The 128,985-nt window shown below is 46.9% G+C and overlaps 1 protein-coding gene and 1 non-coding gene across 2 annotated transcripts; one reads left to right on the top strand and one right to left on the bottom strand.

The window, feature by feature from the left end:
• The first annotated feature begins 11,739 nt into the window (after positions 1-11,739).
• LOC144771207 (U6 spliceosomal RNA) lies at positions 11,740-11,846 on the top strand. The gene has a single exon (XR_013599164.1). It is a non-coding gene; the product is annotated as a U6 spliceosomal RNA (small nuclear RNA).
• Positions 11,847-49,552: 37,706 nt separating this feature from the next.
• Positions 49,553-99,226, bottom strand: LOC144766956 (baculoviral IAP repeat-containing protein 2-like). Its single transcript, XM_078650640.1, has 7 exons — positions 98,645-99,226; positions 76,343-76,454; positions 72,498-72,579; positions 72,107-72,140; positions 68,603-68,836; positions 50,257-50,469; positions 49,553-49,557 (listed from the first exon to the last, which is right to left on the bottom strand). Exons 1-7 carry the CDS (start codon positions 99,219-99,221, stop codon positions 49,553-49,555), a joined length of 1,257 nt encoding a protein of 418 aa, XP_078506766.1. The 5' UTR covers positions 99,222-99,226.
• Positions 99,227-128,985: the final 29,759 nt, after the last annotated feature.

The following is a 128,985-nucleotide window of genomic DNA, read 5'->3' as shown; positions in this document are numbered from 1 at the left end:
GCGCACGGGAATACAGGAGGCGCAACGGTACAAGTCCTCTGCATCCCAATACGAACATCTGATTTTACTACCCAGATTTTCTGGGTGGAGGGGTGGGGCTGAAACATATGTTTGCATTGGGACCCAGGACAATCATGCAACGGTACTGCTTTATAGGGAGCCAATCACGCGATTAATGTAATTAAGATGAAGCATTGAAAGAGGTGTTAGCATCCCCCACAAACATAAGAAGAAATTAAACAACGTAACTAGGTACGAGCAGACTAATTTAGGAACTACGTAACGTACAACTAAAAAAAGAGAGAGCACAGAGTTAAGAAAACATTAAACTCCAAAGCAGTGGAAAAGCAACTCCACAAAACGAGACAAGGAGATAACACTAACACATACCCTAACATTAAAGAAGAAAAAATTAGTTCTCCCGCCGGTAAACGTAATGAACTGACGTCCACTTCCTTTTAAATGAACTACCAGTCCCACCTGATCACAGTGCGTTCCACAATTCGTCCCAGGTGAGGCCTATTCGTTGTTCCTTAATAGACACCGCCATCTGATATCGAGCTTTTAAAGAGATAGGGTCATATCCACAGCATCCAGGCGCTGCAGGTAAAATATGGTGCGGAGCAGGTGGTCACAGCAGAGACAGCCGTGACTGGTGAATAGCGTGGGTGTCCTTTCGACGTATTGGAGTCTGAGCATCCTTTCAACGTGGTGTGTCTGTGTGGCTTGATGGGCTGCATCGAAGTCTTTCTAGGCGCCCAGAGCAGAGAAACTGTCAGTCTCGGGAGAACGCATTCCGCCTTGTTCCAAATACGCGATGGTTACCGTACCACGAGTTCTTTAAACTTAATAGTGCATTGTGGGATTTGTAGCCTTGGGTCGCTTCAATTGTGCTAATGCTTCATTTCAAAACAGTTTTTCAAAAGTAAAGCACGGGGCAGGATTCACGGTGGGGTATAATCATCCTGTCACCAGCCCAGTGTCCTTTAAATCATTATTGGTCATGACTGCTTTCTAAACAACTGTTCATTGCATTTTGGGAAATGTAGTTCCAATTTTAACATTTTAAGTATAGGTTAAAAACTACAGGCATTCACGCCAGCATGGAAAGGGCTTTTGGTGGAAAAATAGTACTTGCTAAAAGCCTTACAAATAAAGGGGCTACTTGACAGGGAGTATGAACCAGCCTTTGGAGTCACCAGTCCGTTGAGGAGCCTAATAGGTTTCCCTATAGGGAGGGTGACTACTCCAAGTTACCAAGAAAGATCATTGACTTTCCTCTAAGAGTTCTCGTGCTCCGTTATTCGAGATTCAGTCCGCTCACAGCAACAATTTTAAACATTTATTATTTGGAGAGAAAAAAAACACATATCTGTGAGGGAAGAGGCCTTTTGTCTGTGAGCCTTAGCACTGGGAGATGGCCATCCTCTGTTGTGCTACTTATGTATTTTTGTGATGTGCTTGTGTGACTGATGGGTGAGTATCTATTTAAAATGGGTGTGAGGATCTAATTCTGATGTTTGGTGTTAAGTGATTTAATTTTTTGTTATGTTATTTACAGTGTAGCGTGAATGCAGATTGTGGATTTCTGTGCAAAGGAAAGTGTGTGGTAAGTTGCAGTGTCTCTCCACTCTTCCTGTGTTGATGGAGGGTATTTCTGTGGATGCTGGTGATGAAACGTATGGAAGGGCGTCTTGGCTAAGTGTTGGAATATGTGATGTGAGTGTGTTCTGGATGAGTGAGGGCTCCATCATCAGTCTGTGGGGTGGAGCCCAGTAGAAGATGAACTGATCCAAGGACAAATCATTGGTCCTAGTAGGGTGTGTATATAATCAATCAATTATTTGTATAGCGCACTAATTACACATGAGGGTCTCAAGGCGCCGAGTGTGGGTGGGGTGCAGCTACTGTTTGAACAGCCAGGTCTTGAGAAGTCTCTTGAAGGTCAGCAGGTCCTGGGTCTGTCGCAGCTGTGTGGTGAGAGTGTTTCATGTCTTGGCCACGAGGTAGGGGATGGATCTGTCGCCGGTGGAGGTCCTGTAGATGCGTGGGACGGCGGAGAGGTTGGCGGAGCGCAGCTGGCGGTTTGGGGTGTAGAAGGTGAGACGCTTGTTGAGGTATGCTGGTCCGGTGTTGTGTAGTGCTTTGTGGGTGAGGAGCTTGAAGGTGATCCTCTTCTTGACTGGGAGCCAGTGCAGGTCCTGGGCAGTGATGTGGGTGTGGCATGGTATGTCAAGGACGAGGCGTGCGGATGCATTCTGTATGCGTTGGAGTCTCTTCTGGAGTTTGGCCGTGGTTCCTGCGTAGAGGGCGTTGCCGTAGTCCAGCCTGCTGCTTACGAGGGCCTGTGTGACCGTCCTTCTGGTTTCGGTGGGGATCCATCTGTAGATTTTGTGGAGCATGTGAAGGGTGTTGAAGCAGGAGGAGGAGACAGCGTTGACTTGCTGGATCATTGAGAGTGATGAGTCCAGGAGGACCCCCAGGTTGCGAGCGTGGTCGGTGGGTGTGGTCTACTTAAACCTAACAAACCTTTTAAAACGTATCTCTGCCCAATTGGGCATTGCATTTTACAGTTCCTCATAGTACAGACCATCTTTGGCTATGGAAGTAGAAAATAAGTGTGGGCGTAGTGCTCCGCTCCGTCCACGGAGTGTGCGTAGTGTTACCTACTTTGCCATCCGCGAAGTAGGTGTAGTAGGCAGGATACGCACACACCATGGAGGAGCGGAGTTGCCCGCCACCCGCATCCTTCCCGCCCTTTTTTAAAATGCCCGTACAATCATTAAAAGCATTGTAAAAGTAATTAAAAAGACTTACCTGAGATGCGGCATCCCGGGGCTCCCTCTTCTTGGTTTATCGCCAACTTCTTCCTCACGCATGCGCGGGCGCCCGCGCATGTGCATTTGTCGCAAGAAGGGCGGGAGGGAGGTGGGCGGTGTGTAGTGGGGCTACGCGGAGTGTGCGGGTGTGCGTATATTCCCCCACACTGTAGCCTTAAGAGTATCTTAACATCGGAATGAATCTAAAGACAAAGGAAACGTTTTTAAAACTGCACATAGGTGTAATCCCAGCTGCCCCCCATCTCCCGCCCTGGGAAAGAAAAAACTCTCCGCCATACTGTTGCTTGTGCAAAGCTGGCAAGGAAGATATTATTCACGTAATCTGTATCTGCTCCAAATTAAAGGACCTGAGGTACGATTTATTGCGTCCAATGTTCAAACTACATAGTGTTCGAACATGTAGGCAGTCGGTCAAACTGTGCTTCAACCCCAGTAAAACAAAATTAAATTGTCGGGTTACAAAATTCTTTGAATTAGTGGCGAAAAGACAGAAGAGCACGCTTCCCGCGAATTAATAAAAAAAGCCGGACTGAAAATCATTGATACGGTGCTCTGCAGCCATGAACATTTAAATACAATGATGGCCACAAATTGACATTAAGTAAATAAAAAAAAAAGTTTTAGAAAGTTGTATAAAACGAATTTTAAGATACATTTTAGCAATGTTCTAAGGTTTTAATTAACCATGTACAAATAAACAAGTGCTTGTTGTTTACATTTACACTAGTATCCTGGTGTTTGCTGAAATATTGTATTTAGGTATATTTACTGCAGTATTGATACATATGGTAGGAGCTCTGCCAAGTGTAAGAATCGTGTGTGTGTGTGTTCATTCGTTTGAAGATCCCGACCTGAACTTCAACCCACTCGTTCTGCCATTCTTCAGGATTGCATAGGCCGGGATCCCCAGTCAGCTCAACTCACCTGGAAGCATCTTACACATGCATACAGCACTAGAAACGAAAGAGAGGAAGAACACGTCTTTCTAGGACTACAAGAATGGCCTTTCAAGACGAAGGTCCAGGAATTATTCAGGTCACATGATGGTGCCAACTACCACTACACACCAACCACCCCTTTGAAGCTAGCAAACTAGAAAACAAACGAAGAGGCATTAAGGAACCATCTTGTTCAGACAAGGTCTTGTTGCCTTTTCCATAAGCATAAAGAGTCACTGAACTCTCAAGAGTGATGCAGTCTCCAACTCATGTTTTCACTTTCCCAAGATAGTGAATAACTATTTTTATACGGGAATGTCAGGGAGAAGGGTCTCCACCGAGCAATGAGTGTACTGTAGGCGTTGGTTTGATCCTCCAGCCTCCAAGGAGAGGGTAGGGGTTCCCAAGGACCATTACAATTAACCGGGGTCTCCAAGAGGCACTATTTGGAGCACAACAACACTACTCAAATTAGCACCACCAAGGATTTCGGGTCTTCTTCTACGCTGTGTATCCCCTGACACCTCTGGCCTTATGGTTCTGAGTTATCTCCAGAAATGGAAGGGGCGGACTTCATTTGCATAAGACTTTATTGCCAGTGGCCCACTACAACATGTACCCCCTGGACTTACGCAATTGGAGGTAGTATATGGCTATGCATTTAAAAGATTCCACCCCCACGTGTGCTATTATTTGGACCACCATGTTCTGCAGTCCCTTTAACCGAGGTCTTTTGAGCCTCCATTGTCATATTCTTCGTGAAAGAGGAACGGGTGATTACCAGGGCATTTTTATCATTCTGACTGCTGCTGGCAACATGAGTTTATGTTCTGAAAAACTGTCTTGCAAGAATGTTATGTTGCAATTATGTACCGAGTAATGATGGGTCTGAACCGGTGCTCAATCTGTAGAAGAATGAGTACTGGGGCCCAACGTTTTGTTCGTAAGCCCGTGGCTGGTGCTACTGAGGTTCGAGGTCCCAAATAACAAGGCTGATTAGACTTGATTTCATATCAGGCCTATTTAAACGATCCATACTTTCTCCTTTTGCCACTGTTTTTCGACTTTCCCACCCTCCTTCTTTCCCTTTTTTGTGTATTTTCCCTTTGCTCTGGGTCAGTCTGTTGAGAAAATATATATGCCGATCCCTATAAATGAGTGCCAATAGGCCCCACCTGCAACCACTGGCTCAAATAAAGCACTGGTCTGAACAGGTCAGTTATAATGACCATTTCTTTTCTCAATTTGCCACCTAAGCCTTACAAGGCATCCAAAAGGAGGAATGAGAAATCGAGATAAAATGAACAATTTAAGAACAACATAGATACATCAGCAAGTTTTTTTGTTATTTTGAAATTGGCGTGAACGAAATGTGAACTGGCATAAGAAGCAAAGGCAAGTTTTTCTAACCACGGTCAAGAAAATTAATGATTGTGGTGCTTGTTGTGTCACAAGCGACATACATCTAGATGGGAGGTTTGGCTACAGTCTCACAGTATTCAATGGATCTTTAGGAACATTAGCTTCTCATCCTCTTCCTTGTTCCATTCCTTACAAAAATGAAGTGTCCAAGTCTCCCAGACAGGCACCCAACTATCCACTTAAAAATAATGCTTAAGACCTATAAAAGAGCACAGGACCGTGCTCATTGTTCCCAACTCCTGTTTGTGAGTCTGTCTCCAGAGACATTTTGCAGTGCTTCTTTCTTGAGGCCCATCGTTGTTTGTTCTTTTTTTAACTCTCATTCTGAGTGCCTGATGGCATGAACTTGTTAAAGGTTCGGACACAAGCAGGTCTCCTAAGGCTTCTTCTTTCTAAGGAGTCTTTAAAAGCCATTATTAAGGAAACCATGGATGATCTGCTGAATAAAAAGAAATTAAGCAAAAGGGAAATTATATCTTGGTCTTCCAGTTGTAGAGTCTCAGTCAAGTACAAAGGGAGGCCTATTAAGACAAATTTACAAACCTTGACCTGATAGAATTCCCATGCATGCATTAGTAAAGAACTTGGTTTTACATCAGTGGCAGAATATGGATAGAGTTACCATCCCTAAATTCAAGTCCTGCCTGTATCCATTGGGCGAGGCTCAAACTGACAGTCCTCTAGTCATCGAAGTGGATTCTATGTTGGGAACCCTTGTTCTGAGAGGTTGCAGCTTTTGTGTGTGGCTGTGCATTATCACATTTACAGTCCTGGACATTATTGCGTGTGCCTTCCTCACTGAAGGATGTTTCACCAGCAGTGTGGTGTTAGCGTTCTAGACGCTACGCTCAGGGCGTGTGACGCAACACGCCTGACGCGTCCAGAACGGACTGCGCATGCGTGAACGGCGGTTCGCGCGTTTCAGATGCCGGCACTGCGCTAGAGGCAGCAGACGCTCGGCGCTCTACCTGATGTATGTATGTTATTGAATAAAGCATATTACCTTGCAACATGCCTGCCTCCTAGTCATCCATAAGGTGCAAACCATAGCTTCTACAGTGGCGACGAGGAGTGGGATCTACCCACAGGAAACAAGAAGAAGCAGCCCCTGACAGAGCAGAGCTGGGGGAAGCCCTGGGGAACCTAGAACACGAAGGCCCCTACGCTATTCACCTGCAACGCCGGAAGAGACGGACAGAAGACTTACAAAACAGAGGGAAGAGCGTGGCAGAGGCGCAGAGAAGAAAAGAGACTATACAGGTCAGAAAGAAAAGCAAGGCAACCTGCGCAGAAGCTCTGTGGGCCAGCACGATCACCCCACGTAGAACCTGGCTGAGCAGGGCGCCCACGAGGGAGCGGGGAGAAGTGCGCCCAGCGCCGCTACGTCGCAAGCTGACAGTGCTAAAGCTCCTGGCAGCCCCAGGCGTCAAGAAGGAGATAACAGCGCGCCAGGCAGCCCCAGGAACCAAGTGGAAGGGCCAGAAGGACAAGTCAAAATGAGTAGTCAGGCGTCATCACTCACGGCCCCGATCCCATTCCTACCCAGGCCGGGTGAACCCCAGATGAAGTGGGAGGACTGGAGGGAGTATTTCGGCAACTACCTAGAAGCCCTGGAGGACGAATCCACTGATGAGGTCACCCCAGCGAGACGTAGACGGATATTACTACACAACCTGGGCCCGGAGGGCATAAGAGTGTTCAAGAACATAGCGTCTGCACCACTCCAAGCAGTTGACGCCGATACCTTCAAGCAGGCCTTAGAAAACTTGGACGCCCATTACCGCCCGGCTGTATGCGTCTCCATCGACCGGTTCAACTTCCAGCAAAGGAAACAGGGAGAAGGAGTCAGTTGACGACTACGTAGCAGCCTTGAGAAGACTTGCGGTCACGTGCAAGTATGGAAACATGGAAGAAGATTTCATTAAAGACCAGATAGTAATGCACACCACCAACAAGAATGTGCAGGACAAACTATGGGCTCACGGCGAAGCCACATTAAAAGAAGTGATCGCAATGGTGAAGAAAGCTGAGTCTCCAAGAGGTGCGCAGAGGCTGCAAAGAAAGAGAGCGCGCAAAGAGTAATGGTTAACAAAATTGATGACGCAGAACCGTCGAACAGGTACAAAATGGCGCCGAGCGGCGACCGTGCACCCAGCAAATGGGCGGGAAAATCTGGACAAGCAGGAAGACAGTTCTCAGCCACCGGTCCGTCATGCTACAGATGTGGCAGTGCTAACCACTCAGCTCAAGACAAACGCTGCCCAGCCTTTCGAGCGAAATTTATGTTTTGTGGCCTAATCGGCCACTATGAGAGTGTGCCGCAAGAAGGAGAAGAAAACAATGGTAAAATACATAGCTCAATAACCATATGAAGGAGGCGCTGGGGAGGAGTCGGGTGAAGATGACGAAGTGCTGTGTTTCGAGGAGCAAGTACTAGGCGTCGACACTCAGCGATCCGACAAGCCGCGAGCTGAAATGCTGATACGTGGAGTAAAAATCAAAGTAGCGATAGACTCAGGGTCACCATACTCCATTGTACAGAGATCGGTGTGGGAAGGGGATTTCAGTCCGAGCCTAGGCTCACACCTCAATCCGCCGGACATCAGACCAATATCTTACACGGAAAACCTGATCCCCATGGTGGGGTACCGGAGCCTCCTGTTCGAGTTCCGAGGACGAAAAGCGACCTGTAAGCTATACGTAGCTGAGAGAGGACCCTCTGTCCTGGGATGGAGAGACCAAGGAGATTTGGGAATTAAACTAGACCCGGGTGGCAAAGAACAAATTCTCCTGACAGAAGATGAACAGTGGCCCGACTTGGACAGGGTAAAAAGAGAATATCCCCAGGTCTTCGGGGGCAAAGTGGGCAAATTGGAGAAATTCATGCATAAAATCGTGCTCAAGGAAAACTCCCAACCAGTGTCCCACAGGGTCCGCAATGTTCCCATCGCAGTGAGAGAGGCAGTCCAACAAGAATTGTCCCGACTGGAAGAGCAGGGGATCATAGAGCCCATTGACAGCTCCGAGTGGTTGGCTCCCCTTGTAGTTGCCAGGAAGCCCAACGGGAAAGTGCGTCTGTGCGTGAACTTACGCAAGCTAAATAAATGCTTGGTGGTGGTGAAGTTCCCTCTCCCAAGAATAGAAGAGATGCTAGCGAAAACCAGGGGTGTGCAGTGGTTCGCCACTGTTGACCTCACATCGGCATACCACCAGATCGAACTCCACCCATCCAGCAGGAAGCTGACGTCCTTCATTACCCCCTATGGGTGCTACCGATTCCGCAGGATGCCATTTGGGCTGGCATCCGCAGCGGCGGTTTTCCAAAAAACTAATGCATCGCCTGTTCAGAGACGTCAAAGGCATCCAATACTTCCAAGACGACATCCTGGTAATGGGGATGGATAGCAAGGACCACGATGCAAAATTTGACCAAGTGCTGAAAGTATTGCAAGGTAGAGGACTCACAGCGGAATGGGAGAAGTGCCGTTTCGGTATGACTTCCGTCACCTACCTGGAGCACGAAATAAGTGGACACGGAATCACACCCAAGAGAGACAACGTGAGAGCTATCTGCGATGCCAGAGCCCCCAACAACAAAGAGGAGGTACGGTCCTTTCTAGGGATGGCAGAGTACTATAGCAAGTTCGTCCAACACTTCGCGACGAAGACACACGGCTTGCGTCAGCTGGTCAGAGACAAGACGTCGTTTCTCTGGGATAGTGCAGCTCAAAAGGAGTTTGAGGAACTGAAGAAGGACATCAGCCAAGCTGTGCCGTTGCAGGGTCATGACCCAATGGGAGTCAGCATCCTTACCACAGACGCCACCGAAAAAGGATTGGGAGCAGTCCTCGCTCAACAGAGAGAGAATAACACAGTCGAAACGCTCAGCTTTGCGTCCAGGGCACTGTCAGCTACTGAGCAGAAGTTCAGTGTAATTGAGAAAGAAATGCTGGCAGTTGTGTGGGCCATGGGAAAGTTCCGGCAGTTCCTGTGGGGTACGAGGTTCCGCCTGCAAACTGACCATAAGCCACTTGTCAAAGTGCTAACCTCAAGTGGGCACGCAACGGCCACCCCGCGGATTGCTAAGATGACGCTCAAGCTATTGGAGTACACATATGATGTTGAGTACATCCCGGGCACACGCAACAAGGTGGCAGACTACCTTAGCAGGGCGTCGAACATGGAGGAAGCACCAGCTCCCGCAGAGGAGAACGAGGAAATGGTGGCAGTTATGGAAGACGTAGAGAGGGCGATAAGTATGCAAGAATGGACCCAAGCATATGAGAAAGATGAAACCTTGGAGGAGACTAAGAGGCACTTAGTCAATGGTTGGCCGGACAAAAGAAATCTGAAGGAAGAACTTAAGAAACTGTTTGAGGGGAGAGAGGAGTTGTCCATGAGTGACTCAGGAACATTTCTGTACCGAGGGGACAAGGTAATACCCCCTCAGGAGCTGATTCCCACATTGCTGAACCAACTGCACGAAGGTCACCTCGGCATAGTGAAGACCAAGTCCCGAGTGAAGCAGATGTACTGGTGGCCAGGGATGGACATCACCGTTGAGAGACATGTCAGAGACTGCAACCAGTGCCAAGAGTCAGATAAAGTACTCAAGCCATTAAGACCAGCATTAGGCCGCTTTGAACAACCCAGTGATCCATGGGAGGACATAGCCGTTGACATCCTAGGGCCGATATTGGATGGGCAAGGAATAGCCAAGTACTTGTGTGTGCTGGTGGACAAGTATTCCAAGTGGCCTGAGGTACATGTACATGAAGTAATGGACGCGGATGTCGTAATCAAATTTCTCACCTCCGTGTTTCTGAGGGAAGGTATCCCGAGGACCATCCTGACAGACAATGGCCCACAGTTCACATCAGAGAAATGGCAAAGATACATGGAAAGGAACGGTATCAAGTCAAAACACACGGCAGTGTATCATCCCGCCTGTAAAGGGCAAGTGGAGAGATTCAATCGCGTGCTGATGGGTTCTATTCAAGCCGCCATTATGCAAGGAAAGGACTGGGAAATAGAGGTTCAAAGAATGCTGTGGGCGTATAGAATTACCCCCACCACGACGGGGTACAGTCCCTTTCAGATTCTCAGGGGTAGACACCCGTTCACGAAGGACAATGTGGTCTGGAGAGAGAAAACTATCACCAGCAGGTGGTCACCGGCTGTAGTTCAACATAACTTACAGAGGGTGTACACAGACCACTACAATCAAAGAAAAAGAGTACAAAGCTCTTCGTTGGAAAAAGGGGAGTGGGTGAGAGTAAAACACGCTGTCCTGAAGAAGAAAGGAGAGAGTAAGTACAGCCCACCCCTACAAGTAGAGGAAGTGTACAGCAGAGCGGCGCTCCTTAGTGATAGCAAAGTGTGGTCACAAGATCGCATGGCTAAAGTCAACAAGATAGTGAAGTGGCCGGAGGAGAACAGCAACGACTTGCCCGTGCAGGTACAAGAAGCAGGAAATGGAGAAAAAGAGCCCGAAGGAGCGAGCAGAGTAACTGAAGATGTGAGCACGGACACGGGAGACCCAGTCGAGACCAGGGGAAGAGAAACATCTGCGAGAGTGGAAGCGACACTGGGGAAAGCAGGACAAGATCAAGTAGGAGAGAAGGTAGAGAGCCCCGTCCCAGAGCTGCCGAGAAGAACCTCCACTCCGGTAAGACTCACGCGTGCTCGGAGATTGGTGGTCAGACCCTTGCATCTAAGAGACTTTGAGTAGCTGAACATTGAACACTGAACTGTTCCCTGCTTTATGGAAAAAAGGGAGATATGTGGTGTTAGCGTTCTAGACGCTACGCTCAGGGCGTGTGACGCAACACGCCTGACGCGTCCAGAACGGACTGCGCATGCGCGAACGGCGGTTCGCCCGTTTCAGATGCCGGCACTGCGCTAGAGGCAGCAGACGCTCGGCGCTCTTCCGGATGTATGTATGTTATTGAATAAAGCATATTACCTTGCAACATGCATTGCCTCCTAGTCATCCATAAGGTGCAAACCATAGCTTCTACAAGCAGCACTTGGCATGCCTGGATTTCTAGAGCAGATTATGTTTGTGGTTCCTGTCAGAGGGAGGAGGTGATGAGCTCCAGAGTTGTTTCCTGCCGGAAGCGGGTGTCCTGGGTGTCCTCGCTCCGTCATGAGACACCCGGGGTAGAGTTTTCAAATCCATTGTATCTCCTGAATAGTCGTAGCTGCTAGGTATACAACATTAACATTGCTCACCGCCTCCATAGTTCTTTCTCTAGGTCTTGCAGCTCCATGTGTTTTGCCAGCTGTACAGTACAACCAGCCTGGTCGGTGACGTATTTTTGAAATTTGAATACCCACAATGCACTGGCGCTGTAATTTAAGTAATGCACGTTTTTTCCCCACGTTCAATTTGTTTTGTGGGGGGGGGGCATAAGTGAATTTTGGAGAGAAGCACCTACAAGTGTAATACTTACAGTTAGTTTTCTAAGGTAGGCACCCTTGGTGACTAATTATTTTAAAAATACACTTTATATACCTCTGTGTACACCTTATTCGTTGTGCTCTCTTCGGCAGCACATATACTAAAATTGGAACGATACAGAGAAGATTAGCATGGCCCCTGCGCAAGGATGACACGCAAATTCGTGAAGCGTTACATATTTTGTTGGCAGTATTTATCAGCAATTTAATCACTATATAATCACTATATAACTGAGCGGCATAAGGGCTGTCCAAAATAAGAATCCGTGCATCCGTATTTTGAAACGAAAAGAAGAGCTAGAACTTTCCTTTTAAAAATATTCGTGTGTTATTGTGCCACTTGCATAGACGAGATATAACCTAAGACAATAAATTGAGTAGTTATTTCATGACTGATACTGCATGTTTTTTTTATTCAACAAATAATTGGCAGACAGTGTCACCAACGTGATATTTATTTTCATATTCCCATCGTTGAGGTTTTAGGTACTAAAACGAACAGCAGGGTGTTTTCAGACGTGGGAGGTTGGAGATGTTCTGCTGCTCTACAAATGGTGCAGCCCTAGAGTGAATCTTTGCCGCGTTCAGTGTTTGTGTGCCCTGGGGTCCACAGAGGCCCTGCGTGTGATTCCTCCTCTCGGGTTTTTCCTTTTAACCCCTTGTGCGCTCGTGACGTTGACGGAATGGTTCCGTCACGGCCCGGCCGCCGCGCCTGCGCGGCGCGTTCTATTGAGCGGGCAGGGCCGTCACAAGCACAGCGCCACGGCGGCTCGTGATGGAGTGGTTCCTTCACCAGCATGGCGGCGCCGTGCGGCCCCCCTGCCCCTTAGCGCCGCGACGGAATTACCGTCGCGGCCAAGGGATTAAACCGACATCGTCACTTTGCAGCCTATGGTTTTTAAGCCCCTTCTTATAATGCAAGTCACAGGAAGCCAACACTGGCCAGAGGTGCGACAAAAGACAGGGTCCATTTGTTGTTTATGAATATATCAATTATAATAATAAGCTGATCTATACTTTGTCTGCACGCGTCATGGGGTGCACAGCTGAGCTAGACTTTGTTTCCACACTCAAAACACTTCTCAAGTAGGAAATGTGAAAGACTCAAACTATTCCCTCAAAGCGCACCAATGGATTGTTGTGATACCTGTCGGCAAATATGTTTCAGCGCCTTATCAGGGGTATGAAGCGCTATATAAATACATCTAGAATACCATAGACTTGTGGTGCACTGGCGATCAGTATAGGCCATGGGCGCGCGCCGAGAGTACGCTGCAGAGATGTACGTTATATGGGGTTCTCATTGAAAGCACTTTGTCTCTGACTCACCATGCATGCACTGCACAGCACTGCTCTATCCCTACCCTTCACAGGCACACATACAACCAGTGCAGAGTCACCACTCCCGCACTGAGCAGTACTCACATCTAACTGATGATGTAGGCCAAGGGCGACTTGAGTACACAAGTGTTGAACTTTAAAAATGAGTGAGTCTGTAGGCCTCACTCTAGTGACAAAAGGTAAGCATTTGCAACTCAATATGTCTCGAAATTGCAAGATTTTGAGCTATTAGCGTTGTAAATGATAATGCCTTTTAATTGTGTTTAAAAAAACAACACATAAATAAAAGGCACTGTCTTTTGCAAAACCAATAGGTCAAAGTTTCTAAAATGCGAGACCTATTGCATTGAAAATGCTTGTTATCTATATCTCTGTCAGGTACGACTAGGAAATGGAACTGCCGGGCATTGAGTATCGGAAGGCTTTGCATGAAGACGTGGTCATGATCTCCTGTCTCTAGAATCAGGGCTTTAAGTGGGAAAAAACACTGGGGGGTGCTCTAAAAGGGGGGTGCAAACCTTGAAGGAGTGTGGCCTACCTAAGTAGGGGTGAGGTCTAAATAAAGATAACTAGTTTAGAAGTACCCCCTGCTCTGCCAAGCCGTCAGCTCTAGGACTCCTCAGAGCCCCCACCGCCTCCTCTGTGTGGCAGCCCAGGCTGAGACAGCTTCCCGGGCGCACACACAGCCGCACCCGAGTACTTCACAGGTCTTTAAAAGACCATTTGCATGTTAAAGCTTGGATCAACAAGACTGACCACCAACACCCCTAGATTTTGAGGTTGTCAGTATTTTACCGCCCAGAGTAGCACTGACCGCACCACCTCAAGGGATGAAAGTCCCAGCAACAAGGAATGATGGGACAAGTCTGAGCATACTCAGTTGGAATGTGGCAGGTCTTCGATCAAAACTTGATGATATTGAATGGCTAAATTTGGCCAGGGAACATGATATTTTGATGTTTCAAGAAACTTGGGCTACCGAAAACCTATACATTGAGGGTTTTCATTGTTATATTGTCCTTTCAAAAAAACCAAGGAAGGGAAGGCCTTCAGGGGGATTGTTCATAGGATTCAAGGTGACATCTGGTGGCACATTTGAAATAATCCCAAAGTATAGCCTAGATTTTCAAGCTGCGTTGTTTAAAAGGGGTATTCAATTTTATTTATTACATTTTTACAACAATGATTTTCAGTCAGTCCCTAACAAAAGCTTTTTAATGTTATTTGATTTTATGTCTGATCTGGATAACCAGTCCGCAAAAGGAAATATTTTAGGCATCTTATTAGGTGGCGACTTTAATGCTAAATTTCAAAGCCAAGGTACGGATATGTTAACATCTTTCTGTACACAACCCTCTTATACCAGAGGCCGAGAACTTAAAAGACTTATTAACTCGCATAACCTATCTAATGTTATGGACTTAGTTGTAAGTTCTCATAGGATTAACCACCCGACATATAGAGGAAGGGGGAGTGGCTCTACATTAGACTATGTTTTTGTATGCCCCCTAATTGAAAAATTGGTGACTTTTGTTGCGGTGACACCGTCTGATTTTGGGGATCATAACCCGATTAAAGTAATACTAAAAGCAACCAGATGGACTATCGCTTATAGCGACTGTGTAGCGGCAAATTTATCAGTCTCAACAGATAATTTAAGATTATGTTGGAAAGGGGCAGACAATGCAGAAGTCTTTAAGGCACTGGCTTAAAACAACATGCCTCTGATCGAGTCCTGCCTTTCCCTTGTCTCAACACCTGAACAGATAATCGAGGACTTTGATAAGATATGTCTCACTGTTAAAAGCCTCATATCCAAACCTCCCAAAAAGGTAGCACCTGTCCCTAGTTGGTTTAATCGAGACTGCTCGAAAGCAAATAGGAATCTTCACAGGGCCCTAACCACTGTCCCGAGATGCCCTATAACAGTTAGGCAGGCCAGAAACAATTACAAGGTAGTAACCAAAATTAGGTGAAATGAAGTCCTAAAGGAGCGCTGGGACAAGCTGTCTGACGCCGCCAATTGAAATAATGCTAACATCTTCTGGGCGGCAGTGAGGGAAGTGCGTTCCATGGGGCCGTCACTGACACCTATCAGTTGCAATATAACTAGTGAGGCCTGGGTGGCCTATTTTGCAACTATTTACTGTGCCCCACCTCCATCTGACCCAAGCCCTATTTTTGGTAATCATACACCTATAGACATCGGCATTTCAGAAGTAACTGAAGCAATTAACCAAAGTTTAGGCAATAAAGCCCCCGGCCCGGATGGGCTGCCAATAGACTTAATTAAATGGAATCCGGCGTTTTGGGCCCCCTTATTTCTGAATATTTTTAACAATTTGACCCTGGCGAAGATCCCAGAAACGTGGGCCAGAAGTGTAATAGTTCCGATCTTTAAAAAAGGCGATAGATCACTACCGTGTAACTATCGACCCATCTCCCTAATAGACAACACCCTTAAAATTCTATGTAGAGTTCTTTATAACAAAATCTTAGATTCAGCAGAGGAAACTAACATCTTGGACCCTTGTCAGCTGGGTTTCAGGAGTAAGGTGTTAACAAGGGAGCAATGCCTTAACTTGAATTTAATTATTAGTAAATATGCTATTGCTAAGAAATCCCCGGTCTATATGGCCTTCATGGACTTGTCCACAACTTTTGACCTAGTTAATAGGTCTAAGCTGTGGGCAACCCTTCTATCCAAGGGTCTGGACGAAACTCTGGTCAATTTCCTGGCTTATCTGCACAGAGATCTTAAGGCCCAAGTAAGAATGGGGGTGGGAGGAGAGGTCTCAGGGTTTATTGATATTGGCCCCCCTGCTTTTTATTATATACATCAATGACCTGAACGCCTCCCTGAAATTGGCCACCCAAGATGTACCATATATTAACAAAGTACCCATTCCTTAGAGCCCCTGGCCGCGTGGATCAGGCAGGATCTATCCCCGAAGGGGATACACTGCGCTGACGGCTGGGAGGACAGGATTTTGCTTTACGCGGATGATGTCCTACTATACCTCACCAAACCCCGTAAGTCCCTAATAGTCGTCATGTATATCATAAATAACTTCGGGAAAAACTCTGGCTACAGCATCAACTGGGGCAAATCCGTTCTTTGCGTACTAAAGGGAGGGGTTCCCGTGCTTCCACGCAACTGCCCTATCACGGTGGCCACCGAAGGGTTCCGCTACCTGGGAGTATTCATATCCAAAGATCCGGAGGTGAGATACGCGAAGAACCTCCTCCCGCCTCTCCAGCGGTTCAAGAAAGACACTGCCTCCTGGCGGCAACTCCCGCTGTCCCTTCTCGGACGGGCGGCACTCTTTAAAATGATGACACTGCCTAGGTTCTTGTACGCCCTGCAAAACCATCCGGACCTTGTCCCGAAGGCATACTTCGCCTCTATTGAGGCCACACAGAGGGAATTGCTGTGGTCTGGAATGCCCCGCATATCCATACAGAAATGGACCCAGGGATGGTTTGATGGTGGTATAGCACTTCCGGACATCCGCAAATACTACTGGGCCGCGCATCTCTGTGCCATCAACCAATGCACCTACAGCGATGGGAACGACCCGGCGTTCGGAATGGACCGATGGCTGCTACAGGGCGGAAACTTCGAAGCGGCACTCTACTCCAAACCGGGACGATACCCGCTCACGGGGCCTACGCACCATTCGGTACAGCTGTGGCATATCGTACAGCGCACACTGGGCTGGGCGGACACCCTCACATTGGCCACCCCCTGTGGGTCTCGGAGAGGCTCGGCAGGCTTGGCCGCACCAAGGGGTTCCGTAACTGGGACCTCATTGGCATCTCTCACGTCCGAGATCTGTGGGGCCCGAAGGGGATGATACCATTTGCATCACTCCAGCAAACATACGAACTAGCTCACTCAGAACACTTCAGATACACTCAGGTCCGACACTCCCTACAAACCAACATTCCTGCGGGTACACAGCCCTCTGCCTCCTCACCGCTGGAGGACAGGCTTCTTGATGGCCACCTCCCCGAACACGCAATCTCACTCGCGTATAAAAAAATCATTAATCAGTCCTCAGACCTACTGTCCCCCCTCAAGGGTAAATGGGAAGCTGACAGGCTAGAGATAGATGAGGAGGAATGGAGAATTGCATTAGCCTCCCGTAAGGAGGTGGCTATTTCGGCCAGGTTTCTGCTCATTCAACTAAAACTCCTACATCGTGTCTACCTCTCAGGAACTAGACTACAGCGAATGGGCCGAAGTGCAGATGGACTTTGTAGACGGGGATGTGGAGAGGTGGGGACCTTTTTTCACATACTTTGGGACTGCCCGCGGTTGAGACACTACTGGACCCGAGTGACCCGATGTATGCAGGAGGTATGGGAGTGGAGGTCAGGCTTGAAGCCAAAAAATGCCTGTTGAACATCTGGGAACGTACAGACCTATCACTTAGTGGTAAAGTTTGGGCCACTCTAGGATTTATGGTCGCTAAGGAACCCCCCCAAACCGCCCTAAATGACGAACCACTTGTACTATGAACTCTGCTTGCTGCATTTTTTTGTGCCTCCACAATGTGATCACTGTACATGTCCTGAGACTACTTGCGCTTCAAAGGTAACCGAATTAATGCTTTAATGTGATGATTGCCACCTGTTTTGTCAATTGTTAATAAAAAGAATTAAAAAATAAATAAATAAATAAAAATTTTTTAAAAACAAAGTACCCATTCCTGCGTTGCTCTACGCCGATGACGCAGTTTTATTAGGGTGCACATCAATTTCTTTACGCCTCCTTGTCGAAGATTTTTATATTTTTATGAAAAATCTAGACTTACAAGTCAATTCAAAAAACTTTTTTAATGAGCAGTGGCCCAGGCAAACGGGCTATACGCCCGATTGCAATAGACGGCCATAAGATGACGGCGGTAAAATCCTTTGTATATTTGGGTTTGGCCTTTGCTGCGAACAGCTCCTGGAGTGAGCACTTAGCTCGCGGCAGGAGCAAGTTCTCAAAGGCCAATAACTCGATTTTAAGCATCCCTTGCCCTAAGACGATGGGTGCAGTATTAACTGTCCAAAGGATTTATAAACATCAGTGTACCCCGGTAGCGACCTATGGCGCTGAGATATGGGGGACGGCCAGCTGCCCTGGTATACAGCAGGAGGAGAATAGATTCTGCAGAAAAATACTGAATGTCCCTATTTCAACCTCCCATTACATATCTCATAAAGAGCTAAATTTTCATTTTATTTCTGATTTTATCAGGGCTCGCCCAGCACTTATGTGGATTGCTGTATGGAAGAACGAAGCAGCCACCCTGACCCAGTCAATCATTAAGGACTGCTTAGGTTGTGCTAGGGGCCTAGATATCCCATGGTTGGGTGGAGTGTTGAGTAGTTTGCGCGGTATAAATATGGAAAGCATTTTTTGGGACCCTTCACTTGCTGCTTTAGTGGCAAAAAAGGATATGCAGAATGCTCTGTACTCCTTATATAACACCGAGCGTGAGGCAGTAGAGGTCAGTAAAACTACTGTGCGTAACTATATGGCCATTGAACATTATAGGCACCCACTCCACATCTATTTGTTACTACCGATGACTCGCTGGGAGAGAAGTTTATTGTTCCGTTTAAGGGCTGGCACAATTCGTTTTGTACTTTCCTTCTCACTTGGTTATTGTTCTAATTTAAACTCAATCCCGTGTCCGTGCGATGGGAGGAGTGAGCAATCCGTAAAGCATTTTTATATTCTCCTGCAAATTTTATATCAAATATTTTAAACAGTTTTTATGCTCGTATTTTAATAAGAGAAGACCAATTAGTTTAGAGGCAGCATTTGATTCCATGTTAACTTTAGATGATGAGGACCTTATTTTTCACACTTGCTCTTTCCTAAAAACGGCAGTAAGGGCACGCAGATCCATGGTTGAAGACTGAGACTAATGTAAATAGTTTTGTACTGTGATGATCCTAAATTTTGCACTAAATCACTTATGATCTGTATAATGAACGTATTTAGACTATTTGACCGGTTAAAATTTTAATATGTATGTAATGTATTTTATACTGTGCTTTTATGGGTACTGTTGTACCCGAATAAAGATCGACTGACTGTTAAAGATTCTTTGCGTTTTTGCACCCCTTCTTAGAGCCCCTGCATCTCCACACTTCCTACTACTGTGCCCACAGGCGTTTTGTTCAACCGTGCAAAGGCTCCCTTCTCCCCATCATCGCCCCGTGGGTATGCCAGTGGGTGCTTGTCGCCAGGACACTGAATAGGCCCGTCTGTGGCTTTAACACTGGCGGTAAACACGCCGAGAGGCTTGTGGTGTTCCAAACAACTGGGCGATGCTGCAGGCCATCGTCACAATGCACGAAATCAGCCTGCTGTTCTCACACTTGCAAAATAGGACTGTCACATCCTCGTTATGATGCGGTCACATAAAATTTCCGTCTGTGCAAACACGTTTGTATTATTTCATGTCTAACTTTTGTTTGACTGGACTTTTATATTTATTTATTTATTTAATTGACAGGTTTTATATAGCGCGAACGTGACCCACGAGGGTATCAGAGCGCTTTACAGTATATTGTTAAAGACATAGGAAATGAGGTAGCGTACATGCATTTGACATTCATCATTAATCACAAAAGAGGTAAGAAGTAGGAGTTAACATAGGTATAGGATAACATAGATGACCAGTGAACGACACGTGATGTCATAAAGGGAAACAGCATATTACAGTTTAAGCGATTATTACACATTAGGTCAATATTGTGGAAGTAAATAAACATATAAGGATCTCTTACAATCCATGCGAGGTAGCCAGTTATGATAGGATCATAACGTCTTAGGATGTAAATTTGTTCATTAGGAGTATTTTTACCTCCTTTTTGAAGGCAGTAAAGGAAGGGATTCCCCGCACCACTAGATGTAAAGCGTTCCAAATCTTAGGCGCGATCCCTGAAAAGGCTCTGCGACCAGTTCTCATTTTATGAAAGGATTTTGGTTTCAGAAGCAAAGAACTAGCGTTCCTCAATTGTCTGCTACCTCCGGATCGTTCAAGCTTCAGGGCTAGATAACTGGGTGTGTTGTTATACAGTGCTTTATGCGTCATACAAGCAACCTTTAGTTGTATTCTTGCCTCATATGGCAGCCAATTCAAAGTTTTCAAAGTCGGAGAAATGTGGCTATTTCTTTTTGATCCTGACACCAGCCTTGCTGCAGCGTTAAGTGAGGCCCTCAGTGGAGCCAGCTTATATCTTGGGAGGCCACAGAGTGGTGCTCCCATAGTCTAATTTTGATAACAATAAGGCTTGCACTGCAATTTTTAAGTCAGTCTGAGGGAGGAAGGGTTTAAGTTTCCTTAGTAAGCTCATCTGATGATTGGCTCCCTTGGTGGCCTTATTGATGTGAGACTGTATATTCAGGTGTTTGTCTATGGTGACTCCAAGTGATTTCACTGAGCCAATGATGAGGGGTGCACAGTCCATGGCTGTTAGGTGTTTCGACCATTGCTCCGTCTTTGGTGTGTGGTTGGGTGGGGAGATGAGAATGAATTCTGTTTTTTAGTATTAAGCATGAGGTGGTTGTTCATGTCGCCAGCTTTGCGTGTTCAGTAAAATAGCGCTGAGGGAGATGAAGTCTTCTGGAGTGGAGATTTTCAAATACAATTGGGTGTCGTCCGCATACAGGTGATATAAGATATTCACTGATTTCAGTGCGTTGCCCAGGGGTTCCATTAGTAGGTTTTATTTATTTATTTATTTATTCAAAGTTTTATATAGCGCGAACAAGATCCTTACAGATATCAGAGCGCTTCACAAAGACAGGGTAGGGGCAGTAGGAATGAACAGAGATAATGGAAGCAGTATAATAGTCACTGACATGGTAGGATAATAATAACATACATAATACATATCAATATACAAACAGGTAAACAAGTAATATAAGACGGCACCAGTCATTGATCCCACTACAGAGGTGTTCAGGTACACTTGGGTGTGTGGATGGCTTATACCAGTGTCTTAGTGTAGAGAGAACACTGAGTGGGGGCATCGGGAGAGTGAATCAGTAAACCAAAGTGTATCGTATATTGGTCAGTATTAAGAGAGTAGCGTAATAGTGACCCCCATCATGTAGAAGTATAGTGCCAAAGGACAAGGTGAACAGTGCTACAGAGCAATGCAGAGACTCTGATCCAGCACCTATAAGGTTCAGGAGATCTTGGCCAGAAGGATGGTTTTCACCTCTTTCTTGAAGAGTGCAGTGGAGGAGATAAGCCTGGTTTCAGGAGGGAGCGCATTCCAGATCCTGGGTGCCATTGAAAAGGTTGAAAAGAATAGGTGAAAGGGCTGAGCCCTGTAGAACGCCGATGTCGACCCCGAATGGTTGAGAGAGTATATTCTTCATCTTGATTCTGTGAGACCAGTTATTAAGGAAGGAGGAGAACCATTGTAACACTGTGCCCGAGAGGCCCATCCTTTGTTCTAATAGTGCTAGTAGTTTGTCATGTTTAACAGTGTCGAAGGTGGAGGAAAGATCAAGTAGTATCATTAGGCAGGATTCATTCCGATCAAGCATTAATAGTATGTCATCCAATATGTGTGTGAGAGCAGATTCAGTGCTGTGACATTGGCAGAAACCAGATTGGTGAATGTCTAGGAGGTTGTAGTTCTCAATATGGTTGCATAATTGAATTTAAATGGCGTCTGATTTCTTTAGTATAGGCGTAACCTGCCCTATTTTGAGGCAGTCAGGTATGGAGCCTTGCCTCAGGGAGGCGTTTACAATTTTTGCCCATAGTGGTAGGATGAATGACTTTATCATTTTGAAAAGGGCAGGAGCAAGGGGGTCCGTGAAGTGGTTGGAGGGATTGATTCCCAGAAGAGTGTTATACATTTTTTGTTCAGCGATTGGCTCGAAGGTGTTCCAGGAGGGGTTGTTTTTTGTGATTTCCAGTGGAGAACTATTGAGGATCTTGAATTGTGAATGACCGTTGGCATCATTACCCAGAGGTTGTGGGAGTGCCTTCTTAGATTGGATGTCGAGCTTGATTACCTTTATCTTTTCACAGAAGAAGTTGGCAAGATCATCACAAGAAGGTGTGACCCGGTCGTTTAGATCTGTAGAGTTAGCCGTGTTGCGAGTTTGTTGCTTGACAATTTCGAAGAGTTTTTTTGACGGTTGATTGTGAGGTTCAGCTGGGCTCTAAAAAAGTCTGCCTTAGTCTTAAGAATCTTCCTGTTGTAAGAGTTCCTTAATGTTCTAAGGTGAAGTAGGTGACCATCGGTGGGTGCAGATTTCCATAATCGTTCAGCAACTCTGTGTTCAGGGAGTCATTGAACCAAGGTTTGGAAATTTTGGTGGAAATTATTTTTTCTTTGAGGGGTGCTGTGGAGTCCAAGATTTCAAGCATCGTGGAATTGTAAAAGGCTGTGAGGTCATGCACATCGTCCATGCCCGGTGAAGGGATCAGGGCAGAGTTGCATCGATTTACCAGGGTGATGGGGTTGATATTCCGCAAGTTCCTTTTCCATTGTTTAGTTTTTGCTGGTTGACTCCTTTTTGGGATAACTTCAATATTGATGGAGAAGAAGATGCTGTGATGGTCCGTCCAGTCGCTCGGGGTGATGGAATCTAGTGAAATGATCCTTGATTTTGCTATGATGAGGTCCAGTTTGCAAACCAAAGGGAGTTGGTAAGGTTATTCGTATGTGTATGAGTAAGATCATTTATGGGGGCAATCTGTTTGAAGGGTCTGTATGCATGCGCAGGTTCTCAGGTTGCATGGTGATATCAACATTAGGGATCAGAGTGGTATGTAAAGGGATATTTGCAAGGATGTCCAAGTAGGTGTGTGGACTGGTCGCTGTGTGTTGTGTTCGGATTGGTGGAGTGAGTATTGAGGGGTTTAGTGTCAGAACCGAAGTCGAGATAGACAGTAGGTCTGGGGAATCTATGTAATCTAAGTTAGATGAGAGTGAGGATAGAGACACTACGTGGGTGTTGTCTGGGTTGGAGGCTTTATTCATGGTCGAAGGAGATAACCGTGTAGAATCATCCATGCCGCGATCAGAAGCTAAGATTAACCCAGTCCCTTCTAGGCTGGGAGATCCAGACGTGGATGCGAAGGATGGGATTGGGGGTAGGAATCAGTGGGTGTGACTATTGGGATGGTTGGAAGCTAAATTTAGGCAGTTTCTCACACAAAGTGGTTTAAGCTGCTAAATGATCCCACTTGAGTTGCCATTGATCAAGATAATGATGTGATGAAAGCACACTACCAAGGAGTTGTGGGCACTCTAGTGGCTCCTCTGATGGAGCTGGTGTGGGGATGCTAGGGGTAGTGGGAGCGCATTAGCTTGATATGCTTAAGCAGTGCGCCCGCATGCTCACCCGAAACACCAACAAAAACCGGGACGTATGGTCACCCTACCTTTGAGGCCCGAAAATAGAGCCCCCCTAGAGACCCCTTTCGAGGCCCCCAAAAAAACTCTGGGGGTGCTCAGATCCCCACAGACCACCCCCCCCCCCCACACACACTTAAAGCCCTGCCTAGGATGGCAGATTTCTTAGAGAAAAGCTATACCCAGGTCTTTGAGTGGGCCGGGTCTCAAGGGGTCTGAACACCACCAGTTTTTTTAAGGGGGCTTCGAAACGGGTCTCAATCGGGCTCTGTTTTGTGCCCTAGCACAAGCGGTCCGTTTATTTTTTTCCCAGACTGCAGTGACAGTAGGCACATTGATGGGCATGTGCTGAGCTTTGTAGAGGAAGGGAAATCCTTTAAAGAGAGTCATTTTCTCTCTGCTTTTCCCTTCTCTTTTTGAAACTCAGGAGAAGCAAATTTGTCGTGGTGTCACCAGGGCTTTGAGCGGACATTTTTTCAATAGTATATTCAAGCCATAGTTGCTGCTTATTTATGTTATGCAACTAGCAACCATTGACAAAGCCAATAGTCTTGACTTGTAGGTATGATGTGACTTGTTGTATCATATATCTGGACGCAATGACAGGAACAGCAAAATACAAGTCGGGCGGCACACTGTGCTAAACACAGATTTTTAGCTTGTTTTTTTTTTTTTAAAGCAACGTCACTAATTACATTAACCACACCCCTTTGAGAGACCCCCCCTAGTTTTGTCATCCCACTTAAAGCCCTGGCTATACCAACTAGTCACGAGGACATCTGAGAGATGGGCCTGTCAGGGTTCATCGAGCGCGCACAGGCGCGCACCCACACAAGGATGGCTACAGAATAGAGGTGTCAGGTGGATTAGGGGTGCTCTTTCTGTACTCTCGCGGTCGGAGCAGGCTAGCTCCTGGCAAGGTTGTCACACGACCTGTATTTTATTGGCCTGACGCATGCTTTCATGCCAAGACAAACATATATATATACATATACATATACATATATATATATATATATATATATATATATGGAAAATGGCTGGAATCCAACGTTTTTCCTCATTGAAATTTTAGCTTAAACTTACATTTGGAAGATGAAAACATGTCAAAAGAATGTTAATGTTGTCTTGGATAGTTCTAAATGTTTTATTTGTACTCAAATGTATTATATAATAATACAGAGGGATTTACTCAGAACATAAAACAATCTCAAATGGGTGGAATTTGTATTGAGATGGGGGCAAGCCTAGCCTGGTCAGGCAGCAAAGGTCTCTCATTGCGGTCACCTCACTGGGGGTGCCTTGTGCAGCGACACACTAGCAATCCAAAATCTATCCATGAAGGAGAAGCTGAACCTATGTGAGGTCATCACATGAGCAAAGAGTGGAAAGGAAGTGTAATGTGTGTGCATGTGCACCTAAAGTGTGCACATAGCATGCCTCCTACCCCCGCTCGTGGCCCGGCCCCACCCCACACATGCTGGCTGAGCCAGCTGTTAACAAATAAAACAATAATCAAATATAATTGTATTGTTTAGCTGCTGGCTCTGCCAGTGGAGTGATGCTCCTTCGCTATTGCAGAGGAACCACCCCTGTATGGAGAAAAAAAATCAAGAGACAAAGTTGTACAGGATAAAGTCCATGCATGGATAAATATTTTCAAACTCAGTTTTTCCATTTTTGCTTTAAATTAAGGTTTTCTTTATTTTTCCCTATTATTGTGTTGTTTTTTGGCTCCCTCTTTAATGTAATAGTGAAGCACTTTTTATATATATATATATATATATATATATATATATATATATAATCATCTATACACATTGTACCTTTTAAGCATACAAATGAATGCATATATTTTAACTGGATAATATATCCATTTGTAAATTTCTTAAGCATAAATATGACACAATATATATTTTTAATAACTAATGTGCATTTGTACAAAGAGATGCACATATCTGAATACTTGCATATATCAAAGTATACAAGTTTACAAACACGCATATGCACCACTGCGGTTCAATGCATACTATTGGTGCCTATTTGTGTTTTGAATATGGTGGTTATGTAGAGAAGAGCCAGCTTCTGAGTAATCATCTGAAGATAGAGGTGGGTGTCTGTTGATCTGATGTTTGGCGGTGATGAATTCCATATTTTGTCTGCTTGAACAGAGAAAGATGTTCTACCCATGGTTTTTAGGTTGAGGACCGGCGCACTGCGTAGCAGTGGGCGGAGTCCGAAGATTTTATGTTTTTGAGTTAGGGGGCTTGAACCCGCCCCTTTTCTCCATTGGCTGGCTTCCTAAACGGAGGCCCGCCATTGGAGGAGAGGGGCGTCTCTCGGTTGAAGCCCCGTCTTTTTCGGAGTCAGGTCGTGCCCCTCATGGGAGCAGTTTCTTGGTGCGGTGTTTTCGCTGGTGCTCATAGGTAGCTTTTTGTCTGAGAGGAGCTGGCTATGTGCATTGTTGTTGTGGCAGATCCGGTACAAGTATTTATCTGCATCCTGTTTGTAGAGGCGGGGCAGGGGAACTGCCGTAGTGCACCTTGTTATACCTGGCCAGGTAGACTTTCTTTTTTTCTCTCTCGGAGTGCCTCACAAGAATTATATGCATATCCTATAAAATAAGAGTGCGATAGCCGGACAATGTTTATACAGCCGCTGGCAAGAGGGGTCGGGCACGGCGCCCCCCCTCACAGGTATCAGACACAAGACTGTGTTTGGTGCTGGGCGAGGCGGCGGAACTCTGACTCTCTGTGCCGTGGAGGCTTTTAAACATGGTGAGAGACCGGCGGGCTGCTTCATCTGGTGGGGGTTGCTGAGTGCGCAACACAGCTGTGGCGAACGAGCTACAGCTTCTCTGTGACTGCCCTACGCCTGTGTATCCTCCCAGCTGTAAGATGCAGGCACACTTTGGAGTGATTACGATCACGCCCTCCCACCAGGACCAAACGTGGGTTTGAAAACAGCATTTCAGCGGGGCATGCTGATGTGAGCCCTTCTTTTCCGGTAGAAATCGAGAGAGTCCCCTGACAAAGGAGGTTTACCACGACTCCAGGACTGTGCTTGCTTCCCTGCCCCCTGGCTGTGCTTGCTTCCCTGCCCCCTGGCTGTCCTTGCTCCCCTGGCTGTGCTTGCTCCCCTGCCCCCTGCCTGTGCTTGTTCCCCTGGCTGTGCTTGCTCCCCTGCCCCCTGGCTGTGCTTGCTTCCCTGCCCCCTGGCTGTGCTTGCTTCCCTGCCCCCTGGCTGTGCTTGCTTCCCTGCCCCCTGGCTGTGCTTGCTCTCCTGGCTGTGCTTGCTTCCCTGCCCTCTGGCTGGGCTTGCTTCCCTGCCCCCTGGCTGTGCTTGATTCCCTGCCCCCTGGCTGTGCTTGCTTCCCAGCCCCCTGGCTGTGCTTGCTTCCCAGCCCCCTGGCTGTGCTTGCTCCCCTGGCTGTGCTTGCTCCTCTGGCTGTGCTTGCTCCCCTGGCTGAGCTTGCTCTCCTGCCCCCTGGCTGTGCTGGCTTCCCTGTCCCCTGGCTGTGCTTGCTTCCCTGCCCCTTGGCTGTGCTTGCTTCCCTGCCCCTTGGCTGTGCTTGCTTCCCTGCCCCTTGGCTGTGCTTGCTCTCCTGCTACCTCGCTGTGCTTGCTTCCCTGCCTCCTGGCTGTGCTTGCTTCCCTGCCCCCTGGCTGTGCTTGCTTCCCTGCCCCCTGGCTGTGCTTGCTCCCCTGCCCGTGCTTGCTCCCCTGCCCCCGCTTGCTCCCCTGCCCCCTGGTTCCCCTGCCCCCCTGGCTGTGCTTGCTTCCCTGCCCCCTGGCTGTGCTTGCTTCCCTGCCCCCCTGGCTGTGCTTGCTTCCCTGCCCCCCTGGCTGTGCTTGCTTCCCTGCCCCCCTGGCTGTGCTTGCTTCCCTGCCCCCCTGGCTGTGCTTGCTTCCCTGCCCCCCTGGCTGTGCTTGCTTCCCTGCCCCCTGGCTGTGCTTGATCACCTGCCCCCTGGTTCCCCTGCCCCCTGGCTGTGCTTGCTCCCCTGGCTGTGCTTGCTTGCCTGCCTGTGTGTGTATGAGGCAGTGGGCGTGTGTGTGTGTGGCTCTGGGGGGGTGTGTGTGGCTCTGGGTGTGTGTGTGTGGCTCTGGGTGTGTGTGTGTGGCTCTGGGTGTGTAGGTGTGTGTGGCTCTGGGTGGGTGTGGCTCTGTGTGTGTGTGGCTCTGGGGGGGGGGGGGGTGTATGTGTGGCTCTGGGTGTGTGTGTATGTGTGGCTCTGGGGGTGTGTGTGTATGTGTGGCTCTGGGTGGGTGGCTCTGGGTGTGGGTGTGTGGCTCTGGGTATGGGTGTGTTGGTGTGGGTGTGTTGCTCTGGGTGTGGGGCTCTGGGTGTGGGGGTGTGTGTGGCTCTGGGTGTGTGGCTCTCTGTGTGTGGGGCTCGGTGTGTGTGTGGGGGCTCGGTGTGTGTGTGGGGGCTCGGTGTGTGTGTGGGGGCTCGGTGTGTGTGTGGGGGCTCGGTGTGTGTGTGGGGGCTCGGTGTGTGTGTGGGGGCTCGGTGTGTGTGGGGGGCTCGGTGTGTGGGGGGGGCTCGGTGTGTGGGGGGCTCGGTGTGTGGGGGGGGCTCGGTGTGTGGGGGGGGCTCGGTGTGTGTGGGGGGCTCAGTGTGTGTGGGGGGCTCGGTGTGTGTGGGTGTGTGGCTCTGGGTGTGTAGGTGTGTGGCTCTGGGTGTGTAGGTGTGTGGCTCTGGGTGTGTAGGTGTGTGGCTCTGGGTGTGTAGGTGTGTGTGTGGCTCTGGGTGTGTAGGTGTGTGTGTGGCTCTGGGTGTGTAGGTGTGTGGCTCTGGGTGTGTAGGTGTGTGTGTGGCTCTGGGTGTGTAGGTGTGTGTGGCTCTGGGTGTGTAGGTGTGTGTGGCTCTGGGTGTGTAGATGTGTGTGGCTCTGTGTGGGTGTGTGGCTCTGTGTGTGCGTGTGGCTCTGTGTGTGTGCGTGTGGCTCTGTGTGTGCGCGTGTGGCTCTGTGTGTGCACGTGTGGCTCTGTGTGTGCGCGTGTGGCTCTGTGTGTGCGCGTGTGGCTCTGTGTGTGCGCGTGTGGCTCTGTGTGTGCGCGTGTGGCTCGTGTGTGCGCGTGTGGCTCGTGTGTGCGCGTGTGGCTCGTGTGTGCGCGTGTGGCTCGTGTGTGCGCGTGTGGCTCGTGTGTGCGCGTGTGGCTCGTGTGTGCGCGTGTGGCTCGCGTGTGTGGCTCGTGTGTGCGTGTGTGGCTCGTGTGTGCGTGTGTGGCTCTGTGTGTGCGTTTGTGGCTCTGTGTGTGCGTTTGTGGCTCTGTGTGTGCGTTTGTGGCTCTGTGTGTGCGTTTGTGGCTCTGTGTGTGCGTTTGTGGCTCTGTGTGTGCGTTTGTGGCTCTGTGTGTGCGTTTGTGGCTCTGTGTGTGCGTTTGTGGCTCTGTGTGTGCATTTGTGGCTCTGTGTGTGCGTTTATGGCTCTGTGTGTGCGTTTGTGGCTCTCTGTGTGTGCGTTTGTGGCTCTCTGTGTGTGGGGCTCTCTGTGTGTGGGGCTCTCTGTGTGTGGGTGGGTGGCTTTGTGTGGGTGTAAATGCAATAGGTCATGCATTTGCAAGCTAATAAGTTATTAGCAATGTAAATGACAATCCCATTTATTTATGATTTTTTTAAAAATTTCATGAGCAATGCCAATAGCTCTACCTTTAATAATGCTGAGACCATTGCATTGTAAATGCTTGTTTCTTGTATGGTGGAGTTTTGAGGCGAGGTGCTAATCTGCAACGGAGGTTTATGTGTAGTTTGTGGTTTTATTTTGGATACAAAATTGTCATGTTCCATATATTGCTTTGTGGGTGCTTTGTGGGTGATACAAAGCCAGCCGCAGCCCACGCAGGTAAAATCGGTGGGGCTGGGATTTCGACATACGATAATGAGGGAAAAAAAATTGTATTAAATTTTTCCTAGTCATCATCCATAGAAATTTTGCCCACCCAGCGCTCTTACCTGCACGGGCAGCGGCTGTACAAAGCAGCTTGAAGGTGGATCTTCTGGCAACCAGTACCCTGATGACTGGCCCTTAAGGCAGGGGAGATTTGGGCTCATGACTTTATATGTAGTAGTCTTGCATTAGAGTTTTGAATTTGTTGTAGTCTTTTCATAGTTGATAGAGGTCAGCTATGGTAGCGCCATTTGCGTAATTATGTTTACACAGTAAAAGAGGTAGTAGCTCGGACCTTGTGTGATTATCCTAGGTGGGGGAAGATGCGCTGCAGTGTTTTCATAGCAATACATTTTGATCTTGCCAACTTATTTACAAGGACATTCATTGACTGCTTAGAGGTCTTGGTAACTCTAAGGTTTCTTACTTCCTTGGATACTTGGGGAGGTGATCCCAGATTGTCAGGGTCATAATTCTTCCAATTGTCACAGGTGAGTATTTTTGTTTTGGACGGATTGAATTTGATATGGCTCAATGTCATCCACTAATCAACAGCTCGGAGGCAACTGCAGATTTTTGAGTTTCCAATGTCTTCTGGGGCTTTTCAGTTAAGGAATATTTGTGTGTCATCTATGTAGTTATAGCAGGTATGCTGAAATTTATTGATCATTGCCATTAATGACTTCTTGTAGCTGTTGAAAAGCTGGATGAGATGGAGTCTTGAGGCAGCTTCTGCTTTTTAAACGTAGGGTTTTAGGGAGAAAGGAGGAGTATGGATGACATTTGTTCTCTTTTAAAGGTAGTGTGTGATCCCCTCGAGAGCAGCCCCCTCTATGCTGGCTTCGCAGAATCTTTGGATTAGAGTGTCATGATCAACTGGGTCGAAGGCAGCTGAAAACGTCCAGAAGGAGTAGTGCAGGGACCCCGCTGTGGTCTACTGTGTTTTTAAGGTCATCCCAGATGGCAATTAGAGCAGATCCGGTGCCTCTTCCTGGATGGAAACCTGTTCTGAAGTCAGATCTTCATTAATTGAGACATCTGGATTAATGCTGCTCTTTAATTTGTCAAAGAATGGTCCATTTGCAGTAGATCTGTAGTTGTTCGGGTCTTGAGGGTTCAGGTTTGCTTTCTTTAATATGTGCATGCTTCAAGTCTTCAGAAATAACTGCGGTCAAGGAATAATTGTTCTGACTGGGTGTAATAAGGGTAAATAAGTCCAGTAGCCGAGGTGTAGATCAATGAAAAAAGTTTTTGGATGTAGATCATAGGTGATATTGAAGATAGATGTAGATCATAAAGCAAGCCCCACCAGAGCAGCTTCCTTGCTGCTTAGCCCATACTCTCAACTGACACTCAACAACCAGGCATCCCAACATTCCATTACCTCACCATGCACACCAACATTCCACAGTACATCCTCACTGGCTGAGCAGCATGGGAGAGGAGACAGGAACGATGCATTGCACTGGAAACCAGATACCACATATCTTCCCCCTTTACAAAACACAACAAGTGAATATGCTACCACCAACGTAATATAAACTTAGACAGCACAAAGCATTCCATGGAAAGGCAATCAATAAAGACATAAGAAATAATTAAATGAAACCCTATTATAAGGATGTATGACATTACAACGCATGCTTTTACATCGCATGCCTTTACAATGCGGTTTTTACAACGCAAACCTTTACAACGCATAGCACTTTGGGGTGCTGGATAGTGAATAGTTTAATGTACTATTCCAACTCCAGTCCCCGTGGACACTAGGGAAGGTGTTGGACAGTAAATTAAACTTATTCCCTATCCTAGAGTGCCCCCCAGCGCAATGCATTGTAATGGTTTGCGTTGTAAAAGTTGCGTCGTAAAGGTACTGCGTGGTAAAATTTGCGTTGTAAAGGATGTTTCCCCTATTATAAGTAACAAGAAGGCAAATTCAAAGGTAATTGAATAATTACATGACGCATCTTTCCCTTTTTCGGAGCAAAATCAGAACAAGAACAAGAAAATGCAAGATACAACTCTGGTTTCAATCAAATTCGTTTTAGATATAAAAGGCTGAAAGAGAACAAAGAGTTACAAATAAAACCCTTAAATGAGGAAGAAAAACTGAGAATAAGGCATAATTCTCATCATACGCAGCAATACATGCCAGTTGGCCAGACCAGCAAGTAGAGGATAAACAGCAAATGCCAAAAAATGAAAAGGAATGCACAACAACCAGAAAAAACAAAGATGTACTCCCAATAAGAGAAACCAAGCAGGAATATCATACATGCCCACATTAATAAGGGTTATAAATGCACCCGCTAGAGGTACCTACAACAATAAATTTGAGGAGAAAACCTCAAACGCTACTGTCCACACACAATAACATTTTGCAAGTAGAATAGAACCTGACAGAAATAAATAAAAATCATGGCAAAAGTTTCAAAGAACAGGAACTTTGTAAACCAAATACTAGAAACTATAATCTAATGTAAAAGTAGGTGACAAATCCACACATTAAATTACACAAGGGTGGAAGGTCACATAGCTAGAAAGCTATGCCAACGGAAACCTCAACAAGAGGAAATTTCCTGAGGAAACTTGTAAGTAAAGTACTGTAAAGTAAATAATCACGCAGATGAGTCCACGCACATAGAATTGCACAGGTGGAAAGTCACATAGCCAAAGGCTATTATAAAGCCTACCTAATTCAGGAAAAGTTCCCTTAACTAAACTGGTAAACAAAGTACTGTAATATAAAAGATCATGCAAAAAATGTAGGTGACGTGGAAAGTCACATAGCCAAAAAACTATCATAAATTATACCTCAAACAGAGGGGGAAAAAAAATCCCCATACAGAACTTGTAAATGAATAAGTGAATAATTAAATTATCGTGCAGCAGGTGATAAATCCACGCAATAATTTGAACAAAGGTGGAAAGTCACATTGTCAAATGCTATCACATAGTACTATACAATAAAATAAAACTTCATGCACTAAAAATGTAGGGGACTAATCAACGGGCAAGGATTTGAACAAAAGTGAAAAGTCACATAGCCAAATGCGATCACATAGTACTGTAAATTAAAAGAACGCATCATGCACAGAAAATGTAGGTGACAAATCCAAGGCAAGAATTTGAACACAGGTGGAAGGTCACAAAGACTCATTGTTATATAAAATGAAGAGAATAGATTGTACAGTCAAACGTGAGAAGAAACACAAAGTGCATCTTCAAGAAGAAATAAGAAAAGCTATGAAACACTTTTTGAAAGAACAATACCTAAACACAAAGGAAAATCAGATTAGCGATATGGTTCACCTGTAAAATGATACATTCCAAATTTTAATGAGCAAATACAGTAAAGACAATACAACAACGCTGGATCTTCTTGAAAAAGACTTGCTGACATGGGAACATTCAGCTGTTACTGAAATTGTTTGTAAGGCTTGTGTGACGAAGAAATTGGTATCGTACGTCACTGTAATTGACATTGCAAGTCAATAATTATAGCAGTTAACAGTACCTCTACTATAACCATGGTTCTCCCACGAAGCAGTAAGTCCAGACACAACACACGCTCTATAGTGCCTCTCCATAGTGTTTCAACTTTTAAAAAACTTTATTAAAAAACGTGGTTATGGGGAGGAGCTTCGCGCGCAACCGAGATGGACGCATGAGCACAGGGCTCCCGAGACCTTCGCCACCTCCCGCATCTATCCTGAACTTTATCCTGACTAGGACGACGGGTTATTGAAGATGCAACCCAGCTGATACGATAGCTGCTTTCAAAAACCGATTTGGACTCCGGGAACCGTAACTACGGCACTTCAAACTTTTGCGGCCTGCTCCATGGCACTGCCCGGGGCTCAAGTCAATCTGGCACCCAGGTAGTAATTGAACAACAACGGCCTACGGGGCACTGCTCACAGCCCCGGAGTTAACTTTCGGTTTCGTTTTTGGCTCCTTGGCTTTCTCCTGTCTAGAGCCGCTCTGGGGACCCGGGATGCAGTCTGTCCCCGCAGCCCCACTGTGTGATTGCCATCTAGTATCTCTGGTTGTGTAAAATCTTGCTGGAATTTGTTTTTTTGGTGAACCTGGTGGGTGATTCGAAAGGAGCCATTTTTACCAGGTCTCGAAAGCCCCTCAGGGGCGCAACATCCAATACGGCGGGCAAACCAGACAGCGAGAAACGGAAGACCAAGACCGTTCACCGGGGGGGGCACTATTCAATCGAATATCATGGATCGCTACACTCATCCTAAGGGGTCCCCCGGTGGTATGTGTAGGTCTCTGGGAGATGCGGGAGACGACTCAGCGGCCGTGGATGACTTGATGTTGTGTGATGTCATGGGCGCCATTGCTAGTATGAAGACCTCCATCGGCCAACAATATGAGGCTCTGGCCTTAAAGCTTGACACTGTGGCATTTGATGTCAATTTGATCAGGGCGGATTTATCAAAGACTAATGAAAAAGTCAAATCCTTAGACTTGAAGACCTCCAGCCTCACGACTGATGTGTCCTACTTACAGACGGAGGTTCGCAATCTACGATCCTCCAATGATCTCTTTTCTCGCCAGCTGGAGGATTTTGAAAGTCGGGCCAGACGCAACAACCTACGTATTATTGGGGTCCCTGAAAAACCGGAAGATCCAGCAGTTGATCTCCTTGTCGAGGATCTCATCCTCAATCATCTTGCCCCCAAAGGCCTGAGCAACTTCTTTGCGGTGGAACGTGCACACAGGGTGCCGGGCGGGAAACCCAAGCTGGGCGCCCCTCCGCGTCCCATCACCACATTAGCAAATTAGTTGGCACGAGCTATGGCCTTATGCGTACTCTGAGGAAAACTTTTAAGTGGCTCCCCCTCTCAGCACGCATGCCCTTAGTGCAGGGACTCATCATCAGCAGGATTGATTATGGGAACGCACTTTTGGCTTCAACAAACTCCACCTTGTTGGCTCGCCTACAGGTCCTACAAAATACTGCGGCTAGACTGGTGCTTGATCTTCCCTCCCGCACACCGTCATTACCCTGCCTAAAAACATTACACTGGCTTTCAATACAAAAGCGGATCAAATTCAAACTGTGCTGCCTTGTCCATAAATCCATCAATGGGCACGGCCCGGTATACCTTGAACAAAAGCTAAAGGCCTACCACCCGGTAAGGACGCTCAGATCGTCCACCAAGTCTCTTCTGAGTGTCCCTGGGGTACGCACGGTGAGAAATGGCGATAGAGCCTTTAGTAAAACAGCACCCAAAGCCTAGAACTCTCTTCCCCTTCAGCTTAGGACGGAACCCAATTACTTGAGATTCCGCAAACAGTTAAAAACATGGCTTTTTTTAGATCTGTCAATGCCATACCTGGGTTTCTGCTAGGGGTCCTTTCTACAAGCGCTCTGAGACCTTCGGGTGATTTACGCGCTATACAAGTGTAATAATAATAATCATCGCCAGAATTTTCAACTTTTAGGGATAGAGACGCTATCCTGCAGGCATCGCGGGTGGGCGGCCCTATGAAGTTTGAAAACACTACGGTGAGCTTCTACCCAGATTTCACCCAGCTCGTTCAGAAACAAAGGATGGGGTTTCAGGGGGTAAAGCGACGATTGAGAGACATGGGTATGAAATATGCAATGCTTTTTCCATCTGGGCTTCGTGTGGAATACGAAGATCGGACGTTTTTCTTTGACCGCCCTGAGAATGTGAGTGACTGGCTCGATACGTTGCCCATGCAGCGTGACCGCGAGGAGCTGAAGGCGGCCCATTGGAACAGGAGTGAGCCGTGATTTCGGACTCTCTGGACATTGCACACAACTGGCAGCTGTGGTTCGAGAACTTTTATACTTGCACTGTTTGTGATGGGATACCCAGAGGTGGCGGGGGGGGGGGGGTGAGACTGTTTCCTCCTCCGGGTTTCTTTTTGTAGACTAGTTTAATGTTAGGGCGACAGGCACACTGCAAGTTGGGGTGGCTTTTGAGTCTAGCGCAGGGGTGCAGGGTGGGGGATGTGTTTTGGGTATTTGTGGGGGGAGGGGGGGTTGTGTATGTTTCACTTTGTTTCAAGGTAACACATTGTTTTACTTTTGGACCTGGGTGCTATGCTCGCTGTGGGGTGGATTCTGCATTTATTTCTTGGGATGGGGGTAGGGGGTTGAGGTTATTGTGTTGGAATGTGAACGGGTTGGGGGATAGGATAAAACGTGGTGTAGTCCTGCAGCTACTGCGACGCCTCTCCCCTGATGTAGTGTTGCTACAGGAGACTCATCTGATTGGAAACACATGCCATGAATCAGCAAGGTTATCATCTTGTGGCGCACTCTGGATTTACTACTGGTTCTAGGGGGGTGGGTATCCTGGTCAGGGGTTCCCTCCCCCTGGAGGTTGATGACATAATCCTTGACGACAGGGGGGCGATATGCTGCTCTCACTGGTAGATGGGAGGGGAAGACTGTCTCACTGCTTTCGGTTTATGTTCCTCCCGGCCTACAGACTACGACCTTTGTTGATTTGGGGAGAGTAATTTTGGGGCTTCCGGAAGACATCCTGGTGATGGGTGGAGATTTCAAGTCGGTCGTCTCCGGTAGGGAAGACCGTTACCTCCCCAGGGATCTCACGAGATCACACTCTTGGTTGGGTGAAGTCTTGGAAACACTGGGATTGGTAGATTGTTGGAGGCTACTGCATCCGGGACAATCGCAATACACCTTCCACTCTGGTGCTCATGGCAGTCTCTCTAGACTGGATTATGTCCTGATGCCGGTGGCGCAGGCCTCTTCAGTCAGGGAAGTCAGACATCTGGCTAGGGGTATTTCTGACCACTCCCCACTGTGGCTTATGATGGATACGAAGATGGGAACTGAGGGTCGAGTGGCCTCGATTAATCCTTGGTACCTCCGTGACCCCAAAACCCAGGCGGAGTTGATCAAGTCCCTGGATCATTATTTTGCCAAAAATGTGGGGTCTGTGTCCTCTGCTGTTTCGCTGTGGGAGGCCTTCTAGACAGTTATCCGTGGCCAGGCGCTGTCATTAATTGCCGGCGCCAAGAAAAGCAAAAACGAGGCAGTAGTCCGCCTTGAGACCGAAATAGCTGAGTTGGAAGGGGATTTGAAATTGTGTACCACTCGCAACAAGATTCATCTTCTCAGTCTTAAACAACTTGATTACAGGGCATTGGTAACGGATGCCGCTAAAATCATGAGTAGAGAGCAGCTGGGCCGTTTATATGATGTGGGTGATAAGGCTGGGAAATTGATTGCTTGGTTAGACAGAAAGGAGAAGGCGAGTCGTGTAGCCCCTGTGGTTGAAAGAGTGGACGGAGTGAGAGTGACTGATCCTGTTGAGATTGTGGAGTGTTTCGCGGAATATTTTCAAAAAGTGTATTCCCCAGTATCCGATAGACCAGAGGAGGACTCCCATCTGCTGCTACGGGGCATTGCCTTGCCTGTCGGATTCAGATAGGGAACGGATGGACGCAGTACTTTCCGTGGACGAGGTGGCAACTGCTATTCGTTCCGTACGCTCGGGAAAAGCTATGGGCCCCAATGGTCTCCCCATCGAGCTTTATAAACTGCGTCCTGACAAGATGGTGCCGTATCTTCTTTCTATGTTCCTGGAGTCACGATACATCGGCTCTCTCCCTAGTGGTCAGCGACTTGCGACCATTGTGGTGATTCATAAGGAAGGGAAGCCGCAGGATCGCTACGCATCTTATAGGCCTATTTCGCTTTTAAATGCGGAGCCCAAGATCCTCGCAAAGGTGCTAGCAAACCGTTTGATAACAGTGATCAGCAACCTGATCCATCCGGATCAGTCCGGTTTCATTCCTCATCGTAATACAGCATTGAACCTGCGGCGCTTGCATGGCGTTCTTGCGAGAGCAGCGTCATTGCGTGAACCGGCCATCTTGGCTTCCTTGGATGCTACGATGGCCTTTGATACGTTGGAATGGCCGTATCTCTTGGCCGCTCTTGCAAAGTTCGGTTTTGGTCCTGGTTTCATCGGCTGGATGAGACTTTTGTATGAGGAACCATTGGCTCAGATTGTGGTGAATGGTCGGGTTTCTAAGTCTTTTATTCTTGGGAGGGGCACGCGGCAGGGGTGTCTGCTGTCCCCGCTTCTTTTTGCTCTCGCCTTGGAACCTCTGGCTGCTTGGCTGCGATGGGAGCCATCGATGAAAGGGATTCGGTGGACCCCGGATTTTGAGGACCGAATATCGCTCTATGCTGACGATATCTTGTATCTTACATCGCCTCGAAAGTCGCTGATTGTCTTGCTTGATGTGTTGAGCTTGTTCAGGAGAAATTCCGGCCTTGTGATTAATTGGACTAAATCCTGTGTCTATGTACTCTCGGGTGACTCCCCTTCTTTGCCACGCGGTTGTCCCATGCAAGTAGTACAGATGGGGTTTAAGTATCTGGGATCTTTATCGCCTTGGACCCCGTGGTCCGTTATGAACGCAATCTGCTTCCCCCGCTCCAACACTTAAAATCCGACGTTGTGGCCTGGCACAGACTGCCATTGTCCACCCTCGGGCGTGCAGCTCTTTTCAAAATGATGTTTTTACAGCGGTTTTTATACGCGCTGCAAAACACACGCGACGTCATTCCGGCGAGCTATTTTCGGGAAGTGGAAAGTTTACAGAGACAATTGATATGGGGTGGGCGTTCGCGTATCGCTGACGCTTTTGAAATGGATAGCTGGCTGCTGCCGGGTGGCGATTATAACAGGGAGCTTTACTCCAAAACTGCTGGGCAGAAACTTTCAGGACCCACTAAGATAGCGGTGCGAGTGTGGCAGTGTGCTAATGCGGCAATGGGATGGAGGGATCGACTGACTAGGGCAACTCCGCTCTATGCATCTGAAAGATTGGGCAGCCTGTGGAAGACGAAAGGTTTTGAGAAGTGGGATATGATTGGTATCTGCAGAGTGAATGATATTTGGACCAAAGGTAGGGTCAACACCTTCGAGGAATTGAAAGTAGAATATGAGTTGAGTGATAAGGAGTTCTTCCGATATGCGCAGATTCGCCACGTGCTGAGTTCGGTTTTTCCTGCAGGTTCTGTTATCCCGGAATCATCCCCGCTTGAAGATCGGGTGCTTGACGGATATGTTCCCGACAGCACTATCTCCCTGATATATAAAAAATTGATTAATGATCGGGTTGATTTGCTGGTCCACCTCAGAGAGATTTAGACTAGTGACGGTCTGGAGTTGGATGACGAGGACTGGCAAATCGGCGATATCCTCACCAAAGGAGGTCGCGATTCCGGCTCGTCTCCGACTTGTACAACTCAAGATCCTTCACCGGATTTATGTGACCGGCCCTCGCCTGATTCGAGTGGGATATCCTGTGGATGGGTTGTGTAAGCGTAGATGCGGTTTAACTGGTACTTTCCTCCACATAATTTAGGAATGTCCGGAGGTGGTGCTGTTCTGGAGTCAAGTGCATGATGTGATGGAGGAGGTCACAGGTATCGCGCTGTTGCCGGAAGCAAGGCGTTGTCTGCTGAATGTTTGGGAGCCGAATGATTATGATGTGGCGCAGACTCAGTGGGGGACCCTTGGGAATAGGATTGCCAAGAGAGATATCGCGCAATTGTGGGGCTCCCAGAGACCACCCACGATCCTGGCATGGAAGGAGAATATGGATTGGTGTATGTTTAGAGAGAAGACGGTGTATGTAGCGCGTGGCAGACCTAAAAAGTGGGGTAAAGTCTGGGGCCATTGGAACTCCTATCGGGGTGATATATGTACACCTCCCCTCGTAGATGTTCCGGAGGTTCCGTCTTCCCCCTGACCTGACATTCCTAATAATGTTTATGCATTGATGTCTATGACTTTGAATTTCCCCCCCCTGCTCCCCCCTTTACACTGATGATTTGTATCAAATTTTAATGCACTCTCTTCCTCGCTGAGCGCCCATCCAGATGTACTGACTTTTATTGCCTTGTTTGTTTATGTTTATTTGAAATAAAAAGAAATATAAAATTTTTTAAAAAAAACGTGGTTGGCAGGACTTTAGACAACCACAAGATGGCGGCACGCTCCAGACGTGTGGCTCACGGTGCGTTGAAGCAGCAGAGCGTCTGTCTGCAGCAATGATGCGTGGAAGAAACAATGTGGGCATTCCATAAAACAGCGGGAAATGATGAGAAGGCTCATGAAGGTAGGAGCACGCTTTAGGGGACATGCGCCCACACGAGGAGACAGCAAGGCTCCTGCTGGGACTACCGAATCTTGTAAATAGGTGACTTTAAAAATTAAAAGAAAAATGTAAAGTGCAGGGATGAATGGACTAGCCAAAGTAAAAATAGAAATAAAAGTCAAATAGGTCGCAAACATCGAAACCAATTGGGTTTAAGCTTAACGCGCTCCAAATGCTCATCATACATGGAGAGGTCAGTGCAGATCCATGCAGTCTAATTCCTCCTTCTCCCAGACGACTTTACCCCACACGGACTGCTCCTCTTTATGTCGCAACACCACAGGGACGATAACATTGAAGAAGCGCTCTGTGCGCCGTGGCACTTTGACATAGAAAATCGTGGCTGAGAGGAACACGGAAACCTTGAACCCGCTGCTACATCTCTTTCAAAGCAGCAGGGCAGGAGGAAGAGAGGGTCCAGCAGGAACTGCCCGACAGCAGAACAGGGAAGGGGTAGGACAGGCAGGCAGGACCTGGCACTCTTCAGTTGTGGGCGACCGATGACAAGGTCACTGGCGGGGCTCAGGGGTGTCAAGTTTCTTTAAAAAAAAAAAAAAAAAAGTAGGTTACAGTTTCAAAGCAGGTGCTTTCCCTTGAAGTAGTTTAAGGTTTATCAATAACAATCCATTAAGGTAGCACAGGCAGTTTCTTCCAGATAGTCGCCAAATGTAATAAGGGTAAATAAGTCCAAGATGTAGATCAAAGAAGGTTTATTGATGTAGATCATTGGACGATATTGAAGATAGTTGTAGATCATAAAGCGAGCCCCACCAGGAGCAGCTTCCTTGCTGCTCAGCCCATACGCTCAACTGACAGTCCAGAACCAGGCATCCCAACATTCCATTACCTCACCATGCACACCAACATTTCACAGTACATACTCACTAGCTGAGCAGCAAGAGAAAGGAAGCAGGAAAGATGCATTGCACTTTAAACCAGATACCGCACCGGGTGGCGGCAGAAGTTGTTAAAAGGTTGCTCTTGAAGTGTTGTGGTGAACAAGGGTCAGAGGGGCAGCCAGCGGGCCTGATTGTCTTGACAAGATCCATACATTCAGTTTCAGATAGTTGTTTGAAGGAATTCAGTCTGGGTTACATTACCCTTGGGGGGGATTGTTGGAAAAGGACTGGTGCTTCTGGTTGTCATGTGGTTTAAATAGGAATCCAACAGGTCTGCTTTGGTTGTGCAATACCTGGTTCTCCGGTCCAGGCCAGCACACTCCCCAGCAGCTCCGCATCATTTCCGCAGTTCAGAGTCCTTCCCTGTGAAATGTTCGCGCTCACAGCCCACTCCTGCCTCAAGGTGACCCCGTCCTAGCCTGCCTGGTGCCCCCCTCGCTGCCCACTAACTGCCTTATTCCTCTTGGTTATTTATTTTAATTCTCCTTATTCCTCCTGACTTATATTCATTTAAATTAGTATCCAGCCCCTGCCCCTGTCCCTGTGGCCCCTCCCCCTGTCACAGCCCCCACCTCCCTACCTCTAGTCCCGCCCCCCATACTTAATGGCAGCTGCTGCGTGGTCGCGCAGAGGGCGTGCTGAATGCAAGCCCGTCTGCAACCAGACCAGTGCCATGAACCCTGAATCCACGGCGTCCCACATCTATGACGCCCTCCTCGTACTCAACCCCGGAAGACTCCGACTGCAAGCAGGCCTCGCCAAACTCTACCCACGGCCAGTTCTCCTGCCTCCACTGTCATCAGACCTTCACCACCCTGACCTCCGGCCCTGCTGACACCTACACTGACTACACCCCAAGATGCATCCTCCTCAACGTGAGCTCCCTACACAAACACCATAGAAACCTGTAACCTACTCTACTCTATGGTCCGACGTTGCCTTCTTCACAGAGACATGGACCAATGCCACCTCCGCCCCGGAAATCAACACTGCCATCCCAGACGGATGCAAGATCCAGAGGAAGGGACGCCCCAACCACCAGGGAGGAGGCCTCGCCATTGCACACAAGAGCATTGCCTCACCACCGACAGCAAAAACTTCCCCTCCGTCGAACACCTGCCCTTCCAGACCAGCCCCAACACCAAACTCCGAGGAACCCTCATCTACGTACCGCCTGGCCCCCGGACACACTTCACAGTCCTCATCGGACCCCACGGCATCGCATCAATGAACTACATGCTCATTGGTGACCTCAATTTCCACCACGATAACCCCAGAGGCTCCACCCTCCTCCAAGACAACCTCACCAACATTGGACTAAACCACTCGTACACAGAGCAGGACACACCCTCGACCCAATCTTCGCTGCAGGCAACAGCTTTCACTTTAGCCACACAATGTACCCACCATAGACCAACCACTACTGCGTCCACTTCACAGTTGATAAACCCAGGCACCAAAACCACCCCCCCTCCCACCACGAAGGAACTGGAGCAAGGTTACGAATGAGCAACTGAAGTCCACCCTCACTAGAGGCAAGCCCACCTGAGCATCCAACGCTAACATCACAGCCACAGTACTCCACACTTGGATCGCCAACTGCGCGGACGAGCTCGCCCGCAACCCCAAACTTTGCCGCAGGAAAGCCACCTGGTTCACCACTGATATCCAAAAAGCCAGGCACACCTGCAGACGTCTGGAGAAGTACTGGAGGAACACCAAGACAACCGATAACTTCTCCACCTACAAGGACACTATGACTATCACACCCAAGCCAGAACACCCAAGCCAGAACACCCAAGCCAGAACACCCAAGCCAGAACACCCAAGCCAGAACACCCAAGCCAGAACACCCAAGCCAGAACACCCAAGCGGAACTTCATCCACAACTCCGCCAACTCCAAGGAACTCTTCAGTGTCATCCAGGATTTCAGCAAACCACACAGCGAAGCCATAGACATCACCCCGTCCCAAGACCTCTGCAACAAGCCTGGAACTTACTTCCACCTCAAGATCAGGACACTCTACAACAACTTTGTCGACCACCCACTAGGCACCACAGCCACCCCCACCCGCTAGAGACACCAGCCAGCCCACCATCTCAAACTGGACACCAATCACGACCGAGCACACTGCCACGACCATGAAAGGCATCCACTCCGGGGGCCCCCACCAACCCCAGCACATCTCCCACAGGGCTGTGGACGCCATCACACCCGAGCTACGATGGACCATCAACACCACCTTCACAACAGGCACTTTTCCAAACAACTGGAAGCGCGCGGAAGTCAGGCCTCTGCTCAAGAAGCCCACGGCAGACCCCTCAGACCTCAACTACCGGCCATCTCGCTCCGCACCCTTGCAGCCAAGGTGGCAGAGAAAGCAGTCAACAGGGAACCGGCACGATTCATTGAAAAGAATACCATCCTTGACCCATACCAATCAAGATTCCGAAGCAACCACAGCACAGAGACAGCCCTATTTTCCGCCACAGATGGCATTCACACCCTCTTGGACCAAGGCCCCTCTGCAGCCCTCATCCTCCTCAACCGGTCTGCAGCCTTCGACATAATCTCTCACTGCATACTAGTCAACAGACTACACAATGCTGGCATACGAGGAACTGCCGTGGACTGGCTCCAAAAATTTCTCACTGGAAGAAGCCAAAGGATCAGACTACCACCCTTCCTCTTCGCCCCCACGGAAATCACCTGTGCAGTCCCACAGGGGTCATGGCTAAGCCTGACCCTCTTAAACATCTACATGGCCCCCCTCGCAGCCATCGTCCGACAACACGCCCTCAACATCGTATCCTATGCCCACGATACCCAGATCAACCTCTCCCTCACCAGGGACCATGCCACCTCGAAACTCAACTTCCAGAGAGGAATGCAGGACTTCACAGTCTGGATGACCAACTGCCTAAATCTCACTGTAAAGACAGTAGTCCTCGTCACCACCGCTTCAGCATGGGACAACACCTGGTGGCCCACCGCACTCCGAAGCCCACCTACCCCCTCAGACCAAAAACTCTCGCAATAGTACTCGATTCATCACTCGCAATGAACCTACAGGTCAACGCCGTCACCTCCAGCTGCTTCAACACCCTCTGCATCCTTCGTAAGACCATCAAATGAATCCCCCCAGAGTCTAGGAAGATAGTCACCCACACACTTATTACCAGTAAACTGGACAATGGAAACGCTCTCTACGCCGGCATCAACAAGTCCTTACTCCTCAAACTCCAGACAATACAGAACATCGCGGCCAGACTCGCCTCGGCATCCCCCAGCACAAACACATCAGCCAACACCTGCGGAGACTCCACTGGCTCCCCGTGGAGAAGAGTCACCTTCAAAATCCTCACACACGCATACACAACAGACGCAAATACCTCAACAGAATAAACTTCCACATACCCAAAAGAAACCTCCGATCCGCCAACCTCGCACTAGCTGTAACCTCACGCATCTACAGAGCCAGAGTAGGAGGAAGATCATTCTACAACATTGCAGCAAAAACCTGGAACGAGCTACCGACAGACATCAGATGCTCCCCCTCCCTGAACACCTTCAGAAAGACCCTCAAGATCTGGCTCTTCGGCTGAACTGATCTGGTTAACCACCCCCCTAAAAATAAAGTAGTGAAGGATCTCCACTAGCTCAAACAGCCTCTTTTGCTGCTCCAGTGAGTGCCCCTCGCATGCAAAGTCCCCTCCTGCCCACTCAAAAGACCATCTAACATGCCTCCTACTGCTGAATATCCAAGAGCAGCTGAGTGCAAACCCCCACTCGCGATACAATACCACTAAATCATGATCTTCATAGCCTCCCATACCATCCCTACAGACTGAGCTTAACCAGCATTATCAGTCCAGTACTGCCACCAAGAGAGGTGCTACCCCATTAAGACTCAGAAGGCTTGATCACCGAAAAGTGCTGGATCTAAGCACCAGGTGGGCACACTAGACGTGGATGAGAATAACTGGAGATTGCCCAGCATGGGGGAGGAACATTATCAGAATAAGTTCTCCAAATAGTGTAGCCCCACCACTCTGCCACTAAGTGATCTACGTGTAGATTACAAGTGGACTGCCAACGGCCGCACCACGCAAAGGCGGAAGAGACTATCAACTCAAATCCAACATAGTTAAAGTACTCTAGGTCTCAAGACAAACCCAGTGGTGTATCTGCCTGGGGCGCCATCATAGTTCGCCTCAAACTGCACCTATGTCCTAGTCCCATGCAACCATTAAATGTCTGTGGCCTTTTTTTTTACTTGAATATCGCCAGCTCTATTCTGAGGAGTCATTAAGTTTAGACATTTTAACTCTTCAGTTAGGTTTGGGATTATTTCTTTGTGTTGTGATCGTATCCATTTTGATGCTGCATAAAAACACATTGCCTCCATGTGATGCCCGACTGCTCTGTGCCATAGCTACCAGGGGTTTGAGCTCAGGTTCAATTAGTGGCCAAGGGTTCACTCAGAAGCTGCGATTATTCGGAGGGGTGTTGTCACTCCACCCAAAGAATCACATTTTCTGCAACATCCATTTCAGTTATCTGTAATCCCCTATATCTAGCTGGTGTGGACCCCCTTTCTTTGCGATTCCTGAAATTCGAATTCTCTTTTCTTTCCCTCCCTATATATAGCTTTTTCCCTTCTCCCCCTTTTTTCCTCTTCCTTAATATATTAAAGGTGTATATAATTTGTCACATACTGATTTATATTTATTATATTGTTTTGTAACCTATGAAATTGCCTATCTTTGATCTCCAATAAAAAATGACGACAAAGAGAAAAAAAAAAAAAAAAAAAAGGAAAAAAAAGAAAGTTTTTACAGTTGTGGCACAATGCCTGCTGTGAAAGCCAGCAGCCAAGATGAAAGCAGGTAACAAAGTGAAGTGTTAACAAAAATTAATCCTTTTCCTTCAGATCTGCCCTTATGAATTAATAGAATGTTAGCATGTTGTTTTGCATACTAGAGGTAATTACTGAAAGCTAGAATTTCTGCACGATTGTACACATTGTATGATTCTCCTAGGAACAAGTAGTGGGAGTTACTTTAGGCCTTCCCTGTACGTGGTGGTAGATAGTTTTATCTAGGGGCAAGGCCAATTTAAATCAGCCAGCATAGTCTGTTGTACACAGAAGGCCAACAAGAGAATGTGGCCTAATGGCTAGAAGCTGGGGAACCGGGTTGGAGTCTCGGCAGGTACTCTACACTCATACGTGGAGAGGTGTGGCTCACTGGTTAGAGGCGGCAGACCTGTAAGCAGAGAACGGCCCGGGACCAGGGTTCAATTCCCGACGCGGCAGGGTCTTGGACCAGGGTCAACGGACTCGATAATTCTCGCCTCAGTGCCTACTCTAACCAGGGAACACACTCGGTAACTCTGGGCATTAAGCTTGCCTCATCTCTACAACGGCCCCCCACAGACGCCGGGGATGCCTGGTTTCACCCTGGAGATACCCAGAAAGGGACCATCTCACAGGGAAAACCAGGACGGGTTCCCCAGCGGTCTACAGCGCCAGGACACTCGGGTAGAGTAACAGTGCGCTTTACAAGTATCCCACATTTACATACTAGGATTCTGGGCAAATCACTTAATGTCCCCGTGCCTAATCAATGGAGGTGTCTGTTTAACCAAACCAGTGCTCATGGAAATCACTCGGATACCTTCAGGTTGAGTTTGCGCTATAAACATCGCCCCCCCCCCCAAAAAAAAAAAAAAGTTGTGCAAGAATGGGGAGATGATATGCAGACAGAGTGCCATTGGGAGGGAGAAAAATAAAAAATGAACACATTGACTAGTAAAAGTAGTGCATGATATCATTGAAAATAATCCAAAGACTAGTGCTCATCCCGCTTAGGTCAGGCGGTGGGTTCGTTTTCTGTGCCCACATTCACAAACAGTAGGACCTTGCACTGAACAGACGATTATCAGGGACATATGATCATTACAGGTCTCATTTTATACAGGATGTTTGATTAAATAAAAAAAGCCAGGGAAACTCATAACTGCAACAGTATGTTTTTATTCAACACTTAAATAACTTAATTATATATTATATTACCATAGATTAGATATATTAAAACAGTAAAATTTTAAAATGAATTCACATATAGAAACAAGGACTTTGTATATTTTTGGATAAAAGAGACCAGTCGGGAGCTTCACATAGCGTGTCAACCTGCAAGACAAGAGGACAGAATATTCAGTAGGAGCACTCACTTGACCACCCAAAGCCCCAGGAAGACACCATGAAAGCACAATCTTGCCCAGCTGGCCATTCTATATCCTGACACTTGTAGAAAGCATTGTCCCAGCAGAAAAAAACTATAAAATGCTACCAGAGCCGGCTTTAGGGCAGCGCAACCGGTGCAGCCGCACTGGGGGCTAACCAGGAAGGGGAGCGGGCTGCGTTTAGCAATAACTTACGCTTTAAAAGAATTTGATGCAGAGTTCCTCATGCATCCTGATTTCAGGCAGCAACAACAATTGAGATAACATGATTAATGTTCCTGCTAGAAAGATCAGATTTGTCTAGAGGCAGTTAGATTTGCCATAAAGTAGCGCAGAGGGTTAATATGCCTGTGGCGAAGATCAGATCTGTATTTAATATTAAATAGTTGCACCAGAGAAGCGTGGCTCAATGGTTAGCGCGGCAGACCCTGATGCAGAGGTCTGGCCCGGACCCAGGGTTTAATTCCCGCCTCGGCAGTTCTTGGACTCAATTTCCTCGGACCTGATCATTCTCGCCTCGGTGCCTAGTCTAATCACGGGTCCCACTCTGACTCTGGGCAGTAGCTTGCTTAATCTCCACAACGGCCCCAGCAGCACTTGGATGCCTGGCTTCACCTTGGGGGTGCCCAGGAGTGGACATTTTCACAGGAAAGCCAGGATGGGTTCCACAGCGGTATGAATACAGCGCTACGAGACCTCTGTGTAGAAGTGCGCTATATAAATACAAACCCATTTACATTTACTGGGTGTCAGCGCTACAGCTAGCCCTGAATGTCACTACAGAGCTGTGTAACCCAGGTCACATTGATCGCAAACATGGTCAGAGGAATCAAATCAAGGTACATTACCCAGATGTTTGACCACACTTTGAAACTTGTCAGACATAAAACTTACCTACGGGTCTAGGACATGAAAGTGCGGACAGTGTCCTCGATGCTGGCTCTGAAGATTGGGCACTGTTTTAATCCAGGGGCACACCCCGTACACACTACAAGATGCCCACCGGGAACAAAGACGATGGAAACCTTGCTGTCTCCGCATATCTTGCACACACGCTCTTCCTTTAGCTGACGCAACTTCTCCTGTATGGTTGCTGGGGTTCCTAAAATATTGAGTAAAAACTGTCCAATTCAAACCCCAAATTCCCTTGGCCTTTCCTCAGCCCATCACTAAACAATTACGCCAAAATAAAAGGGGGTGGTGTTGTAACATCCAGTTTATAAACCAAAAAGATAAAACCCACAAATCACAACAACCTTAACACTATACAAAACCGACTGTAATAGCCGCACTACCTCTGGACGTGATAATGGGACAGAAGAAATATATGATCAGTGCATAGAAATTGCAAGAGAAATGCCCTTGTTAAGCAAATAGGAACCTATTTAAAGGGACCTGGTTCTGATCAGAAGAACTAGGTTTATCAATAAGATTAAGACGCATAAGTGGTTGGCAGGGTGGAACCTCATTAAAGAGAAGACCTCTGCCATCATGGTAATGATGCAGAGAGGGACAATACAACAGAGCCATGTAGCATAGAGGGTATTTACTATGCATCATTTCAACGGGTATGGAAATGGCTGGGCAACATCTCGGGCAAGTTATGAGAACATTGGCTTGAATTTACGATGCTACTGCCATTTAGCCCACACCTCCATTGCAGTTCACAGCTGACCATAGTTTCAATTGTGCCTCATTCATATAGTACTTGTGCTGAAATTAAGAGAAGACCACAGGTTCTTTTGTAGTCGGGTGCTCATGAACCCGACTTCAAGGCTTTCAGAAAACTTTGCAAGGCCATCAAGGATCAAACCCCACACCTGATACCATGACCACGCCTATTTCCCTTACAGCCTGGGATCGAAACCTGGGACCTCGATTGACAATTTAAAGAAAATATAATCCTTGGAGCCACTCTGCAGAATTTAATACACTTCATCATTTTGTAACCTACCCAGAAGTGTACTAAAATATTGCACTCCAACTCTGTACGACATCTCCAAGCTGGAAGTCAGCGTCCACTTGGACTCACTTCCTAAAGATTTATACGGAGCATATCGTCCCCTCTTATGATGTACTTATTTGAGCAATCCACCCCACCTTAAGAGATGCAATATTAAAAAGGTATTAAAAAGGATTTGGTCTGCCACAGGTAATAAACACTAAAGGGAAGAGTAAAAACCCACAAGTTGGGGTGTCTGGTACACAAAGCTTTAAGACAGGATAGGGTTCGGAACAGTAGCAGAAGCATGGGTAGTATTAAATTCGATGAGGGAAAGTGACAAGCGAATCGATAGGAAAGTTGTACTCTATAAAACAGGCCTGACTTTTTTTCTCCGTTTTATATAGCTCTAACTCGACCCGAAGTTATTGGAGCGATTACATGATCCCCAGTTACATTACACAAGGACCCATTCATTTTTGTTAGGCACTGGGAGATCAAGTGATTTCTCAGAAACACAGGATGTTGAGCCAACACAGACTCAAAACCAGTGTTCCCAGTTCCAAAGCCGGCAGCTCTGTCTTTAATGCCACACCTGCTGACTTGCATGATGAATAAATGCAGCCTGAAACCCCATTATCTGGTTACCACAGCCACCCCTTCACCATTGTTGTTACCTGCAGCCTCCAATTTGGCAGAATCACCTCCTGTGCCAAGGTTGCGATAGACCGGCTTTGGTGAAAGAACAAAAAGGAGGAGGCCTTGAATCTGCCAGGTTTTAAATACAGCCTCAAAATCACGACCCTGTTACCACACATCGCCCACTCCATGCACTACACCCAACAGACTCACAAATACTTCACCTGCATGCTCAGATAGTGGCTTTACTAAAAGGACTGCAATCAGAATCAAGTAAAATTAATCAGTGCTGCCCATCGTGGAGGTCAAGACAACTGATCTTTTAGACTTTAAACCCTATTCTAAGCAAAAAGAAGCATAAACAGATAAGCAACATGATTTAGTCGGGTGTGCAGAGTACATGGGGCAGGTTTGAATACTGTCGGAACATAAACCTCTTACAGGCAGGATTTTTTATTGTTAAGCACATTTGCAGATCTGGTTTAAGACTGAAAATAACTGGGCTGAGACCCTCCAAGCACACCTACCCCACCAGTCGACCATGTAGGATGCATAAGTTCAAATACCGAATCTTTAGCCCAAACCAGTTTTCTCCTAGTTCATTAGCATAAGAAATACTACAGCACAAAAAATACACACTTGCTCTTGAACGTGTTTTGCCAAAGGATCATTTTAGAGTGACCCTGAATTAACACCTTGACCGCGGCGCCGTAGCCGCGCCCTGTGCTGGACATTCCAGAACAGGGCGCGGTCGTGACAGAACCGTTCCGTCATCAGCACAGCTCAGCCGTGACTGATGACGGAACGGTTCCGTCACCAGCATCGAAGGGGTTAAGGAACTGTAGCTTTGCTAGCCAGTGCAACTGCACAAGCCCTAATCAACGACCAATAAATACACACCGTTTATAAAAGTTACACCAAAGCAGATTATGACCCAGTATATGTATTGAGAAAGTAACACTTCTTTAAACCCATGCAAACTTTAAGGTGGAAAGCAAGATGTGATTACAAGCAGGAGATTGAGGGGAGGACAAATTTACCTTCAATAGACACATCGTCCATGTCAAAGGAGAGGAACTCTCCGTCGCAGATAAGAGACAGGAAGGAATCCCCGGAATCCACATCCTTAATAAAGGTACCTTGGAGAATCTGTTGCGTGGCCTGCACCCGTCGCGAAGCAAGATATTCATCCAACCATGGCATATGGACAAAAGCAGCAAAAGCAGAAGGCTGTAGAGGTGTACTGCTGAGCCCTAGAGAGGATACAAACAAGAGGTAGTTCATTCTCATTTGTAATTGTAATATTTATCAAGATTCCTGCATAGATGCCTGTAGTGAAATCCTACTGAAGATACAAATCGTGATAGCCTGGAAGGAAAATAAATTGGCAAATCACAAGACTGAAAGAATGGTTATTTTGCCTTCCTTCCAGCCACCAACACAAACATGATGCTTTCATAACAGCCAGTCTCTAAAGATCCCCCTGCTCTTAGGATTAGCCAGAAGAGTGACATAAGTGCCACTAACTTGCTCAATTAAAACTGGTCTGGACCCTCATTCTCAACTTAAAACCTCAAGGGGAAGCAATACTATGCAATGGTGGAGCCTATTTCGGCACAGGGTGGGGGTAAATGGAGGGGTTGTCACAGGGGTTAATGATCCAGCCATTTAAAAAGATAGTCAATGGAAAGTGAAAGTCCATTTGATGAATCCACTTACCTCAGTTTCCACCGCTAGCAGAATTTCTAGGGCATACCACATGCATAAAATTGTCTCAACAGGAGCATTTATGCGAGTCAAATTGGCATACCACCCAGGGGAGTAGGAGACACTAAAATTCTTGGGGGAGAGGGGATTACAGGGACAACCTTGTGAACTTTCCAGTGACCCTATACAAAATCACCGCCCATTAAACGAATACAATCGCATTGAAGTGAAATATTGAGAAAAGCAGGCATGTAGTCACAGTTTGCATGTATGCTTTATTGTTATTCATTCACATAGTAATCAGTCCAAATGTTAAGAAAACATTATATATGAATCTTGCATCTTCATGCACCAAGCAAACAAAGGTCGCTGACTTCGGGTGAGGACGCCGTGTTTGCAAGTGCATTATGCTTTGAAAAGTACCTAATCTTATTTACAAGGTGAAGAAAAGGCATTCTGTATACCTTTTGTTTTCCATGTAAATACAATATCATACACACCACTTTGCGTTGAAAAAGCATTCTACAGGTTTTGCTGTGTGTGTTCGCAAAGAACACTCATAGAACAATACATATGTCCAGTCTTATCAAAAATCTTAAATCTGGTCAGGTTTGTGAATGCTGCACTATCCTCCAATTGGTGTAGCAAAGCACAACAAGGAGAATTGTTTTCACTTCTCATTTTTTCCTCTTTCAATATATGCTACAATGCATAGCATATATTGAAGGAGAAAAATACCTCTACCAATTGTTTTCTGCAGGAAGGTGTCCCTTCCTGCAGAAAACAATCTCTGCATGACACGAACATCCTTGCACCACGGTGCAAGGGTGCCTGTGTCACCACACGGATGCAGTTTAAGCAGCTGTGCAGAGGGAAGCACAGACTTTAATTATTTTTATTTATAACATTTTTATTGAGCGTTTCAGATAATACATCTTACATTTCTCAGGACTGTACTGTGCAGAAACATGCCCAATTCGAACAGTAAACATAACACATTGCCAATATATTTAGCGAGTGGACGATGTTACAATTCACAAACCCCCACCTAGTTGTTACAGACCTATCAATGCGTGCTCAGACAGCAAATGGATCACCTGAAACAAAAGAGAAGAAGACATAAGAAAAAGACTTCGTCCGCGTGTAAGGCTCCGCAGGGAAACATGTAAAATGATCTTTCACCGCCCTTCGTAGCCTGAAACAGGTACACGGAAATAAAAGTGGGGTTCTGTATGTACTCCAGATCAGCACTCATGATGTATGATCCTTCTGGGTATAAGTGTCCTAACCGGTCGAGGCCTACCTCTCGGAGCGCAGTGACCGAGCCCTGATCCTGAGTAACGGACAGAGCAGCATGCCCCGCAATGGGCATGGAAGGTGCATACAAGGGAAGTTTGTTCGACCGCCTACCAATTGCCTGCCACGCATTGATCGTAACATCTAGCGTGTTAATCTCCTCTCTGGGTGTCTGTATGTGTGATGATGCTGCTTAATGGGATCGGATGAGCGTCACCTTCCACCGCCACATGCAGGACGTAGTCATGAGGTTTAAACCAGAAATATGCATATTGTGCTTGCCCACAAAGGTAATATACATAAAAATCCGGAGCGTTGAAACCCCCTCCCCCCCCCTTCTCAAATGTCAGTTTGCCAACCGCTACGCGGCTGCTTGGAACCCCAAACCAGTCGAAGTAATTGAGTTTGAATCATTTTTAAAAAGTGCATTTTCAGCCGGATGGGAATATTACAGAAGAGGTATAGGAACCTGGGAAGGATAACCATCTTTATCGTGGCAATACGATCCGCCAAAGATAGCGGGAAACACACCCAGCGGTCTATCTGTTGGACCAGCGCAGTATAGGCCCTGCCGTAGTTCTCTCTGATCACCGTTTCGGGATCTCGGTGTATCCACACCCCCAGGTATTTCACTGGCTCATCTGACCAGACTAGAGGATATTCGACCGGAGGTCGACCAGTGACCACTGTCAGCGGGATAATGACCGATTTTTCCCAGTTTATTAGAAGACCCAAAAAGCCCAAATTTGATGAATTCGCGAAGAAAGGGAAGCACAGACTTGCAACATATTTATGTACATATGTTACATCCCTGTGCTTTGGAAGTACGATAGCACGCTGTAGATAAACACTTTACAGTGTCATGCTGCAGCACTTCCTTATAGTTCTGCACTTATCAATTCACCTTACACCACAAATGTTTTCTTTTAGTCAATTATCTACTAGACATACATTCATGTAAACTTTCGCACACTAGCATACAAGTTTAGCTCTTTAACCAGAGTAGTTAGTTCTGAAAACATTTTTTGAATGATTTTTTTTTAATAAGGAAAAAAATAAAGACAACTGCAGGAAGAAAACAATGAACTTCAGGCTAAAAATAAAAAAACCCTAGCACCGATGATTCTCTAATGCTCGAGAAACCAAATCAACAGACTACTCTCCATAGCAGAGAAATCTATTATACTTAATACAGTGTATTTTTGTGTTGGCAAATTGAGGACGAATGTCCAGATTGCCAGAAGATGTAGCAGCTGCAGAGGTGCTAGGAACAGCAGACTGAGGGGTCTGAGCCAATCTTCTACATTCCTCCCTTGCCAAGTTTACAGGATGCTGTGTTCTTCGATGTTTCATCATACTTGCGGTCCCGCAAGAGTATTTCTTATTGGGGTCACCTCTTGACAACACTTTTGCAGATTGTGCATGTGCATGCCAAACCACCGAGGTGTACCTCTCACGAGGTGGAGGTTCATGCACAAATTCCTCATTTGAAGAGTTTTGAATCAGGTGGTAACTCCTGTCCTGAAGCCATTGTAAGTAATAATAGTTGTCCAATTTGCCAAAAGAGGTTCTTCTCAGCAGAGAGGTTTCTCCCAAAAAAGTCTGGAAAGAATGATTGAAATGGGTGGGGTCCTTCAATAGATAGAATCGGAAGTGTTATGAACCAATCAAATCTCTTCTTTACTGGTCACATGGGGTACGCGCACCCTGCTCGCACCCAGCGCGACTTCGCAAAATTGCATTTAAAAGTTAAAAGTGATGTACTTTTTTTAGAAAGTACAAGAATATTTTTACAATTACCTCAGATAATGATATATATATATATATATATATATATATATATATATATATATATATATATATATATATAACCTACTGGCGGTCACCAGTAGGTATATATAGTTAGAATTTTCAAAAATCCCATAGAGAAAAAATCCTATGTCTAATAACTTTGGCGTTTGTGGACGGAATTGGCTGAAATTTTCAGGAAAATGGAACATTTTGTTTCTGAGCAGCCCCTGAAAATTTGGGGGGGGGTTCATCAAGGGGGGGGCCGAGAAAAAAGGGGGGGTCCCAAAACGTGTTTTTAACATTGAGTTTTCCATAGGGCGGTTGGCCTCACTTTTAGCCCGAACGGCTGAATGGATTTGCACGAAACTTGGCAAAATTGTAGGGACTGGTAGCCCGATGTGCCTTTGCTAGGTCTCAATATATGTGCGCCAGTGGATTTTGAGAAATTAACATTCAAAAAAAAGATATCTGTAACAGCGCTCCGCTTCGCGTACTTTTCGCGTTACGGAGCTTTGCGAAGCTGATTGGTTCTCCGGCGTCTGTAAACATTCCAAACAGTCCGTAGCGGCCGCCATCTTGTCTCTCGGTAGGATCGAGAGACAAGAGGAGGCCAAAGAGAAGGGGCAAATGACCATAAGGGGGCATAGTAGATCCTCCCTGACCTCTTAGGATTGATGTACCATTTTGCCAAGTTTGGTGTAATTCCGTTCAGCCATTCAGGCTGTAGACGTATCTAAATGTCCTATGGAAAATTGCATGGGGAAAACACATTTGAAAGTGTTGAAATTTAGAACCAATTAAAATGTTACTTTGGTTTTGTATTTGTGTGTGATGAAAGTTAATTGGTTATGTATATATCTAAAATGAGAGGAAACCACAGCCATTTTGTGATACTACTGTCTGAGGTACATTTGTGAGGAATTTTTGGTGGTCAATTGCTGGTGTTTGATTTACACAGTACTAACACTTCTCCTACTTTTAAAAAGGTGAGTTGTTAATTTGTAAGGGGAACTATGTTGTACACTTGAAGATAATTTGAAAAATGTTTTCTGTTATTTATTTACAGTCCTTCTGTTATACTAAATACTTGATAAAGTTAGTTTTATATTATGTATTACTAAAAACGATAAATGAAAGTGATTATTTTTTTCTGCAATTTACAGCAAGCAATTTCAAAATAAAATGGCTCACAATGAAGAGACCGTGGCAATTTATTTTGAATTATCCACTATATTTATTGAAATTGAGAGCACCAATAATGAAATATTGTCACAAGGAGGAGATGACTTGAATGATTTTTTTGATCAATCTGTTGATGGCGAATTTATCGAATGTTTGGAGACCATAGAGTTACAAGAATCATCATTGCAGACTTTATGAGGAGATTCCAGATGAGATGATTGAAGAGGAAATTCCTGATGAGGACATGTTACTAGTTCTTTCAAATTTTGAAAATTCAGAAGAATACATTTATATTTAGAAATCAAAAATTGTGAGACATTATTCATTTTTATTTTTAATTTATGAGGTTGTAGCGAAGTGATTGTAGTATAAAATGAGACTTATAGTATAGAGTGCAACATTTTTATGTTACATGGTAAGTTTACTCATATTTACTTCCCTTTTCCCACTATATTATCTCCAATGTGTATTTGACATCTCTTCTTCATCTCCGGCCTCCTTTCTCTCACTGTCTGTCTCTGATGCATCTTATCGCTGCCATTTTGTGTAATTACAGAAGAGAGTTAAAAAAAAAAAAATAAAAATAGTTCGGAACGTGAAAAGGGGGCAAAGTAGAGTACCCCTCACCTCCTAGGCCTTCTCAGGCGGTCCCAAAAGGATCAGTTTCTGCTTTCCTGAGAGATTATGGTATGAGTTCCATATACCACAATAACGTGCATTACAACATGCAAGATATCTATCTCCTATTACCAACTTGGAGATATTCGCGCTAAGGGCGAATATCTCCAAAAACTAACACCTGCCCTGAGCAGTTCTTAGACATGTTATCCAATGGGAGGTGGATAACATGGCTAAGAGCATTAGCTCGGTAATGCATGAATATCGCTGACTTTTTAGCGATATTCATGCATTGCGGCCGTTTTTTTATCGCATTTGCGATAAACCTTGATAATAGCAAGGTTTATCTTCGATAATTTCTGACGATGCTTAGCGGTAAAAAATTCGTTGCTAAGCATCGTTAGCGATAAATATCGCTTAACTTTGGTAATATGCACCAACGTCTGTTAACGTTCGATTCGAAGGAAATGAGGAAGTGTTGAAAAACATTGTCTGCGCCATCTTGCCTTTTTTGAAATGCCACACTTTTGTCGTGCACGGCAGCCATTTTAGATGCCTTGACCAGATCCACTCTCTGCACGCTGTCGATTCGTAACATGGCTCCCCACCCTCGCAAGCATCTTCCCCAGGCACTGGTCACCCCCGCTCTCTATCTTATGCATGGGCAATAAACCTCCCCCCATCTGCGCTGCTCTTCCCTGAGAATCACACTCTGTGCCCGCCCGACACCTCCCTTTCGCCCTATTCACTACCGCACCCTCTGACACTCCTCTTCCTCTGTGTCCGATTGTCCAGGCTATCAGCTAGCCCTGCAGATGTAGTTTATGGCCCCAGCTGTAAAGAATCACCCCTCTTCAAAGGAGTTATAGTAGATCAAGGCCCACACCCGATGAGATCCGTCACACCACACGTGTTCCTACTATCTGAAATCCTGTATTGTGATTGGGGAGGGGACCGAGCCTGAAGCGGAAGATTCCAGGGATGACTCTTTGTACATCAAAGTTTTTACAATTATGTGTCATATTAAAAATATATAGAACTCCAACAAAGTAGTAGGATTATAAAACTTTAATAACTTATAAATATATACAACAAAACAAAAACAGTAAAAACATTTAAACAACGAAGAGACCGTGGCAATTTCTTTTGAATTATCCAATACATTTATTGAAATTGACAGCACCAATAATGAAATATTCTCACAAGGAGGAGATGACTTGAATGATTTTTTTGATCAATCTCTTGATGGCGAATTTATCGAATGTTTGGAGACCATAGAGTTACAAGAATCATCATTGCAGACTTTGAGGAAATTCCTGATGAGGACATGTTACTAGTTCTTTCAAATTATAAAAATTCAGAAGATGTTGCCTGGGTGCCGCACTGATTTGGGTATCCGGCGTGGGGCGTCCCGGGGGGTGGATTGTCAGTAGCGGTCTGTTGTGCGAATAGTTCCAAGGCAGCAGAAAGCGCTGAAATCTGGATGTCACGAAGGTGATGTCTAGTAAGTTGCCGCCCAGCAAATAACGGCGTGGGGCGCCGCGGGGTGAGTGAGTCCAGTAGGCACCACAGCTATACTTACCGGCATTGCAGAATTACTGCTGGGGACAATGCCTGTGCTGTAGCAGGGTCACAGCAGAAACAAAAAGGATTCTGTTGAAGATGTTGTTGGTTTTCAATTTGAAAACAGTTCTGGTGTCAACTGCTATGCTAATGTAGTGGTTAATGTTTTGTTTTCTCTAGAAAATGTAAAAGAGGGGGAGGCAGTCCAAAGTTCCGGTAAAAGGGCAAAGGAAAGGATCGGTGGTTTGAACTATCAGTCAAAAAGGGGAGGGGGTGCAACAATTTTTCCTACCGGGTCACACTGTGCTTTCACCGGAACTGAGGTCTGCAGGATTCTAGTCATTCAAACTGAGGCTGGCGGCAGCATGGGAGCGCCGACGTCCCGCGGATACAGTTTCGTCACTCCACGGGCGATCATGGCAGTCATTCCCCATCGGGGGTGTCTGCGGTGGTCGGAGACTCCCGCGGCTCCTCTAGAATCTTCAAGGTCGTGGAGGACTACGGTGGTGGAGTCAACCAGTGACCGGGCCATTTCTTTATGCTGGGCCCGCTCTTGCCAGGTCGACCGCCATTTTGAGAGTTCGGTAGCTACTGGCGATCGCGGGGTCAAATGAGCGGACGGGCTCCACCCTGCCGGGCGAGACGTTGCAGCATTGCCACAGTGGAAGAACCCTTTTCCGGGCGCCTGGAGCGCTGAGGGTGCAGCTGGGAAGCCTCCACCTGGGGAGGCCTGTTTGCAGCGTCTCTCCCTCCCAGTGCACCCCACGGCGTCTCGCTTGACATTTGTTATGGTCGGACCAGGCGATGAGGATGAGAGGGGGGGGGGGGGGGGAGGTCGGAGGCATGTGCAAGACATCCCCAGTGTTGTCGCAGCCATTATAAAAAAAAGAAATGTCCCGTCCGTCTTTGGGCCGCACCTCCGGTGGATGGCGGCCGGACGCCCTTTGCTCTGGCCTCATGAACGGGTTCCTTGGCTCATCGGCTGCAGCCGGATCCCGTCGGCCCCAGCCCCCGGCCGTTGGTGGCCGGACCGGGAGAGAGTGTGGAGGGACAACCTGCAACTCTCAAGGGCCACCGCGGCCGGACTGGGAGAGAGAGGAGAGGGTCGAGGACACGGACATTCCCCCCCCTGAAACTCTCCAGTGTTGTCAATCCCCCTGGCCGGGTCCCGCTGGCCTCGGCCTCTCCTCCGGCTACACCCTACGTGATGATCTCCTGGCCGAGGCGTGGCAGCAGGACCCGCCTTATATGTGTTGCTTCCGGCTGGGCGTAGCCGAAAACCTGTTGCCCTTTGGAAGTTTCTAGAATGGGGCGGATGTCTGCTGACTTCTATCTTTCCCAGTTTGCCGTTATTTTGCCGTGGCAGGCGGTGGGACAGACACGTTTTGGGGCAGTGAGGGCCGATGTTTTCAGGTTTCTTATTACGGGCTTACTTCTAACGTTTCTTGGACAATAATAGGTTTTATCATTACGTATTGTTATCGTTTCTTTGTTTGTTATTTAATAAAAAGTTCATCAGTGGCCTACTGATTTTCGTTTTCCTATTCTTTTCTTTCCAGGTTGTTTCATGCTAAAGTTTCTGTTAACAGGATACAGTGATCACTTCGTTATTATTGCATATGTCCTTTTCACTAGGGGTGCTCTCTGGTCGGGCCAGATGACCTATCTCTAGTAAATGGTCCGGGTGAAACAGGTGCATCAATCAGTGGGGAGTAGATAGGCATGACAGATTACAACGGGGGAGAAAGGTCCGCATTACGTACCCTTTCACTACTTGCAAAGATTTTCCTACGTTTATTTGCAAACAGGGAATACCTCCAAAAAGAACCAATTCCCAAACAGTCAATGTTCGGGCAAACAATCAATCAATGAGGAACGAAATAGGCACAACGTGTTAAAGGTTTGCGTTACCTACCCTTCACTATCTGCAAAGGGAGAGAGAATATTCCTATTCTTCCTCGTTTGCAGGCAGAGAAGATCCTTAAGAGAACCAACTTCGAACAATTCAATGCTCGATTCAAACAATCAACAAGGGGTACTGTGAACACAAATGAACGCCGCTTATGTACATACACATTGCTATTTTCAACAGGTTGTTCCTAATGTTTCTATTTTAGCGAGGTCAAAAAGAGATCCCATTAGTGGCCTACTGATTTTGCTCGATTCCTTTTGTTTTTTTACACGATTTTTCGCTATCTGCAAAGACTAAACAGAGTATTGCGACTCTGTGCTTGTTTGTAAATAGAGAATGAACCAAAGAGAACAATCAATCAAATGGAAGGAGAAGCAGGCACGACGGATTACAACGGGGGCAAAGGCCTGCGTTAACTACCCTTCACTATCTGCAAAGAGAGAGTACTCCTAATAGAAATGAGGGGTGGGGGGCAGCATTCAAAGCAGATCAGTGTGCATAAACACGAAAATGTTTTTACTTACCACGTACTTGACATTCGACAGTTTATGATATTTGCTATTAAAAAACCATTGAAATTCACTGAAAAAAAATAGGTTATAGACCATATATAGTTAGGAATTAGCATTTAAAAAACCTTATTTTACTCACACAAAACCATTGAAATTCCATATATAGTTAGTTGCACTAACTATATATCGCGCACCCGCAATCCACTGCTGATCATGTCACTTATTACATCATTCATGACATGGTCAGTGACATCACTGATGACATCTCAAATGACATCACTGATGACATCTCATTTGACATCATTCTTGTGCTAATACGATAAACCTCTTCAGACTAATATAACCTTAGATACACTCAGTGTATACAGACACTCACACACTGTCACTCATCCATGGAGTTACTCACACACCTAGTCAGTCATGCAAAGAAACAATCTCACCTCCATTTCTTCAACTATACAGTTATACACACCTTACTTATTCAAACATATACTAACACATATTTACTCTTATACAATCCCTGATACAAGTTCACAATGATCCATACAACCACTCACACATTCAGTGGCTCTCATGCACAGTTATTTATATATGCCAACTCTCACATGTACTGTGTTTTACATATGTACTTACTATGACATGTAGCATTGAGATATCGATTCACTCATCAATACACTCATGCACACAGTCAACTGCCCATGTAGCTGTTTCCACATGCACTCTTGAACTCATACACCTAGTGAATCAACTGCTCACACATCAATGCACAGAGTCACACACCTCCCAGCCACCCCTACACAAACTCAATCTCCCATACAAATACTTGGGCAACCAATTAATAACACATATAGCCTCTCGTATAGCTAATTATCAACAGATGCAGCAGTTTACATCACAACAGACATAATGATGCACAAATTAAGACAGTTTAGTCACTAACCCATGCATTCAGTGAGACACATTTAATCACTCACTCATACAGTCAGTCACGCACCTACTAAAGCCTTCATCCAGACACTTATACATCCACTCATTCTTCAATATATAAGACATATTTTAACTTTACAGAAACATACAGTCACTGGATGTTATCAGTGATGTCACTGACCATGTCATGAATGATGTAATATGTGACATGATCAGCAGTGGATTGCGGGTGCGCAATATATAGTTAGTGCAACTAACTATATATGGAATTTCAATGGTTTTGTGTGAGTAAAATAAGGTTTTTTAAATGCTAATTCCTAACTATATATGGTCTATAACCTATGGTTTTTTCAGTGAATTTTCAAGGTTTTGTAAATGCTAATTCCTAACTATATATGGTCTATAACCTATGGTTTTTTCAGTGAATTTTCAAGGTTTTGTAAATGCTAATTCCTAACTATATATGGTCTATAACCTATGGTTTTTTCAGTGAATATATATATATATATATATATATATATATATATATATATACATACATACACACACACACACATACATACATATATACATATACACACACACACTTTAGAACTTTCAGACAGGTTATAGTTAGGAATTATAATTTAAAAAACACCTTAGATATTCATTGAAAAAACCATAGGTTTCAGGGGTGTTCTAGTTAGCTGGACATTTCAGTCATACAAAATTCCACCGTTATAGTTAGTTGTACTAACTGTCTCTCGCGCTCGCAATCCACTGGTGATGTCACATATTACATTATTCATGACATGGTCAGTGACATCACGGATGACATCTCAAATGACATCACTGATGACATCAACCACATGACAGATACACCTCATCATACACTACTATAACCTTTGTCACTGTAAATTACAGAGTACCATATTTTAATCCATTGACACAGCAATTCAAGTATCTAAAAACCCACTCCGTGATTCCTAGTTCTACACACACATCTAATCAATTACCTGTATTTTCACTCATGCATGTCAATCAATAGAACACAATAAAATTTACTTATACACTTATATTGACATTACACACCAGCACACATACTATTCAGTTATGCAGTCATCCTACTCGCTTTCGCAAACAATGTATTCTATTTACATTTACTCAGCTACACACTTATACAATACTACTTCATTTATATAGATAGTAACTCATACTTAGTGTGTTATGAAATTACTATTACAAGTATACAGTTATCTATATTCTAGTTTGTTGGACATGTAGTAGTGAGAGCTACATTTGCTCATCATCACACCCATAAAGCTATTCACTCACCCAAACAACTGTTATAACCTGTAGTCTTAACGTCATATACCTACTGAATCAACTATTCACATATCTTTGGGCAGTCACACACCCCCCCCCCCCCCACCGAACCGCACACACATTCACTCTACCATACAAATACTCTGCTAACTAATCAATAACCAATATAGACTTTCACATAGCTAGTAACCAACTGGTGCAGCAGTTTACACAACAACTGAAAAAGTAATACAGATATTCACACAGTTTAGTCACTATCCAATATATTTAGTGAGACACTATAATTTAGTTAGGTAAACAGTCACACTGCTACTAAATCCTCCCCTCAAGATAGGTATAAATTCACCGATTCTTAAATGCGGATTGATAGAATATATATATATGTCAAATACATATTTAAATAACAAACCACATTCACTGTATGAGGTCATCAGTGATGTCACTGACCATGTCATGAATTATGTAATGTGTGACATCACCAGTGTATTGCAGGCGCGAGAGTTACAGTTAGTACAACTAACTATAACAGAGTAATTTCAATGGTTTTGTATGACTGAAATGTCCAGCTAACTATAACACCCCTGAAACCTATGTTTTTTTCAATTAATTTCTAAGGTTTTTTTAAATGATTATTCCTAACTATAACCGGTCTGAAACCTATGTTTCTGTTCAGTGAATATATAAATATTTTTGGGGGAAAAAAAGAATTTTTAAAAGATTACAATGGGCAATTCTTGTAAAATGCAAATTATTCAGCCTTGCTAACTCTTTCCTAGTTTTGTTTGACAAGGGATCTAGGTTGATTAACAATCTGCTCTACATTAGAAGAGATGCATATCCCGTCATATACTGCTTTTTTACTATTTAGTTTGCTATTTAAATATCATGAGTGATTTGGGTTTTCCTTGGTTTAGCCAAAAGTCAGAATATTCCCAAAACCAGAGGCTTTTGTCTATTACTCTAATGGAAACTTCTGGGTTGAGAGTCATTACTGCGACATCGGTGTATGCCAAGATTTTGCTTTCGTATCTCTGCATAGTTATTGGGGTAGAGGAATTGCAATGCTTTATACAGTTTCTTATAAATGCGTCGATAAACTGTGCAAACAAGACTGGGAAGCAAGGGCACCCCTGTCCAGTTCCAAGCAATCAAAGGGCGGGGCATGTTATAAACCTGTATTGAGTGCTTGTATCTGCGGTGTTATAAGGCTTTAATTCCTCGGACTGCTAATACCTAATTTGAGTCTCCATTTATTAATGTTATCGGATGATATGAGCCCAACTCTACCAATATCTTATTAGTTTATTTTTTTTAATTACTTTAATTTTAGCAATAGACCACGAGTCTGGCGCGGACCTCCACTATATTTTATTTAATAGTGGAGTCATCTGATATTTCGATTGGGTAGCAAATATTCTAGAAAATTCCAATGGGATTGCATCCACTTCTGCAGCTTTACCGGAGGAAAGACTAGAGATTGCAAGGTAAATCTCTTCCCATAGTAGCTCCCCTTCTAGAGATTCCTGCTCATCTATAGAAAATGTATTAATGGGCTTCATTTTGAGGAACTCTTCAACCTGCCAAGGACAGTCCCCGGTATCTTCGGTATATAGAGTTTGATAAATTTCTTAAAGCTTCTATAATTTTTCTTGCATCTGAAACTTCCAAGAGTGGGGTCCGACCTTCTCACTTGCGCCCTTCTGCCTTGCTGTAACTTACCAGATGGTGCCCAACTTACTCACTACACTTGTACGTTCTTTCCTTCCATATAATATACTTTTCTGCTGCCCCATTTGTAAAAATTAACTCAAATTCTACAATAGCAGTGGCTACCAATTTGGGCTTTTTATATGCCCACCTTGCTGTGTAACTTAGGTTTTCCTCTGCCACCGCTAGGTTATCATGTTTAGCTTGTATAAATTGCCTCTTGCTGCCCCGGATTCATTGAGAACCTTAGAGTCTCACCCTTAGGCAATATTTGAATATGTCCCACACCGTGCTCAAAGAACTACCACTATTCTCTTTAAACAATAGGGGGATCCACCCGCTAATATGCTTACAATATTCTTCGTTAGCAAGCAGGGCACGCTCAAAGCTCCATGTGTTTGGTGTTCCCCCCCCTTATTCCTTGTATTTCTAATGCCAGTGGCTTGGGATCTGAAAGGAACCATGGGTATTGCTTAATTTTACAAGTTGTGATGAGCTTATTTGACACAAAAATGGAATAGAGGCGGGCTTGTGTAGAACATGGAGCAGAAAAATACATATACCCATGCCCCATCGGTTTCTTTCTACACCAGCCATCTATCAGGCCATGAATTTTGCACACCCATTTATGGGCTTGAAATACTTTGGGTTTACGGCCAGTATACATCAGTTGTCCCCCCCCTCCCCCTGCCCCCCCCCATGTCAAAATTGCTGGGGTGGTTGATGTTAAAATCCTCACATAAAACTATAGATGAGGACGGTGAATTAATGTTAAATGTTAAATGTCGTATACTTGTAAAGCGCACAGCTGCCCCAGCAAAGGGGCGTCCCGGCGCTGTATACCGCTGGGGAACCCGTCCTGGCTTTCCCTGTGGGAGGGTCCCTACTGGGAATCCCCAAGGTGGAGCCAGGCATCCCCGGCGTTGATGGGGCCGTTGTGGAGATTAGGCAAGCTAATGCCCAGAGTTGCCGAGTGGGACCCCAGGTTAGAGTAGGCACCGAGGTGAGAATTGTCGAGTCCGCTGACCCTGGTCCACGACCCTGCCGCGTCGGGAATTGAACCCTGGTCCCGGGCAGACTTCTGCTCCCGAGTCTGCCGCCTCTAACCAGTGAACCACACCACTCCACTCCACTGTTTAATTAGCTAGATATCTGGTTATTAGAGTGGTCAAAGTATGCTACCATAAATTGAGCACAACATGAATTTCCCCCCTCAGGAGTATGACAATCTGCAGGTACCCATCTACCCTGTATGTCGGCCTCTACTTGTGTAAATTTTTGTCTATTGCCTTGGGCCGAAATTGCGACACCTACTTGGTACGTGCCCCTTGTGAAGTCCCACATACAAGTCTATAACCCACAGTATTATAAACATCCCGCTGTCAAGGTTCAATGTGTTTCTTGCAAACAAACATCTGCCTTCAGAACCTTTAGCCCTATTGAAGTTGTAGCTCTCTTTTTAGGATCGTTGAGACCACAAATGTTGCGGTAAATATGATTAGCCATTGTCTTACTTTAAAAAATAAAAATCCTTGGCTTCCTACACTAAACACTATAATAACACGCCGCAGTTCTCTCCCAGTTAGCCAAACTTCCAGCTCCACGTTCTCCCGAGCGTGTAGGATTCCCACTCCCCAAACCCCTTCCCAGTCCGGCACCCCCCGGTGTGGCCTCCTAGACTAGCCTGCCTCCACCCCACCTCCCTTTACCCATTACCAATCAATGAGCGATCAGGCATAGCCTGGTGACGCCATCTGAGGAACCACACCAGATTCCCAAGCTCCCCCCCCCCCCCCGCCCAAAAAAAACACTATAATTAACCACTCAGCAAGTTAAGTTTATTCAACATTTTTTATGGATTGTTAAATATTCTGCCCCTATTTAGTGTTTTGAATCTAGTGGGACACATTTGCTTTCACTCCCAAGCTTTATCTGCTCCCTTTAATCTTAGCCTTTAGATCAGACCCTGCCCCCCCCCCCCCCGCAAAACATCTAGGTATTCCTGGGCATGCACCCCTGAGAAAAAGCTGCGAGTCTGCCCTTTAAAGAGAAGGTTCAGCTTTGCTGACTTCAAGTATACCTCAGTGCCTAACTTCTGAAAGGGAGCAAACTTTTTTTTTTTTTTTTTTAAACATTATCTTCACTCTACCTTGGGCAAAGTCCGGTCGTGCACACACAAAAAAAAAAAAAAAAAAAAGACCCTCGGAAACATTATCAAAACAAGAGTTTACGATTTGGCAGGCCCCAAAGTAAGAATCTTAAGTACACCAGTACAGACCGAGGGTATGTAGTATTGCCCGCTTGTTTGAGGGTGCGGGAACGATGCACTCTATCTTTTTTCCCCCCCATTCCCAATCAAGGAGTTCTGGTAATGCACCCTTTAGGAGTTTAACTATATAGCCTCCAGGGTTTCCTCCCTCAGCACCTTCTGGAATGCCCAGTCTCAAGTTATTTCTCCTTTGTCGGTTATTGTGTTCAAGTTTCCACATCAGGTGCGTAAACTTAGGATCTTGGGAAATTATCAGAGTTTAGTTCAGAGACCTCCATTTTGAGTGTCTGTGTGTGGTTCTACCATAGTCCTCTTGTCGGAAATCTCAGGGCAGGTTGTCAGTCCGAAACTCCCCTTGCATCCGCTCGATAGTAGCCAAGATCATGGATGGTGAGGGTTCAATCACATTGCTTCTTACCGCTCCTGATGTGGTGCTTGTCAGTCGAGGCAGACCACCCCTCCCCCAAGGGTAGATCCTCCACCCTTGCTGATCAAGTAGTGAAACGCCAGAGTATTCCCATCTAAGTGTGGGGGGTGTCTTTCCAGGGGGAACCTTGATGTCGAACCCCAGATTTCTTATCACCTGCTCTCGGTTTCTTGCTCAGGCTCATTGATTTCCTCTAACCCTTCCTTCTGCCCGACCGACCGACTCTGTGACTGGAGAGAACAACGGATTCACTCCAAATCCTACAGCTTGTTTATCACGACAAAGTGCAGGTCGAAGACTCTAGTTCAGGCATTGAAGAGTCAATCAGTTAGAGAAAAATCAATCTTGCCACCATCCCATAGGTCCAGGAGAAGCTAACACTTTTGCCTTCCCCAGGGAGCCATAATCTAGCAAAGTAGAGTTTGATTTCCCTGGGAGGATGGAAGAGGGACCCTCCATAAACATTCACAGTGGTTGCAGGACTAACCAAAGTTTGTTTAAACTGCGGTTCGCCCTCTACAGCCACAATAGGGTTGATTGCACGATTCTTCTCACCTGCATTTGGGTTCCTAGAGGAATGAGTTTCCTCTAAAGCGGTATCAAACACCTGGATAGGAGCAGCTCTGGTGATTGACAGGGAGCAGCTGTAGTACCACCTGATTTTGCATGGTTTTAGTGTATTTAAACGGAAATAGGTCAGAGATTGCAGGTTGACCTACCGCTGTGGAGTTACTCCCCAAACCAATCTCTTCCTTCCTGTATCGGTCGACTCATCGCCCTTCCTCCTGCTCCTCCCCTCCGGTCTCTGGAGGGTTCCTGGTGCGCGATAGACTTGGAGATAGATGTCATGCTACAGTTCTACTCACCTGGTTTCTATCGGGACTTACTATGAAAAATAAAGATGGGACTTCCTTATAACTTGCTGGTGCCTTTCATTTTGTGCTAAAGCTGCCCAGAGGAAGGGAGGAGTCCCGAAACGCGTAGGCGGCGCACATGTGGGGAGATATCCTGAGATAGCAGCCCTATCTTTGGCCTGACCTCCGGTGAGTGCGATCCACCGGAGCGGCAACCTCTTTTTCAAGAATAAAATATAGATCAGCAATTCAGGGTCCAGTAGTCAATTGATTAACCCACATGCTTGAAAGAAAAAGAAAAAAAACAAACAAAACATTGAGGCAAAGGCATCAGAACTATCAAATACTCATCGTCTAAAAAAAATTAAAAAAAAAAAAAAAAAGAAACTAAGATGTATCAAGTCCAAAATGTACACTTAGTACTGATGGCGGAAGGTGCTCATGTTGGACTCCAAGGAGTAAGGAGCATAATCATCAAGCTTTACACCACCTCTGAAAGAACAAACTAAAGGTCTTGAATCTGCCAGAGCTTAAATACAGCCGCAAAATCACTGTCCTGCTACCACACTCCCTCCCTCCTTGTACTACACCCAACAGACTCCTCACATATACTTCACCTGCATGCTCAGATACTGGCTTTGCTAAAAGAATACCAGCAATCAGACTCAAGTAAAGTAAATCAGTGCTGCCCCATTCCGGACGGAGATCAAGACAACCGATCTTTTAGACTTTATACCCTATTCTAAGCAAAGAAGCATAAACAGAAAAGGCAACATGCTTTAGTGGGATGTGCAGAGTACATGGGGCAGATTTTAATCCGGTCAAAACCTAAACCTCTTACAGGGAGGATTTTTTTATTTTACTGTGAAGCCTATTTTCAGACAAAGAATAAGGCAGACGGTAACTGGGCCTGAAACCCTCCCCAAGCACACCAACCCCACCAGTTGACCATGTAGGATGCATAACTTCAAATGCCGAATCTTTATTCCGGAGCAAGATTAACGAACTAGTGGAAAGAACTGGAGATATGCCAGAGCACCTTAAATACACATTTACTTTTGAAAGTCTTTTGCCAAAGGAGCATCTAGAGGTGACCCTGAATAAAAGAACTGAAGATACAGCTTGCCAGTTCACCTGCACCAATCCTAATCAACTACCTAGAAATCATATGGCGTGTAACAGTTACACCAAAGCAGATTATGACGCAAAGTATATGTATTGAGAAAGTAACTTTTTTCTTTGAACCCATGCAAACTTTTGAAAGCAGAAAGCAAGAAGTGATACCAGGCAGGAGATTCAGGAGACGACAAGTTTACCTTCATAAGCCTTATCGTCCAAATCAAATTCCAGGCTCTCTCGGTAACTGGGTAAGTAGACATGATACGAGAAGGAATCCCAGGAATTCACATCCTCAGTTAATGTAGCTTGGAACTTCTGTTGTGTGGTCTGCTCGAAGTGCTCCACAACGAAAGTCCGTGACGTGACCAGATCATCCAACGATGGTCCAGGGGCAAGAGATTGAGATGAAGCAGCAGGATAAGAGCCGGACCCTAGAAAGGTTCCAAACAATTGTAATTAATATTTTCGTCCAGGTTACTGCAAGGAGGCATAGATGCCTGTAGTGTACTTACTGGAAGATCCTAATCTTGATAGATAGCTTAGAGGGGAAAAAATAGGCAAGTCACAAAATTGAAAGAATTGATATTTAGCCTTTCTCCCAACCACCAACAAGAATACATTGCTTTAACAGCCAGTCTCTAGATCTCATTGCCCTTTAGATTAGCCAGAAGAGTGACACTAGTGCCACTATCAGGCTCCATTAAAACTGGTGTGGTCCCTCATTCTCAATTTAAAGCCTCACTGGGCAAGCAATACTAGAGCCCCTGCAATGGTGGAACCTATTTTGGCACAGGGGTTGGGGAGGGGGGTGTAAATGTAGTTGTTGCAGGGCTAATGATTATGTTCAGTGTTCATGGGCAAAAGTGGCGTTACCCCGCCACCCTCTAGGAAGCGGCAAGAACAGTTGAAAATAAAGCAGTTGAAGGGAAAATTACTGCTTTGAGGCAGAGTGCTGAATCTCCTGGATGAATTCTAACTTTCATGTCCTACTACACAAGCACCAGGTGTGTGAGGTTCTCATCGCCCTGCAGGCACACGCTACAGCAGCAACATCACACTAGGGAGTGCTGGATTAGAATGACATTCATTTAGTTGCTTTTGGGGTGCATGAACAGTGGCCCTGGGAGGGGCTGCAAAACTGCATGCACTTAATGGGTGGGACAGCCTGATGGGGACAAGGAGGGAATGGATGGCAACAATGTTGATCATCACAGAGGGGCAGGCTGTAGGAGGTGGTGCTGCTCTCCTGGCATCAATGCATGGTTGGTACAGTATTTGGTTTCACTTTGAAAACATTATAGAGAGGAACACACTGTGTTTGAATCTTTCCAGGAGAGGCCCAAGAGAAGTAAGGAACCAGCTGCAGACAAAAATTAAACCAGCTGACTAAGAGTTAAGTGTGCACTTAAGCCACTGCATCAGTGGCATACACCCCCCCCTGCGCTTTAGCAGAGGGGGAGGTGTTCTTGATGGGCCTCGGTCTGCAGTTTGGCAGAGAAAGGCTCATAATGAACTTGGGTGGAAGAGGGAAAGCTGTCCCTTCTTGCACAAAAATAATCCTGCCAACAATGCAGGACAAGTGTGCCTGTGTTGGTGCTAGGCACTGAATTTTGCACTGGCTGAAAGGACATGAATGCACTGCATCTCGTAGATATGGTGCATTTCTGCCCTTTCGATTTAGCATAGGCTGGTGCAGCAAAAAGACTTAAACTTCCCTATGCAAAATCTTTGTAAATGTGGCCCTTCGGGCAAGAAAGTGAGAACCCTTCAAGAAACTCATTGGAATTTTAATTAAGTGTTACACTTCCCCCCCCCCCCCCCTTTTAAAGTCACCAGCCACCACGTTCGCTTCCTTCATGAAAGGAGTGAGAGCACTAGTCTGAGAAAAAATGTATAAGTGCATCATATTTACAAGCACGTAGTTAGTTAACATATGCTTTGCACCAGAGTGTCTTATATTCAGTAGTGAAATGTATAGAATGTTTAAGTAGAGTAACAATAATCATAACTGTGTGAGATTAATGTAGAAGTGTTGGAATGAATATGAAAACCTCACGTTCTCATGTTAAAGGAATCATGTAAGAGTTAAGTGGAAACTTGCAATCCAGTATATTGTGTAGGCCTCATGGCAATTCACAGAAAATCTAAACGTGCTGCTAAAATAATGTGAGGTGGAGTTAACGTGGTTCTTTCAAAATGTATTATCGAATTTAGTATTGAAATATATGCTTTACAGATGTGTTGCTTTAAGAAATATATGTTAGTTAAGAATGCTGTTTAAATCAAGTTAAAGGTTTCTAGAATGCAGGGACCCGCTTCATGTAAATCAAGTAGGCCCGAACTGATAATGTCGTTCCTTTGATGTGCAATGTGCTCGTTAGAGGAGAAGCCTAGAGGTGCCAAGTACAGAGCTTTGCATTTGCTTTACGACCTATAGATATGGTGGAGCCCGGAATTTGAGGCCCACTGTAGGATGGCCTGTATGCAGGTGCGAGGGGTCCTAATCAGTCGAAATGAATGGAGCTTTGTTCAGTGGCGCTTGGCGCAGGCCTGTAGGAGTCTTCAGGAATTTCAGGGGGTATCGGCGCACTGGAGAAGAAGCCTGGGAACCAAGGTCAACTTTAACGAGGGTCTTGAAGAGTACCATCATGGAGTTTAACGCGCAAAGATGTACCACGTGAGGGGCGTCCCAAGGGGCGTTCCTATCGGAAATGTGATTTGGTATTAGGGAAAGCGACCCGGGAGGAGAGCAGAGCAGATGATTTTGGGAGCCTAAGGAAGCGGATGGGTAGGCAGATACTGACCAGGAGAGACCCATTATCAGAGAAGAGACAAAGAGAAGTGCGTGATCTTCTTAGGAAGTCACCACGGCTGACACCTAGAGGGGTAAAGATCTTGTTAAGTAGGGATGTCACTTAGTGTAGTGTAGGGACAGACTAACCTGAATTTTCTTTCTGTAATGACTTTGAGGTTGCAACTTGTATCCATTTTGGCAACGCTCATGATTTTTGAACTTGTACTCATTATTCTGTTTTGTAGACTTAGCTATTCAAAGAATTCATGTTCATAGTGATACCAGTTTACCTTTTGAATCTCATCTTGAGAAGTTTGTATCTTCAGTTATCTTTGACTTTATATTAAAACTTTGAAACGTAATCTTGGTCAGTGGTCATTTAGAGTGGTGTAAGTTCTTAATAGATTGAATTATTGTTAGATTGCCTTTTACTCAATGACAGGTACCAACGATCCAGTCGACTTGGTTTGGGATCTGGTAAGGTAACTAGTAAGCAGTAATCCCGCGTTAACAGTAGCCAGACGCTGCAAGACAATCCAACTTCCTAGCTCAAGACACTGGTTAGTATTTCTTCTCCTGGTATACTCACTGCATTAATCATGCACTTACCTTCAACCAGTGGCATCATAGTTCAACATGCTGTTATTGTGCATGGTGTATGAATATCAGCAGTTCAGTGTGCACTGTGTGGCTGCATAGCCCACATGCTTGAGAAACAATAATGAGGCAAATACATCAGAATTATTAATTACACAACCTCTAAAAACCACAGAAACATAATACAAGATATGACTGGTTAGAAATATAGACTGCAAGGTCAGACTGCAGTTGGATCTCATGGACTTCTTAAGGAGTAACAGCATAACCAAACTTTGACCCCACCTCTGCCCTGTAATTCTCAACTCACCTTGGCACGTTGTGGTGCTGCTTCCTCTGCCCTGCTGAAAAATAGAAGGATTGGCTCAATTTGAATTCAGTACCCTTTACAACTAGCATCATTTTACTTCCTACATATTCATCAGAGGTTCTAGAGTGGCTCATAGTGGACAGAAATTCCCCCAAACAGGGATTATTACTTGCAACAACTGGCAGAAGAATGCTTTACCAGATCTTATCACAGGCTGTGATCAGACTGGTGTACATCTAATTTAGTGTGCCAATTAATTTGAACAGCTACAGCAGTATATGAACTATGCACCTTTCCATTTAGCAGATCTTTCACCCTGCATGTACAATGCTTCCCACCAGGACGCTCTTCAGCAGGCTCATTGTTGAGCTGCACGCAGTGCGCAACTTACCGAAGATCGTGGACTTTTACGGTACTGCTCCTGGACTGCACGGATGAAATCAGGTCCTTTTTCTTGGTTCAGGAACGCACACCTGGGGAGTGGAAGAAATAGGTTGAGTAAAGATATGCATACAGTGAAGCTGCACCATTGATGGGCTAGGTTCCCAATAGCATGGGCAGCTAGGTTCCCAATAGCATGGGCAGCTAGCGGTTGAGCAGTGCAGCAAGTCACCACTTAAGGTGTGAAAGGGGAATAATGGCCAAATAGTGTTTTGGTGGGAGCACAGTTACAAGGAACACCAGGATAATTTTCGTGGAATCTTAAGGTTCTACAAGAATCCACGACTGGTGTCTAGCAGGCCAGATAGTCCACCATCCTTCTAGCCTAGAATGTTTCGACCCCACTGAATACCAGCCAGTTACGTTAAGATTGGTCTCCCCTGCAGCAATTATAAACCATCCCACAGCTCTCCAGGAATCTTACCCTCAGCCATTCTCTGCATTTAGTCATGCTCATCTTCACTTTGCCATTTCCTTAATGATGTAAGAATTACCCTATCCGCTGCATTTCTGGTTCACAGCTGAGTAGCCAAGGTCCCCTGGTTGGTTCTCCAGCCATCCCCCTTTCATCCCTGTACAAGCTGCAGGCCAATTAACCAGAGATAAATCAGGCAGTCACAAACCCACTGAGAAATGCATATGCTGCACAAACGGACCCTCTGGGGGTCCAAGTCGGGGGATTTGCTGAAACCAGACTCCATGACTTCCAGCTCTACTTGTGTAAGGCATTCTCATTCCTAAAAACTAGATAAATAGTAACTCAGGCAGTATCTGGAATGGGAATGGGGGGGGAGATCACCTGAACCATCACTAGCTTTTTCACAGAAAAGTCGAATATTGGGAATTGGCATTTAATTCTTTGAACAGCAAACTAAACCAAAATATATATTTAAGTTTCAGCCATCAAAACTATTCCCAAATTAGAGAATGTGGGCCGATTTGTCCTGTTAATGATCAGATTATTTAAGTTTCAATTCAAGTGCGGACCCTGAGCCACTCCTGAATCTGCAAACATGAACAAAATACTGCTCCCCAACCAAGAAAGGGGGCAATCCTAGACAGGAACCATGCCACCTCCGGGCATCTCAAGTCTTACTTCCACCCACAAATACCTCCGAGAACCTGGAGCGTTACTCTCAAAGCAGGTCTCACCAGGACTCGCCACAAAATAGCAAAATAAGCAGAGGTGTAGCCATCAATAGTGCAGCAGGTGCATTGGCACTGGGGCACAAGAATGAACGAATGCTGTGCACTTCCATTGTGGTTGCATTTTGTTAACCAACCCTATGCAGTGGCATCTCATTTGCTTGCGCGGGGCCCTCATGTCCCCTTGCTAGGGCATGAAAAATGGAAACACCCATGCAACCACAGACCCTAGCCTACAGGGCGTAGCATGCGGCTATGTAGGCAAGCACTTTATTGCCCTCAGAGGTAGTGAGTCCTATATAAATGTTGCAATTCAATACAAGCTAGTGTCTGTAGAACTGCTAATAAGTCTTAAAAAGGCCAATGATGGGGGGTGAGGCGGAAATGGCCATGCCGACCAGAGAGAAAACGGGACGATGAAGTAAATGGAATTTTAACTACATATAAGAAACCATAACGTGAGGACAGTTAAAAGAAGCAAAATAAATAAAGTGAGCCGGATCAAGACAGGAACAAGGTTTAAGGAGAGTAAAGAGCAAAATATGTAATAAGACGAGGAGTGAGGCTTCAGCATTGAGTAATGGGGGGGGGGGGGGGAGAGGAATGGAAACACAGGAGTAAGAAAGTCAAAGCAAGGGCATGCAGTGAGAGGTAGTAGAGGCAATTACTTTGCCAGAAGAAAAAGTGGGGGGGAGAGAAACACAGATTCATGAAATAAGAGCACCAATAGGCTGGGGCAGAGCCCAGAGGGCTCTGCTTATGCAGTTATTTTGTTGTGCAAGCAAAAGCATGGACCGCATTATCCCAGCGGCCCACTCATTGTGCATCACATGGGTACCGCCAAGTGTGTGAACTCTGCTCCTAGAGCCTCTAGTACTTAAAGGGACAAGGCAATCTGAGCTCCCTCAATTAAGGCGGATATGTAGGACAAAAAAAAAACAAAACACATTTGCAATCCAATAGGTCTCGTATTTAAGAGAGTTTGAGCTACTGTCATTGTAAATGGCAATTGCTTTTATTTATGCGTTTTTGAACAGAATTGTCATTTACAATGCCAATAGCTTAAACTCTCGCAAATGCGAGAGTTTTACATCTGTGATATAAAACGTGTAAGGAGTAGAATAACAGCGGACAGAACAAAGCTATGAGAGGATAGTGCTTGGATGCTGTCATTAAGGCCAGTCAAGTAACAATACATGTAACAGGGGGTGTAGCCATGTGAGGTTACAAAATGAGATATGGCGGTACTAAGTAGGGGCTATGATGATTGACCAATGAACAGCCACAGTTAACAGTGGACAATGACAAGCCAATGAAGAAAATGTGTGGAGCATCAAGTCCCTTCCTGAATACAGCATGCCTCGCAGAGCACGCGCTGCCCAAGCTCGACCTAAAAATCAGATGCTCAGAGAAATTGACGCCTACCAGTCAATACCCTCATCTGACAGACCTAGTGGGAAAGCTGGACATCTTTGATTACAGTCACCTGGTAGGTCACTACCAAGGTGATTGAATGTATTTGGATTGGAGTGTCCGGTGTCAGTTGCACAGCAGCACTTCTGCATGGATGGGATCTCCTTTTAAATAAAGGAGCCTGCTTTTGGCAGTACTGCAGCTCTTGTGTTTCATTTGCTAAGCTGCCTTCTTGAATTGCCACACCTAAAAAACTGCTAGTGCCAGGGATCTTCGGGGAAAACATTTTAGCGGGAGCCTGTATTGATCAAATTTTAATGTGCATTTACCATTTCGCAATGTACAATGGTCCATTTTAACTGGGTCGAACAATTAATTGAAATTTCTTGCCCAAGGCCTTGAATCTTCTTAGGACACTGGTTTAGAGAGGGTAAGAGGTAGCAGTAAGCAGAGAGGGATAGAGGTTTATAAAGACAAAAACTAGACCGAAAGCTCAGTTTCCCCAGTGGGACCCGGGCAATTGCCCACTTGGAGATATATCTCCTCAGGACCAGAGAAGTGCCAGCGAGTACGTGTGGAGAGGTGATGTGGGCAGGGCAGAGGCTACAGAGGCCTGGAGGAGATAAAAGCAGTGTACTCAGGTTGCCTGAAAATGTTGGTCAGGGGTTGGGGGGATGGGGGGGGGGGGGAGAAAGAGGTTGAGGTCTCCCTGATCTAAAAGTCACCATCAACCTGACAACATTCATCCTCACCCTGCCCATCCACCTACCTCAATAACTTATTGAACGAGCAAGTCTGGTTAACATTGCCTCTTGCTGCTATACAAGTGCCATGAAGCAGCTCAATGATAGCTTAAGCTCTGCACAATTAACAGACATTCTATTCACCAGGCCTCCCTCCGATGTGATGCTTTAAATGACCCAATATGGTCACACTCCGATTCCCAGACCTTAATTTCATAGGTATTGCTCCAGCACATCCCAGCAGCGGTGCATTACTACCAATCCGAGTGTACAAGCACTTCCCCAAGAGAAAGTAGATACATAAGAAACCCCATGCACATCTGTCTATTTTAAGTATCTTTGACCCTCCTGCCCACTTCTACTCCCCACAAGGGAGCCAAGCTACACCTTGACCACAGAAGTGTTGTTTGTCAGCAGATTTCTGTTTTCACAAGGGGTGAAGTATAAGATGCTGAGGACCAGCCATTCCACTCCAAGAACTGTGCTCACTTACCTGGGCGAATGACGGGCATGTCTCTTCCATGGGTTATGGTGCCTCTTCCAGTTACTAATCCCTATATTGCAGCGGAAACACCAAACTTCGTCGTCCCCTGATGAAGACCGTGCTGGCGAAAGAAGGAACAGCTTAGCCATAAACCACCCCACAGTCAGAGCTCACAAAATGCCAAACAGTAATGTTTTCCTTAGTGGCAGTGCCTTAAAGCATAATACTCCCACTCCACGTTCTTACGAGAATTTGGAGTATTGAAAAAAGGACCAGATTTACTATTTGTGATTGGGCCTTGGATGTGTCAAAAACGGAAGCCGTCAACATTTCAATGTAGATACTTTTAATTAGATCAGTTAACAAATGTAAATAGGACCAATTCTGGGCCACAATGATACAGCAGCTATAGGCCATAGAGTTGCAATAGATCATTGCATGTAGGCGCAAGATGTTCATAGAAATGTGGTTCTCTTACCAAATGACTTAACAAAAAGTTGTACACATTTAATTAAATACACCTGTGGAAAGTACTTTAAAGAAGGACTGTAAATTGGTCCAAAGGCGTGCAGTATTTTTTTTTGTTTTCAAAAACCTTTATTTAGGAATTATATCAGAACGATACATTCAGCAGTTCAAAAAGCAAGTTTAAAACAAAGAACTTCTCCATACTGGCTATCATTATGACGCATTAGAACTCTGCCATAACATTACATCAGTAGTTTAACATGTTTAGGACTTCACTTCTGCGCTTCCCTTCCCATCTTCCTCATTTCCATTGTATCCCACCTCAAGATCCTTCACTTTGTACCCCTCCAACATCACACCTTCAATGAAGGCGTGCAGTATTGAAGGATTAGATTAAACTCTCATAGGTTTTTAATCAAATTGGGTTTAAGATCGCACCAGCAAGCATGGTCGCAGTACCCAGCTCCCAGGATTTTCCACCCGATGCTGGTAGATTACTGTTGCTTATTGACCATTAGGTAAAAGCACTGCATGCAAGGAAACAGTGTTCTACTATACGATTTAGAGGGATTGACAGGTGTAGCTACGAAGCCCACTTGTATTAGCAGGGGGGAGTGGGTGTAACGCAAGAGCCCCATAATGTCAAAGATAAATAATTCAAATGCTTCAAGAGTGTTTTGAACTGAGAATAAGTGTGATATTCGAAAGACATTCTTTCCCAGGGTACAAGGCAAACTGTGGCCCATTTGAATAATTGGTCAAATCAAACAAGTGTGAAATTATTTTCCTTATTAAGGATCAATTGCTTTACTGTACCAGTTGCCCTAAATAAAAATACTATCAAATAACCATAGTCTGCAAGATTACAGGCTTAATTGACTGAACAGTTGTGGTAACAGTCTAGTCTGCAGCTCGGTTGGGACCGGAACCAGAAGGGTGTACGCAGGAACCGAAAGGCGGCCATCTTGTCTTGGCGGCCGAGCCTGGTATTGAGAGGTGCGCTGTTCCCCGGCGCTCCGAGGAAATAAGGAGTTAAACATATACAAGGCTCAGAGTGATTATTACGTGGTGAAATAGCATTCCTACAATGGCAACGAGGCGGGCTACAGGACGTTAAAGAAAAAAAAAACGTAAAGGAATTCGCCACCACCGGAGTCACACACAATTGCCTCGGAGCGTGGCAAAGGGCGAAATTCGGCAAAAGGGACCGGAACTAAGTCAACGAGGAGCCGAAACACCAGGCGGGGCAAGAAAAAAAAAAAAAAACAGACAAAGGCATGGACTGACTCCCGGCAGGGGATGAATCAGCCAGATAAGGAGCACGTGCGACGCGCGGAAGAGGCGCAAGGGGCTACTCACAAAGCCAGACCCAGTGAAAACGGCCGGAGGGCGGTGAAGGCTCATAGACGCGCTAGCCAACTGGGAGAAGCTACAGAGAGCGCTGGAGTGTTCACTCACACAGGAGAGGAGCCCAGCACGCGAAAAGAAGTAAGGCAGCACGCAAACCTGGAACCCAGAGGGGCAGCGGGAGGTGAGAATAGCGGCCAGGACCCAGGGAAGAACACGGACACAAGGCAAGCACCTGGCAGCCCGCCTAGCAGTAACGTTCCTGCCCAAGCTATCCCAAGGAGCAACGAAAGAATGGCGAAACCGTCCACGTCTCACCAACATGGTGCCCTTCCTCCCAAAAAGAGGCGAACCCACGATGCCATGGGAGGACTGGAAGAGGTACTCCCTGAATTACTTAGCGGCACTAGAGGAAGAAGGTGACGCAGAATACTCCAGTCCGAGGAGGAAGAAAATACTCCTGCACAATTTAGGACCGGAAGGCATAAGAGTCTTCGACAACATTGTAAAAGTCACAAGGGACGCGACGGACACAGATGTGTTCCAACATGCAATAGAGGACCTGGATGCGCACTACAGACCGGTGGTATGTGTGGCCATAGACCGATGCAATTTCTTGCAGAGGAAGCAGGAGAGTGGAGAGACCATAGATGAATACGTCGCAGCGTTACAAAAACTGGCTTTAACGTGCAAATTTGGCGACCTACATGACGAACTGGTGAGAGATCAAATCATCATGCATACGTCCAACTCAACAGTACAAGAGAAGCTATGGGTAAATGGTGATGCTCCGCTCAAGGAGGTATGGGCCTTGGTGAAGAAAGCCGAGTTCTCTAAAAGATGCGCAGAAGCGGCCAGGAAAGACGCCGGGAGTAAACAAACGGTATGCAGAGTGATGGTGCACAACAAAGGAGACAAAACCAAACAAGCAGGACCATCCAGAAACCAAAATGCGAAGAGAAGCCAGCAGAACGCAGGAGCACCATCGAGGACAAGTGGAGAAAGAAGAACGAGTTGCTACAGATGCGGAAGCACCTCACACTTTGTAATTTCCTAAGTGTGTCCAGCATTCAGGGCGAAGTGTGCTTTCTGCGTCATATTCGGACACTACGAAAAAGTTTGTAGGCGGAAACCTAAAGGAGCAGCAGTCAAATATATTGACCAGGGTAGCCCAGATGAAGAAGAGGCACAAGGAGAAGATGAGTACCTTGAGAAGTCCTATACATAGCAGACCAAGTGTTGGACGTGGACTGCAAAGGGTCCAACAAACCGATACTCAACATGAACATGGGGGGGGGGGGGTGAAGATCGACATTGTATCCGACTCAGGAGCCCCCATCACGATAGTACAGAGAAAGGTATGGGAAGAAAAGTTCTTAGACAGAATAAAAGAACTACGTCCCATGGATTTGAGACCAGTCACCTACACAGGACAGAGGATACCCATGTTGGGATATTGCCCCTTCTTATTTGAATTTAAAGGACGCCAGGCCAACTGTAAGCTGTATGTGTCAGAAAAGGGGCCTTCGGTGCTGGAATGGAAAGACCAAGGTGCCCTAGGTATCCAACTCAATCCGGGAGGAGTAGAGAAAGTGATGCTGATGGACACTGAACGAGGATATGAGGGAGAAGCATGGAAAAGAGAATATCCCGAAGTGTTCAGCGGGAAGATAGGAAAATTAACGAAGTTCACGCACATGATACGCTTGAAGGCAGGAGCAAAACCCGTGAGCCACAAGGTCCGAAACATACCGTTCCACTGCCGAGATGCAGTACAAGAGGAACTAGACAGGTTGGAGAAAGGAGGCGTGATAAAGGCAATCGAAAGTGCGGAATGGCTGTCGCCCTTAGTGGTGGCACAAAAACCTAACGGGAAAGTGAGGCTATAAGTGGACCTCAGGGAGCTCAACAAGAACATTTTGATAGACAAATTTCCGCTTCCACGCATAAACGAGATGCTTACGATGATCAAAGGAATAAAGTGGTTCTCGACGGTGGACCGGTCCTCGGCATACCATCAGGTAACACTACATCCCACATGCAGCCACCTCACATCCTTCATAACACCTTTCGGGTGATACAAATTCGTGAGAATGCCGTTTGGCTTGGCGTCAGTATTTCAAAAACTAATGCATAAATTGTTCCAAAAAGTGGAAGGAGTACAATACTTCCAGGATGATATACTCTTAATGGGAAAATCTAAGCCAGAACACAATGAAAAGCTACACGCAATACTAAGGATACTGAAGAACAATCGACTCACCGCAGAGTGGGCGAAGTGCAAATTTGGAGTACCGTCAGTGACGTACCTAGGACACGAAATAAGCGAGAAAGGAACTGAACCACAGAGAGCCAACTTGGAGGCGATTAAGAACGCGCCTGCCCCCTCGAGGAAGGAAGATGTCAGATCGTTCCTTGGGATGGCTGAATTCTACAGCAAGTTCATTCCAAACTTTGCCACGAAAACACACTACCTACGTCAACTGTTGAAGGAGAGAAATGGGTTCAAGTGGGACAAGGAGGAACAGGAAGAGTTTGAGGCCCTGAAAAAGGAAATGAGCGAGGCCATACCGCTCAAGGGTTTTGACCAGTCAGTTGAATCCATACTCACCACGGACGCCAGCGACAGAGGCCTAGGAGCAGTATTGATGCAAAAATCTGGCAAAGGGGAAGTCTCGGTCTGTTTTGCGTCCGGATCCCTGGCACCAAATGAAGAAAAATTCTGTTTCATTGAAAAAGAGATGTTGGCCATGGTGTGGGCGAAGGAACGCTTCAGGCAATTTCTGTGGGGGGCCAAGTTCTTGGTCCGCACGGACCACAAACCCTTAATAAAGTACTAACCTCAAACAGACATGCGCATGCTACCCCGAGAATAGCAAAACTGACACTAAGACTCCTGGACTACGTATACGAGGTGGAGTACATACCAGGACCCAGGAATAGGGTTGCAGATTTTTTGAGCAGAGCAGCTGCAAAGGAGAGTGCAGACGAACAGGAACCCCCTGGATGGGAAGGTTACATGGTGGCGACCATGCAGGACATGGAACAAGTTATCAGCGAACAGGAATGGGCAGAGGCATCCAGACAGGATGATAACCTGGAGGCGATCAAGGGATATGTGACACATGGGTGGCCGGAGAAAAGACATCTAGACGACCAGATGAGGAAATACTGGGAAGTGAGAAAAGAACTGTCAATAGGGGAGAACCCCACGTTCTTAATGAGGGGAGACAAGGTTATTCCTCCCAAAGGACTGGTGGAACACCTGTTGGCGATTTTACATAAAGGACACCAAGGGATCACGAAAACCAAAGCGTTGGCAAGGCAGGCATACTGGTGGCCTGCGATTGATGCCCAGGTGGAGAAGTATGTGAGAATGTGCGATTCATGTTCCAGGGCAGACAAAACCCAAACTCTGATAAGGCCTCAATTGGGCAAGTTCCCCGTTCCCAGCAGCCCATGGGAAATGGTATCCATTGACATCATAGGGCCCATCTTGAACATTGATGGAGTACAGAAATATGCCATAGTGTTGGTAGATACTCAAAGTGGCCCGAGGTGGAAGTAAAAGAAACGGTGGATACAGAAGCAGTATTGTCATTCCTGAACGCGACATTCGTGAAGGAAGGAATCCCTAAGATAATAACCTGCGACAACGGACCACAGTTCGTATCAGCTAAATGGGGAGCGTTCATGGCCAGGAACGGGATAGAGGTTAAGCACACTCCCATCTACCATCCAGCAGGGAATGGACTGGCCGAACGGTTCAACAGAGTTATAATGGGAACCATCCAAGCAGCTATAAGTGAAGGACAAGATTGGGAAAAGGAGCTACCCAAGATGCTGTGGGCGTACCGCATCACTCCGGGAAGCACAGGATACAGCCCCTTCAAGGTGTTGAGGGGAAGAGAACCGTTCACAAAGGACAATATAGCGTGGAAACACATGGTGGTGCAAAGCAAATGGTCCCCTGTGGTGGTAAAGAGGAATCTGGAAAGAGCACAAGAAGTATACACAGAGCATTATAACAAAAGACGCAACGTGCGAGGAGTGACATTAGAGAAAGGAGACTGGGTGAGAGTGAAGGTAGCTACATTGAAAAGGAAGGGAGAAAGTAAGTTCACACCACCACTTCAAGTCATCGAACCGTATGCCCGGTCAGCACTGCTAAGCGACGGCAAAGTGTGGTCACAAGACAGGATGGCCAAATGCAATAAAATCCTGAGGTGGGAGACGGAAATGGAAAAAGGTATGGATGTTGGAGAGGAAGTGTTGGACCGTGGCAATGGTGAAAGAAGGGAAGAGCAGGTAGAGGAATCGGAGAACGGAAACAGAGATGGTGAGGACAGAGGAACTGGAGATGTCACGGCTCAGAAGGAAAGTGGGAAAGAGCCGGACAAAGAGAAACTAGTAGTGAACAAAGGAAGCAAGAGAGAGACAAGGGCCGTACACCGTCCCTGTATCCCAGGGAGATAAGGGAGCAGAGGCTGTGAGAACGAGAGCAGGAAGAATCGTCAGAGTCCCTAAGAAATTTGAGGACTTTACCATGAGCATCAAGTAAGACTATTCCTTGTACCATGAACTTGTTGTTGAGGTGTTAAAGGGGGGAGATATGTGGTAACGGTCTAGTCTGCAGCTCGGCTGGGACCGGAAGGGTGTATGCAGGAACCGGAAGGCGGCCATCTTGTCTTGGCGGCCGAGCCCGGTATTGAGAGGTGCGCTGTTCCCCGGCGCTCCGAGGAAATAAAGGAGTTAAACATATACAAGGCTCCGAGTGATTATTATGTGGTGAAATAGCATTCCTACAACAGTGTATATATATGTGATAACTAGGCACGAAGCAAAGATTTACAAAAAATGTAATCTCTACAAAATCGTCTCAGAAAGTGTGCAATGAATGGTAAAGTAAAATACTTCGTGGGGGCGTGGCTTAGCAAGCCATCATGGTGGACGTGTGCTAAGTGAGTTCCGTTCAGCCTTAATCTACATCCTGTAATATCCTGCTTCTCCGGTCTGCGCATTCCTACAGCGTCTCGGCATGGACCTGTGCCGTGGAGCGGCGTCAGCCTGTAATTGGTGGGGCCTCGCGGCCTGGTGTGGGGCCGAGATGCTGATTTGGATGGCACCCGAGTCCCCGGGGGGAGGCGGCGCTGCAGCTGTGGGACCCACGCACTGCAGAGCTTGCACAAGAAGAGAGCCGTTGGAGTTGCTCAACCGCTGCTGAGGGTCAGCTGCCTCCCCAATTATCCTGGATCCTTGAGGTGAGCCCTGGCATCTGATCCAGCTGCAGGGGGGGGGTGTCAGACGCACACGAGACCAGATTGGAGGGCCGCTACTCATTATGCAGGTCCTGGATCATAGCTGTGTAGTTGTCCTCCCTAGACCCCAGCGGGTGCTTTTCTCTCTCTCTCTCTCTCCCCCCCTAAACTGTACTACGCGCTTGCCCCGGCAGCCCGTCGAGCCACGCGAGTGACTCTGGGGGCTCTTGGGAGCTGGGACCTTCCAGTTGGCGACGTCCCCCTGCTGTTCGGGCTTACTCTCACCCCTCCCTTCCCTCCACAAGGCATTTACAGACGGTTGGCGGCCATATATGGCCTTGGGGGGTGCTGTCCGGGGGCGCTGTGGAGCTGGGAGTGTGAGCCGGATTCCAGGTGTCGCAGGGCGGGGGCCGCCTCAGCGTCCTGGCGCCTGGTGGGTGATCCTCCTTGTGCCCCCCTGCTCCCCGATGCACGGAGTGCCTACATTGGCGGCCTGTCAGGCCATGTGGGCGTTTTCAGAACCTCTGGGGACGGACCTGTGCCAGGACATCATTTGTATTTAACAACAAGGGGTGGTGATGGACAGAGTTTCTGAGTTAAGCAGAATACTCTCACCCAGTCAAGAGATCAGGGCTAGATCCAACACCGTTTTTAGCTCACTGCACCATCCCAGTTCAGAACCTGGCTATATGCAAATTAGTCTGTTCCTGTCCCAGTGCATGATGGGAACAGGGCAAACCAAACTACCAAGCCAATTCTTACACTGGGAAGGAAACAAGGACATCCTTTGTGGCAAGTGTGGCTCTTTGGTCTCCGGTGGGGGGCCCTCCGTTTCCCCCTTCCGCCGACGGTGCAACAGCCTTGCCTCAGTGGTCAGTCGGACTGCGTGTGCTCATGGCAATGCCACAGATTGCGGTCGGCCCCAGCTGACTTGGGTTTTCTGGCCCCCTCCCATCCCTCTGGCTGATGGCCTCGTGATCAGCGGCCGGGCCGCATTTTTACATTTCTGCTGCCTCTGCATGGACCGGTCAGTCCCTAGCCGCCAGCGGTGGAGTGGGTCACTGGCGCGGGGGAGTGCGCGTCTTCCAGCCCCCCGGCCCATGGTCCGAGATCCATTAAATCCTGACTGCTGCGCAGAGCGCGGGTGTTGCAATTGTCTATGATGTGGGAGGGCCTCTGGTCCGTCCTGACGAGAGACAAGCCAGGTGGGGGTTCGGCCAAGCAGAGCACAATGGATAAATCCACGGGCCCTGGGGCCCTTGGGGGGGGGGGGGGGAAGGACAGGAAGCACGGAAATATGCGGGACAATACTGCCTCATGGCTGCTATCACCCACTCAAGGGACGCCCTGGATGCAAAAATTGGGACAGTTGGTTCCGACATTATGCTGTTGCGACAAGATCTACGCAATGCAGTTGCACGCATCACGGAGACTGAAACGAGAAACTCTGGAGTGGTCGCCACCCTTCAGAAACGGGTGACCTCTCTGGAGGCCACCCAACGTGGACTGGCCACGCAGGTGGAGGATGCGGAAGGGAGGGCTCGGCGCAACAATCTTTGCTTTGTTGAATTCCCAGAGGGGTGCGAGGATAGAGACATGGAGCGGTTTCTTACTCAATGGTTGGAGAGTTGGCTCCCTCCGGAGTCACTGTTCAAATGTTTTGGGGTGGAGCGCGCCCATAGAGCCTTAATGCAGAAGTCCCCACCTGGTGTCCGCCCAAGGCCTATTATTGGAAAACTACTCAATTACCATGACTAGGACACTATCCTGAAACAGGCTAGGGCCAAAGAACCGCTGTTATTCGACAACGCCTGCATTCTGATATTTCCAGACTATACGAAATTGGTCCAGCAGTGGAGATAGTCCTTTATGGCGGCCAAAGCCAACCTCCGAGAGCTCAAGTATCTTTATGCTTTGTTGTACCCGGCCAGGCTGCGTGTGGTGTATCAGTCCCATACTCATTTCTTTGACTCGCCGGAGGTCTTCCAGTGGACGGAAGAGACAGTGTGGCTTCGTCCTCACGCACCGCCTAGGAGGGAGACTGATTCTTCGAGCGAGGCTGCCGGAAGCAGCCCAATTTAAACGTGAAAGGGAACAGACGCTTCAGGTCCAGGCGACGATCCCAGTCATGCAGTGCCTCCTCTCCAGCTGGGTCGGCCTCGTGGCAACATGTGTCGGCAGACTAGCAGTGGGGTGGGACTGTGGTTTCAGAGGTCTTTGATATGTTTACTATAACCGGAGAAGTACAGAAGAGGGACGGTCTCTGCGGTACCTTAGCGGACAGAGCGTGCCAGCGGACAATGGGTTATAAGTTGGGGCTCCATTGGCGGGGGTAAGGGGTGGGACCTCTTGTCGGGGACCGCAAGTCACACCCGCTGTGACAGGTACTTCACTGTTATTGAGGCATGGGGGGGGGGGGGGGATGTTCATGGATTGCACTTTCCTACATTACTTTAGAGTAATCTTGAGCTTCTTGTATGATGTTATTTGTGTCACTGGTTTACATAGAGCCCTCCAATGGTAGCTCTATTTGGTAGCGACCAGAATCCCCTTGGGACCCTTCGGATGATCAGGTGGAATGTCAGGGGGTCGCTAGACAAGATTAAGCACGGAGCTATACTCAAACAGGCGAAACGAGCTCACGAGGACATTATTATTATTTTTATTTTTTTTTTTTTTAAAACCTTTGAGACAAAAACAGGAGATACATGCGCAAGCCCACAACCATCACGGCCGGCCGCAAAGATAGGCGAGAAATAACAGGAGAACAGTATATCAATATATAATCAGGATATAGCAAAGTATGCTAGAAGCGACTATGGGGCGTGCAACACAGGAGAGGAGGTTTTCGTTTTTAAGTCAAAAGGAAGCGAGGGGGCTGCAACAGGAAGGATTGTACACCTTACATTAAGGGACACAAAAGAAACGCTGCAAGAGGGGCGTACCCCATTGACAAGTGAAAGTGGGCTATACATACAGTAACTATATAGGCTAAGCATCCACAACAATAAAACCAAACAATAGGCAGCAATACACAAAATAACAGTTCTAAGCGTAATCTCAGAAAGCCCACCCCAAGAACAGGAAACAAAGATTAGTGGAAACATAAGAAGAAAAAAGGTGCGAGACCCCGAAACAGCCAACCCCACAAAGAGGAAAGAACCCTCCCAAAGTCGGAAAAGAGCGATAGGGACCATAGAACAAAACAAACTAAAATAACAAACCCCCCCCCGCACCCACCACCCCGCACCCCTGTAATGGCTACGGCCGAAACCACTAACAGCGTGCCTGTCGCCCCGGAACTGCCTCACAGTAGGGAAAGATATAAAAAGAGTGGAGGAGGAGAGAAACAGACCCGTTACCGGAATGTAATACTCGGGCCGCCCATCCCTAGACCCCGCCATCGATACAAGATGAATGTGGAACATCCCCGGCTATCCATCAACATCCCAGCAGTACAAGCAACAAGAATCATAACATGGGAGGAGACACCCTCTATCCTGCCCCCCCGCAGCCCGGCGTAACGACAAAGTCCAGCTTTATAGTACCGTCCATCACCTCCAGTCCCAACAGTATACGGTACCACGGTAATTGATAGGGGGAGTTCAACCCTGGCCCCTGCGATCTAGAATATCGACTTGGTCCAGCCGCACAGTAGCCATCTTGAATGGGACAAACAAACCGTGTGACCCCAGCAGATCAGAACGCCGTCTAACAAAGTCTGTCCAAACCAATGTCATGCGTGCAACAGCGATAGAAGGGCAGACATCGTACTGGAACAGCCCATCCGGCCCGGGCAGTAGTAGCAGCCGCAGAATAACGTAGGAAGCGTCTCCGATAATCAACAATGGAGTATCCAAACTTGGCGGCCGAGGACGAGACCCCACACACTGAACAAGCACACAGACATCAGACCGCTCCATCCCTGTCGCAGACAGCATCTCGGGGATAGCGGGAGCACATACCAATAGCACCTCCGGGCAGACATGGGCAGGCAGTCCACAGAAGTCGGGCACATGATGAGGCTTAGCGTCACGCAGTCGCAAATGTGCTTGGTCAGGCAAGGGCACAACAGAGAGAACAGCATCCAGACTGCGCCCAAGATCACAGGCATTGGCACAAAAAGCAGTACGAAAATTATCCAGGGCTCTCAGAATGTCCCCAATCCGCACTGGTGCCTTAGGAGGGAAGGATGCATCAGAGCCATGCACACGGGGCTCGGAAACTCGGTGCAGCCCACAAAACTGGCCATCCACGATACCATCACAAAGCTGCGCACCACGCCGGCACATTGTAGAGCACCACCGGGCCGGGGGCACAAAGGGAACACAGACCATGTTGCACCAAGCAGGTGTAAGCGTAGCGACCGCAGCAGCCAGGTCACCAGTTGCAGCCCGGGATCGTGAAAAACGAGCTCCAGTGGCTCTGCCTCCAAAATGGCTTCCACCTCATCACAGAGCGAGACAAGAAGCAAACAAAGGCAGACAGGAGCCCGGGCGGTGAAACATTGTTGCAATCGCCGCCAATATGCCCCCCTCGTATAGAGGAGCAGAGCGGACAGAAGAGAAACACGGGATTCAGCCGCTGCAATCCGTCGGCTGGCCCGGTGCCGTTCACAGCGGCCGCTGTTGTGGGCGAAGGCAGCCGCTCCCGGAGAACAAAGACCCGTCAGCGCCGGGCAGCGTCCGGGAGAAGGCGAGGACGTCCCACTGTTTCCACCGCAGGGAGCGCCGAATGAGACACACCAGTGGAGTCGGGGTCACCTCCCGAGCTTGAAAACACCGCTTAGGATCAGGATCGATGCCAGGATAGGTCGCGGGAGGGAAGCGAAAGGGTCGGCGGAGCCGAAGGATTAGGCGGCCATCATGGTTGCAGGCTAGGCTCCTCCCCACGAGGACATTCTTATGTTGCAAGAAACACATCTTATGGGAACGAAGGCGCTATGCTTCCAATGTTTTGGCTACATCCATATATTCTACTCAGGGTTTGTGAGGGGGTCGCGATACTGATCCATCACCGGGTTCCCTACACAAATGTTAAGGCATTGGGGTGGGCGCTCAGGGCAGGTATTTGTTCCTACAGGGTATGGTGGGTGAAGAAACTATGGTGTTAGCCGAGTAAAGTCATATATATTCCACTAACAATCACTCCGCATACCATCACCACGAAATTTACACCACGCAAATTCAATCACCCCGAAATTTATGACAACGCAAACTTTTACCACAAGTATAATTTTACCACCCATGCCATTACCACACAAAGGCATGCGTGGTAAAGGTATACTCCTAGTAAAAGTTTTAAAGGTAAGTGAGAGTACCCTGCAAAAACCACTAACTTACACTACACAAACAATACCCTACACTACAACCCTACCCAAACACTACCCAAACACTACCCCAATCCCTTAAAAAGTTAACGCCACCCCAGGCCCATTCACCCTACCTCTCTCCTTCCGCTTCCTTCATCACGTCGTCTTTCTGTGAGGGGCGGTGCACGTCAATGTGAGGAAACGGAAAAGCCTGTTTCGTCACAATGACGTGGATCGCCCAAATTCTTATTTTTTACACCGCATGTGCATTTACCATACATACCTTTACAACGATTTTCGTTATAAAGGCATGAGTGGTAAACGCACATGCGGTGTAAAAAAAATGCAGACTAATGGTATGCGGGGTAGGGGCATTATGCGGAGAAAAAAGGTATGCGGGGTCAAAGTCTGCGTTGTAAAAAAATTGCTGTAAACGATATTTACCGTGTTAGGGAGTTTATACGCCCCCGCATTTGTCCTGGGGTTTGGTAGAGAGGCTTATGACCCTATGGGCGGATATAGCAGATGGCCTGGCAGTTGTGGGAGGGGATTGGAACGATGTGATGGAGGTGGCCAGGGACCGCTGGAGGCCCGGGGACTCCATGGAGGTCCAGCAACCCACCTAATTGCATTCCCTGATGATGGGCCTTGATTGGTTAGACCCTTGGCGCATACTGCACGGCACAGGGATACACGTACCTTTCAGTGGTTCACAACTCCTACTCCCCACCTCGACTTTAGATTTGCCCACCGGGAGGCAGAGGGCAGGGTGGTGGCAGCCGATATCCTTCCATGAGGGCTCTCAGACCACTCGGCGGTGGCCCTCACATTGCGGACGGGTCAGGTGTACCAGCCTTTTCAGTGGCACCCCTCTGCATGGAACCTCCATAAGGAGGACTACAGGGAGCATCTGGAAGGTGCTATCGATCAATAATTAACACTTAACATGAGATCGGTGGATGGGGCAGAATCTCAATGGGAAGCAATAAAGCCCACACTACGTGGCATGGATATTTCCTTCTGTACGGCGGCTTGCAGAGTACAGAGTCCCTCGTACGTGCAGAGGCTGAGATTCTTGAGCTGGAAGCACATAGTAGAGACAACGGGGGTAAGCAGGTTAATTGCCAGTTACTGCTGGCACAGCAGGGTTATTTGCATCTCCTGTTAAATGAGGCCCGCCAGGCGTGGTTGGCGACCCGGAGCAGTATCTACCAGTGGGGAGATAAATCTAGCAAGCTGCTGCATAGACTGTCAGAGGACGCTATACCCCTAGGTCCTCCCTGGTGTGGTGGGCCCAGACAGGATGCCCCTTATGGACTCCCGGGCTATCGCCAATAGCTTTCCTGCAGATTATGCAGAACTTTATGCCCCCCCAACAGTGTATACCGGTGGAAGTGATAGGCCGCTTCATGGATAACCTCCCACCTAAGGCCCTCTCGGATGACATTAGTAGGGAGTTGGATCTCCCACTCAGAGGAGGAATTGCGTGCCGCACTTAGGGACATGAACCCCGGAAAGGCCCCGGGACCAAATGGCTTTCCATGCGAAATCTTCAAATAATATTTCTTGCAGCTCGGACCCCACCATCGTAGGGCGGTGGAAGAGGCCAGAGTGTGAGGTCATATGCCTAGAGATTGGAGACACGCAGAAGTGGTGGTGTTCCACAAGCCTGGTAGACCCCCCTGAACAACAGGCGTCGTACGGCCCTATCTCTCTTCTGAACGTAGCGGCCAAGATTCTAGCTAAGGTGTTCGCCAATCGCCTTCAGCCCAATATCACCTCCCTAGTCCATCCCAATCAGGCAGGGTTTATGCCCCAAGGGGCGACCGGTCATAATATTCGGCAGACGCATGTTGCTGTTGCGACCATCCGCGGTTGGGAGAACGAACAGCACTTTTGCTGGCAGACATGAACAGGGCATTAGATTCTCTTAGTAGGGTGTATTTATTTGCTCTACTCCACAGATTGAATGTTGGGTCTCGCTTCCTGTCCTTGCTCTACACGGACCTCACTGCGTCTGTGCGTGCGGCGGGCTCCGTCACCTCCACGTGCTCTATTGGACGAGACACCAGGCAGGGTTGTCCACTGTCCCCCCTACCTGTTCGCCCTAGCTATGGAGCCCCTTGCTGCCTTGGTGCAGATTGAAGCTCAAGTGACCTGTCTTGAATGGGCCCACAGACTATCGGATTGTATTGCCCTATATGCTGATAATGTGCTGTTTTTTCTCACCAATTTAGATAGGACAGGACCGAGACTGCTTCACATCATGCAGGTTTTTAGGGAGACCTCCGGCCTCTACATGAACCCCCAAAAGTCTACCCTCTGGGTGATGAGGGGGGCCTTGGTTCGTTGACATCTTCCGTTCAGGTGGTATCTGGGGGGATGAAATATCTGGGAGTGTTCTTATCTACATCTTGGGATAGAAATTTGGCTCCTGTATGGGATCGTGTACGGGAGGACATTAAACTTGGTCCCATATGCCCCTGCCTATATATGGCCGGTCTGCCATCTTTAAGATGGTCTTGCTCCCTCGCTTGCTTTATCAATTGCAAAATCATCCATATCCGATCCCTCCTAGATTGTTCAGACAGGTTAATGCAGTCCTAGGACAGTTCGTAGGGGATGGTAGAGTGGCAAGGGTGGCTCTACGGACCTGTTTTTAGTCCACATACTGTGGGGGGCTGGCGACCTCCGATATTTTATTGTACTATATGGCCTCCCACCTGCTAGTCCTCAATGAATGGTGGTATGGAAATGGGGCAGACTCGGCATACGCTGTCGAACGGAGGCACATGGGGGGGGGGGGGCATACTCTACACACATTCTTTATTCAGCACGGAGGCGCGGCTCCCTGCCCTCTGCCACGAGGATTGTCTTTCAGATCTGGCAGCAGGCACTTCGGAGGATGGGCTGGTGGAATAAGTTGACCTGGGAGACCACTCCATGGTGCAACGGGCGTCTGCCACAACTGGCTGCCCTGCCTAGATTTCATGATTGGGACAATATTGGCATTTCTACCCTGGGGTATGACATGCAGGGGCCGGTCCTGAAATCCTTTCAGGATTTACAAAATGATTTCCATATGCCCAAAACCCAATTTTTCAAATATCTGCAGTTCAGACATGCCATTTCCACTAGTTTGGAGGGCTTTGAAACATTGGCTGAGTTTAGCCAAGTAGAGGCAAAGGTGTTCATGGGGTATATCTCCGCAACCATCAGATTTCCAAAAATCTACCAGTCCCTGGTCACCCATTGCTCCCCTACGCTGCAGCATCTTAGGGAGGCTTGGAAGGGCAATGTTGGTCCCCTAGTAGAGGAGGACTATACAGAGGCGTTGGCCTCCCGCATGGGGGGCCATTGCCACAAGCCTACGCCTTATCCAGTTGAAATACCTTCACCCGGTGTACTTTGCCAGGGTTAGGCTGTGGAGGGCAGGTCTGATAGTTTCCCCGGTGTGTCTCCCCTTGTGTGTCTCAGATGTGAGCATGAGGAGGGTACACTGCTGCATGTAGTTTGGCGATGCTCTGCTTTAGCGTGCTTTTGGAGGGGGGTTATTGCCTACCTCAGGTGTTGGGGTAGGACCTCCCCTGCTCGCCAAAGCTAGTACTCCTACACGTTATGGATGGGATTGGGGGCAATATATACAAAAAACATCTTATGCTCCTGGGGTTTACCCTAGCTAAAAGATATCACCAGGGCCTGGAAGGAGTTGGTAGCGCCCTCAGTGTCTGCATGGAAGAATGGCCTAGACTTCTGTATGGGCTTGGAGATTCCCATCTTTGTGGCCAGGGGGTGTCCACACACACTTTAAAATTTGTAAGCGCTGGGTGGACTACCATGGCTTGGAGTTGGACCCGGCCTAACTTTCTACCTAGTTGACGCAGAATATTGCCTCTTGGGAGATGGGGGGGGCGTTAGTTTTTTTGTCAATATTTTATTTGTGTTGCTCTTCATTTGTTCCTGTTTTGCACATGACAATAGTCAAGTCAGACTGATGTATGGTTATTCTACAGAAGTTTCTGGGACACAGAACTCTGCTTTGTATGTGTTATTTGACAAAATCCTTTAAAGAGTAATTTTATCTCTGGATTTCGCTTCTCTTTTGAAACTCAGGAGAGCAACATTGTCGTGGTATCACCAGGGGTTTAAGTGAAAGCTTTTTTCTAAATTACATGCAAGCCATAGCTGCTGGTTATTTAGGCAACTAACAACCATTAACAAAGCCAATAGTCCTGACTTGTTATACGTATGATACTTGTATCATATCTGGATGCAATGACAGAAACAGCAAAATACAAGTCGGGCGGCACACTATGATCAGCACAGATTTTTAGATTACGTGTTTTAAGCCTCGCTCTTAACTACATTGGCCACGCCCCTTTGAGAGACCCCCCAGTTTTTTCATCCCACTTAAAGCCCTGATCACTTCCATGCAGTTGAGGAGTCAACATTCAGTTTTTGTTGTTTTGCCCTTTAGTTACATCGTACCACAAACCCTCAATGCAATTGTACTCCAAGGTTTCTGCTCAGGATTTCCTGATGGACAGAGGGTCAAGGAATAGGTTTACGGAGCAGTATACGGGAGGACTGCATGATAGAGGTACGGATGGTTTGTCTATGTTATCTCTGGGAAATAAAGGGAGATTTAGAGTGAAGAGAAGTTTTGTGGGTGAGGACGACTGAAATGTGCAAAATAAGCAGAGAACAGAACTAGCAAGAGATAAGTGAAGGGTAAAGTGGCTGAACGTTGTCTACACAATACATTTTGTGAGATGCGAAGACTTTGGGAGTGAGAGCAAAATGATGAAGACTATTTGAGGAGGTAAGATAAACTCCTGCTAAAGTGGGAGGGGGGAGGGAAACCCGCCAAGCCTGCCACATGCAAGACATTTGCTAAGGGATATCAGTCACCAAATCAGATCATGCATGTTTTAGTGGACAGCCTGGTAGAAGAGTGCATTTGAGATTGCAAATGAGCGACCGCTGACAAAACTAAAAGCATGCGCGTGGCACCTTTCTCACCAGCCAGTCTGTGGTAGTCCCTTGGAATAAATTAGGTTTTAAGCATTTTCATTTTTTTCCAGCTAAGGAACGGCTGTTGTGTTGAGTGGTGTCCGTTCGATCCAAATGGGTGTTTGTATTTATTTATTTATTCATTTATTAGTCTTATAAAGCGCACTATCACCTTGCAGGCATCCTGGCGCTGGAAGCTCAAAAGAAGGACAGGACAAAAGTCAGACTGAGCAGGACAGTCGGATTACATCACTTGGGAAAAAGCCAAGTTTTAACCTTTTTCCTAAAGGGGAGTAGTTAAGAATCTTGGGACTGCTGTGGGAGTGCCCGAGCATTCAAGATAAAGATCACTAGATAGATGTCGGAGGTGGAAATTCCACCAGACCACAAATGGTTCCTTCTGATAATGGAGGGTAGTGAAGATTGGCCTCGACACGTGAAGTTATGGTTGGCATTGGCAGCAATAATTGCTAAACGTAACATTGCAAGGATGGGGGGGGTGATGGCCACCCCAATGCTGGAGGAATGGGGAAAATGACCAGGACTGGTGCTGGCAAGCTGAGTCAGTGATTTATAAAAAAAAAAAAAAAAAAAAAAAAAAATAAAAAAAATAAAGGGTGCTCCAAGAAGGGAGAAAACAAAATATGGGTGGCATGGCGGGTACATCTGGGACTTTAAGAGGGATGCGAGGAACAACTATTCTTTATTGATGTGGACTTCCACTTGTCAATGATAGAAATTTCAACTGTAAAAATGAGAGTGACACTACAATATACATGCTTTGTATGTACAACAATTTGATGATTTAATAAAAAGTTGTTTTTTTAAATCTTGGGATTGTCACTAGGGTCACAAACCGGTGTATTTATCAAGGAAGACCGGGTATGCCCAATGCCATCAGCAGCGACGGGGTGCAATTTGTTTTCTGAAGAAATTAGTAATTTTTTTTATTTATCAATAGTATACTCCACAGGACACCGGTTTCACTGACGAGATGAAACTCACCATCACGGGTAGTTGGCAAAAGATACTAAGGAAAGCAAAGTAAGCTTTAAAAGTTGTTATGGACTCACCATACAGCTTTTAATGCGGCTGCAGCCAAGTTCTCTTTTTACGATTGGGAGGAAGGATGCTTGTTCAAGATTTTCCTCTTTATGTCTGGACAGGAGGAAAGGACATAATACAAGCACTTGGGATACTGCGAACCAGTGGACAAAAAAAAGGAATGAGGAAGTGGAGGTGGCATTGTGGAGACCAAGAGCTAGCGACAAAACTAAGTTGGACGGGGAAAGAGGAGGAAGAAAGAACAATCCAAAATTCTCCAGTCGACAGAAGGCTGTGAGAGTAGAAGTAAAAAATAATTGTTCATGGACTATAGGTCCAGAGGACATGGGTGCTGTTGCCAGCAATTAACAGTGAGAAATAAACAATTAGGGTAAGAGATTGTATCACTTCTCATTTTTGTATTTCTAAAAGTGGTCATCAGGCTACTTCGTAAAGGTACATGGTTTCAGGGCCGGCTTTAGCACTGGTGGCGCCCGGTGCGACAATCACTTTTGGCGCCCCCCATGTCCCATGACCACCTCCTCAGATTCTCTCACTACCACTGGGCAAAAGTTCCCCTCATCTCTCCAATCATAAGATATTGCTAAACACAACGTACCCCCTGAGGTCAGCGCCCCCTCCACAGGTCAGCACCCAGTGCGGCTGCACCAGTCGCACTGCCCTAAAGCCGGCCCTGCATCATTTCATACTCTATATTGGGATGTAGAATATGGTCTTGTTTTAATATGAAGGGTTTTGAGTTTTCGTACATGGGTTATTTTTGACTGAAATTTACTTTGTCACCAAGTGTACATCATCTCTGGAAGCATTTGGACAGAGCGGCAGGGATTACATGATTCCAAGTGAGCGCTTTGAGAAGTTTAATCTTAACCAAGTCATTCTAGGTTTACACTTCAAGAATTGTTACATTTATAAATCCAGTTGCTTCCCAGGGTTCTTTAAGAGCAGGAAGCCTGGATGTAGGCCAGGTGGTGACTGTAGGTCATAGGAGGGGTGGCTGACTCTAGCCCCTCCCCACGTTGAATGCAATCAAACAGGAGCACAAACAGCGGTGTAGCCACCTTAAAATAAAGGGCACATCTGTTCAATTCTAGCGTATACATTTAAAAAAAAAAAATTTTTTAACGTGTGGCACAACACCACGGTTAAGACATGGTCTCCGCAGTGCCTTCACCATGGTGGCATAGATTACGCAGGCACTGGCAATGCCCATGGGGCCGGTGTCCAGATCCAGATTTAAGCTGTTTGTGCAGTCATGGGGCCGATTTGGGTGGTTTCTGTGTTGTTCAGATACTGCCAGCAGCCCAGTGGGTGCATGACGGGCCTTTCTGGGGGATGGGTGGGCGTCCATTACCTCCCTTTCTCAAGCTGGGCCGGCCCATTAATATATGCATATTGAGCGGGGGCAGGGGGGACTGAGAAAACAAGCATTTGCAATGCAATAGGTCTCGTATTAGGAAAGTTTGAGCTATTGTAAATGACAAATTTTTTATTTAGGTTTTGTTTTTGAAAATAGCTAAATTAATAGCTTTGTCATTTACCATGCCAATAGTTATAACTTTCGCGACAAGCTCTCAATTGAGCACGTATTATAAGTGCTTTTTTTTAAACCCTTGATGCAGTTGAACATCTTATCAGAAAGAACAAAATAATAACCCACCTGATTATTACATCAGGGTCAAATTGCATTATAAAAGCTTTGCTTCTAAGGGCCTACATTCTTTTTATAATAATATCCTGCATTACAGGCAAAGCAAACGTCACAACATGAGCAGCAAACACTGCAATTTCTAGAATAGTGCTTCAGTTGCCAACGTTTCTAAGAAGCACATTTTAAAAAAACAACTAATCTCTAGTTAACGCATGATGATTCCAAGATAAAACAAGATACATGTGTGTGGAGACCTACCAAACACTACATAATTCTGCTTGATAGACGCGGCTTGTGATAAACGGCCGATTCAAAGGGCATTGTAGCCGTTATTTCCTAACCACAGCCCACATAATTAGCAATAGCGGAGCTTACAGTGTGTGATTTAGCCAGTCCTATTTCTTCAGATGTCCTTTTGGGGTCTTTCAAGCCTCATTCTCAAGCTCAGCGAAATGAGCTGCCGAATGAAGGAAGCGAGCTAAGTAGCGCCACAGAGAAGTATTCACAATGTTGTTAACTTACCTACACCTCAGACAAGTGTGCCAACATTAACAAACATGAGTCCTGGGGTCATTCATTAACAATAGTTTCCCCTAAGGTGCTGCCACCAGGACCAGTGAAATTCACTATTTCATTTCTCCCCATGTAGCATATATGCAAATAGGAGAAGGGACAATAGACCGAGATTTATAATCTCGCCCATTTTATGATCTTGCCCATTATGAGCTCCTGAATTCGGCGGAGATGTGCAGGCTTTAACTTTTTTAATAGCCGGCTGAGAAACAATCATTTCTCCATCAGAAATACAGAGCTCGGCTGCCTACAGCTGCAAATGGTTTCTTCCCTATTACAAGGCAGAAGGTTTAAAATGCGGGCAGTGCCAGTTGTCACTTAGCAACAGGAGTCTTTCAAGGGTGAATGCGGGCAGAGGTAAGGATGGTGACCGTTAAGGAACATATCAAACAAGTAACAAGAGTGAGGCTCACCCCAAACACAGACACACAGTCTCTCACACACGCAAACCAATAAGCATCAGACACAAACACGCACAACCAAAGACACTATACAGAAATGCAACTGAACAGATTAAAAAAGTGTGATTAATTAACAATATGTGAATTTACAAAGTGAAGGCGGATTTGTGCCATGGCGGAGCGGGGAGAACTCTGGGGGTGGAGGGAGGAGGTCGGGCAGAGCAGCAAATGCTGCGGAGGAGGAGTGAGTATTGAAGAGGCATTGCCGCCTCATTAAGGGAAAGGTTGTGTTTGCGACGAGTGGGGAGGGGGGGGGGAGGCTCTTAATGCAAAGCAAGAGAGGAAAAGCAAACAACTTTAACAAGGGATTCAAAGTGACAACGCTGCTGTGCGCGTCCATGCTGTGTTGGAGGTGGGAGGGTTGTTCTTAATGATGAAAGTGGGCGCCGTGGCACCCATGCATATTAAATATATGCGCATAGCAGCCAATGAAGTGGGCAACGTGGCATTTAGAAGAAAAAGGGAGAGAACACCACGAGTGGTGGGGGAACGCACGCACGTATAAATAAAAACAAGCAAAAGCAAATGGTGGGGGCCTAAAGGAGGAGGGGGTGCTAGGGATGAGTGAGGATGGGGTAGCAGGGGAGGGAACACGGCCTGGGGGGAAGCTGGCTGGGGAGGGGGGAGGAGAAATCCAAGGAAGGCTGTGTGCGGGGAGAGAGGGGAGGTGCTGGAGCTGAAAGTACGGCCGGACGGCCATCCAAGAATAATTAGGGGAGGAGAAGCCACAGAGCGCACGCTGGGCGAAGCCCTTTGATGTGCTGCGAAGATGAGCGGCGAGGAAACTGAAAGTACGGCCGATAGGAGGGAGGGAGGGAGGCTGATGCGCGTGCTTGTTTGGTCACGTGGTTCACGTGAACTTCAAGAAAACTGCAGCAGAAAGCCCTTGGTTTGACGAGGATTTTGGCTACTTGAATTCTCGCTCCCTCAATACGCTTGCGCGCATTGTAGGTCACGAGACCTAAAAAAGTGTCCCCACTTGTTTGCAGGTGTCTTTCACCAGTGTAAACTAATACGTGCAACCCCCCTCTATTTTTTTAATGAAATTTCGCCGAAGCAGTGTTGTGCGGAAAGGCAATATGCAAATTATGCAAACGTGGGCCGTTTATTTTTAGCCTGCAGGGGCCGATTTTTTATCCCAATCCAACCCGGACCTTCACTCACCTGTATAAAAGCCAGCCCTGGCGAGTTTCCTCGGATGCACCTTGTCCTTTGGCCAGCCGAGGAACGAGTGCTCTCGCATGCATGCCTCTGCCATGTCTGGACGCGCGGCCATCCTTCGCATGGAGGCCTCTGGATTTTCAACCACTGGCTGCGGCTTGGGTATGTTACCCACTTTCCTGCCCATGGCGAAGTGGCAGTGCGGGTTGTACTTCCGGTGCTCCTGCATGGCAGCTCCCCGTAAGATCCTGCAGTTCAGCATGCCCTGGCAGGAGAAGCACTGGACCCGGTCCTCGGGCCCCACGTAGAAGAAGCCAGCGCTGGCCAGGTCTGCGCAGAACGCCTGGGCCGCGGACGGCCACCTTTCGAAGGAGTCCAGCCGGTCCAGCTCGCGCTTCATCTTCTTCCGCGCGCCATACTTGTACCTCACGCCATCTCGCTTGTACTCGTAGGTCTTACCAGGGTCCTCGAGCACAGAGTGTAAGCAGCCATCAGTTGCAAGAAGCAGCCCCGCCAGATCGCCGATGCGACTTCCGGCACCGCAAGGGGCATCTTGCAGACTGCGGGCGTTGTCATTCATACCGCTTACGCAGGCATGCCAACCCTCCCGATTCAGGCGTGAGACTACCGATTTGAAGGCTAGTCTCCCGCCTCCCGATTCCTACAAGCAAAAACCCGATTCCTCAAGGGTTTCAGCTGACAGTGCTTGGTATTGGGTAAAGTGCTAATTCTTCCAGCAAAGAGTGGCGATGCAGGGGCTCCCGAAGGGATGAAAAACAAACAAAACGTCATTGACAAGGGAATCGTCTTTTAAAGACATGCGAAGTACTTGGGGGGGGGGGGGGGGGCGTTTCATCCCGGGCTGCTACAAGGGATGGGTGGTGACGGGTGCATGCACTGCCAACAACCTGCCAGGCCAGTGCCCAACACTTGCATTACCCTCTCTCTTTCTGCCATTGTGCTCCATGTGCATCTGAAAGGGAAGACAAAAACGTGCATTTGCGTTTCAAATGTCCGATCCTACAGCAGCACACTCCCAAAGCTCACACATGACAGTACCCCGATTCAAAGCCCCATTCTCCCGATTTTTTTTTTTTAATCTCCCACTTTGCTCTCCTGAAATGTTGGCATGTATGCTTACGCTCTATGCGAGAGCCTAGGGGCGCCTCAGGTTTTGGGGTGCCAGGCAGGATTCCTTCACAACAGTGGCGGGGCTGCTGCAGTGCCCAGTGAGTTCTCCAAGGAGGCCGATGTATTCTTTATATCGGTTTCAGACAGTGCGAATATACAGGAGTCCTAAAATAAATTTAAAAAAAAATAGATATAGGTTTTTAGAAAATTCTAGGCGGTTGAAAATGATTAATAGAGCAATATGCATGAAAAGTCAGGACCGACCCCCCCCCCCCAAAAAAAAAGTGGGGGCGGGAGAGTGAACCTAAAGTCATTTAATAAAACAGCCGACTCAAAAACTCGGACTACACCTCCCAGAATGCATTAAATTAAAAGTAGATCCTGTGGTGGAGAAACATCTAGGTTACAGCAAGGGCCTGGTGCATGGTAATACAGGAGGCGCAGCGGTACATATCCTCTGCATCCCAATACGAACATCTGATTTTACTACCCAGATTTTCTGGGTGGAGGGGTGGGTCTGGAACATTTCCATGTTTGCATTGGGACCCAGGACAATCACGCAACGGTACTGAGTTAAAGGGAGCCAGTCACGCGATTAATGTAATTCAGATGAAGCATTGTAAGCGATGTTAGCATCCCCCCTAACAGAAAAAGAAATTAAACAACGTAACTAGGTACGAGCAGACTAAATCAGGAACTACGTAAGGTACCACTAAACAAGAGAGAGAACAGAGTTAAGCAAACAATAAACTCCAAAGCAGTGGAAAAGCAACTCCAAAAAACGAGGCAAGTAGATTAAACGCACACATACCCTAACATTAAAGAAGGAAAAACAAAATTACCAGCAACACTGAAAAACAAAAGTAGTTCTCCCACCGGCAAACGAATGAACTGACCCCCACCTCCACTTCCTTTTAAATTAACTACCAGTCCCACCTGATCACAATGCGTTCCACAATTCGTCCTAGGTGAAGCCTATTCATTGTTCCTTAATAGACACAGCCGTCTGATTTCGAGCTTTTAAAGAGATAGCGTCATATCCACAGCATCCAGGCGCTGCAGGTAAAATATGGTGCGGAGCAGGTGGTCACAGCAGAGACAGCCGAGACTGGTGAATAGCGTGGGTATCCTTTCAACGTAGTGGAGTCTGAGCATCCTTTCAACGTGGTGGTGTGTCTGTGTGGCTTGATGGGCTGCATCGAAGTCTTTCTAGGCGCCCAGAGCACAGAAACAGTCAGTCTCGGGAGAACGCATTCCGCCTTGTTCCAAATACTCGATGGTTACAGTACCGAGAGTTTTTTAAACTTAATGCATTGTGGGCGTTGTAGTCTTGGGTCACTTAAGTTGTGCTAATGCTTCATTTCAAAACAGTTTAGCAAAAGCAAAGCACAGGGCAGGATTCCTGGTGGGGAATAATCATCCTGTCACCAGCCCAGTGTCCTTTAAATCATTATTGGCCATGACTGCTTTCTAAACAACTGTTCATTGCATTTTGGGAAGTGTAGTTTCAATTTTAACATTTTAAGTATACGTTACAAACTACAGGCATTCACGCCAGCATGGAAAGGGCTGTTGGTGGAAAAATAGTGCTTGCTAAAAGCCTTACAAATAAAGGGGCTATTTGACTGGTAGTATGAACCAGCCTTTGGAGTCACCAGCCTGTTGAGGGGCCTAATGCGCTCCCCTATAGGAAGGGTGACCACTGCAAGTCACCACGAGAGATCATAGACTTTCCTCTAAGAGTCCTCGTGCTCAGTTATTCGAGATTCAGTCAGCTCACAGCAACAATTTTTACAAATTTATTATTTGGAGAAAAAAACACATATCTGTGAGGGGAGAGGCCTTTGTCTGTGGGCCTTAGCACTGGGAGATGGCCATCCTCTGTTGTGCTACTTATGTATTTTTGTGATGTGCTTGGGTGACTGATGGGTGAGTATCTACTTAAAATGGGTGTGAGGATCTAATTCCGGTGTTAGGTGATTGCATTTTTTTGTTATGTGGATATTAGTTTACAGTGTAGCGTGAATGCAGATTGTGGATTTCTGTGCAAAGGAAAGTGTGTGGTATTTAGGTAAGTTGTAGTGTCATTCCACTCTTTCTGTGTGAATGGAGATGTAGGGTATTTCTGTGGATGCTGGTCATGAACAGTATGCAAGGGCGTCTTGGCTAAATGTTGGAATATGTGATGTGAGTGTGTTCTGGATGAGTGAGGGCTCCATCATCAGTCTGTGGGGTGGAGCCCAGTAGAAGATGAACTGATCCAAGGACAAATCATTAGTCCTAGTAGGGTGTGTATATAAGGAGTCTACTTACACCTAACAAGCCTTTTAAAACTAATCTCTGCCCATGTGGGCATTGGATTTGACAGTACATCACACTTCAGACCATCTTTGGCTACTGCATGTAGAAAGGTGACTTTTTTGTAGGGTCACACCCCACACACACACTGGTTGCCCCAATGCTGATGGTTATGACTCCCATAGGCCAGCGGGGCCAAGAGGCTATCAAAATAACACTCTAGATTAATAATAAGTGGTTGTGGATTAACACTCACTCACAGCTTTTTATGAAAAGACAGAGTTTTATTGATATCCCTTGGGATAATATGTGAAAAGACTACAGATAAAGAAGTCTCGTCTAATCAAACAGGTGAGACCTGGTATTGTACTTAGAATATTTTTAAGACTTGGCCATATCTAAAGGGAAGCAACACTGAAAAGGGATGTTCCAATAAAGGCCATAATCTTTTAGCACTGATATATATTCCATACTCAATTTCAGAAAAGGTGACAGAAACACAACATACTTTTTTAAAATTTTCTTCAAAACCATAACATTTATTTTATTGCAATTTTCAATTTGTTGATACTTTTATATACTTCATTATACTTTCATTTTATGAAAAACATTTCATCACACATACAAGTTTATAAGAATGTACATAATTCCCAAAAGGAAGAAAGAATCTAATACAATAATCCATGAATGCAAAAGAATAACACGAAATACCATAAATAAATAAGCCCCTGGAATCAAACACTCAATCACTCACAGACTCACAGACTCCCACTATCATACACATACTCCATTCACAGTCATAACGTCTGGAAAAGGAAAAGCTGAAATTAATTGGCAGTGTAGTCATGCCAACTGATCGGTCTCAAAAATGAGAACCCGCACTGGGTCAACGCGCGTTTCGGCGGCTCAAGGCCACCTTCCTCAGGACCTCTTTCAGGCGGTACAATCCACTTGTCCAGGGGACCTAGAATGTATATACAATACTGTCACCATAAAATACTCTCAAAATAAATGAGAGAGCATTTGTGTATACAAATTTTTTTTTAAAAAAAAGACATTGCTAAGAAAACCACAGCAGCTCTACACAAGACCAGACATTGGATGAACCCTCAAGAGATATATACATAACAGATCTATCAAAGAAAGAATATTCAGTTCGTGCAATTTTTAGAAGCATACCTAATACTATATTAATCCAGAATGTGACATCTACAATGATCAAACCTAAAGGAAGGCGATCCTACAATGAACCTAATCTAAGGCATATACCAGATTTCCTATTACAGAGCCATAAGTGCAGTACATTTTTAGAGGACAGCAACCTACTTACAGTTAAAACAGATTCTTATTCATGGATCCTAATTCGTAGTGTCGTATAAGTGAAATAACGTGGCCATTTGAATGGGAAGATTGGTTTCAAAAGACCTAAAAGGTAGGGTAAAATACCAAATATAATTCATATATATGATCACCTACGTTCATATTATACGTAACACTATCCTCTAATCCGAGCCCAGTCTTACCAGAATCATGACTGACAAGGACCAGAGTCTCTGGCGCCAAATCGAACAGTTGGTTAAGGGCGAGTTTAATAATCAGCACAGAAGTCTACGAATGGTATCCACCTGAAAACCAAACGTGCTAGTGAATATTAAGATGTTATAATGACGTTCACTGTTACTCTCAAAATATCGAGGTATAGTATGGTAAAGGGCCCACCTTTTAATGCAGGCGAAAGGTTCCTACTTCCCGTTTTTTATAAGGTTGAAGAGCATTATTTCGTTCAATAAACAACGGTGGAGATAATTGCTTCTATCCGTGTCTTGCCCTAGGATGTAAAAAAATATGGACTTAGTCTATGCATACATCATCCGAATACGGTATATCTAATCGGACTAAATGACCCCAATACTCTGACGAATAAATAGTAATGTTAGCAAGCCAGTGCCAATGCGGGTCTCAGCTTGCGTATCGCGCAAATAGTCTACTTACTTCGGCGTTCCACAGGTTGCAGTCCGAAAGTCTCGCCCGTCTGTTGCCCTCGATGCAAACAGCAGAATGCACTGATGATCGTGCTTTTACGTTAACAGTGAGGTCGCGTGATATCGCGATATTTCCAGAATACCGGGACAGATCACAGCCTAGTAAAAAACTAGAGATAAATGACGGAATACACTAAACCTTATTGTCAGCCCATATAAATCAACATAGGCGCATTTAGAATCCTAGATAGATTGTATGTTAACGCGGTATTTCGTTATGGAAACAAAGCGTATTCCGGGACTAAAAATAGTTAATGCCCAGTACTAGTTTTATAATCGCCTCGAAAGAAGTCGTAAGTAGAATGTTACCTATACTATTAAACGAAATAACCTGCATTCAAAGGGAATGGCCCAATAAAAAGATGCAATAAACCATACATTTTATATTTATATTAAACTCACATAGGAGTTAAGTTATATGGAGAAGAGACCCAAAATGACGGTATGGGTGTCAAACGATAGACAGTTTCTAAGAACAAGGCCGAATACAAGATGGTAAAAAAGGAATTTTAAGGTTGTGCAAACAATTAAGAATAAAGTCATGTCCAAGACAATTATCCAAGGACAAAGCAAGCAGAGGTCAATAGAAGGTACATCACTGAAGAAACTGAAATGATGCAAACTGAAGCATTACTGGGTATGGATGGGGAATAACTATTGTGTGACATACCAGGATATTTCCTCATTCAGGCCACGTTTGACACAGTCAAGATGGTAAATCCAGAAAGTCTCACGTTTCTTCCGTGTGGTTTCAATCGGCTGGCCTGATCTTGATTGCACCTTTTCTAGAATAGACCATTTAATTTCTTGTTCATTATGGTTCATGTCTAGACAATGCTGAACCAAGGGGGCCATCAATTTCTTTGTCCTGACGGCAGATTTATGCTCACTGAAACGGAGACGAAACTCGCGTCCTGTTTCCCCCACATATGCTAACCCACAGCTGCAGAACAAGATGTAGATTATGTTACTGCTGCGACAGTTTGTAAGGTAGCGAAGTTTAATTTCTTTGTCATTATAGTTGATGACTTCTGATATGATCGCTGAATCACAGGCGTGCCAGGAACCACATCTGCGGTTACCCAAAATCACAGGTAAACCCGTGATGGAACGTTGTCCAGCAGAGGGGGATCTATTGACCTGCCGAGTATGTACTAACATATCTTTAAGATTCTTGTTCCTTCTGTAGGCTAGCAGTGGCAATGGCAACGGGGGGGGGGCGTTTTTGTCCAAATTCAGAATATTCCAATTTTTATTTATGACATTACGAATCTTGAAGTTCAAGGCGGAATGGTTAATCACACATGTGATCCGATCCTGTTTGGGACGCTTAGAACCTTGTAATAGAGCAGATCTATCATAATATTTAGCTCTTTTATAAGCGTGCAGTACTAGTCGATGTGGGTACCCTCTCTTGAGGAGTCTATCTTTAAGGGCGTCTCCATGTTTATGGAATGTAGACATGTCTGTACAGTTGCGGCAAATTCGTAAGAATTCACCAAAGGGGATGGACTCCCATTGGCAGTTGGGATGGTAACTGTCAAACTTAAGAATGGTATTCTTGGCAGTAGTTTTCCTAAAGAGACTCACTTCCAGATGGCCATTTGTACCCTCAATACTGATATCCAAGAAGTCGACTCTTTGATTGTTATACTTCACCGTGAACCTCAGATTAGTGTCACTGGCATTAAGCCAGAGGACAAATGCCTGTAAGGAATCAGCAGAGCCACTCCAAATAAAAAAAATGTCATCTATAAATCGCTTCCAATTAGAGACATTTTCAAAGAATGGGGCCAGTTCATTATAGATGTTCTGCAATTCCCACTCCCCCATAAAAGTATTTGCCACACTAGGGGTGCAAGAAGCCCCCATAGAGATACCCTTGATTTATTTATAAAGACTACCATTATATTCAAAGAAATTATTCAAAAGAACAATCTCCAGACATTGTAGAATGAAAACATCTGGCCGGTTATCTGGATAACGCTGAAGTAGGTCTGACACTGATTGTAACGCCTGACATTGAGGTATGTTAGTGTATAACGCCTCAATGTCGAGCGTCACAAGAATGTCAGTCTCAGGGTTGAATGGTAAACCCTCAATCTTGTTGATAATATCGCCAGTGTCACGGATGTAAGAAGCATACTTATGTGTAAGTGGACATAGGAATTTATCAACATATTTTGATAGGGGCTCCGTGCAGGACCCAATGGTGGATATTATGGGTCGCATAGGTGGATTTATTTCAGATTTATGTGTCTTTGGTAGCCCATAAAGGGCAGAGGTGGTAGGACAAGGTTTAATTAAAAAGTCATATTCATCCTCACAGATGAACCCATCTGTGAATGCCATTCGGGTCATCTCTTGAATGTGTTTATTGAGTCTTTCCAGTTCCCTTCGTTGCGCCAGTCTGTAATGATCTGTAACTGACAACATTTCAGACATCTTTTCATCATAGACATTCCTATCAAACACAACAACTCCCCCACCTTTGTCACTAGGCTTAATGACAATGGATGGGTCCGTCTTTAATCTGATTAGGGATGCAGTTTCAGCTTTGGACAGATTAGATTGTGGTTTGTAGGGGTTCTTTATAATTCGAGTAATATCACGAAGGACGCTCTGTTCAAATATACATACTTCAGTGCCAACCATGTCCAATGAAGGAGTGAATGTTGATGGAGGTTTTCATCTGGATAAGTTGTTATCCTCTTCACTTTGGGGACGGTTGGAGAAGAATCTATTCAATCTCACCTTTCTAAAAAAGGCAAATAAGTCCTCATGTAACTTAAATTTATTTAGATGTACACTCGGAACAAATGATAAACCCTTACTCAAAATCGCTATGTCATCAGGTTCAAGTGAAATAGATGAAACGTTGTAGATAGGCAAATCTTCTGAAGCAGTAACCATGGGAGACCCAAAGTTACCTCCTACCACCAGTACTGGTGGTTGCGAGTCCTTACATACTGTTGAGGAGGTTGAGGGCTCATTTGGGCTTGAGCTCCCTGGTCCTGCCACCGTACATTCCTCCCCGATATGGGCCCGGGGTAAAATACCTCTTCCATAAAATGGACGTTGAGTGGACCTACCTCTGAATGGTCTGGAGTTGTATTGGCCAGTATTCATGTCTTGATAGTTATCCCCATCAGAACCAGAGGATCCCGAATCAGAAAAGTTGGTGTATTTCCTACCTTGAAAGCCATTAAAGTTCGAATTATAATTCCCTTGTTGTCCCTCTTGGTAAAAACTGGGAGTAAGGTAGGGGTAGATCTTTTCCTTAGCGAACCATCTCACATCTTTTCGCAATTTTTCAGTTTTTTTGTTTGTGAGGTAAGTTTCAAAGTCTTTCATCTCTGTCTGAATTTTTTCAAGACAATTCTTGGCTTCATCCACTGCCGTGGATGTACTAAGTTTGGTTTCTAAATTTTAATCTCCTGCAAAAGAGTAGATGCTATTTCTTTGGCTGTTTCTATTATCAACATCATCCAGTCCCTGGAGCAGCGGTTAGAAATGAGTGACCACCGCTCCAGGAACTTTCTGATGTCGACAAATAATGCAGGAGTATTACGTACTCTCAGGCCTGAGGGAATAACACCCACTTTAAGGTACTCAAACATAAAGAATGCGTGAGACTCAATACGTCTAAGTTTTTTCTGCATATTCAGTAAGGTTTGCCACTCACTGTTGTCTAATTGGTTGGTGGGGCGAGGGACAGTGTCTCCCATAACCCTGCCCATAAGGGAGTTGAAATCATCATCAGTGAACCCAAAGGTTTGAAGGTGGTCCATTATCAACTATGTATGAATCAGCTATATATACAACAGATAGATAACACTCACGTCTCTGGAATATGTGTATTCAAAAGAATCTATAAAGAGTAAAGAAAGAAAGAAATTAAGTAAAAAAGTCTCCCGAATATTCAACCAAGAATTAAAGCAAAAATGTCTTGTGAGAACAATCCGTGATCTTTTCCTTAGCGAACCATCTCACATCTTTTCGCAATTTTTCAGTTTTTTTGTTTGTGAGGTAAGTTTCAAAGTCTTTCATCTCTGTCTGAATTTTTTCAAGACAATTCTTGGCTTCATCCACTGCCGTGGATGTACTAAGTTTGGTTTCTAAATTTTAATCTCCTGCAAAAGAGTAGATGCTATTTCTTTGGCTGTTTCTATTATCAACATCATCCAGTCCCTGGAGCAGCGGTTAGAAATGAGTGACCACCGCTCCAGGAACTTTCTGATGTCGACAAATAATGCAGGAGTATTACGTACTCTCAGGCCTGAGGGAATAACACCCACTTTAAGGTACTCAAACATAAAGAATGCGTGAGACTCAATACGTCTAAGTTTTTTCTGCATATTCAGTAAGGTTTGCCACTCACTGTTGTCTAATTGGTTGGTGGGGCGAGGGACAGTGTCTCCCATAACCCTGCCCATAAGGGAGTTGAAATCATCATCAGTGAACCCAAAGGTTTGAAGGTGGTCCATTATCAACTATGTATGAATCAGCTATATATACAACAGATAGATAACACTCACGTCTCTGGAATATGTGTATTCAAAAGAATCTATAAAGAGTAAAGAAAGAAAGAAATTAAGTAAAAAAGTCTCCCGAATATTCAACCAAGAATTAAAGCAAAAATGTCTTGTGAGAACAATCCGTGATAAACCCAGCAAGGTGAAAATACAACGCAATATATTTACTTGAAACCTAATTTGCAAAAGAATCCCACGGTTAAAGAACCGTGAATGCTAATAGCAAGAATGAAGGGAAGTTCATGATGAGCTGGAACTCTAATCATGTCTCACTGTTTCTATAATGGCAATGTTGGATGTACTGTAAGGTCATTTCTTGAAATTACTCGTAATCAGTCCAGATTCACTTTTGAGACAATATCTGAAAGGGCATACTATATGTATTTTACCATGTTGAGTTCTTCCTCCTTTTAATTTAAAGAAAAGATTGTCTGTTATTAAGATGTATTTTAGGCCAAATGAATGTTTGTAAGGCTTTTACTTTATAGAAGTGTAAAATATATGAGAATAATGAATTAATTTTATTAAAGGTGTCTGCATGAAAATTAATTAAACAAAATAAGGAGTGCTTATTCTAAAGTCTTGAAAAAGATGGATTTATAAGGGTTCTCCATCGAAACGCGGCGACGCCATTTCTTGACTCTCAATCCGTCTATAGGACACTGGGGTGAAAAAGCCAATTAAAGAATGCTTATCTCCATGCCCAGAATATGATATGAAAACGGATGTGGAATCTGCTAAGACTAAGTTTTCAGCCTAGCCTCTGTTTTTTCTCATTCTTTTCATATTTCCATGCATTCTTGTGATTAATATTTTAAATGTATTGTGCTTTTTATGAATTTTTGTAATACCAAATGTGCTGATTGATGGGTTTTCCCGGGTTTTTATTGAGAATTTTGTAATATATTTTTTCAACATAGTATACTATGTGTGTTTCCCTATTAGTCAGTCAAGAGTTCTTTATTCGAAGGTTAAAAACCATCATAAAAGCACAGATTATATACAATTAAAAAACGATTAAATCAATAATGAACCCAACTTGCAATACAATTCATAAAAAACAGGTTACATAGTACAGTCCAATACATAGTATAAAAAAACTAATCATAGTGCAGTAGCATACATAATATATATAGGGCTAGTCACAGGGTTTTTTTACTCATCCCCTAGGGACCTCCTTAAACTCACTGCAATTTTAATAAAGTTGATTACACAACATAACACCCAGGGGTCATTGACCTGTTGCAGAAATAGTAAAGCTGTCTTTGCATGTCTAATTTTAGCACGTTTAATAACACTGGTTAAAAATTTCCGCCTTGGCATCGAATAAATGGGACATAAAAGTACAAAATGAAGGGAGTCTTGCGGAGACCTATTGTCGCAGCCGCAGGCTCCCTTCTGCTCAATTGATGTGTTAAAACCCATAGGGGATGCTAATAAAAACGGTAATAAATTAAGCCTAAAACGACATATAACCCGTGTCATTATTGGTGCCCAAAGGTCCGTATAGCTAAAAAATAAATCAGGTGGGAGCCCATCTGGACCTGGGGCTTCATTTTTTGACAAGCTCTCGATCCCATCTTTAATCTCTTTAAGGGTGAATTCTATTGGTACATGATAAAGTGTACTACCTACGTCATCCCCCTCCATTGCAGCCTCATGGTTGTATAGGCCCTTAAAGTGTTCAATCCATTGTTCCGGTAGGATGTTAGACCCTATGTTCTTGACAGTAGTCTCATTAAAACAAGGGTTGTTAATTACCCTCCAGAACTCTGACATGTCCTTGCTCTCTGCGGCTTCTCTAAGATCCGCCCAGGCCTCGACCTTTAATGCCTCTTTCCTTCTATTTACTTCCTTTTTATAAGCCTGTCTGCTCCATGGTATTTCCAGGTTATCCCTAGGTCTTTTTTTAATGTTAAATTTTAATTCCCTTAAGGCTCGAGAACAATTACTATCGAACCATCTAGGTGCTGATTTGGTTCTCAATGGTGCCTTAATTCTCAATAACCCGTCCACTATGTCAGTTAATTGTCTAAATGTATTCAGCAACAATTGTCCCTCTATTTCCATGTCTAAACAGCCCTCTATGCTGGCTCTGCCTACCTCCATCAATAACTTGTAAAAACGTGCCTCATCTAAATTGACCCACCTGAGCCGACGTCCCTGATCAGTAACCTTCTACATAATCCCAGTGTGTTTTCTGCTGCCCCCAAATGCTTCCTCACACTGCAGATTAAGTTCTAAAGGGTTGTGGTCACTGAATATGCTCCATGTAATTCCTACAGTGATTATTCTATTTTTGAGTACCCTTGACACCAATATAAAATCAATACATGACTGGCACCCTCTTCCTTTAAATGTTGGTGGTAAGGTACCATTCTCTTCCCTAGCCATCATACTAATAGTGTGCACAAGGTCATGCTTGTCTATAATCCTACTGAGTGTTAGGCCCGCTTCTGAGTGTTCAAAATGGGGTCCGGTTGTTACTGGGCAAGATGACCATGTTTCATCAGTGCTAACCAGCGCTTGACAAAGATGACAATTAAAATCACCTGCTATAATAATGCTGGGTGTAACCCCCTTCTTATCTATATTTACTTCACCCAGTCTTGTTGCCAATTCTAAAAGAACTGAATGGTTCCTGCTATCACTGACTCTATTGTAAATGTTATAAATTCTCATAGTTAGTCCTCTCCCTCTAAACTGTACTACCTGTAAGTCACATGCAGACCGGCCCACTTTTGACCAACTACCCTCTAAGCTCAGATTCACATAAATTGATAAGCCACCCTTGGCTCTCCCCGATCTGGTTTCTTGTGCCGGTTCAAAAAAACACTTATATCCCTGCATGTGGAATGGGCAATTATCCAGGGCCCACGTCTCTTGCAAGATAATGACTTGGTATTGGCTAATGTGTGTGCGCCATTCATGATTGTTAAATTTAGCTACTATTCCCGCTATATTCCATGAAATGATTTTAACCACACAATAATCCTTACTCAAAACCTCTACGCTGGTTTCATTCTGCATACAAACCCCCTCTACTAGTACTACTCTATCCTCTGGTGTCTGAGCACTTGTGAAGGAGCTGACTGCCCTTACTGTGTGTTGGTTATCATTATTCCCTATAACAGCGGGTGCAGATAACTTTTTTGCCCTACCATTCCACTCTACTTGATCATTCACCGTTTTGTTCCCTCTATTTTCCTGCCCCGTAAGCTCCCTGGTGGGCAGTCAATCATTGCTATCCAGTGAAATAAGTGCCTGATATCGATTACTTAGCCTAATTCCACTGAGCAATGGGGGTGTCAGGGAGGTTACTTGTCTGCTCACCCCTATTCCTGTATTTGATGGGTGATAAAAGAAGCCCAGAGATAAAACGTTAACAAAATCATGTTGGATTCTGCCCGAGCCAGCCTGCTTTAAAATATCAGCGACCAACCTAGGGCAGCCAAAATTCGCCACCACACAATCCCCCTCCATCGTTTTGCTTGAAGTACCCACCCATGGCACTCTACGCACCATTTTAATGTGTTTGCACAGGTGTTCCCACAACACAGTTTTGGCAGAAAGGAAATGTAAACTTTGTTTTTAAGGGCGTTCCAATCCTCAGCACGCGGTTCCTTGATTTTCGGTACATTTGCCAATACAACTGTGTAAGGGCAAGCCTCTGGTGGGAGATTAAGAGCAAACTCCCTTTTTGCTTGATATGCCCGTGAGCCTGGATTCCCAGCCATAGTCACGGGGCCATCCTGTGTGCCCTGCCTTAAAGGAATGTTTGTCGTGTGATTGACAGGGCCAATATTAGATACAGTGATTGGGGTCATGGGGGTTATCAATGAGTCTACCAGCTCATTTACTCTAGATGTGGTCCTATCCAATGCGAGGGTTATATCAACACCTTGTATGTTTGTTTTTGCTTTTGTTTGCCCCGTGCCTTCTGATATTCTCTTCTCCATTAAACTTAGCCTCGCTTCTATTTGGTTCAACTTAACCATAACTGGTGTTATATAATGTGCTAATCGCTCATCTAAGAGTGTAACAAAGTCCATTATCTTAGGACCCCCTCCCTCGTGTGGACCCTTCTCTAGATCTATTACCTCAACCGTGGCCGTGGCCTTGTCCGTTCTATCTTTAGCGATTTTCGCCCTCTGCTCTGATGGCTCCGGTATGAGTTTTGTGGTTCTGGGCTGTTTGGCGTTTTGCCTACTACCTTTTGGGGGATTACAGGCCTTTCTTTTGCCTAGCGTGTGTTTAATAGCCCCAATAGAGGCTGCCTTCATGGCCTTAGTGGTCAAAACTGCCCTTGACTTCCTATTGCGCGTAACTGGTGGTGAGAAAAAAGTTGCCTATCTGGTGTTACAGGGCCCAATTGAGAGGGAGAGTTATCTTCCAGTGAGGCGCCATTTGTGTCTATAGTTGCATGTACAGTTGCTATTGTAACTAACTGATTCCCTACTTTCTCTGCCGGAACGAAAGGAGTAGCAGAGCAATTTAAAGGTTCTGCGCATATGCTAATTCCGACTGGATTTGACTCCCTGCATTCGATTGGTTCAGCTCGTATTAGGTAAGCCTCTATTGTCCCAGTCCCCCCCCCCAAGCAATGGTTTAGTAGTAGTCTTAGCCATTCCGAAAAATAACTTCCTCTATTATCTGCACCCCCACACACCCAATGTCTCGCACCTGATATCTCTACAGAGTACCAAGGATGTCCAGTCCAAGATCAAAGGGGGGTGGCCCGGTCCGGTCTCCTCCGTCCCCGGACGGCCACAGACGGCCCGCCCTCTGCCCGGGCTCCGCGCGCGTCCCGCGACGCGGGAGGTGCTGCTGTTGTTTAAGCGCCTCCGGGCGGAAGCAGCAGGCGTGAGGAGGCGGCGTCCCGGTCAGGCAGGGGACTCTGGGAAGTGTAGTCCCACAGGGCAAGGCTCGTCCCCTCTCGGCGGCCGGAAAACTCTACGGCGGCGGGGGAAAGCGATGGCAAGTGTGAGCCCCCTGAGCAGCGTCTATAGTGAGTGATGCTTCCTTCTGTAAAGCCCCCAAAACAAGCAGAGGCCCCCCTATTACATATGGCTCAAGCTTAAAAGGTGTGTATGGTGTATGGTTAGAGAATACTAAAGTGGACGTTACTTGCAGACTGGTTCCCTTCTGTTTATAAATCTACCCAAAGAAATCCTTCTATTTTCACTATGACTCTGATAGTCCAGCGGGGCCTGCTGCCCAGCACCCAGTGCTTTCTCCCTAAAACCGATATTTGTGAATTGGTACCCCCCAATTGCTAAAGGATATTAACCCCCTTATAAGATCCTAATATATGGTACCAGTGAAACCAAGGGCAACGGTGGTATTATTATTTTTAAGAATTGTACAGTGCATGGCTACCCAACCCAGGGTTTCCAAGTGCTGCGTTACAATAACGGTACCCAAGAGCACAGTAGAGAGAGCTTACAGTAATAGCATTTAAAAGAGCCAGTTTATAAGTTTAAACTTGAACGACTGAAAGAGAGCGTCAGGATCTCAACTCAGCAGGGAGAGAGTTCCACAGCCTTGGGCCTAAGAAGAAGGCATGACCTCCTTGCCTAGCTCTCCCATAACTCAGGGATCTGCTGAGAGATCCACATTTCTAGAGCATAAGGACCGCCTGAGAGTCTATGGCATCACCAAGGATCTTAGGCAGGAGGCAATGGAGTTAGAGAGACATTTGTGTACATAGCACAGCATTTTAAATTGAATAGAACATTCAATTGGGAGCCAATACAATTTAGGAAGCAGGTTAAACGTAGAATTGAACTTCGTGGAATGAAGAGGAAGTCTTGGACCTGGCTTTGGCACTATTTGGAGACATTTAAGAAGGTTCTTCGTTATGACAAAATACAGAATGTTTCTGTAATAAAGCCTCGAAGTCACCAAGGCCTGGATGACTGTTCACTGGGCCAAGATTGGAAGACAACTTAACATTTTTTGAGCCATCTTAGAATGCTGAAGCAGGTAGTGGCCACTTTGGAGATTTGGTGACTAATAGAAAGACTCTTGTCCAACCAAACTACAAGGTTCTTGACAACTTGAACAGGGGCTGATATAGTTGGTTAAATGGGTCACCAGGGCTAGCCTGAGTGACCCAAGTAAACGACTGACCGCAGGCCTGCCATTGCAGGCTGCAGGAGCAGTGCAAACTGCTCAAACTGGATTTTGCCCCCACCGTGTGTAACAAAGTCAATGCACCGTTTTTAATACATGCCAGTAACCCCTAAGGAAGGCCTCCTTACCGCAGGAGGCAGGGTGCATTATATTAAAGGTGAGGGCATGTAAGTAAAAACGTATATGTCCCTATAGTTTCCTATACCATTAAAGGATACTATAAGTGATAGACGGCCCATAGAATAACAATGTCTGGCACCTGGGCAACCATTATGGTACCGCCTAAATATGTCATGTTTGGTATCAAATAATGTGCTTCATCACCCCTGACATGAATCGCATGTCAAGGATGATGTGGCAGGCACCCAGGTGGCTAGCATAGAGGTTGCCCACCTGGTTGCCTCAGCCTTTCCTGTGCTCTGGCTGCCAGCCTGTGCTTGCTGCCACCAAGACAGGAATATGACCTCCTGCCAGGTGGCGTGAACTCACCCAGGAGTCAGAAACAATAGTCTGGATGGGAAGGAGATCACACCTCACACCAACTGGTGAAATGGCACATCAAGGCGGTGAGCTTCAAAGGCTGCACCACCTGTGATATGCAACCAGGCTGCCTCCCAAAGTAGAAAACAGCCTTTCCTGTGCTCCAGGCACATTTGCACTCAGGCAGGCGGTAAAATTGGGTATTCCGAAGGTGTACTTTCACAGAAGGCTAGCCACACCTCTTGGGTGGGCTACTTTGTCTGTGCAGCATAGGAAGACTTCTGTCATTTTAAAAGTAGTAGAATAGTGGGTTCTGGGTAGAAAAGGTGACCTACAACCCTGGATAAGGGGCACTGGGGGAAGTAGCCCATTGACCACTTGCAGCCACACCCCAAACACCCCTAAATCTAGGATTTAAGAGCTACCCTAACACCAGAACCTCCGTTCTGATCTGACTTGCAACTAGGACAAAAGAAGAGACACATGTCTGTAACAACAGGAGTTTCACAAATTGAAGGTGTAATACTCTCTACCTGTGACTGCCTTTCTGGTACAGGCGCAAACATGGCTTTTCCTGGACCAAAGTTTGGTTCCGCCAGACAGAAAAACTCCTCTGAGAACTAAAGGCATCACCAGACTCCTCTTGATTAGTGGCAGTAGTCCCCTGCAACCGCAGGTTGAAAACATTGTATCGGACCAGAAGAATCACTGACCTGCGGGCACTTCGATGGAGAACCCACAAGTAGATGTTCTAGTGAACTGTGAGAAATGTAGTCCTGACCTACACAAAGTTTCAGGTGGCTACCATGTTCCCCAAGATCTCCAGACGTCTAAATAACTTTCTACTGTGCTTACCTCTGCCAAGGCTTGTTTGTCGCCTGTCCGATAACAATCCCCTTTGCTCGATACTGCACATTGAGGGAAGTCTGAAAAACCTCCATCCGCCATCATTAGTTGCTTTGTTGTTGACTTTTTGCACCTTGTTCCCCACCAGCAATGTGTACGTGGTAAAACCAGCTCTCACATGGCTCCCGCTTCAGCGCTAAGGACAGCCGGGACAACTCAACACTCTGGCCTCGATTCCGATCCGGTAAAATATTCTGCCGTACGACTCGCATCCGTATCCGAATCCGTACGAATGGGAACTTTACGTCCGACCTGCGAATTCCGATCCGTTCCCGTCGATTTCCGTACGAATATCACCGAACCGTCCGAATCACAGTCGATGATCCGTATGAACATGCATCGGGAATCCTACCTTACGATTCGTAACCAGCCCGTACAAACACACAAGTACGATCCTGTACGAGAAGCCTGACAGCGAATCGTACGGAACAAAGTTATCGCACTTGAATAATGATTCGTACGGCAATATGCGGCTCGCATCTAGCAGCGTCAACACATACCACACGCGTAACCCTCGCTCACGCACAAGTACGACACGCACCCCCCCCCAACAAGCCTACGCAAACACCCCCACCCGCCAACGGCCCGTACCAGTCAATCGCACGCACAAGTACGACACGCACACCCCCCTACGCGAACACCCCCACCCGCCAACGGCCCGTACCAGACAATCGCATGCACAAGTACGACACGCACACCCCCCTACGCGAACACCCCCACCCGCCAACGGCCCGTACCAGACAATCGCATGCACAAGTACGACACGCACACCCCCCTACGCGAACACCCCCACCCACCAACGGCCCGTACCAGTCCATCGCACGCACAAGTACGACACGCACACTCCCCTACGCGAACACCCCCAACCGCCAACGGCCCGTACCAGACAATCGCACGCACAAGTACGACACGCACACCCCCCCCAACAAGCCTACGCGAACACCCCTACCCGCCAACAGCCGGTACCAGTCAATCGCACGCCCAAGTACGACACGCACACCCCCCCAACAAGCCTACGCGAACACCCCCCCGCCAACAGCCCATACCAGTCAATCGCACGCACAAGTACGACACGCACACCCCCTACGTGAACACCGCCAACGGCCCGTACCAGTCAATCGCACGCACAAGTACGACACGCACCCCCCCAACAAACCTACGCGAACACCCCCACCCGCCAACGGCCCATACCAGTCAATCACACGCCCAAGTACGACACGCACACCCCCCCAACAAGCCTACGCGAACACCCCCACCCGCCAACGGCCCGTACCAGTCAATCGCACGCACAAGTACGACACGCACACCCCCCTACGCGAACACCCCCACCCGCCAACGGCCCATACCAGACAATCGCACGCACAAGTACGACACGCACACACCCCTACGCGAACACCCCCACCCGCCAACGGCCCGTACCAGTCAATCGCACGCACAAGTCCGACACGCACACCCCCCCAACAAGCCTACGCGAACACCCCCACCTGCCAACGGCCCGTACCAGTCAATCGCACGCACAAGTACGACACGCACACCCCCCCAACAAGCCTACGCGAACACCCCCACCCGCCAACGGCCCGTACCAGTCAATCGCACGCCCAAGTACGACACGCACACCCCCCCAACAAGCCTACGCGAACACCCCCCCCCCGCCAACGGCCCGTACCAGTCAATCGCACGCACAAGTACGACACGCACACCCCCCCTACGTGAACACCGCCAACGACCCGTACCAGACAATCGCACGCACAAGTACGACACGCACACCCCCCTACGCGAACACCCCCACCCGCCAACGGCCCGTACCAGTCAATCGCACGCACAAGTACGACACGCACCCCCCCCAACAAACCTACGCGAACACCCCCACCCGCCAACGGCCCGTACCAGTCAATCGCACGCCCAAGTACGACACGCACCCCCCCCAACAAGCCTACGCGAACACCCCCCCACCAACGGCCCGTACCAGTCAATCGCACGCACAAGTACGACACGCACACCCCCCCAACAAGCCTACGCGAACACCCCCCCGCCAACAGCCCATACCAGTCAATCGCACGCACAAGTACGACACGCACACCCCCTACGTGAACACCGCCAACGGCCCGTACCAGTCAATCGCACGCACAAGTACGACACGCACCCCCCCAACAAACCTACGCGAACACCCCCACCCGCCAACGGCCCATACCAGTCAATCACACGCCCAAGTACGACACGCACACCCCCCCAACAAGCCTACGCGAACACCCCCACCCGCCAACGGCCCGTACCAGTCAATCGCACGCACAAGTACGACACGCACACCCCCCTACGCGAACACCCCCACCCGCCAACGGCCCATACCAGACAATCGCACGCACAAGTACGACACGCACACACCCCTACGCGAACACCCCCACCCGCCAACGGCCCGTACCAGTCAATCGCACGCACAAGTCCGACACGCACACCCCCCCAACAAGCCTACGCGAACACCCCCACCTGCCAACGGCCCGTACCAGTCAATCGCACGCACAAGTACGACACGCACACCCCCCCAACAAGCCTACGCGAACACCCCCACCCGCCAACGGCCCGTACCAGTCAATCGCACGCCCAAGTACGACACGCACACCCCCCCAACAAGCCTACGCGAACACCCCCCCCCCGCCAACGGCCCGTACCAGTCAATCGCACGCACAAGTACGACACGCACACCCCCCCTACGTGAACACCGCCAACGACCCGTACCAGACAATCGCACGCACAAGTACGACACGCACACCCCCCTACGCGAACACCCCCACCCGCCAACGGCCCGTACCAGTCAATCGCACGCACAAGTACGACACGCACCCCCCCCAACAAACCTACGCGAACACCCCCACCCGCCAACGGCCCGTACCAGTCAATCGCACGCCCAAGTACGACACGCACCCCCCCCAACAAGCCTACGCGAACACCCCCCCACCAACGGCCCGTACCAGTCAATCGCACGCACAAGTACGACACGCACACCCCCCTACGTGAACACCGCCAACGGCCCGTACCAGACAATCGCACGCACAAGTACGACACGCACACCCCCCTACGCGAACACCCCCACCCGCCAACGGCCCATACCAGACAATCGCACGCACAAGTACGACACGCACACCCCCCTATGCGAACACCCCCACCCGCCAACGGCCCGTACCAGTCAATCGCACGCACAAGTACGACACGCACCCCCCCAACAAGCCTACGCGAACACCCCCACCCGCCAACGGCCCGTACCAGTCAATCGCACGCACAAGTACCACACGCACACCCCCCCAACAAGCCTACGCGAACACCCCCACCCGCCAACGGCCCGTACCAGTCAATCGCACGCCCAAGTACGACACGCACACCCCCCCAACAAGCCTACGCGAACACCCCCACCCGCCAACGGCCCGTACCAGTCAATCGCTCGCACAAGTACAACACGCACACCCCCCTACGCGAACACCCCCACCCGCCAACGGCCCGTACCAGACAATCGCACGCACAAGTATGACACGCAAACCCCCTACGCGAACACCCCCACCCGCCAACGGCCCGTACCAGTCAATCGCACGCACAAGTGCGACACGCACACCCCCCCAACAAGCCTACGCGAACACCCCCACCCGCCAACGGCCCGTACCAGTCAATCGCACGCCCAAGTACGACACGCACACCACCCTACGCGAACACCCCCACCCGCCAATGGCCCGTACCAGTCAATCGCACGCCCAAGTACGACACGCACACATAACGCCAACACCCAAACCAGCAAAAGGACTTTGCAAACAAGTGGCACAACAACACTGAACATGTCTCCTGTGTACACACCATACAGAATCAATGTCCTGGTCACAGCCAAATAGAGGTCAACACTAACACCCACCCCATATAACACACACACAACCAATTCAAATTAAGCCACACCCACTATTTTACCAATAAAAGGGTCCACACATACAACCCATCATCCTTTGCAACATACCCATTCTTGCAAAGAAACAGAGAGCACACCAACTATTGCTGCCACATACCTTCACACATACACCCTATCACATCTACACCCACACCACCCCCTTCACAATCACAACCACACACCCTCATCCATACACACCATCACCCCCTCAATCACATACACCCCACACCATGACCACATCCAAGAATCCAAAGTTCACTAACCCGGAGATGGAGATACTTACAGATGAAGTCATCAGAGTCGAGCCACAGCTGTTTGGCGCATTGGTCAGACAGACCAGCATGGCAGAAAAAACACGCCTGTGGGAGAGGATCGTAGACCGGGTCAATGCTGTTGCACCCATCCGGCGCACCAGGGGGAATGCCAGTCCAGGGCGTATGATCTGCAGAGGATGGTCAAGAAGAAAATGGACCAGGACCACGCCTCTGCACACCACACTGGAGGTGGTGGTCCCCGCAGACCTCCTGTATACCAGCCCTGGGAGGAGAAAGTCATGGCCCTGCTGCCACCGGTGGGAGTACATGGAATAGAAGGAGCCGTTGAGTCTGGTGAGTGTACAAAAAATACATGTTACATGGGTGGACTTACAACAGTGCCCAGCAGCATGGGGTGGGTGGCCATGAGTCCTAGCACTACACAACTAAAAGTGGTTTGTTGCAAGTGGGACCCACAAAGGGTGGAAGGTGGAGGGTAGGAGTCTGCTCTCATCCCATATGCCCGAGGGCCTCACCCAGGCACCATGCCCAATGTACAGGGATAGGGAAATATCACACAAGAAAGTAGACCACCGCTCGTAAACAATATCATGTTGTGGACACACCTTCCAGAGATACAATATTTAGTGACACAGTAAGGCAGTGTAGCAAGTGAGCAAGCACAAACAACCTGCCTCCAACCCTGTCTCCCCCTCCCTCTGTCGCCCTCTCCCTCCCTCTGTCGCCCTCCCTCCCTCTGTCGCCCTCTCCCTCTGTCGCCCTCTCCCTCTGTTGCCCTCTCCCTCTGTTGCCCTCTCCCTCTGTTGCCCTCTCCCTCTGTTGCCCTCTCCCTCTGTTGCCCTCTCCCTCTGTTGCCCTCTCCCTCTGTTGCCCTCTCCCTCTGTCGCCCTCTCCCTCTGTCGCCCCCCATCCCTCTGTCGCCCTCTCCCTCTGTCACCCTCTCCCTCTGTCGCCCTCTCCCTCTGTCGCCCTCTCCCTCTGTCGCCCCCCTCCCTCTGTCGCCCCCCCTCCCTCTGTCGCCCCCCTCCCTCTGTCGCCCCCCTCCCTCTGTCGCCCCCCTCGCTCTGTCGCCCCCCTCCCTCTGTCGCCCCCCTCCCTCTGTCGCCCCCCTCCCTCTGTCGCCCTCTCCCTTTGTCGCCCTCTCCCTCTGTCGCCCTCTCCCTCTGTCGCCCTCTCCCTCTGTCGCCCTCTCCCTCTGTCGCCCTCTCCCTCTGTCACCCTCTCCCTCTGTTGCCCTCTCCCTCTGTTGCCCTCTCCCTCTGTTGCCCTCTCCCTCTGTAGCCCTCCCCCTCTGTCGCCCTCCCCCTCTGTCGCCCTCCCCCTCTGTCGCCCTCCCCCTCTGTCGCCCTCTCCCTCTGTCGCCCTCTCCCTCTGTCGCCCTCTCCCTCTGTCGTCCTCCCTCCCTCTGTCGCCCTCCCTCCCACTGTCACCTCACCGCATCTCCCTGGGCACACACACAGTTGCACCCAAGCACTGCACAGGCCTTACAAACACCATAGAGCAGAATGTTTAGGGATGTCTCCTAATTACCAGCAGTCATCCACTAAGTGCCTGCAACACACACACCATTTCCAGCCAACACTGTACTGTGTCAGGACACACATATCGGAAACCTCTGTATTACACAATGGCCACAGGCGTAGGCAGCACAAGTCCCTCCTGTGATCACAGCAAACACAAACACCAGGACAAGGGCACACACCCTGTGCATGAACACAAAACCACAATTATGCCAGCATGCAACATCAGGGGGCAGCCAATTAATGAACGATGGACGCTTGCAAATCACACACAAACTACTACCATGGCCTATCCTACACCCGCCTTACAGAAACTCATCCCCTGGGGACAGGCTTTGGAGTGCAACACTGTCCCAATTGTCATGTACCATAACAAAACACTCACTCATATGAATACACATACTACTCATACATGCACATTGCAGATGCTCAAGTCCATTGTGCCGCTCAAACAATGCACGTGCCCCATCTCATGAACGTTGTGGATGCACTGAAGTACCAACATGGACATGGGTATTGACAAGGTAATGCGTCTTTGAGAAGTGCCAAGTTCACAATCCATGATCTATAAGTGTGTGTACAGGTCCAGGGGTGTTGGCATTGTTTGGCCATCACGGTACAGCAAAAGACATCCAAAGTAGTAGATGTCATGCAAATTAATGATGCTCTGTCTCTTACATCAACATGCTGTATCTAAACTCTGTGCATGCTTGACGCAGACATAAGGATTTACATCGTATCCTGGATGTTGCCTGAACATGACCAATGCCTTACATGTGTTGTGCGGCCAATACAAGACACAGCAATGTCTGTCAGTCATTGTCAAGAGAATGGAAGAATGAAAATACCCCAGAGTACATGTCAATTTACTACCACTACATACACAACAGAACTATGTCAAGAATGTAAAGCTTGTGGAACTGTGATGCTCATAATGGATAACTAAACAAGATGTCACTTGATAGTGCCTTAACAGTGTCTGTCTCTCCCACACACAGGGGAACGTGTGCCCCCCCCAACCAGGGGGGAGAAGGATCCCAGTCCCAGGCTCAGCAGGACCCAGACCCCACCGACAGCGACGCCACTCAACGCACTGTGGATGACCCCAACCAACCTGGCTCCTCTGGATCCCAAACGCCTGCAGCAACTGTACCAGCTACATCTCAGCCAACCACCGGACCCATTCCCACCACATCCCAGCAGACAGGTCACAGCCCTACCCATGATCCACAAGAGAGCCAGTCTGAAAATGAGGGACACCCTTTGTCGGGCGCCCCTGAGGTTGCAGACGACCTCCACCCTGGCAGCACTCGGGGAGGGGGGCCCGTCGATTGGATGTGCCCACAAGCGCAGGCCGTGTTCGTGTGGGTCAGGGTGGTGGGAGTGGCGGAAGGCGGAGGCGAGATTCTGGCCAGTCAGCTGCAGCACCCGGTATGCCTGAACTCGCTAACATCCTGGAGGCATACCGGCGGGACACCAGGGAGATAGGCCAGCTTGCGGAGGCCCTCAACCAGGTGAAAGAACAGCAGGCAGAGCAAATAGCCAGGCAAGACCATGGACGGGTGGAGGCAAGTCTGGCTCAGCTCTTGACGGTGCATCGGGAAATGAGACAATCACTACGTCATATAGCTGCCAACATGCAGCACCCTCCCTGTGTCACAAGGCCAGCAACATCACGGCAAAGTGTGACACCAGCCACAGGGAGGGAGGAGGAGGAGGAGGAGGTACTCTCTGACGTAGCATCTCATGTATCGTCCAGGCCTGCACCTGAGGGTCGTCCACGGCTAAGACGTTGAGGGGCAGTGGGCCATGCACATCTCCCAGGACACTGGACCTGGCATATTGCCCCTGGGTGCAACAGCATCCCCTATGAGACTCTCCCACATGGACATGCTAGTCACAGTCTGCCCAATGATGCCAAGCACTGTGGTCTGGACTCTGTTGACTGAAACTGTAAGGCATCTCATCTCCGGCAGTGAACTTTGGATTCCACCCCTTTCTGTACAGCACTTATTCACGTTTCCTGCACAAGATCTCCCAATAAATATACTAATCCTCATACGCATGTGGTGAGTTATCTTTGAACCACAGCATAAATTGATATGTGTGTGCAAATGTATGAAATGCAAGGGTATCCGACAAACAGCAGCCAACCACACACTTGGATCAGAATCTGAGTGTGGACACACATTGGGGAAAAAATCCTAACAACTAGATACATGGATGGAAAGACACACCTGTGTGGAATAGTAAATGCTGGAGGGGGGTTTGGAGCCCAAAACTGCTATCACAGGCAGGCCCAGGAGAGTCACTTTGAGGTGTACAGATCAGTGTGACAAAAGTAGTTGCCCACGTAGGGAGTACCTACAACTGTGTCCTCAGGTATGTGAACTATCTTCTGCATGATGCAGTACTGTGGATGTGATGAATGGCGCACAGGACAAGGTTGGCAGGACAGACTGTGGGCAATGGGCTGTAGCACTCTACACAAGCACACCTGAATAGGTGACCTACCCCTATGTAGCTACAAGTACTATACTACTGTAATGGGAGCAACGCATACAGAACAACTACCCACATCTGACAAATACCTACACCAGAACGGGGAAATCACACCACACCCAAGAGACGTGGTCATGGTTTGTGTCCCCTGTGGCTACTTGACTGACAGTGACAGCTATGTTTTTGCTGCTGTGGCGTTGACAAGGTAACACTGTACAATATTGTGCCTATGGAAGGTGTGTGTGTGCTGTACACGGCACATGACCTGGTGGTACATAGACCCAATGTCATGTGAATCTGCCATAGTCGTGCCAGTATGCGTTGCACACACAGGCATAGCAGCTGCAATGGCTGAGTTAGAAGCATTGTGATAGCAGGAGGGTGAATGTCTGGGGTAGTCTATGTGTAGGGTGGCAGGAGCATGGTCTATAAATGGATGGAAGGAGGGTCATCCTGTAGGTCTCTGTGTCCCTGGATAATGTGCGTGGCATGGTGGCTGTATATGCAGCAGCAGCAATGAGTGAAGACATGCTGGCAGGAGAGGTGTGACAACTTGCAAAACAAGCACATACCACAAGTGCATTTGCAAGCCACAAAGTGACATGTGTATGTGAAGGCAGGAGTGTCAGCCTCACTCAGGGTCACAGCAAATAAAATGGCACAGTAATCAGCAAAGATCACAGCCACTGGATCAGGGCCCTTACGGACAAGTGGGGCACAAGACACACAGCGTCAGCAGGTGTACACTACAGCTAGTGTGTTCAAAGCCAAACAGCAACTACAAAGCCATCTACCTCACATACAACATAGTATTCTAGCCTCCCCCACACCATGCGTGTGGTCACTTTACAGATAAACACATAACAAGCATAAGCTAACTTCATGCTAAATAGTATACATGCACATTAGAAGGACATGTGCGTTGACATCAAGGCGGCACAATTATCTGTAGAAGTCAGACGTCATGCACAACATGATTATTTACATTGTGAGCCCATAGAGCATTATCAAACATACATGAGCATTGGCAAGAACTCCAAATAACACTATTAATTATGTCACCTGTAATGCAGCAGTACTATTGGCTACAAGCCTGTCAAGGACTGGCCGTACCTTACTTCATCAGAGTGGTGTGATGCTCAAAGGGTTCCACCTCCAAATAGCCCCTTGGTCTGAGAACAAACGACAGACACAAAAGGGTGATCAGGCGAGGGAAGGAGAGGATGGGAACTGCTGGGAGGGAGACCTGAAACAGAGGTAAATAACCATTCCGAGTACATTCTCATGTCACTGACACTTCAAAAACATCATTAGCTACACTGTACCAGTCACACCTGTAAAGTTTACTGACTGTATACAATTTTAGATGAGTAATCATGGTATCACATGAGATCCGATGCTATGACACAGACACATAAAACCTAGGACAGTCTGTCATCCATTCGAGTCATGTGTAACGCTCTCAAGTAAGCTACCATGCAATGAGATCTATGTTGTTACAAATCATTCACTGGCTCAGATGAGGTTGACCTTACAAACAAATGGAAACATATGGCAATGCTACTTACGCTAACTGTAATGTCTGCATGTGATTATGGGTACCCATAAGGGCCATGTACCCCAACTTGATTTGACCCACAACAGCTGTAAGTATCACATATGATGACAAAGCAAATGATCTACATGCAATGAAGGCACTCAGTAGCCAGTCTTTTGATCTGTCAAGTTTGCATTACTATGCTAAACATGATATGCAGGTTTAAAAGATATAAAGTGCAAGTGATGTTGATCCAAGCCACATAATGAGACCCTAGCATTGCCCAGTAATGCTGCACGGGACTAGAGATTCATGGGAATGACCGCACTCCACTGGTGCTACACAATAAATCACATATGCATCACCCAAACATTGTCATTTCTCATGCTAAACATTCATGGCATCATGTGAATCAAAACAGAACTGCTACTCACTGTGAAGGCTGGTGTAGCTGTATTTTCAAGCTGCACTGCGGTAACGACATGACAGTGACATGATATACTGCAACAAGGGGCAATGCATCCATGTAAACAGAATGACAGGACAGTTATCTCAACATGTGGAACATAGACTGTGCCACACCTACACCACATGGTTTGATGGTAATCAAACGGAACTGGCCCACAAGCTGGAGGAGAGGATCCAGTCACATTCTAATGCACACAGTGAGGCTGCAATCCCCCACAGAGTCCATGGTTGTGACCTCTGACACAATGTAAAGCCATGGTATATGCAATGTAGCAGTGTCAATGTCTACACACATAGATGATTTCACCAGAGTCTCTAACTACAACAGATGACAGTCAGATGGGGTGACTATCCTGTCATGGGAGTGGGCATACATGTAATAAGTGACATTTTGTAGTTGCATGTATGCATGGTCTCACTACATGCACATGAACATGTACCACATGTTTCAAAACATACCAATGCTAAACAGCCTCATATGAGTCCTTACCCAAATTGACTTCTCCACATGTCCATGCATGCTCCGTTGATTTGGCAGATGTTGCAATCATGATGAGCAATAGCAGGATGACCACGATGACCCCAACGGACAACAGGCAGGGCGAGCTGTGGATGAGAGTGGCACACAAGGGGTCAAGTTCTGTTTCATGTCATTTTGACAATGTCCTGTTTATTATCCAGAAGTTGTAGTACACCTGTACATTCAAAATGCACACATAGCACGTATGTGTGTTGTATTACATCTGCACCTGTGTGACACTGCACAACAAACATCCAAGTGAGCTTGCATACAGTCTGTTGCATACACAGCATGCTACCCATGCAACTCAATTGTAGATGTTTCAGAATGCAGCTGCTATGACTCACCATTATGAAAAGAAGTTGCGGATGAGGTGACTCCGGATATCATCTTCACCCTCCTCGTCGCTGGCATCCTGGGCAAGGCCTTCATCCTCAACGGGCGGATGTTCCAGCTCATCAGGATCAAGGTAGAGTGGCACGGCCTTCTCCACTGCCATGTTGTGTAGCATGCAGCACACGGTGAAGATGTCACACACCTTGCGTGGGCTGTATTGGAGGGCTCCGCCTGTCTTGTCCAGGCACCTGAACCGGCTCTTCAGGAGTCCAAAAGTTCGCTTGATCACCCGCCTGGTCTACCCATGAGCATTGTTGTACCGCTGGTCTGCAGCTGTCCTGGGGTTGCGTAGTGGAGTCATTAACCACGGCATGTTTGGATATCCAGCGTCTCCTGCAAATTGACATCATGGAAATGAGTGTGTAATATGATGCAGATCATGAAACTGTGACATACTTACATACATAGCTGACAGGGTATACTCACCAACAAGACATGCCCGGTGGTTGTGCAGCTGCAGCATCATCTGTGGTACCCTGCTACGCCTCATGATGAAAGCATCGTGGCACGATCCTGGAAAACGTGCACAAACATGTGAGATAATCATGTTGGCAAGACACACCACCAGGGCATTTATCGAGTGGTAGTGTTTCCTGTTGTGATACGCTTGCTCCTGAGCCTGTGGTGACACTAGAGTAACATGTGTACCATCAATTGCACCAATTACATGTGGCATGCGGCCCAGGGCATAGAATTCCCCCTTGACATCTGTCAACTCTTCTGGAGTAGGGAATGTAATGAATTCGTCCAGGTGCAGCAACATAGCTGCCAATACATCACCCAATACCCGGCTAAACATAGTCTGAGACATCCCTCCCACATCAGCTATGGTGAATTGGAACGTACCTGTGGCAAAGAAATGGAGGGCTGCCATCACCTTTACCTTGGGTGTCAGCGCAGTTGGATACCTGTGGCGTGGTTGTAGGTGAGCCTCCAGCCTGTCCGTCAGGTCCTTGATCAGCTGTCTGTTGAAGCGATAACGACGGCTGCAATTGCGCTCCCTCATGGCTTCCAAGTCAGGCAACGGCCTTTCCAGAGGGGGTGTCCTGCAATACAGAATTTATAGAAAATGGTTTCAACTGTCTGACTAAGACAATAACAATGTACATGGCACAAGCAACACTGCTTCAAATAATTTAGACAATTTGGAGTGTGGCGTGGGATACACACTGATGTAACATGTGCCAGCTCACAGCCATTCCTCCATGAAAAGTAAAAGACCTGTGGTGTGTGGAATGGATATGACATGCATACATATGATCTGGTGGAAAGGTCTTAGTGAGCATGACAATGTATCAAGCCAGTGACACACGTCATGTGAATGTCAGTAGCAGCTTGTCTGCACATCCAGACAGCTGACAGCAATACACACACACACACCACATGTGCCATCATTTGCACAGTTCTGACTTAGTAATGTTGCGGTGTTTACATTCCCTAACTATTACATGACCATCATCATACATCATAAATCTTAGATTTGTGACAAATGGTCTGTGCTGCCATCACACATATGAGTGGGTAATTAACACACGGGGCATGGTGTGTGTACATTAGAAACCAGGTCATCACGCCAAGGACACAACATAGATGCTCCTACAGCACATGTACTGAACTGTATGGACTAGTTACTTACGTTTTGTAACAAGATATCAGTAAGGAACAGTAGTTAGTCGC

The sequence above is a fragment of the Lissotriton helveticus genome, chromosome 7, assembly GCF_964261635.1.
Source record: "Lissotriton helveticus chromosome 7, aLisHel1.1, whole genome shotgun sequence".
NCBI classification, from domain to species: domain Eukaryota; kingdom Metazoa; phylum Chordata; class Amphibia; order Caudata; family Salamandridae; genus Lissotriton; species Lissotriton helveticus.
The sequence above is the reverse complement of the archived record's forward strand: the minus strand, read 5'-3'. Positions and strand labels throughout refer to the sequence as shown.

Excerpts from the sequence above, each read along its gene's own strand:
- LOC144766956 (XM_078650640.1), bottom strand. The coding sequence starts at position 99,221 with ATGAATGACAACGCCCGCAGTCTGCAAGATGCCCCTTGCGGTGCCGGA. Across the intron at positions 76,455-98,644 it reads CAGGGCTGGCTTTTATACAG|CACGGTCTTCATCAGGGGAC; the intron begins GTGAGTGAAGGT and ends TTCTTTCGCCAG. Across the intron at positions 50,470-68,602 it reads GGACGATAAGGCTTATGAAG|GGCTCAGCAGTACACCTCTA; the intron begins GTAAACTTGTCG and ends TATCCTCTCTAG.